This window comes from Cetorhinus maximus, chromosome 9, assembly GCF_964194155.1.
Source record: "Cetorhinus maximus chromosome 9, sCetMax3.hap1.1, whole genome shotgun sequence".
NCBI classification, from domain to species: domain Eukaryota; kingdom Metazoa; phylum Chordata; class Chondrichthyes; order Lamniformes; family Cetorhinidae; genus Cetorhinus; species Cetorhinus maximus.
This window is the reverse complement of record NC_135887.1, coordinates 88,536,530-88,658,425: the sequence shown is the minus strand read 5'-3', so window position 1 is coordinate 88,658,425 and position 121,896 is coordinate 88,536,530. Positions and strand designations below refer to the sequence as shown.

At 42.5% G+C, this 121,896-nt stretch overlaps 2 protein-coding genes across 3 annotated transcripts; one reads left to right on the top strand and one right to left on the bottom strand.

Moving 5' to 3' along the window:
- Window positions 1-3,864: 3,864 nt before the first annotated feature.
- On the top strand, window positions 3,865-73,950 carry LOC144684813 (circularly permutated Ras protein 1-like). Its single transcript, XM_078549065.1, has 21 exons — window positions 3,865-4,054; window positions 4,581-4,702; window positions 16,883-16,994; window positions 29,421-29,666; window positions 30,936-31,064; window positions 41,895-41,993; window positions 42,664-42,755; window positions 44,357-44,536; window positions 46,530-46,580; window positions 50,168-50,257; window positions 51,395-51,546; window positions 52,501-52,582; window positions 53,772-53,896; window positions 54,819-54,903; window positions 57,994-58,100; window positions 62,242-62,354; window positions 68,665-68,776; window positions 70,314-70,454; window positions 72,150-72,243; window positions 72,760-72,816; window positions 73,715-73,950. The coding sequence occupies exons 3-21, from the start codon at window positions 16,919-16,921 to the stop codon at window positions 73,823-73,825; spliced, it is 2,142 nt and encodes a 713-aa protein (XP_078405191.1). The 5' UTR covers window positions 3,865-4,054; window positions 4,581-4,702; window positions 16,883-16,918; the 3' UTR covers window positions 73,826-73,950.
- Window positions 73,951-78,065: 4,115 nt separating this feature from the next.
- Window positions 78,066-104,298, bottom strand: tmem86a (transmembrane protein 86A). Of its 2 annotated transcripts, none has more exons than XM_078549067.1 (3): window positions 104,143-104,298; window positions 92,605-92,869; window positions 78,066-87,513 (listed from the first exon to the last, which is right to left on the bottom strand). In XM_078549067.1, the coding sequence occupies exons 1-3, from the start codon at window positions 104,161-104,163 to the stop codon at window positions 87,080-87,082; spliced, it is 720 nt and encodes a 239-aa protein (XP_078405193.1). In that variant the 5' UTR covers window positions 104,164-104,298; the 3' UTR covers window positions 78,066-87,079. The 2 variants fall into 2 exon arrangements, with proteins under 2 accessions (XP_078405193.1, XP_078405192.1); XM_078549066.1 differs by lacking the exon at window positions 104,143-104,298 and adding an exon at window positions 103,359-103,420.
- Between the last annotated feature and the right edge of the window lie 17,598 nt (window positions 104,299-121,896).

Genomic DNA, 121,896 nt, shown 5'->3' with positions numbered 1-121,896 from the left:
CCATCCTCTAGGTGAAGAAGTTTTTCCTCATGTCCCCTCTAATCCTTCTACCAATCACCTTAAACCTGTGCCCCCTGGTAATTGACCTCTCTGCTTGGGGAAACAGGGCATTCCTGTCTACCCTATCTGCCCCTCACAATTTTGTACACCTCAATCAGGTCACCCCTCAGCCTCCTCAGTTCCAAGGAAAACAACCCTAGCCTATCTAATCTCTCCTCATAGTTACAATTTTCAAGCCCTGGCGACATTCTTGTAAATCTCCTCTGTACTCTCTCCAGAGCAATTATGTCCTTCTGAGGTGACCAGAACTGAACATAAAATTCCAGCTGTGGCCTAATCAATGTTTTATACATTTCCATCATTACATCCCTGCATTTGTATTCTATACCTCGTTCAATAAAGGAAAGCATTCTATATGCTTTCTTTACCAACTTATCCACTTGTCCTGCCACCTTCAGTTACCTGTGGACATGCACACCAAGGTCTGTCGCTTCTTTTACCCCTCCCAATATCTTCCCATTTATTGTGTATTCCCTAACTTTGTTTGCTCTCCCCAAATGCACTACCTCACACTTCTCTGGATTGAATTTAATCTGCTATTTTTTCATCCACTCAACCAAACCATTGATATAATTCTGGAGACAACGGCTATCCTTTTCACTATCAACTACATGGCCAATTTTTGTGTCATCTGAAAATTTTCCAATCATGCCGCCCATATTTAAGTCCAAATCATTAATATATACAACAAACAACAAGGGACCCAACACCAAGCCCTGTGGAATGCCACTGGAAACAGTTTCCCATTTGCAAAAACATCCATCAACCACTACCCTTTGTTTCCTGTTGCTGAGCCAATTTTGAATCCAACTCGGCACATTTCCTTGTCGGGGTTTTCAATTTTCTGACCAGTCTGCCATGTGGGACCTTGTCAAATGCCTTACTAAAATCCATGTAAACAATATCCACTGCACTACCCTCATCAATCATCCTTGTTACTTCCTCAAAAAATTCGATTAAATTAGTAAGACACGACTTTCCCCTAACAAAACCATGCTGACGATCCTTGATTAATCTGTTCCTTTCTAAGTGACAGTTTATCGCGTCTCTCAGAATTGATTCTAATAATTGATTCTAATAATAAACCACAGACTAACTGGCCTATAATTATTTCGTCAATCTCTTGCACCCTTTTTATATAGTGGTACAACTTTCGCAGACCTCCAATCCTCTGGTACCTCATCAGTATCTAGTGAGGAATGGAAAACAATCCTCAAAGCATCCGTTATGTCCTCCCTGGCTTCCTTTAACAACCTGGGATACAATCCATTTGGCCCTGGTGATTTATCCACCTTCAAGGTTGTCTGTCTCTCCAGTACTTCCTCTCTCACTATTCTTATTGTATCTAATATTTCACACTCCTCCTCTTTAACTAGAATATCTGCATCATCCCTCTCCTTAGTGAAGACAGAGACAAAGTACTCATTGGGAACCCTGCCCACATCTTCAGCATCAGAGCACAAGTTACCATGTACATCTCTGATCAGCCCTACCCTTTCCTTAGTTATTCTGTTGCTCTTAATATACTGGTAAAACATCTTTGGGTTTCTTTTGATTTTACCTGCCAATATTTTTTCATATCCTCTCTTTGCTTTCCTTATTACCTTGTTTCACTTCAACCCTGTAATTTCTATACTCCTCTAGGCTTTCAACATTATTAAGCTTTTTCTGACTGTCATAAGCTTTATTTTTCTGCTTTATCTTACCTTGTATGCTTCTAGATAACTAGGGGGTCTAGATTTGGCAGTACCGCCTTTTTTCTTTGTGGAGACATGCATACACTGTGCCTGTAGAATCTCACTTTTGAATGCCTCCCACTGGTAGCTTCAAGTAGCTGTAACCAGTCCACTTTCGCCAGATCACCTCATTTCAACCATTTAATAAACTCAGGCAACAAGACTTTGCTGTAGGGATTGTGCGTTTAGAAACACATCCAGGCCTTTTGCCTTTTTGCATTGTAGCCTACATCAGCTGCGAGGTCAGTAGTGTACGAGCTGCAAGGATAGAGGTACTGCAGCGTGCTACACTGGTGTGAGCTTTCCATACAACTTGGAGGTTGCGGTTTCCGCCTCTAGAAATATTACCCTGGCAAGATTTTGCTGAAGTCATTGCACTTTTACCCACTGTTAGTAATCTGTGGGAGTTTCCTGACCAATCTGTTGCCTGCTAATGAGAAAGTCAGGTTTTTTTCTGAGAATATTGTGGGTTTGAGTGTCGACTGCTTTCTGAAATGTTTACACTCACACACAAATTCAATAAAGCCACTACATCCTGCTCAGGATACAAGAAAAAGCTTGTTGCTCAATATGACTCTTCTCTTGCTTCTACTCACCCAGTTCTCCATCACCACTGAACCTTTCAGTATTACTGCAGTTAATCCCAGATCCCTCTGGGGCCCCAAAAAAGCCATGCCTACCCCTCACTCCAGAACTTGAAAGCATAGGCCTGGAACTTCCAACTTGAGTGCAACCCACAAGTGATACCCAAAATTGCACCCAATATCATAGCCATTTTGTCAATGTCAGGTTACACCCAAGCACCTTCCCAACCCTCATTAGAATATGCCCAAACATAAAATGGGTATAAACAACTCTTACACTCTTCAAATTTGTTAGTGCATTATGACCCGACGAAGGAATAGGTGCTAAGCTGCGCCACATCCCCCTATGGAGTGGGAGCGCTACTCTCTCACAAAATGGATGACGACACAGAGCGGCCGATAGGCTATATATCTAGAACACCTAACACAGCTAAAAAAGGATATTCTCAGATCGAAAAGGAAGGTCTGTCGATTATTTTCGTGTAAAAATATTCCATCAATACATGCATGGGCGACACTTCACAATAGTATCAGACTACAAACCACTTTTGGGTCTGTTTAGTGAGGAAAAGGCTATACCTCCCATAGCCTCTACAAGAATACAAAGATGGGCCCTAGTTTTGGCAGCATATGAATATAGTTTTAAGGTGGGAATTAAAAAGTTAACAGGTGACTCACTGGAGGCCAAGCTTGCTCGTTTTCTATTTCACTCCAGAACAACCCCCCACACTATGACAGGAGCAACACCTGCAGAATTACTGATGAGGTGCTGCCTCCGGACAGGACTAAGCCTAATACTTCCCAATCTGGAGGGGAAGGTGGAGAAAAGTCAAGGAAACCAAAAAACGACTCATGATTTGCATAGTCATGAGAGACAATTTACTGTTGGAGAAGCAGTATATGTAAAGAACTTTGGTGGAGGACTGAAGTGGTTACCTGGTAAAGTGAGTTCAGTGACCGGACCATTGTCATAACATGTGGAAATGGAGAGCCGGATCACCTGTAAGCATGTGGATCATTTAAGATAAAGAGAGATACCACAACAAGATATTGTTCTGCCTGTAACCATTACTGAACTAGTTGTTCCTGTTGAAGTTGCTCAGTCAAGGACAGACATGCCCGATGTCTCTGTCGGAGTGAAGACACTGAACTGCAAGTGCCTAATTAGGTACCTGATGTTAATGTGGTTCCAGAGAATGTGTTTCCTACCAAAGAATCTGAAGTTGTGGAGCTGTGACGTTCCACACTGATCAGGGAACCACCTGAAAGACTAAACTTGTAATTTCATGACCTGTGTAAATATTGTAGTGTCACGAGATAAATATCCTTGTAAATACAAAATGTACAGAAAAGTTAAAGGGGGAGGAATGTAGTAATTGTAGTTTTTGGAAATGTAGGGCTGTAACTTTAAGAATAATCCTGTGTTGTAAGATCACATGATCTGTGTAGACCAATGTGTTAACAGTGCGGGGAACCTCTACTGGGAAGTTCTTTAGTTATGGAGCTTGATGCAAAGGTGTAGTTGCTGCTGCTGTCTTGTAAATAAAGTTAAATGTTTCTGCTAAGAAAAGTTGTCTGAAGATCAACTCTATAACATCTTCTTACTTTGTAGTGATTGGTTACAGCTGAGGAGCTGGTTAGGTCATGTCAAAGGACATCAGTCAACCATACAAGGTAGGACTGAAGCTAAATGTTGACCAGAACTGGGTCAGGATGGTAGATTTCCTTCCCTCTTAGGCATTAGTGAATAAGATGAGATTTTACAACAGTAGTGTTCACCATCAGATTTATTTATTTCAATATCACAGCTTGTTATAGAGGGATTTGAACTCATAACCTCTAGGTTTCTAGTCCCATATTGCAACCACTAGGTTAGCAAGAAAACACATAATAATGAACTCTGTGACTTAAAAAATATAGATAAATCTCTGTTCAACAAAAAAATAATTTGAATTTAATTCGCAGTTAATTTACTTCAGAGTTATTCAGTCTAAACTGGGCCATTTGTTAGCTCTGATTTTTTTTCTTTCCTCCTTGTAGTTTCCTGTTTTTGTATAATTTACTGAAACCTTTCTATCTCTGTTTCCTGTGCAGGTCTGAACCATCTCTGTCTTCTTGAATATATATTTTATCTCAGTTAAAAATAGTTGCTGATGAAGGGGTGCAGATAGTAGTGACTTGTTTCCTGTCTTGGTCACAGCCCTGCACTGCAACACTCAGATGTTGATTGAAAAGGCTCCCCTTGAACTGTGAGGTGAACATCTAGAGGAACCTTCGGATTAAATCTCCTCATCCTAGGCGAGACCCCTCCTCATCTGTCAGGTACAGAAGTAACTTCCTATAGTCTGGGACAAGACTTTGGCCCCTCCTGCATTTGCAATTGGGAGAGCAGGTTTCTTTTTCGGTGGTAGCAGGGAAGTGTGCACGTGCACTTGCAATGTACACTTTATATAATGTGAATGCTTTCATTTGTAACCACACAGAGCATATATAGAAGCAGTCTCTTGTATAGAAGCTGTTTATATGGCTTAACTTTTAGGCAGTGAGGTGCAAGCTTTTTCTGAGATATTAGGCAATGCTACAGCGAGGAGTCTGTTAAATTGGGGAGGATGTTGAGGTAAGAAACAGTGTGCTTGTTATGTGCCTTAACATTGTAACTGTGTTCATGGTGATCTCTTCTGATCATTATTTCTAGCAAAATCATAAATGTGTATTTCATTATCACATTAAGATATTGCTGCACATGAAAATCTTACCCAATATGTTTTTATGGATTTCCTGTTGAAATGATTTTGTTTTGGAGTCACATATAGACCGGAGCAAATAAGGATGTGAGATTTACTTCCCTGAAGGCCATCCGTGAACCAGTTTATTTTAATGACAATCCAACAGTTTTACAGCCAATTTTATTGATACCAGAATCTTTTTTCACTTTCTCAGTTAAAAAAAAGACTTCAAATTCTCAAACTGCGATGATGGAACTTAAGTTCATATGATCTGTCCAGGTCTCCCATTATTGGCCCTGTGATATAATTACTGGAGGTCTTGTGGCACAGTGAGTAGCATCCCTGCCTCCGAGCCAGAAGCTCCAGGTTTAAGGCCCACCGCAGGACTTGATGGCCAAGGAAGGCACATTCAGACAGTAGCCAAACAGATTGAGTGTCAACCTGTAAATTCTTTCAACACATGCAAATGGCAGGCAGCAAGAGAGGGTGTTATTGCTGGTCAGCCATGTGATGGAAAGAAAGTTGGAGCCTCTACCATCACTATTCATAGCTCCAGGCTACAACATGCATGTAGAAGTGTGCGTTGCCACAGTAACTCATACGCCCTGAGTGAAGTGTAACACACCACCATGTAACTACTACACTACCATTACCTTGAATAATAAATTGTGGTAGATGGGATTCTTGCATTGATAAATTTGGGAACAGTGTGTAGTACTCGCACTGCTAACAGCATGTCAGTGTAGTGGTGTTCAGGACCTATCTCTGCGATTCCCAAGATTGGCCAAGGTTGCTTGGGAAGGTGGATTGGAAAAAGCCAGGGCTTAGCGCATGTTGTATCAATGGACCTATCGGTGAATAGCAGAACCCTTTCAGACAAAGAAGGGGAGAACAGCAGTTATAGCTCCGGGAGCTCTAATTGAGCACTATAATTCACAAGCTGTACCAACAATAAAAGCACTGAATGTTATAAAGGGGTGCGGGTTTTTTTTATTGGTCTTACATTGGAAATGAAGGAATAACCACCAGGCAATTGCATCTGCATTTAGGATTTCTTTAGGGTATTACAGTGAGGCTCTGTTTGAAAAGAATTGCCACTCAATTGCTTCTGGAATGTAGTCAATATTAATTAATGGAAATAGATTTAACAATTAGGTTTCTTTGTATAGGATGGGTCCTCAGCATTAATTCCCAATGTATTTACATAATCCCTGACTACCTTTGAGCTATAATTTTTTAAGAACAAAAAGTTAGCATTGGGCTCAATGATCCAACCCCTCTGTGATAGAACAATACCACCTATCCCCTTCTCACTATATCCTTAATTCCTTTTCTCTCCAGGATGCACAACAAATTGCCTCATGAACCCATTTATACTGTTCACTTCAATGACATCTCAGCTTATTGCACTATTCCCCTTTGGTTTCCTTCTTATTCCTCACTTCCTCAACTCTAATGTGTATAACCTGCTATTTGAATCCTTCATCATAATAAGAACATTGGAGCAGGAGCATGCTGTACAGTCCCCCAAACTTGCCCCACCATTCAATAAGATCACAGTTCACCTTTGACGAAAACTTCACTTTCCCAACCTTTCCCCACATCCCTTGATTCCCTTAGGGCTTAAGTGATCTCAGTCTTAAATATACTCAGTGTCTGAGCACCACAGCCCTCTGGGGTAGAAAATTCCAAAGATTAACAACCCTCTGAATGAAGAAATTTCTCCTCATTTTAGCCCTAAATAGCTGACTGCTTAATCCTGAGATTATGTCCTCTGGTTCTAGACCCTTCAGCTGAGTAAAAGAGCCTATCAGCATCCACCCTCTAAGGTGATCTCCAATGAGATCAAGTCTCATTCTTCTAAATTTATGTGGGTCAATTCTGCTCTATCTCTCCTCATAGGACAACCCTCTCATCTCAGGAATCAATCTAGTAAATCTTTGTTGCAACCTCTCTGAGGCAAGTATATCCTTCCTTCGGTAAAGAGACCAAAACTGTACATAGTACTGAAAGTGTGATTTCATCAAAGCACTAATATTCACAGCAAGGCTTCCTCACTCTTATACTCTAACACCTTTGCAATAAAGGCTAACATACTATTTGCCTTCCTAATCGCTGTACCTGCATGTTAACTTTGTGTTTCTTGTACATGGATGCCCAAATGCCTCTGAACACCAACATTTAATATTTTCTCACCATTAGATTATAGTCAGTTTTTCTATTCATCCTACCAAATTGAATAAGCTCACATTTTCCCGCATTGTGTTCCATTTGCCCCCTTCTTTCCCACTCACTTAACCCTTTGTAAACTCCTGCGTCATCCTCTTCTCCCACCTCGGTCTGTCAGCAAACTTGGATAAATTACACGTGGACCCCTCATCTAAGTTATTGATATAGATTGTTAATTGGCCCAAGCACTGATCTTTGCAGCAATCCAATAGTTTGACCCTGCCATCTGAAAATGACTTGTTTATTACTACTCTCAGTTTTCTGCTCACTAACAAATTCCCTGGTCAGATTAATATATTACCCCTAATCCCATAAACCCTAATTTTGTGTTCTAATCCCTCATGTGGCACTTTACCAAATACCTTCTGAAAATCAAAATATACTATTTTCAAAGGTTCCACATCACACTCAACCTTAATATGACATTCTTCATATTATGATCACTCTTCCCAAGGTATTCCTTTACTACAAGATTATTAATTAATCCAGCCTCATTATGCAATGCCATATCTAAGATATCCAGTTCTCTATGATTATTTGTCTCAATTAATTTTATTATTACTGTCATAATCTTAAAAATGTCGGCTACATTTTTGTTCTTCCAGAAGATCCTAAGTAATAAGTTTCACCTCTGTTATATCCTACTTAGCACGATAATGGATTAGTAATTTATTTACAATCTACATTTAACTAGGTTTACTGTGATAGTTTAATAAGAAAAATGCAGTCTCGCCCCACACATTTTCTGAGTCACAGGTGTCATGGGGGTGGAGCTATTTTTAACATTTTATTTCTTCCTTGTAGAAATCTGAACCTGCACTGCTGGTCCCTAAAATCTCTGTTATTATTCACATAAAGGAATGACAGTCACTGTATCCATCAGCTGAGTTAATGGGGTAATTGCACACCACCTTAAACATTCTCCCCCTGCACCACCAGCATAGAGTGGCAGCAGTGTGTACCATCTACAAGATACACTGCAGCAATTCACCCAAGATACACTGCAGCATTTCACCAAGGCTCCTTCAACAGCACCTTCCAGACCCACGAGCTCTACAAGAAGGACAAAGGCAGCAGGTGCATGGAAACACCACCACCTACAACTTCCCATCCTGAATTGCAACTATGTTGCCATTCTGCTCTGTTGTTGGGTGAAAAACCTGGAACTCCTCTCCTAACAGCACTGTGGGGGTACCAATACCACATGGACTACAGCAGTTCAAGAAGGCAGCTCACCACCACTTTCTCAAGGGCATTTAGGGATGGGCAATATATGTTGGTCTTGCCAGCGATGCTTGCAGCCCATGAAATAATTTTTTAAAAGCAGCTAACAGTTCTCACAGGCAAAGATTCCTGGGAAATCATGGTGCACTTCCGGACCACAGAACGCCCCCCAATAAGGAGGAAGTTCAAGTGCTGAAAATCTACAGTTAAAAATACAAGATGTCAGAAACACACAGCAACACTGCTCCCATTACAGGTGGGAAGGTTTAAATCCATGGAGTACACGTGTATAAACTTAGTCCTAGCAGCTCTAACAAGATATGAAAATTGGTTAACATTTCATATTGGATGCTGTTGGGGACAGTTGTGTGATATTGGGTGCTGTTGTACACTGTTCATAATTGGATGCTGTCATTCTAGCCATTGTCTAAAACTGAACCAGAATGTTCACAACTTCAACACCCTGTTTCACCCCGTGCTGGGTTTCAGATCCCAGATCCTGTCCTTCATGAAGGCTGCCTATCTCCACCTGCATAATGTCACCCACTTTTGCTCCTAACTTGTTTGATGTTAAATGTCCAGTTAAGTCAGGGAGACTTGAGAATCCTGGTGATCACCAAGTGATAGATGATAGACAAGAAAAATTACAAAGGTCATAAAATAATAAAGCTGAGAAATGTGTATAATGGCATTGATTCCTAGCTGATTTAAATTTACATTATGGCTGGAAGATACTTTTTTAAAGAGGCAAAACAGAATTGTAGATTAGCAGTTTCTTTAGAAATGGCAGTTCACAGCTGTAGCATTTCATCACAGACTTTAAACACCATCTGCTATTGAAATCTTCAGCAATGCCTTTGTCACCTCAATACTCAATTATTCCAATGCTCTCCTAATTGTCTACCATCTTCCATAATCTTCAGCTCATCTCAAACTCTTCTCCTATATCAAGTCCCATTAGCCTCTGGGCTTATTGTCCTAAATTGGCACCTCCTTAAACTCCTTTACTACACCATTTCACCCCAAAACCAATGGCAAAAAGCCACACACACTGCTTTATTTCTAAGATTCTGTTTCCAGTTGTTAATGGTATGTTAATTATATTGTTGGGCTACACAGGTGAAGGGCATTGTTTAAATAATTTGAGCACTTATAAATAGGGGACCCGGGAATGATATTTTGGTTTAGTTAGTTAAGTTTCCTTTGACGTTTTGATTTTTGTTACAGTGCCCCTCCAGGGGGTGTCATCCCCTCTCTTTTATTGATTTTTGTTTTTTTTTTAGTAAAACAAGAAAAACAATAAATTATAAGTATAAATAGGGAACAGATGGGGCACTGGGGTTGTAGGAGGAGAGCTGAGACTGAACAAAGTCAATAAACTCTCTCAATAAAATAAAGCTTTGTGTCTTGGTTTTGACTTCACCAACCAGCTTGGATCCTGTTAACACCAGTTCCCCACCCAAACTACCTCCTAATTCTACCATCACTCTGTAGTTTCCATCCCATCTACCCCACGTTATCTCCAAGATAATTTCTGTCACCTAACCTATCTTCTGCTCCTGTTATCTCATTTTCAATCTCCACTGTAACAAGATAGTACAAAATTTTGGCATCCTGTCTGACCTAGAGCTGCAAAACCATATCATATTCATCATCATGGCCACTTGCATTTATCTCTGCAACGTTACCTGCGACTGTGACTATAATCTTTATTCATTCCACCGTCATTGTTATTTCATCAATGTCCTCATTGTCAAGATTTTGTTCTTCACCCTTCAAATTTCCACTTCCAACATTTTGTTCCCACATTAAGTCCTATTTGTCCATTGCTCTTGCTGAAGTACATTGGTTTCCTATCCCCATCCATGTCTTCATATTTTTCTATGCCCTTGCACCTAATTTCCACAATCTCTTCAAGGTTTAAAACTCCTTCCAGACTCTACAGCACTCTGATTCTGGCCTCCTATCCAGCTCCACTTCTCATCAACCCACTGTTGGTGCAGAGCCTCTACTCTCCTCAGATCTACTCTCCCTGCTGAAATCCCACCAACTCTCCAATTCTCTCTGTACTTCAAAAACCTTGTCAAAATCCTTCTTTGCAATCAGGATTCCAGCCATCTCTCCTAAATCACACACCATAGTTTGGTATCTTTTTATATAAACTTTTTCTCTCCTCTCCCCTGCCCTCCACTCCACCATGTAAAGGATCTTATGATATTTTCCAATATGAACAGAAAATGCTGGAAATACTCAGGAGGTCAGGCAGCATCTGTGGAGCGAGAAAAAGATCTAACGTTTCAGGCCTGTGGCCTTTCATCAGATACGGTATTTTGTGATATTTTCTACATTGAAGTAGCTGTTACATACCATTGGGTGCTGCAGGGTACCACTGGGTACTAGCAGTCACTTTTGCATGCTGCTCTGTGCCATTAGATGCCGTTGTGTATTTTTGTGTAACATAGTATACACAGTCAATGCTATTATGCACTGTAGGATACTATTGCGTATTTTTATACATGGTTGTGCACTATTGGGCATTGTTGTGTACTGTAAGGTGCTGGTGCACTCTGCTAAGTGCTGCTGCACATTGTTGAACATTGTTGTACCCTGGTGAGTGCGGGCCTGCACGGTTGGGCATTGTTGTGGGCTGCTCATGCTGTTGGACACTGTTGAAAGTTGTTGTATAATACTGTGTACTTTTGAGTGCTTTTGTGCACTGTAGGGCTCTTGTGCGCTACAGAATACTGTTCGACACTTTAAGTACAATTGGATTCTGTTGTGTACTATTATGTATTGCCAGTGCTGTTGTGATCTATTGGATAGTCTTGTGGCTGCATTTTCCCATCTCTAGTCCAGGCTATGTAGTAGAAACCCATTACTATCCCAGTAGAGACTAGCTAACATTGTACAGAACAAGATTGAACATGACCTATACGAAGTAAAACTTTGTGTGTGCAAAGTAATTATTTCGCACGCACAATGTATTGAAATAACACCATTTTGATTCGCTCTTCAAATATGCATCAATCTCAAATTAATTTCATTGATTTTGTCCCCACTCACCTTTGCCCACCCGAGGTGTCAAATTAGAAATGATTTCCAGATGCCTCCAACAAGTAAATGATGAGTGAAAGCAAACAAGGTGATGGGGCTTGGGCTGGGTGTGCGCCGGAAAGGGATCCTGTTTAATTGTTCTTCCCTCCTCTCCTCAGAGGCTGTTTCAACTAAACTTTGCGGGTCCTGATTTCAATAAAACTATCGAGTCTGAGCACTTCCAAGCCAATGACCAAATCAGTACATTGCCAGTAATGATCAGTTGTCTCACAAACCAATCAACCTCACTTACTCTACAGAACCTACCATGATGTTGCCAACTCTCACCATCTAAACAGGAAAAGGAAGGAATATTGCAGGAAAATAAAATGTCTAATCAATGTCACACTGAGAGATAGATGGGATATAATACTTAAATGTCTGGGTGTTAAAAATGAGGAAGAGCAGAGAGGAATGATGCCTCCTCTTCATTGTATAACGTTGTCCACCACAAAGACTCAGACTCAAATTTCAGCCATGGAAAATAAAAAGCCATAGTGAAATACTGGATGGCCAAATTCATTGAAGTCGCCCTTTAATTAGCTATTTTAGAGAATAAAACTGATGCTGTGTCTATTAAATCCTTCAAAAAAAGAAACAGATAAACATCTGATTGACAGTAGAAGTAGGAATGGACTGGACTGAAATGATCAAATACTCCATAGGACAAAAAGGCTCAAACCCTGCCAATAAAAATAGTTAGTTCGCAAGTCGCAACATAATTAATACCTAAATCAGCCAGCAAATTCAGTCAAGGAGATATTGCGGGAATTGTGAATCCCCAGAACTTGTTGGTTGATTAAAAATGTTCTGTTGCTTGCCTTGCACAAATAGCAGCCCTTCCCCTACCTCTCCGCTATTTCTAAGTTGGTTTTCGCCTTAAGCTCAAATTTTTAAAAATAAAATACTGCAGGTGCTGGAAATCTGAAATAAAAAAAAAACAGAAAATTCTGTAAATACTCAGCAGATCTGGCAGCATCTGTGGAGAGAGAGCCAGAGTTAATGTTTCAGGTCGATAAGCTTTCATCAGTACTGGAAAAGTTAAGAGATGTAATCGGTTTAAAGTAAGTACGAACACGAGGAAAGGAGGGGCGGGAGAAGTAGTAAAAACAAAAGAGAAGGTCTGAATTAAGGTGGAAGGCAGGAGAGATTAAATGACAAAAGAGCTGATCATGCAAGGCAAAACCGGGTAGCAATGGGGCAAGTAAAGAAATAAAGATGTGTCTACAGGAGATGTAATGGGAAACTGCAGTATCATTACCAACAGCTGCCATACAAAACTTAAGCAAAATTAAAAAGGGGGCAGAGGTTGTGATCTGAAATTGTTGAACACAATGTTGAGCCTGGAAGGCTGTAAGGTGCTTAGCCAAAAGATGAGGTGTTGCTGTTCCTTGAGCATACGTTGACCTTCATTGAAACAGTGTAGGAGGCTGAGGACAGAGTGGGAGTCGAGAGGAGTGGAAAGTTAAAATGACAAACAGCTAAAATGGAAGTTTGGAGTCACACTTGCAAATGGAACGGAGGTGTTCTGCAAAGTGGTCACTCAACCTGCATTTAGTCTTCCTAGTGTAGAGGGGACTGCACCGTGAACAGCAATTACAGTGTGCTAAATTAAAAGAAACACAAAGTTAATCACTTTTTCACCTGGAAGGAGTCTTTGGGGCTTGGACGGAGAAGAGCTCAAATTAAACTTGCTGCCGCAAGTAGAACTAGTACTCAACAGTGTAAGTACCCTTTTAATAGTACGTTAATGGAATGCCAATAAATCTCCCTATCCCAGAAAGAAAACTATTTAATCTATTCCTCCATAGAGTAAATTCCTCTGAGATTTAAAACATTTTAAATTTCAAATCTTTTAATTTTTTTCTTATTTTTCCTTTTTCTCTTCATCCATCCCTTTGTGTTCTCTCTTTATTTCTCTTCCTGCTCCTGATTTGATTTTGAATTCACCTTCTGTAATTTACCCTCTTTGTCAGTTATTCTTCTGTTCATTTCTCACCCCTTCATTCCCATTGCTTAAGGAGGTACACTATTAGTTCCATCGTTCACCAAGGTTCCAGATGCGGTTGTCAGCTGACTTCCAGCAACTTTATAAGTAAAGTGTTTTAAAACATAAAGCTCTAGCTAAAAGGACATGCTGCAATATCCCTCTATCCAACAAATTCTGGACCAATATTTATTGTCCCTAAAAGCCACAGGATTCTCATGGATAAAGGGGAAGTAGCACTAGCAATGTAGTGCTGTGGAACTATTCAGGGACACTCGGAAATCTGTGCCTGTTATCCATGGACAAAGAACAGTAATCCACTTCTGTTACATTCATTAACATGCTTTCCACTCACCGTCACCTTAAACAGCTGAATAACATTCAAAAGGTTGAGCACAGTAAGCTGTTTAAAGGCTATCTCTCAGTGGTCTTAGGCCATTGTGAATTGGAGTGTGGGAGTCTTATTAATTTGCTGATTTGAAATGCATAACGAACCAGGTCAGATGGACCTCAATCACACGTTCTACCCCAGCTATTCAGTCTCCACAGGGAAATTTCTTCACATGCATTACCAGATCCCTAATGATAATGAGACAAAATTGTAGGTATTCACCGATCCTTAAAAACCAATCTTCATTCCCAGTTGGAATTCTCTACCCCACCCCCCAATCCTAGCAAATCTTGCCGGAATGGAGCACTTCAAAGCATGCAATGCTAAATAGATTTGTTCCTGTATCGTTCAACTTAAATAAAAATTCCCTATAAGTTTTTGCGTCAAGTTTTGCAACAAGCTGTGGTGATTTATTATTCTTGGGGTTGTTTTTTTGTTACAGAGGCCAATTTGTGCATTAACAATGGTGTGCTTCCTTCCCAAGCTTCATTTTATCAGCAAGTTCTAGTCTGTCATATTTACCAACATCTTAAATAATTCAGGAGCTTTGGAATGAGAGGAAATTTGACAAAGTGCCCGAGTTTACAAAATAGGAAGCTCAAATTTTAAAAATACATAAATCTTAATTTTATCCTGTTAATTTATTAAAATTGATTGGAAACCAGGCTTGACGGAGAATTAGATTGAACACTGCCTGGATGAGAAGCATCAGGCAGTGGATTAGATTTGCTCAGATTTAGCCCCAATAAGTGACTTTCATTGATCACACTGATCAATATTGGCATTCACGAGAGTGATTATGTACCACGATCCCAACTCAGCAGTGGAAGGAGTCAGTCAGTTGGCTTGTATGGGATTCATTCAGATAAAAGCAAAAAACTGCGGATGCTGGAAATCCAAAACAAAAATAAAAATACCTGGAAAAACTCAGCAGGTCTGGCAGCATCTGAGGAGAGGAACACAGTTAACGTTTCGAGTCTGTATGACTCTTCAACAGAACTAAGTAAAAATGGAAAAGAGGTGAAATATAAGCTGGTTTAAGGAGTGGGGGGGTGGGGTGGTGGGACAGGTAGAGCTGGATAGAGGGCCAGTGATAGGTGGAGATAGCCAAAAGATGTCATAGACAAAAGGACAAAGAGGTGTTGAAGGTGCTGATATTATCTAAGGAATGTGCTAATTAAGGGTAGAAAGCAGGACAAGTAAGGTACAGATAGTCCTAGTGGGGGTGGGGTGGGGTGAAGAGAAGGGATCAAAATAGGCTAAAAGGTTTCCTCTACATTGGAGAGACCAAATGCAGACTGGGTGACCACTTTGCAGAACACCTTCGGTCTGTCCGCAAGCATGACCCAGACCTCCCTGTCGCTTGCCATTTCAACACTCCACCCTGCTCTCATGCCCTCATGTCCGTTCTTGGCCTGCTGCATTGTTCCGGTGAAGCTCAATGCAAACTGAAGGAACAGCACCTCATCTTCCGACTAGGCACTTTACAGCCTTCCGGACTGAATATTGAGTTCAACAATTTTAGATCATGAACTCTCTCCTCCATCCCCACCCCCTTTCCAATCCCCCCCCTTTTTTTTCCAATAATTTATATAGATTTTTCTTTTTCCACCTATTTCCATTATTTTTAAATATATTTCCATCCATTGTTTTATCTCTACCTTTTAGCCTCTTTCGATCCCTTCACCCCACCCCACCCCCACTAGGGCTATCTGTACCTTGCTTGTCCTGCTTTCTACCCTTAATTAGCACATTCCTTAGATAATATCACCACCTTCAACACTTCTTTGTCCTTTTGTCTATGACATCTTTTGGCTATCTCCACCTATCACTGGCCCTCTATCCAGCTCTACCTATCCCACCCCCCACCCTTAAACCAGCTTATATTTCACCTCTTTTCTATTTTTATTTAGTTCTGTTTAAGAGTCATACGGACTCGAGACGTTAACTGTGTTCCTCTCCACAGGTGCTGCCAGACCTGCTGAGTTTTTCCAGGTATTTTTATTTTTGTATGGGATTCATTCTGGTCAGTTTAGATTCAGAGGTAGAGCACTGGTTAACCCTATAAATACATAGCTCGTGGATCACTCGTGTGCACTAATAAAACGGATCCAAACATAGATGGCTTGTACATTGACAAACTGGGGTGAATGTTCTTATTACTAAAATCTCCCCGATACATCTACAGAGTTCCTTGCAGGTTGGGTGGGGGCTGATGTAGCAACGCCGAGTACATGTGCTGGGGACAGATAGTTACTGATGCGTGACATGTAAAGATCACTGTTGCAAAGCATGAAGACTGTCAACTGTTGCGTGAAGTGGTAAACATTCCACTCTTTGCTAGCTGATAGATTGGAGTTGTTCAAAAACATCCACATGACAATAAAATTAATATGTTCAGTTCCACCCAGCTTCCTCATCATCATGTCACTCAATCCTTTCTCTGTCCAAAAGTGTCACTTCTGCTCATTTAGATTGTCCATTTCCATATCCACTTCTGGTAGCTTATTAAAAAGTCCACTGCTCATGGAATGTATAAATTTTGCTTGATTCCTGTCATCTTCCTAGCTTTCTAACTTGTGTCTTCTGGGATATGGGGTGAACAATTTTTTCCCTGGATTATTTTTTATTAATTCCCTTCATAATCTTTAAATTCTCAAATAGGTCATCCTGAAGTATCTTTTTTTCCAAAGGAAGCAACCTTAACCTTTTCCCCGTAATTTTAATGCTGACATCTGAAATCATAGAATTGAAGCATACATGGTGAGCAGTAAGATCACTGAAGAAGAGTGATTCATGGTTCTTAGTGCCCTCATTTTGCAGTAATAACTTTTTCATTTTTTTTTCTGTAGGTCATTCCTTTCCAGCTTGGATGTTCAGTTATAGTCATGGAATTTGCATACAGCCACATTGTGTACAATTCGCAAAACACCTCTTCTCCAAACTGCAGAAACAGGGAGCGTGGTAAGTGCTGATTACTTCTAAACAAAATGTCAATCTATCATTTTTTCTCTCTCTCTCTCTTCATTTAATGAAGAATTTTACATTCTGTTCTCCTTATGGCTCTGTGGGTAAATCTCTCACCTGTGATACTGAGCCACACAGACACAGAAAGATCTAAGGTTTGATCTTCAGTGAGGAGAAGATAGCTGATTTCAGTTATGTACGTAGAGTGCTACAATTGGCTTTAGTGTCTCTGGGATGAGGCGGGGTGGGGGAACTGTTGGGTTCCCAATGCTCTGCCCTCTTACCTAGTCTATTTGTTATCAACCAAATCATTACCACCCAACTCAGTAGGCTCTTGGACTCTATTTTGATGCAAAAAGCTTTTAACAAAATGCAAAGACTTAAAAACTGATACTAACAAATCATGGAGATTATGTATTCAGAAACTTGACAGAATATAATGATCCTTGACCACAATGATCTGCATTCAGTGCACTTTAATATAATTTACATAGTGAATTGGAGATCCCAAACCCAGAATATATGAGTTAACAGACCCATTTATGTGTAAACTAGTGACCTTAAAATGGTATCATCTTCATTGCAAAACAATTGAAAAGCTACTTGGCAAATTAGTGCAGGCACTGCAGAATTTAAGATTACAAATTTTTCTTCCCCCCACCCCATCTGTGGGAGAGACTGAAATTGTCGCCTACCGACACATGACATTATCAATGTGTAGGCTCAATTTGTGAAAGTTTTCATTTGTGACTGCAGCAAGATACAGAAAGCACTGACTGTATCATTACTTGATGATAACATTTAGGTGGGTTTAGGTAGCATACTACTGATTCTCATCTGTCCCTGTACCTTAAGACGGCAAAGGAAATTACAATGCAAAATTTTTGCGGGGGTAAATTTAATTTTTTTCAGCAAGTTGAGGGTCATTAATGCTGGGGAATGGAACAGTGTTTAATTTGAGTATCACTGGGAAAGAAAAACACATGTCGAAGCTTTATGTCTTGCACTCATCAGGACATTCGCAAGAATACCAAATATGAAGGGAACGTGCTCAAGTTCTGTACTAGCAAACGAGTATTTAGTTTCTTGCACTTGCTGATAACATCTAGAAGCCCTAGGTCAACATACTACAAATATATCTAATACAAAAATAGATTGGAAATCAGTTTGAACTAATCAGAGTTTCTGCTGGTGAACTGCCAGCTTTTTAGTTTGCTGCCTCCCAACAAGTTGTTTCTCCTTCTCATCCATGGGAAGGGGAAAAGGTGAGCTAATGGAGAAAAAATGCAAAGCTGCTGCCAGTGACATTTCCCAGCCTCATTCTCTGTCCTAAATGAGATTGATAACCTGAATGATACACACCTGAGTCTTAGCTTTTCAATATGGAGACAAAACACGGGCTTTTTACAAATCACCTATTATGCTTTGTGAAGGTGTGCAGTTTGTCTTCTATATATATCTTTCAGACCCTTATATAATCACTTTGCAGGTGAATACTTTGAAATCAACCTTCCAATTTTCTTTCATTCAGCAGGAGTCTCACCTGTGAGATGTTCACCTTCCTGTCTGATGATAGGAATTTTATATCTTCCCTATGCCAGTTATTCTAGTTTTCCCATCACTCTATCACTGATAATCTAGCTTTTCAACACTAACCATCGACGCTCATGTACCACGATGAGACAGTGTCACCTGTGAAGCCATAAAACCAGCAGTAGTCAATGCCTTCAAGCAAAAAGGGGAGAAAATGGAATGAAAAAGGGGAAAGGTTATTTGGGAAATTAAGGTACCCACCTGACAAGTGGAACATTCCAAATATTGCAACTCTGCAAATCACAGCTGGAACAGTTTAATATTTTCAGTTTAAAATAGATTTCTTTCCAAATAAATTTTTAAAACTTTCTGAGGTTGTGTGAGCAGGTGGTGGCACAATGGCTTCCTGTTTCGCCCCCATACTCAGCCTTTAAGTGCAAGATGTGTATGATATTCAGTCAGAATTTGGAAACCAATGACAGGAGGTGAGGTTTCATTATCAGTGACTCGCTGGCTCAATGTATGCAGGGCTTGTTTCCACTACAAGAAGCAACGGCAGAAAGTTTGTGATGGTCTTTGCAACTTGGTAGTGTGCTGGTGAAATCAGTGACACATGAGAACTGTCATATTTCCATTGCTAAACTTTACTGAGGTAACCTACACCAGAGCCATGTTGCGAACACTTGAACCTCAACAGAAGCTGCATTTACAACAACATAGGCTTTGCTTGGCAAGTATGGAAACTTCAGACATTGGACCATGGAAATCAATTTTTAGGAAAACGCCCTTGCAGATGCTGTTATGCCCAGCACTTCCTGTCAATTCATTCTTTCATTATTAGACATCTGTTATAAATAACCTATTCAGTACTTGCCCAGACACTTAGTAATCAGAATCAAACTGCCCAATGACACTACCAGATGTCACCATTATGTCCAGCTCTGTGCCCATTGTTACATGTCTATTCCTGGGTTCCAGTAGAGCATCCCATTTGCCCTTGCATGTAATCTTCTTTTAATCGACACCATTCTATCACTTTATAAAGGTAGCAAACTCCAGCTTTTTAACAAAATGTATCATCCCTTTGGAATGTTGTAACTTGTTGTCTTACTATCCACAGGCCACTTCATCACTGAAGCGTTGTTGTTCTGTTACTGGGTCATCACCCCATTACTGCAGTGTTAGTCACTCTATCTTTCAAGCTGATATCACACATCTCATTGTGCTGAAGGTCAAGTGGGTGGGATGATGGTACCTGGCTGAATACCCACACCTTTCAAAATCCAGTTCTCATTAAAATAGGTGTTGGACTCCATTTACAGAAAGGTTTCCATTATAGAGCATAGGACTAGTAAGACCTAGTTTGATTAAAATCTCCAGTATTTTAAATGAATTTAAAAAGCTTGTTCTTTTTTTGACACTGAAAACTTACAATAAAATGTGAAAGCAAAATACAGCGGATGCTGGAAATGCTCCGTATCTTCAGAGCTCTGAAGAAGCATCATATGGACTTGAAACGTTAACTCTGTTTCTCTCTCCACAGATACCGCCAGATCTGAATTTTTCCAGCATTTTTTGTTTTTATTACAATAAAATGTACATGGCTAAAGGATAAATCAGAAAATAAATATTTCCATTGTGTCCTTTTTTTAATTAATGCATTCACTGGTGTGAACCTTGCTGAAAAGGCCAACATTCATTGATCATCCCCAGCCTTGAGAAGGTGGTAGTGAGCTGCCTTCTTGAACTGCTGCAGTCCATGTGGTGTAGGTACACCCACAGTTAGGAAGGGAGTTCCAGGGTTATGGCCCAGTGACAGTGAAGGAACGGCAATATATTTCCAAGTCAGGATGGTGTTGTAACTTAGAGGGGAACTTGGACCGTGGTGGTGTTCCCATCTGCCTGCTGCCTTTGTCCTTCTAGTTGTAGAGCTTCTGGGTTTAGGAAATGCAGTTAAAGAAGCTGTGATAAATTGCTGTAGTGTATCTTGTAGATAGTGAACTCTGCAGCCACTGTGTACCTCGGGTGGAGGGAATGAATGTTTAAGGTGGTGTATGAGCTTCCAATCAAGCAGGCTGCTTTGTCCTGGATGATGTTGTGCTTCTTGAATGTTGTGGAGCTGCACTTATCTAGGCAAGTGGAGAGGATTCCATCACACTCCTGGCTTGTGCCTTGTAGATGGTGGAAAAATGTTAAAGAGTTAGGAAGGAGAACACTCAACTGCACTGTATTTATGTGTCTGGTCCAGTTAAAATTCTGGTCAATAGTGATCCCAGGATATTGATAGAAAAATAGGAACTTAGGAACAGGAGTAAGATATTTAGCTCTTTGAGTCTGTTCTGCTGCCATTCAATGAGATCATGTCTGCTCTGCAATCTATCTCCATGGTACCCATCTTTGTCTTAAATCCCTTAATATCTTTGGTTAATAAAAATCTATCAATCTCTGATTTAAAAGTAACATTGGTCTAGTATTAATTATCCATTGCAGAAGATAATTCCAAACTTCTGCCACCCTTTGTGTGTAGAAATGTTATCTACTTTGCTCCTGAAAGATCTGGCTCCAATATTTAGAGCCTGCCCCCTAGCGCTAAACGTCCCAACCAGTGGAAATAGTTTCTCTCTACCAACCCTAAATGCTTCCCTTAATATCTTGAAAACTTTGATTGAATCACCCCTAAAACTTCTAAATGCAATGAAATATAATCATACTTTGTTGGATCTCGCCTCATGATTTAATCCTTGGAGTCCAGGTATAATTATGGTAAATCTACTCAGCACTCCCTCCAAAACTAACTTATTCTTCCTAAGGTGTGGTGCCCAGAACAGCTCACAGTATTCTAGGATTAGTCTAACCAAGAGCTTTGTATAGCTGTAGCATGACGCCTACTCCCCTGTATTCTAGACTGTAGAAATGAAGGCCAGCATTCCAATAGTCTTGTTCTCTACCTGTCGAGGTCATTTTAATGATAATGTACCTGGACCCTTAAGTCTCTTTGGACCTCCACTGTTTCTAACTTTTCATCATTTGGAAAGTACCCTGTTCTATCCTTTTTATGCCCAAACTGGATGTACATTTGTGTACATTGCAATTCATTTGAGACAGTTTTGCCAATTCACTTAATCTATCAATATCTCTGTAATGTTATGCTTCCATCTGCACTGCCTATATTTATGTCATTAAGCAAATTTGGATATGTGCCTTTCAATTCCATCATCCAAATATGATGAATAGTTAAAGCAGCAACACAGATCCTTGTGGGACACCACGAATCACATCCTGCCAATTACAGCAACTGCCCAGTGTCCCTACTCTCTATCTCCAGCATCTCAGCCAATTTCCTAACCAGGTAATAGTTTGCCTTCATATCCACAGGCTTTAACTTTAGCTAAACTTTAGGTCCAAAAACTTTAGCTAACAGTCTGTTGTGAGGTACTTACCTGGACAATATCCAGGCTTGGGATGACAAGTGGCAAGTAACATTCAAGCCACACATGTGCCAGGCAATAACCATCTTCAACAAGAGAAAATCTCACCATTGCCCCTTGACATTCGATGGCATTACTATTGCTGAATTCCCCACTATCAACATCCTGGGGGTTACCATTGACCAGAAACTGAACTGTACTCGCCATATAAATACTGTGGCTGCAAGAGCAGGTCAGAGGCTAGGAATCCTGCAACGAGTAACTCACCTCCTGACTCCCCAAAGCCTGTTCACCATCTACCAGGCACAAGCCAGGAGTGTGATGGAATACTCTCCACATGCCTGGATGAGTGCAGCTCCAACAACATTCAAGAAGCTTGACATCATCCAGGACAAAGCAGCCTGCTTGATTGGCATCCCTTCCACAAACATTCACTCCCTCTACCACCGATGCAAGCAGTGTGTACCATCTATTAGATGCACTGCAGAAACTCACCAAACCTCCTTAGACAGCACCTTCCAAACCCACGACCACTGCCATCTGGAAGGACAAGGACAGTAGACACATGGGAACACCACTACCTGGAAGTTTCCCTCCAAGCCACACAATATCCTGATGTGGGAATGTATCACCCGCCGTTCCCTCACTGTTGCTGGGTCAAAATCCCTATCAGCGCTGTGGGTTTACCTACACCACATGGACTGCAGCAGTTCAAGAAGGCAGCTCACCACCACCTTCTCGAGGGCAGTTAGGGATGGGCAATAAATGCTGGCCCAGCCAGCGACACCCACATCCCATGAATGAAAAAAAACTTTATCAAATACTAGCAGTCCATATAAATAACATCAATAGACATTTCTCTGTCCACTACTTTCAGGAATTTCAATCAGGCATGACCTATCATTTACAAATCCATGTTGGTTCTCTGAAAAATTTCCAGAGGTTAAGTCACACTATCCTTATATAGGCTCTAACCATGTCCCAGCAGCAGATGTTAAGCTAACTACTCTAATTCCTTGGTTTCCCTCTGTTACCTTTCTTAAATAGTGAAGTGATACGCTCAATGTGCAAATCTAAAGTAGAGTTTCTGAATCAAGAGAACTTTAGAAGATTGTAATTAGAGCATCTGTGATGTTCCCACCAATTACCTTAAATCCCTGGGCTGGAAACCATCTGATCATTAGGATTTGTAACTCTTTGGTGCCACTATTTTCTTCATTACTGATGGCATTTGACAATGATAATGCTGTTGAATGTCATGGGGAGGGGGGTCGCAATATTGATCAAGGAATCAATTATAGCAGTGAGGAGGGATGATATCTTGGAAGGATCATCAAATGAGGCCATACGGGTAGAAGTAAAAACACAAAAGAGACAAACATGCTGTTCGGTGTGTACTATAGGCCCCCAAACAATCTGGGAGAGATAGAGGATTAAATATGTAATCAAATTTCAGAGAAGTGTAAAAATAATAAGGCAGTAATAGCAGGGGATTTTAACTACCCAAATATTAAGTGGGATAGTTTTAGTGTGCAAGGTAGGGAGGGAGCAAAATTCTTAAGTTGCAGCCAGGAGAACTTTTTAGCCAGTATGTAGAAAGCCCAACAAGGGAGGGGGCAGCTCTGGACCTACTTTCAAAATGAGTCCGGGCAGATGGAAGGCGTATCAGTAGGGGAGCATTTTGGAGATAGTGACCATAACTCAGTTGGATTTAGGATAGCTAGGGAAAAGGATAAGGTTGGACCAGGAATAAAAGTTCTGAACTGGAAAAAAGACTAATTTTACTAAGATGAAATGTGATTTGGCCCAAGTGGACTGGGCATAGCTACTCGCAGATAAAACTGTGTCCGAGCAGTGGGAGGCATTCAAGGAGGAAATACTGAGAATACAGGGCAAATATGTTCCTGTAAAAACAAAGTGGGGGACCAAGTCCGGAGAACCCTGGATTTCAAGGAACATAACATTTAGGATTAAGAAAAAAAAAGAAGCTTATGGCAGATACCAAGGGTTCAATTCGGCAGAGTCCCTAGAGGAGTATAAAAAATGTAGGGGGTATCTTTAAAAGGAAATTGGGAAAGCTAAGAGAGTGCATGAGAAAGCATTGGTGGGTAGGATAAAGGAAAACCCAAAGGGGTTTTTTAAAATATATAAAGAGCAAGAGAATAACCAGGGAAAGAGTAGGGCCAATTAGGGACCATAGAGGTTATCTATGTGTGGACCCAGAAGACGTGGGTGCAGTCCTCAATGAATACTTTGTGTCGGTCTTCACAATGGAAATGGACGATGCAGGTATAGATATCAGAGGAAATTAACATAGAGAAAGAGGAGATACCAGCAGGTTTAGTGGCCTTATCCACAGGCCCGGATGAGATGTGTCCCAAGCTGTTGAGGGAGGCATTCTTTGTGAACAGGACATAGCTGGGCAATTTTCCACCTTGTCGGGTAGATGTAGTTAGACTGCTTTCTTGTTCCAGTTTGTCTTGGCTACTTTAACCATCAGAATACACACAGACATGCAGTTGTAACAAAGCAGGGTTGGTGTTTAGTGAGACATCATATTTCATGATTCCAGCATGTGTTATCCTATACAGTGATTTTCACACAAGTAAATACCATTGTTTCCTTTGATCATTATATTTCATCCATATGATCAATAAGTCATAGCAACGCAAAGATACATGCAGGTAACAGTACAACCAAATAATTGTAGGGATAAAAAGACATAGTATAACCAAAGATATCTGCACACAACTAAAATACATTTTACCATTCTCGATTCCTTCCAATTATCCTTTTACCATGGTTATAATTCCTTAATTAGCTCAGTACTCTTTCTCATAAACCCCAGCAATCAGACAGGCACATTCCATATCATTGTAGACATTGCTGAGTGTTTACGTTCAGACACTGTATCATCCTCTATGTTTGGAGATGCTCGGCCCCTGAGCTCCTTACACAATACATGGTTTACAACCCCAGATTCAGCAGAAAGCCGCCTTAACTCATTGTGCGCTGGTCTTAATTTAATGTGTGCTTGACCCACAGGCTGGCCAGGTCATAGAGGTCATAGGTCTTCAGGTAGTGTGGACTCTCACTCCCACAGATGTCAGTGTTGTATCTGTATTGGAGCAGCTTGGCTTGAGGCATGGCTCGTTCTGGAGTACAAATCTTCAACAGCACAGCCAGGATGCTGTCAAGACCCATATGCTGTATCCAGCACACTCAGCTGTTTCTTGATGTCAAGTGAAGTGAATTGAATTGGCTGAGACTAGCATCTGTGATGGTGGGACCTTCAGTAGGAAGCCAAGATGGGTCAACCACTCAATACCTCTGGCTGAAGGTGATAGCAATGTTTCAGCCTTGTCTTTTGCACTCATCTGCTGGGATCCCCTATCACTAAGGATGGAATATTCATGAAGTCTCCTCCTCCAGTGAGTTGGTTAATTGTCCACCACCATTCACGAATGAATGAGGCAGATTTGCAGAGCTCTGATCTGACCTGTTGGTTGTGGGATTGCTTAGCTCTGTCTATAGCATGCTGCTTCCGCTGTTTGGTATGCATGTAGACCTGTGTTGTAGCTTCACCAGTTTGGCACCTCTGGTGTTGCACCTGACATGCTCTCCTACATTCCCCATTGAACCATAGAAAAGTTATGGCACAGAAAGAGGCCATTTAGCCCATTGTATCTGCACTGGCAGGTTAGGGTTGATCCCCAGGCTTGATGGTAATGGTAGAGTGAGGGATATATTAGGCCATGAGGTTACAGATTGTGGTGAAATATGATTCTGTTGCTGCTGACGGCCTACAGCGCCTTATGGATGCCTAGTTTTTAGCTGCTAGATCTGTTCTGAGTCCATCCCATTTAGCCCAGTGATTGTGCCATGCAAAACGATGGAGTATATGCTCAGTATGAAGATGGGACTTCCACCTCTACAAAAATTGTGTAGTGGTCACTTTTGACAATACTCTCATGGACATATGCATCTTTGCCATATAGATTGGTGAAGATGAGGTCAAGTAGGTTTTTCCCTTGTGTTGAACGTAATAAGAACCTAAGGAGTAGGAGCAGGAGCAGGCCATTCACCTTTCAAGCCTGCTCCACCATTTAATAAGTCTACTCCACCATTCTCACCACCTGCCAAATGTCTAGTCTGGCAGCCTTGCCCTTCAGGGCTCAGTCAGTACTGGTGCTACCACAGAGTACATTCTGAACCCTTGCTACCCTCAGTGCTTCTTCCAAGTGGTATTCAATATGGATGAGTACTGATTCATCAGCTGAGGGCCAGTATGGGAAATCAGCAGGTTTCCTTGTTCATGTTTGACCTGATGCCATGAGGTTTCAATGGTGAAGACTGCCTGGGACACTCATTTCCATCTGTACGCCACTGTGTTGCCACCTCTGATGGGTCTGCCTTACTAATGGGACAGGACGCATTCAGAGATAATGATGGAAGAGTCTGGAGTTGGCTTAAAGTTTGATTCTGTGAGCATGACTATAGCAGGCGGTTGCTTAACTAGTCTGTATGACAGCTGCCCCAATTTTGGCACAAGTCCCCAAGTGTTCATGAGGAGGGTGTTGCAGGATCGATTGGGCAAGGTGTGCTTTTGTTGCGTCTGAATCTGATATCTACATCAATGCTGGTTTTATTTTCTTAAATATTTCTATAGCATTGTGATACCACCAAGTGGCTTAATAGTCCATTTCAGAGGGCATTTCAGAGCCAATCACATTGCCATGGATCTGGAGTCATATATAGACCAGAGTGAGTAAGGGCAACAGATTTCCATCCTTAAAGGACATTAGTGAACCAAATTGGTTTTTACAACAATCTGATAGTTCATGATTGCCATTACTGATACTAGCTTTTTATTCTATATTTATTTAAATTAAATGAATTTGAATTCACAATCTCCGGATTCATAGTCCAAGCCTCTGGATTACGAGTCCCCACTGCACTACGATACCCAAGTGTGCTTCAGCACTCAGGGATAGCTAGGGTGTGAGTTAAGCACTAACTTAGTTAACTGGTGGCCACACAACCAGATAAAACTAAATCCAAGTTTCAAAATCTTTATGTTTTACGTTATTTTGTTGAAAAGGATTTATTTATTATTTTAAAAATTTTGATATGTCTCTACATTACGATCTGTGATCCTCCAGGATTCGATCACTGTCTAGTGAGGAGAACTGAAAAGTCAGTGAAGTCCATTCTCTTATTATTTTGAAATGTTTTCCTGATAGGCAGAGAAATCCTAGAAATCTCAGCATGATATTTAATGGGTGCCATGTGCTGTGACCAGGGAAAGTCTGATAGGTTACAAATGCCCATAACTAACTCTGCTCTTAATCAAACAAAAACGTAGATGTCAAATAAATTGGGGAGATGCTTACTCAAAGCAGGAAGACATTTGCCCATGTTATTCATTGAAGAAATGGACGGTGAAGTCAATTAGTGCACTGTCCCTTCACTCTGGAATGTGGGTTCAGATTCTGACCTGACTGAGGGAATGAAAATCTCTGCTACCTTAGGAATGTGCGAGATGAGTTTGGAAAGCCCTTAGCACAAAATTGCTCCTGAATTTGCATTGCCACTGTGGGTGAAATTTCAACCCCCACCACTACCCCACCCCCACCTCTCCCCCTCCCTCCCCCACCCTTACCCACCAAGCACGGGGGTGAGAGACTTGGGTCAGAATTTTATGACCCGCAGTTGGGCGCTCGCTGAAGTGTCCAGTCGCGAAATAGCGTGAGATGACATCGGGCGAGCGCCCTGACGTCATCATGCACTCGCGTGATAGCTCGCTCAGCAGGCGCGCGCAGCAGTTGGAAGCCCAACCGCCGACAATTAAGCAGGCAATTAAACCCATTAACGAGGAAATTGAAAGCGATTTTTCGTGGCCCGTCCACTTTTATGGTTGGCAAACGGGCCAGTCGGCAAGGCAGCCTTTATATTTTTCCTCAAACCTCGATCCGGGGCGGGATGAAAGCTCCTCGGGGAAATAAAATAAAAGGAGATATCTGGGGACTGTTTTTTTTAATGAGGTATACTTACAGATGCTTGATTGTGCTGCATTGACATACTTTGCAGCTTCTTTGTTGTTCTGTATATTCTGTGGAGGTCAGCAGCTCCCTGAGGCAGCTGTCCGCCTTCAGGGAGCTCACTGGAAGCGCTCACCCGCACCCTTAGTGACATCAGCGCCCGTCCTCTTCCCGCCCCTGCCCCGGCAGTGCTGAGCCTTTCTCAGGGCGTGTTTCACGCTGGCTGGCCGTTTATTGGCCAGCCAACATGAAACCATGGTTGGGGGTCGATCGTGGTCGGGGGTCCGTTTTCCATCCCTTTCTGGGCCCACCAATCGTGGGCGCCCAATGAGCGAAAAGTTCAGGCCTCGGAGTGAGGGTAAAATTCGTATAAATGTGAAACCTGACCCCAAACCACTGGGATCATGTCTATCTCAGGTTTAACTACAGTGGGTTGAGGTTGGCTATGTAACCCTCTCTGGGTGCCAGGTCAGTGTTTTTAATATGCTAATGAGGCTGTGTTCCTCAGATTTTAGCAACCATTTAAATTTAACTGAAGATTAAGGCTGAAGATTGGGTCTCCCAAAACACTGGAAATCCAACAGGTAAATACTTTTCCAGCACTGCTTGTGGGTCAGAAAGAACAAGAGTGCTGATAGTAAATCTGCTATGATATGCCTCTCGCAGTTCCAACTCCATCCCTGCAATCCGATTTCTTCCCTCCCTTTAATCTGATCACAGCCCCCACCCCGCCCCGAATTCCCCTCCTCCACTGCAATGCTATTTCTCTCCCCTTCTCCGATCCAATCTCTTCCCCCTCAATCTGTTCTCTCCCTCTGAGCCCAGCTTCACCTTCCCCTCCAATGATGTCTGACCTTCCCTAATGATTCCTGCCCGCTGCTTTGTATTACAAGCTTTCCCATTTAACAGCCTATCAATCTGGCTGACTGCTGGGCTGGAAATTGAGTAAAACAATTCTAATGATGTGCTATTATTACATCTGGCAGGACCGATATCTCTAGCTACCCCAGTCACTAACATGCACCTCTGCTCCCTCCCTGTCTCTCCATAAATATGGGGACTCGTGACTCTGAGAGTCTACAGGGTGGCTGATGTGGGAAATGGAGAAATGCCATCCTCTTCAAAGATTTTGGAGGGGAGTTGGACTAAATGGATAACTCTTTCAAAGAGCCAGCAGGGGTACAATGAACTAATTGGCCTATTCCTGTGCTACATGATTCTGAAATTGGGGCTCAGGCACATAGCTGAGACAGAAGAGGGGGGAACTTTACTTTGTATCTGCACTGCATGAATTATCTGAAATTCAAAAAGCCACCTTTCCTATCACCAACACACCTCACCTTAAGAAGCCTAACAAGTCAGGCGAAAAAAAGACATTGTTAATAGGTGTTTAACTTTTTTCTCTTTGTATTCAACTGCAGAACAATGGCATGATGGACCAGCTTCTATTCCAGATTCTGTTGAAAATCAAACATATTCAAGTACAAACTTCAGACCACCACCAATACAGGCCCGGGGCAGTGTTCATCAATATGACAACCGTTTTCTGAAATCATCTTTGGATGTGAATAACTGTCTGTACGCCACCGTGCCAAAATCTTCACACACTGGGAGCCGAGCAAAACTTCCAATACCTCCCGCCAGAATTCGAAAATCAATGACAAGAGGTAAAGACTTTCTGTCGGTCCCTGGTCCATTCAGGTAGATCACCTGGATTTGTGGTTCCGATCTACAACAGTCAGGAAGGAGCACAGGAGCCAGCCTGTCAGATTGAGCACTTTAGATAAAATACATATTGTCAAACAGGGGTACTGTATTCTTTTTTTCATTCATGGGATTGGGTATTGCTGGCAAGGCCAGCATTTACTGCCCATTCCTAATTGCCCTTAAGTAGGTGATGGTAAACAGCCTTCTTGAACCGCTGCAGTCCTTGTGGTGTAAGTGCTGTTGGGGGTAGAGCTTCAGGATTTTGACCCAGCAATGATGAAGGAGTGACAATATATTTCCAAGTTAGGCTGCTGTGTGACTTTCAGGGGAACATAGTGGTAATGGTGTTCCCATGCACTTGCTGCCATTGTCCTTCTAGGTGGTAAAGCTTGTGGGTCTGGAAGGTGTTGACGAAGAAGCTGTTGCGAGTCACTGTAGTGCATCTTTTATATGGTACATGCTGCTGCCATTATGTCGATAGTAGATAGAGTGAATGCTTAGGGTGAATGTCAAGGGAAAATGATTAGATTCTGTCTTGTTAGAGATGATCATTTCCTGGCACTTGTATAGCGCACATGTTACTTGTCACTTATTAGCCTAAACCTGAATGCTATCTAGGTCTTGTTGCATGCAGGCAACAACTGCTTCTTTAACTGAGGATTATCTGTAGTGGATTGTGGAATGCTCCAAGTTTCTCTTGCAATAAGAGTCAAAAAGAGCAGCCATGTTTCAAATGGAGGCAGTGCATGAGGCTTACGGAGTAGGAGCTAGACATTGGGAGCAGACAGGACAAGTTAATGTACACCTGACAATTCCAAAGCCTTGCAAAATACACCACTGTTTAATCTTTCATACCTGGAGGGTGAGGTACTGGAGAAAGTCCTGATTAGTTGATGCCGAGCTTAGGTTTTATAAATGTCTAGATTGCTTAGGGAAGACAGAGAGGTGAGGTGTGACATTGTTCTAGGTATTTAGCAGGAGGAAGAATTAATGTGAGTGTCCTGGAGCTCGATTTTTAACTCACTCCAAACAGATTCACTTATACAGATTTAAGATCAGGCCCAACTGATCTCAATAAAATGGGAATGTAGGGAGGAGGAGGAATATGTAGGGCAGCATAGTTTCAGGCAGAAAACAGTGAGACAGGCAAAAGATGATAGAGAATGAAAAGTATATATTACACTCTCCCTGTGTTTGCTATTAAGTTCTGATGTTGTGTTTGGTATCAGATGATGAAGACAGCCAAGCTCCTCCTCTGCCCCCACGCCCCAATTCTCTCACCACCCGTCAGCTCTCTGCAACTCTGCCAGGTACACTGAACTCACACCCTCAGGTCCCTCCACCAAGGCCCAAGCGTGGTAAGTTGGTTCATGATAAATAAAACTAATTTGTTTCTTAACATGATTGAGTTGTGCAACTTGTGTGCCCATGTGACAAGAGTAATTATACTTTAAAAACAATTCATTGGTGTTGAAACATAGAGGACATTAAGGAGATTATATAAATGCTTGCTATTTCTTTTTTAACAGAAATTAGGATTACTAAGAGGATTTGCCCAAACTTACTGTTACATTTTGGCATTTTTAATCACCTTTTTTTTCCTGGAAAGAGTTTGTGAATGAATTATTGAATTTGCATTAAGATTTTTTTAAGAATTCATAGACTGCAACTTCTGAGACAGGAAGGTTTCAGTGTTCAGTGTAAAGGCTTCCACAATGACTGCATTTCATTACCTTGTTTCAGACAGCCTAACAAACTAAATCCTGTTATAATGGGAATGATTCTTCCACATGAACTCAGCATGAAAGTGATTCTAGACAGTGTTGGCAGGTTATTCAACAGTAGATTGCACCTCAATCCTATTGAGGATCAGTTTACTTCCTGTGGGCTAAGGAGCAGAAGACAATTTGGCCATGTACTCACTCCGGATCATTGTCCAGGAAGCCCCAACAGGAAGTTCACGTGTAATTTAAATGAGGGCAAGATTGGTCTGAGATTTGATGCTCCCTGTGGTCAAATAGCCTGGAGCACTTAATGTCTGGGCTCATACATGCAAAATGTCACACTGGCCAAGATATCAATGAGTTCCCAATATCTGTGAAATCCCTCAGCAAAGTGTTCAGACTTTCAGAACAGAAGGTGGAAGGAAGGGAGAGGATGATTAAAAAGGACATTCAATTTTAATTGTCATGTTCTTTACTTGTGCAAATTTCCATCTGTGGCTACTTCATTTCAGGACCTAAGATTCCCCTCTGTCCATCACTCCTTGCCCTCTTGAATATCCTCATTATCTTGCTCTGAGGATACTGGTTGCTGTCCTTAAATCATTTTTTTTGTCTCTTATTAACATTTATTTCACTCATTGTGATTTATTTGGGTTTCCTGAAGCAATAGAAAGTGTTTAACCATCTGCATCCTGGCGTGATCAGCTGTCTTTCAACTACTGCTGTTCCATCTGCACCTGTGAAGGCCTTGTGTGTACAGACACCAGAATAAATAAATTCTCTACACTGTTCAGTGACTGATAACTGATTTATGGTCTGTAGTGAGGTGTATCCGTGTTGGATCCAGTGCCCTGTTTTGTTGGGGCTAAAGGATCTGGATTGCATGCTTGTTTCGAGATGACCGAGTTGGTACCAAGACAGAGAAGATCAGTAGATTGTTCTTAGAAGAAACACACTCTGTTTATTTACAAAATGAACTCAGCAGCTACATTTGTGTGCTTACAACTCAAAACTCTGTCTTCACTCTTCAGACTTTAAGGGCAGAATTTTACAGTCGGCATGAGTGGGTGGGCCCAACACGCTGGAACGTAAAATGATGCGCGATGATGTCGGGCGTGCATCCCGATGTCACCGCGCACCGTTGCAATATTTCGCTCGGCAGGCGCTATGAGGACAGAGGTGTGCCCGCCATTAATTAACGGGCCAGTTACGGCCCTTGAAGCACCAATTGTCTTTGATTTTACATAGCCCGTGCGATTTTAAGGGCATCGCATGGGTGCAATGGGCAGGCGGGTAGGCCACATTTTCAAAAACCTCATCCACGGGCGGGATAAGAGGGGTGAGTGGGCTCACTAATGCGAGTTGTTTGTACTTTAGCTTATAACTTGCTGCTGCTTGCTTGTGTGAACAGGACAACTTCATTTCACTTCAGAGCTGCTTTTACAGAAATAACAGGCTTCAGTTCAGGACTCTGGAAGAGTCATAACACTTGGGGTCTTCCAGGTATCAGACAGCCTTCCCTTACCCTAAGAATGGGGATTGTAGTCTCCGCTGGGGGCACCTCTTCTGAGGAGGAAGAGAGGGCCAGAAGGGGGAGGAGGCCAGGTGTCCCTATTCAGCCTCCAGGGGAGCGACCTGTGGGAGGAAAGCGCAGGCACAAGGGGCACAGGGCCAACAGGTAATCCAAGGCGGAAGGGGCCGCAGAAGATGCCACTATCCTGCTGCCAGGGTTTATAGGTGGCGATGCAGCTACCTCAATATGTCTGAGGTGTAATGCCAAAGGAGGCTCCATCTCTCAAGGGAGACAGTCATTTCCATCTGTCAGGTGATCGGCTCTGAGGTCAGCTCCAACAGTATGGGTGGACACCCCATGTCAGTGGCACTGAAGGTCACAGTGGCCCTCAACTTCTATGCCTCCATCTCTTTCCAGGGGTCGGTGGGTGACCTTTCTGGAGTCTCCCAATCAGTTGTCCACAGTTGTGTCAAGCTGGTGACAGACACTCTGTTCAGGCGTGTATTGACTTTCATTCGCTACCGCTCGGACGAGGCCAGCCAGGCACAGATAGCCAGAGGCTTCGCGGCCATTGCTGGCTTCCCCTGTGTCCAGGGTGCAATAGACTGTACACATGTGGCCATCAAGGTGCCAGCAGGTGAGCCCGGTGCCTTCGTCAACAGGAAGGGCTTCCACTCCGTGAACATGCAGATAGTGTGTGATCACAGGATGCTGATTCTACAAGTCTGTGCAAGGTACCCAGGCAACTCCCATGATGCCTACATCCTCAGACACTCCCAGGTGCCGGGGCTCTTCAGTGCTCTGGCCCGACTGGATGGATGGCTGCTGGGTGACAAGATCTATCCCCTCAAAAGGTGGCTCATGATGCCTCTCCGCCATCCAAGAACAGAGGCCGAGCAGCGGTACAATAGGAGCCACGCCTCCACAAGGGCGGTGGTAGAGAGTACCATTGGTTTTCTCAAGATGCTTTTCCGACGCCTGGACCATTCAGGGGGTGCACTGCAGTGTGTCACTGATGGTGGTTGCATGCTGCGCTCTCCACAATCTGGCGCTGGAAAGGGAGGCGCAGTGGAGGGAGAAGATGTTGACGCAGCTGCTCTGGCAGCACACAACGAGTCCAGCAGTGAGTCCAAGGACGAGCACGGTTAGGAGAACGCTGAGGGGATAGACCCTGACCTGGGCAACCTCCAGGGAGGCAGGGACACTCAGGAGGCTTTGATCCAACACTCCTTCAGCTAGCCTACCAAAGAAGAATGGCTACCACATGCCAGGGCTGCAGGCTCCATATCTGATACCTGACAGGAACATCTGCTTGGTGAACAATGTGTACTATGTGCCATTTCAATAAAGTTCAATGACAAACAAGTCACTCATAACATCTTGGGTTACCCTGCACCTGCAGAACTAATGAAGCACCCAGAGGCTTGTTGAACACAAACACATTTAATGGTGTGGTGCCTGGCAAATTAAATGGAAGGGTGTTCTCCATCTCACCTCCTAATAATTAACATAAAAGTGGGGCAAAAAAATATCACCAGTGATAAGCCCGTGTTGTGCTTAAGGTGCTTTAAGTTTTTGTTTGCAGGTGCTATGTCTAGGTGCTCCCCCACCCTTGTTGGCACCAGCATTGGAGACAGCCTGCTCACTCTGCTGTCCTGTTGGCCTTGTTGACCTTGGCGGGTGTCCTCTGGTCCGCAGAGCCTGTGCTGACCCCACCTGGGAGGGAGCGGCCAGTGCCACAGCTGGCATCTCCCCAGTCACTGCAGCCTTGTCGGATGGCACGGTCATTGGCAGAGGGGTGGAGGAGCTGCTGCCAACATCCAGAGCACCCTGAGAGGAGCCCGCAGGGACAACAAGCAGCTCGTGTGCCAACGTCAGGTGACTTTGGACCTCCCTGCTCACAACTGATGGACGGCACCTAGCTGGGATACTGAGTGCCCAATCCATCTCCCACACTGACAGTGACCATCTGAGATGTGAGGGCTTGTAGGTTCAAGCGCATCCCCAGGAAGCCCTGATTGAACTCCTGGAGCAGCCACTCCATGAGAGTTGCCACTCTCTCCATGGAGGAGGCAGTGTGCTCAGTCATGAGGGTCGTTGCATTGCTCCTGCTCCACATGGACAACTCCACAATGGAGGCCATGGCACGCATTCCCTCATGTATCTCTGCCAGATCCTCCCGCACACCCTTCCAGCAACTGCTGACTCCAGAAGCACATCATCAGCCACCAACTGAGCATGTTCCTGGTCCCCAGCAGTCTTCCAACTGCCGGTGCCCTGGGCACTCTCTGCCTCCACCTCAAGTGAGTGTGAAGTGCCCTCACGCTGTGCACTGAGATTCTATCCGATGATCTAATACCCACCGAGATGCTGGTATCTGCGCTGGTGCCTGCCTGGCTGAGGGGGTGTGATGCAGGTGCGTTTCAATGGTCTGTGTTCTCTGGGGTGAGCGGTGGGCCTTCAGGTTCCTGACCCCAATGGGCTTCTGGTGAGCCTGAAAGGGAGAATAAGGACATGTCATTAGTTAAAGTCTTTACACTGTTACTGTGTATGCCTGGCACCCGGATCATGGTGCCCTTGTCTTTCCATTATCAATGGGGACTCCATGTTCGGGGCTCACATCAATATAGAGACAACAGTGGAATGTTTGCTATTATAGACATTCTGACCTCAGTGCACTGCACTCTTACCTCCCTGTGGCACCTCAACCTCACCGCGGCCGGTTGACCTAGGTGCATGGCGCCTCTCCAGCTCCAGTACCTCCTGCTCATAACTGCTCAAAGTTAGAAGATGGGGCGATCCTCCACCAGTCCGCAACCTTTCTGCATTGCTGTGGGGAGTGTCTTCTCCTGAAAGGACAGAGGAGCATTGATTAGTCTGTCTTGTACCTGCATTGCCATTGCAGCCTGGCCAACCCCGCCTGAGGAAAACCTCGCAGGGCTCAGCCGATTCGTGACCCTGGAGCTGCAAGACGCTCGTTCCAAGCAGCCAGGGCTCACCCCCTTGCCCAGATGCTGCCTCATTGACATTTGCCACTCAAACTCTAAGAACTCTGAGGTCCGGTGGGGTGGGGGGTGGGGGGGGGGGGGGGGGGGGGGTGCTGGGTGGGAGGGGGGGCACTCCTAACTACTGTGCTAAGTGACCCATGCCAACACGGTACTCACTCTTCCCAATCACAGGAGATCATTGAAGCGCTTATGGTACTGCACCCATGTGCACCTCACCACATCGTGGGAGCTCACGCTGGATACCACCTCCTCTCAGGCATTTTTGGTGAGATGGGGGGGCCTCCTCCTCCTGTCCCTGGGGACAAATGTATCTTGGCGTGCTGGCACCTCCTCCAGGAGGGCAGCGGGACACTCGTTGGAAAAACATGGGGCTGACTGCCCCACCGACCTGCCCTCCCGCCTGCCGTGTTCATCACTGAGGTTCTCTACACTGAGGGTCCTCTGAGTCAATGGCAGGCTTTGCATGGCCGCCGCGGCCACTTTTGAATCAGCTGCCGGGCTGTCATTGGACGCGGTGGATATTGAGCTCCTGCTCCTGCCTGCCCCTTCTCGCTGATGCTGGAGTCATGTATTATGCTGGGCGGGCCTTAATTGGCCCGCCCGAGTAAAATGGCAGTGCGGAGCCGACCACCCGACCAATGTAAAATCCTGACCTAACTCAAGACTACTGACTATACAGGTAGCCAGCACTACTCTGCTATTGGGTACTAAGATCATGTGATCTTACATCACAACATTTGTCTTAAAGGTATATTACACATGAGATTACTACTTCCCTCCCCCTTTACTCAGAAATACATTTTACAATTTTTCTCAAAATATCAAATAATTCACACAGATAAATAATTTACAAAGCCAGTCTTTCTGGAGGATTTCCTTTTGTGTGTAGAACATTTCAGCTCTACAGCTTCTGATGTTTTATCCGGAACCCCCCTCACTGTAGTCGTCTGGGCACCTGGTTCTTCAGTAGGTACCTGCAAATCTGTTTCTTTGACTCTTTCAGGCACAGTCGGCCCTTCGGACACATCTGTACTCAGGAGTTCTTTTAACAAGAGACGTTGATTCGGTCACGAACACTGGTGGAATCATTTCTGGGTAGTTCTTATATGATCCACATGACTCGATGTTCCATTTTCACATGGAAGAGGTCCCATTACTGCATTTATTTCACCAGACAACCATGTTGATCCTTCTCTAAAATTCTTCACAAATGCTTTCTCTCCTACGTTAAATGTCCTGTCACGACTGTGACAGTCATGCCCAATTTTCTGATTTCCCTGACTCCTTTCCACCTTCCCCACTGCCCCCATCCCACCAAGTTTGGTATAATTAACCTCAATCTCAATCAGAGATGGTGCTTCATCAACAATTCCACAGGTGTGACACCTTTGTCGTATAAGGGGTGTTTCTATAATGGAAAAGAAAATGTGCTAATTTAGTCGCTATAGAATGTCCAGACAATTTTATCATACCAGATTTGAACGTCTGAACTGTTCTCTTGGCCAGTCCATTTGAAGAAGGGTGGTATGGCAGGTAATTTCTGTACTTGCTGACACAGAAAACAACTTCTCACTAAGTTTTCTATTTCTCCATCCATCCCAAGCCACCACAGATAGCTGCATGCTATTGCCTTCATTCTGGAAATTCTGGGATGTGCACTGTGAAGTTCAGATAACAATGGCTTTCATCTTTTTGGAGGAAGAATCACTCGTGCTCCCCACAATTAGATACCTTCCTGGCTGGTTATTTCATATCTTCTCTGGAAATACGGTTTCATTCCATCAGATTCTTGTTCTTGTGACCAACCATGAAGAACTTGATCTCGCACTTTGGATAAGACTGGGTCTTCCAATCTTGTCCAATCTTTAATCTGTCTAGCACACGTCAGTGATAAATCCAGGAAGTTCAATAATAAAATGAATTCTTGAGGAATTGGAACATCCTCATCTTTTACTTGCATGGACAAATGACTGAGTGCATCTGCGTTTGCAACTTGACTTCCAGGTCTATGAATGAAAGTATACTCATACGCTACCAAGATTAATGACCATCTTTGTACTCTTGCTGAGGCTATTGGGGACATAGCCTTGTCTTCACTGAATAATCCCAATAATGGTTTGTGGCCCAATATGTTAGTAAAATGACAACCATGTACATATTGGTGAAACTTCTTAACACCAAAAATGATTGTCAGGCGTTCATTTTCTATTTGAGAGTATCCCTTTTTTTGCTGTGTTGAGTGTTCTCGATACATATCCTATAGGTCGTTCTGATCCATCATCCATTCGATGGGAAAGCACTGCTTCCGCTTCATAGGGAGATGTGTCACATGCTAAAACCAACTCTTTTTTTGGGTCAAATATACGAGAAGTGTAGATGATTGTAATAAGTGTTTCACTTTTGTGAAAGCTTCCTCTTGTGGTGTTTTCCAAGACCATCGCTGGTTTTTCTTGAGTAAGTAATACAGGGGTGCCGGCTGTGTCGATAAATTAGGCAAGAAGCGTGCGTAGTAATTGATCATCCCCAAAAATGATTTCAGTTCAGATGTGTTATTTGGCACTGGTGCTTCGCTGATGGCTTCCACTTTTTCTTCAACCGGGTGTAAGCCTTGTGAATCTACCTTGTGACCTAGGTAAGTTACCTCTTTCTCTTGGAATGTGCACTTTTCTTTTATTATTTGCTCTCCAACCTGCGAAAAACGTTTCAAAACTTCTTCCAAGTTCATCAAATGTTCCTTTTAAGTGAGTCCAGTCACAAGAACGACATCCAAATAAACTACAACATGGGGCAATCCCTCTAGTAAACTTTCCATGCTTCTTTGGAATATGGCGCAAGCCAAAGGTATGCCGAAAGGTAAACGGGTGTACTGGTACAACCCTTCATGTGTACTAATGGTGACAAACATCCGGGAGGCCTTCTCTAATCCCAATTGTTGATAAGCATGACTCATATCAAGCTTCGTGTAGGCAGTTCCACCTGCCAGTTTAGCATACAAGTCTTCAATTTTTGGTACGGGGTGTCTGTCCAGCTTAGCCACTTTATCGACTGTTAATTTGTAGTCTCCACAAATTCAAATGCTTTGGTCAGGTTTGAGGACAGGTGCAATTGGAGCTGCCCACTCTGAAATTTGTACTGGTTGTATCACTCCCAGTTTTTCTAATCTGTCCAGTTCAACGTCTACCTTTTCCCGCATTGCGTAAGGTTTTGCCTTCGTGAATCTTGGTGTTGCCTTTGGATCTACATGAGTTTTTGCTTGTAGCCCCTCAACCTTTCCGAGTTCTTCCTTGAAGACTGAGCCATATTTTTGTAGTAGCTCTGATAGCTCATTAGCTCTCAGTTGGAAGATTTCCGTCCATTCCAATTTAATTTCTTTCAGCCAGTTTCGTTCGAGGAGACTAGGTCCCTTGCCTGCTACTACCATCAAGGGTAATTTCACTGTTTGAGCTCCGTAGTGTACTGTGAATTTACATATATGCCCTTGACTTGTATGTCTTCTCCCGTGTAAGTTTTCAATTTGGCGTCAGTTTCTTCCAAATTTAGTTTACGTTCCCCATGAGTCAAGTATTTAAAAGTATGCTCACCTATCACTGTAGTGGCTGCTCCAGTATCCGCCTCCATTCTGATAGGCCTTTCATTCACTCGCATAGTTACATAGATAAGTTCTGTTCTTCCTACCTTTAAATTATATAATGAATAAATATCTGAATCTATTACTTCAGGCTTTTCAATGCTGTAAATCTCATTGGTTTTTGCTTCTGTCTGAAAGTCTACCTGATTCTATCTTTGCAATGTCTCATCAGGTGTCCATTTTGATGACAGAAAAAACATACAATCTTTTTAAACTGTGATTCATTACAAGGTTGTCTGCTTTCACCTCTGTTACCATTATGCCATGTTTTTGCTGCTAAGTTATCTCTTTTAATTTGTCTGCTAACGGTGGCTGCTTCCCGCTTCTGAGTAAAGCTTTGCATTTTCATGCTCTTTTTGACTGAGGCTCCCCACCCAACGTGGAGGGTTGCGCCATTTTGTGCTCCCTGTATGGCTTGCGAGTCTCGCACTGCACCATCCATTGCCAAAGCGATTTCCAATGCCTTCTGAAAATTTAAATTTGTTTCAGACAGCAATATCTTCTGAATCGCATCTTCATTTATACTGCACAACAAACGATCTCTAAGTGTGTCATTGATCGATGTACCAAACTCGCAATGTTCAGTTAATTGTTTCAGACTTGCCACATAACAAGTGACTGTCTCCCCCGTGGCTCTATTCCTTGAGTTAAATTTGAACCATTACGTCATCACTGACAGCTTGGGCTGGTAATGATTCTTTACAAGGTTCATTAAATCATCAAAACTTTTCGAATCTGGGGCACTGGGTGCCAACAAATTTCCAATTAGTCCATGTGTCTTTCTCCCACACGTGGATAAGGGGATCGCGCGCTTCTCCTCCTGCGCATTGTTGTTCATCTGGGAGAAGAACACGAGGCGTTCAACATACTGAGACCAGTCGTCCGAGGTTGGATCGAAAGGCTCAACTCTTCCAAATTTCGGCATGCTCTGAGGAGATTACTTTGACGATCAGGGGGGAAATTTTTCTTTACTTACGACTACTGTGCGAGGTACAGCCCGATTTCGGTTCTTCTGGTTTCCTTCGTTCTTTCTTGCTTTTTACCTTGTCCTTTAGTGTCTTTTCTTGCTTTTTACTCTCATCACCAGTTTGTTGGATCCAGTGCCCTGGTTTGTTGGGGCTAAAGGATCCGGGTTACACGCTTGTTTCGAGGTGACCGAGTTGGTATCAAGACAGAGAAGATCAGTAGAAACACATTCTGTTTATTTACAAAAGGAACTTAACAGCTACACTTGTGTGCTTACAACTCAAAACCCTGCCTTTACTCTTCAGACTCCAATTTAAGACTACTGACTACACAGGTAGCCCGTGCCACTCTGCTATTAGGTACTAAGATCAAGTGATCTTACATTACAACATTTGTCTTAAAGGTATATTACACATCAGATTACTACAATTTGTTAGTGACCAGCACTAGGATATGTAACTGAGGTTGGCTTATAGAAAAGGGTTTTGATCCAATCAGCCTGTCCATTTTAGATGGATTATCCCTTTGTATGTGCCTTCTTAAGATATCAAGCAGCTTGGATACAATTGTCCCACCCACTTCAACGGCCTTTCTTGGAAACCTATTCCAAAATCCGATTATTCTTTGGAAAAAAATATTCTGCCTGACTTTCCCTTGTTATTCCTAACATGTGAGTCTATACTTGAATATTTCAATGCCCATACTGCTATTGAAAAGGTTAGGACTGGATACTTTACAGTATCACTAACAGATTCACAAGCAGTTGGTGGATATGTTAAATAGCCTATAGATGAGAAACCAAAATATTCATAATGACATTAAAGTTAAATATCCAGTATTAAAATATTTAAAAATCAATGCAATTGGGAGCACCAAAATCCTTTGATTAGATTCCAGCCCATAACTCAGTTTCATGGATCTATTATTCTATATATGAACAGTTTGAATCACCTTGGTTATATTCCATTCTGGACTTCACTTCCCACCTGATTTCCACAATGTGGGCTGTTGCTCACTGACAATGTTGATTTTGAGCAGAGTCATTGTCTGAGCATACTATTTAGGCCCAGGAATTAATATCTTCTGGGCTTCAGCATTCAACCTGAATGGTCACTACACATTTTGGCCCCCATGCCCTTAATTCCTATCCTGTTTCTCTGTGATTCACTCCTGGTCCCCTCCGTATCTCACTCCTGGTCCCCTCCATACCTCACTCTTGTTCCACTGTTACATTCTTGGGTTTGATTGACATTGTTGCTAGTCTCTGTTGGATTTGATGTTTAATATAATAATAATTGATAGTACATAATGTGAGGTTTGAATATTCTAATGTCACTCTTTTCTTGTAGCTATTCGAGCCCCTAAGAACTCCAGTTCTCCCAAGAGTAAGAAAGCCAATATAAACGTGGTCTCTGTTAACCTGGGAAAGTTGGTAGACATCAGTGGTGGTAAGTGCATTACCAGGCTCATTATTCTTTTGCATATAAAAGTGAAGGGGATCCAGGTGCTCATTACAGGCATGCCTAATCCTTTGATGTACCAATGTGCTGTGCCAAGGCCTGATGGAACACAGGCTTATGGACAATTTTCCCCAATGCTGGGTTTCAATTTTAGCCTTCCCACACATCGTGTTAAATAATTGCCTCCTTCCTTTCTGTTGTTGTAACTCACTAGGTCACATACACAGAAAAGGAAGCTTGTATTTATATAGTAATACATCTCACAAAAACATGGCAAAGCCTTTCATGTATAATGAATTTCTTTGAAGTGCAGTGACTGTTATTAGTTATGTTATATGGCAGTTCATTCTCATACCTAAGATGTTTTTTTGTAAGCTGACAGTCAACATTTTAACCCATGCATCAGTTAGTATTTCACGAGAAAACCCTTTTTATTTCACTTGATTAGACGTTGTTAATATCAACCAATTAGGTCAGTTGCAAGGTAGGACTGAAAAGTATTAGAAACAACCTAAATCAGCTGCTGTTGTTTGAAACTCAGTTTGAGCCAGTGAGTGGAATTGAAGGCTGTTGGAATCAATTAACTGTTGACTCGGAGGTGAGTGTGGCACCAACTGAGTCAACTGAACTTTAACTCTTTCTTTCTGCTCTGTTACAGAGCGAGCCCAGACTGTGAAAGCCATCTACTGCCAGAAGTGTTCAGCAGCTTTGTCCAGCGTTAGCCGGATTCACCAGAAATATGCAGACATAGTGAGTTCCAAACCTGTACTATAATGGTAAATGGTGGATGTGGTTTGAGAGTCTAGATTTTTTATAAAAGCATCACTACCATAATTCAAGGAAACATGTTATATAAGAGCCCTAATTTTCTATGTACTACTGTGCTTTCCCAACTAACAAGGTTGGAATAGCTATGCTGTGTGATTACTGAGGATTGCTGCGTAAGTAAACTTGCAATGGCAAGCCTTGTAATACATGCAATTGTGAAGGAAGTTAATTTAGTTTGCGTTATGATCCCGAACTAACCCCAAATGAAGAAATTTCACCTTTTATAATTTTTACCTTAACACAAATCAGAATCAATGTAAATTAAACATGAATCAAATGATACTTCAAACTAAAAAGGTAAATTTCACTTTAAATAGTCAATACAACAAAGACACACCTTACACAACTGCATGAACCCACATCATAGCACACATGTGGCACCATTTGCAGTTCCAAAGTTCTCTAACATGGGCTCCAACTCAGCCTCTGGTATGTAGGATTGCTCACTTTCCCATTCAATCAATTCAGCATTCACGTTGCATTCACCAACAGTCATATTCCATCTGAGGTCCCTGGATATGGTTAACACCGACAAGACTCTCTCACTCGGTTACATCGGTCCTGATGGTATCACTCTCCAGTGTTCCTTTTCAACCAACCAACAATATCCAGTTCACAATCTGATCATCTGATACAAACTCCCATCTCATTTGCATGCCTGAGCTATTCACAACACTTTTAAGATTCAGTCCCATTTAACTTTCTCATACCTAGCTTCCCCAAGAGCTTCTGGAATTCTACTTTTCTTTCTACTGCCAAACTGAAAACTGACCTTTTCATCGAGAGCCTTTCTGGCTTCTCCTCAAACAAATTCTGTTTTCCTTTTTCTGACTCTGTCTGCTTTCTCTTTGTGTCTGTATCTGTGTGGTGATTGCCTTCTGCCTCCAGCTATCCATTGTCTCTGGCTACTTGGCTTCTGTAACTTCCTTCCTGTTGGTACTGCTTCCACGTCAAGGGTCACCAGGTCACATGGACCAGTATTTCTTCTTATCCAAGAAAATTACCATTAATCCCTTTACAACTTATTTAAACATGTTTAAAACAATTACGGATTCCCCAGACATTTTAAAGGAATTACAAATTTTCCTTACTGTTACAGCTTCTGAGTCAAAGGTCAACGCATTTGGCAAAATAAAAAATAAAATAATAATAAAGTAAAATAAAATGCTGATTCCATCATCTTCTTGTTACTCCTTAAGACCAGGAGTGCCCCTATGAAATTTCACAGCCAAATATTTTAATTCTGCAAGTCTGAACTCTCATTATAGTTATTCTTTCATCTTTCCCAATCTGTACCTTTAATACTTTATAACATCACTTGTAATGGCTCCAACAAAACTTTTTATAAAGCTGTGTTTAAAGGACATCCCCATTTTAAAGTATTGCTCTGCTAGTCACACTCCAGGATGGGGTCTCCCTTGGCCTAGTTTGATGCTACTAGTTATCTCTGTAATTGTTTGCACAAGCTATCTTTTTATTAAATGCTGAACAACTGGTCTCTTTTTTTTTTCTTTCTTGTCCAGATATGGCCTTGCGAATTCTGTAATATGCACAATGTGGTCACTCGATCCTTCAGTACAATACCCAACAGTCAAGATGTCACGTATCTCTCAGGATCTGTCGATGAAGATTATATGAATGTGGACGACTCTTTGGTTGTCTTCTGTGTGGACATCTCAGGAAGCATGTGTGCAACCAATGAGGTAAGGAGGATTCCTGGGGCCTCTTAGAGATGCCCACCCAAGAACATTAGCTTTCATCATGAAAGGAACTTCAGGATCCAGAACACATCCCACTACATGCTGTTCACTGTCACCAATATTTTTGGACAATCTTCATCAGGGAGGACAAGCCAGTTTCTTTATTTACAACCCTTACTATAACACCAAACATAATATTAAACATATAACATTAAAAGTACAGTTACAAAGCTACTCAAAAGCCAGGAAAAGCATTATTATTGAAATACCCTACAGAAATAACAATATGCAGAAAATATAATTGTCACTGTCCTTAACTGTATATACCATTTCTCTAATAATAAAATAGAAAGAGCTGGAAACACTCTGCGGGTCTGACAGCAATTGTGCAGAGAGTTATGAAAAAGAGTCATACCGACTCGAAATGTTAACTCTGTTTCTCTCTCCACAGATGCTGCCAGACCTAATGAGTATTTGCTGCACTTTCTGTTTTTATTTCAGATTTCCAACACCTGCACTATTTTGATTTTGTAATCCAAATTCGAATTGATTTACTGCACAGGGAATAAAGTCATCCCCAATAACATCCGCAGTATCTTGCTTTTATATTGTTTCTCTGGCGGATTCCATCAGCATTTTGTTACTTCTGAAGACCAGGAGAACCCCTATGAAATTTCATAGCCAAATATTTTAATTCTGCAAGTCTGACCTCTCATTTTAGTTATTCTTTCACCTTTCCCGTTCTGTGCCTTAATGCTTTATAACATCATTTATGTTGGTGTCAAATCTAATTTAATGTTGTTCAATCATTTTTCATTATAAACTTAAGTTTCAAATCTTTTTATTTGTCTCTTCTTTCTTCCGTCTCCCATCATCCATTTTGGAGCCATAAGTAGGTTTTAATAATCTGGATTTTCATTGGATGCAAACTGGCTTCCAGAGCCCATCCAAAACCCAGCATGGGAAGATTGACATGGTCATGTCTGCAATGCAATGAAGTTACCCTTCTGTGTATGTTCACAAAGTTGGGTTAGGAAGAGGGTTTGTTAGTGAATACAGTTATCAGTTACAGCAACCGGGTGCTGGGGTGCTCAGCCAAGTAATCATCCACACCAGTCAAAGGGTTGAAGATGAGCAATGACACTAATGTATAGCATACACGTCCTAACTAGGGAGACAAACAAAACTTTTATGTGACATGTACATATCTACGTGAAATGAATACCAATAGGAGTAATAGCTTGGCTCAGTTGATAGGGCTCTTTTTTTCTAGATCAGAAGTTTATACTCTTAGATGCACACAATGTAAACTGACGGAGGCGTGCTGTCAGAAGCTGCTAGACAAAATGTTAAACTACATTCCCATGTGTCTGCTTTGCTGATTCAGGTGGATGTTCATGGTCTCATGCCAACTTTTAAAGTATGGCAATGAGTTCCCCTTGACAACTGGCCAAAATTTCTTCCGCAATTAACATCACTAAAATCAGATTAAATGGTGGTCTCTAGTGGCTGCTGTGTTGGTCTAGGTAACAGTCACTACTGTCCAAAAGTATTTATTGTGTGAAGAAATTAGAGATATTTTGACAAAATTAGGTGCCAATGAAACACTGTTTGTACAGTGTAACATTAAGACATTTGTGCAATAGAATGCGGGTACATATACAGGTAATCATGGACACAAAGTTAGGGGTGAAGAACATCAAAGATATATTGGCACATTGTGCTATTTACATAACAGATCCATAAAACACATCAGAATGTTCATTGTAAATGACGTGTGTAGTTCTCAAAGTATATATTTTATCATTTTCATATGGGTACTTCAATGATCTCCAATAGAAAGGACTGATCTAGCTCAGTGCACCAAGTTGCTGTGATGCTTTGATTTTGATTCTTGAGATGCAGTATAATGGTCATCATGAGGCCATTAGGATTGCTTACACCTAATCCAGAACCCATGTATAAACAACTCAAGATCGTCCATTCTGCTTTATAGATTGAGGTTGCTGATGAAGGTTCCAGAACAGTTCATATATCAAGACTGCAGGTAACTATTTGCTTTGATGTTTCAGGGTGGGATGGAGAGATCCAATGGGAAATGCATTGAATGTTGCGTAGGGTGGAATACTAGTGGTCTGTAAAGCTCTCAAACCCTCAGAAACTTGGGTCAGAAATAAGCACCCCATAGGGCGTGTACATGAAAAAATTACAGTTCATCACCTATCTTATTAACTCTTAACAGCTGTTTTCTCTTATTTTCAATATTATTTGATATCAGCTTATAATTAACAGTTATCAGATACCTAGCGCACCATGTAGACATGCCTCCATTTTATGCTATGGACTGATGAAACCATGACTGAACATTCTCACCCCTCCTCACGCCCTTTCTCAAGAGGAATGTGTGTCACACTGGCAAAGGAGGAAAACACTGAATGGAGATCTGACTGGGAGAGTACACTGAGAAGAATCCACAAGGTTGCTCCTGCTCCCCTCAATTTTAGTTTTTTTGCAGAACAGCATTTGATACAGGCCTGGAAGTGGCGCTTCACTGAGCTTTGCAAACTCAGTTGTGGCTGGCATGTTTGTGCAAATATATGTATGTGTGTGTGGGGAGGGCTGTAAGAGAGGGGAATAAATAACAAAATAGGGGACAGGGAGTAACAATTTAATTAAGGAAACAAGTCATTTTCATTTCATTCTAGCAATATGTGCATAGTTCATATTCAATCTTATATCTGTAAAAATCTGGAATGGGTTTTAATATTTATTAATTATTTAAAATGCAGCTTGTTGCTAAGTTGGATTAATTTGAGTGTTCGATGATTTTCCATTCTTCATTTTTCTTATTTGAATGAATACATTTCTGAAAATGTTTGCTAGGCTTTCCCTTTGAATTGCCACCACTGACCAAAAAAGAAAATAATGGGCAGAATTTTGCCTTCAGTGAGTTGGGGGCGGGGCCCACTCTCCGACGCGTAAAATGACGCGGGATGATGTTGGGCGGAACCCCCGACGTCATCCCGCCCCATTTAAATTTTCAGGAAGGCGGGGGCACAGCAAAATCAGCTGCGGGCCCGCCGACCTGTCAATGGCCAATTGAGGCCATTGACAGGATCATTTAAACAATTAAAGGACCTTAAGGTTGGCAGGCAGGCCAGGAGCCCCGTCGACAAATAGAGAAAACGTGAAACCTCATCCAGCGGCGGGATGAGGTTTCATGCAGGGTTTAAAAAATTTTAATAAAGTTATTGTGTAAATTATGAACATGTCACATGAGGGGGACATGTTAGGGAATTTTCTTTTTCTATTTTTAATATTTTTCAAAGTGTCATCGATCTCCCTGAGGCTGCACTTAGCCTCAGGGAGATGTGCACATGCACGAAAGAGCGCATTCTCGCTTTTAGGGAATCCCCCCCCCCCCCGTCCATACAGGAAGCGCATAGCGCTTCCCACCGGACTTCACGCTGGGCGGGCCTTAATTGGCCTGCCCATGTAAAATAGCGGTGCAGCCCGCTTCACTGGTGGGGATCTGCTCCCCGCCCCCTGGAGATTGGGTCGGGTCCGCCCGCCCGACAGGCAGAAAATTCTGCCCAATGTGTTTGCAAAATCACTGAGAAGCAGGCCCACACCCAGGACCTCCAGGTGGGCATGGTGGCTGCCAGTCACCAGGCTGAAACATCACTTAGTACTGGGTAATACCAGCTTATTGCAGATCCCACCCCCAGAGTATGAGAACTCTGGGCCCCTGGAAACGCCTCTGCGGTCACAGGTAAGCCTTGTTTGGGGCAGAAGTTCCTGCCCAAAAACGGCCACACAGAGACTGACAGAGGAGGCTTGGGCCTATTGTATCCGGGCCTACGGCCTCTTCCCTGTGTTTTCTACCGTACCAACTTGCAGCAGGAATAAGCTGAAAGGTGCACAGAAATTTCAAAGCTGGTTTCTCATCATCAGGAACTATTTGAAAGAAATGGTGCTGAAAGTGAAACGGAATGTGGGGGCTAAGTGCAAGTTTTGCCTCACTAATTGTCATGTTTAGAAATTACTTTTTTTGGCTGTGCGGGTGATATAAAATTGCTTCTGATAGTTTCGAAAACCGCAGGTGCCTCAAACTGCAGGAACAAATTATTTCTTCTCAAGAACTAAGCTGACGTTTTGATTGTGGAAATAGAAATGTACGGAGTTTTCTGAGTTTTGGTTTTAACCAAAATGACTTTCCCGATAGCTCTGTGAATAGATGCACTTTGTATTGTGATTCTGCACTGCACAGACCAGAACAATCCTGAGTTCAATCCCTTTTCTCCAATGCATTGTCTGATCTCGGTCAATTGGAGGGGCAAGGGATGAATCAGTACTGGTACCTGCTGTTATTTCTATCCAAAGTGCACAAGTGAATTTTGACACTCGGCACGGTAAGGCTCAACAATAATTCCTCCCTTGATCAAAAATCCAATTGACACTCGCTGTCCAAACTTGCATTTTACAGAAGGACTGCTGACAACAATGGACAAAAATGTAATCCAGGTGACATGATCCCTGGTTCTGTAAACTTCTTTTATGATTAATTCTCCCAGTGCCACTCTTTAGATAGCTTTTTGTATCAGGGAAACCTTTTAGAGATCCAGGAGAGTCCAGTCACTTGTGTCTCTTGTACACAATTAAAAGTAAATGGTGGCAGTGACCCAAATTCACAGCCATGACTCCTCACATAGCCAGGTTCTGGCTTCATTTGGGTCTTTATAGAAACCAGGCAGGGGAAGAAGGAGAACAATAAATGAGCCAGGCCAGGCCAGAATTTGTCACCTTTGTTATTGGTGGCAGATTTTGGGTCACTGTTCGGCCAGTGTTTACTTATAGACCCCACTGCAATGACTATTCAGCTCAGTGAGCCCCTGAGGGTAATGTTATCTTTGAGCTTTGGTGTAAAACAGGCAATTTCAAGAAAGCCATCCTTTGTATACCACACTTGATTCATTTTTCCATCAAAGCCACTGAAAGGGGATATCAAGAGAGCTGGACAATGGACACTGCCCATTTCATAGTATCACCCAAATAAAATTACCCCCAATTCTTTTGAAACTCCCACTCAATCTACCTGATCATAAATCCATCCCCTCCACTTAATATCCTGAAGGCATGTTCTGTCTAAACATTCTCTAATTCTTAAAATAAATCAAGAAAAACTCCAGAATATTGAGCTCCCTCCTGATTCCTTCCCCATTTAAACCTGGTCTACTGCCCACTACAGACAACATTCCCAAGATCACAGCATCACAGGGATCTGGAATATTTAATCAGCTTAATCCCCATTTCAATTTATAGAACAATAGTTGTAAATGTTTTTAGGGTAATAAGTGATGTTTAGAAATATGCCTATGCAGTCATGTCATCAACCTTGCAACAAAGACATTTCAATGGTCTGGGCTTCATTAAAAATAAAACAAAGTTTAGGGGAATAATTCACCCTGCAACATGAAATAAACAATGGAGAAGTCTCCCAGGGGCAGCTGATTTACTTTGTGATGTTCATTATTCCACCCCTTTGATAACACAGAGCCTATAATTGGGTATGTGCTAGTATAGAAGCTGTTGTGTATCATTGTTTAAACTGACCACAAACTTTCTTTGCTACAGAGTGTCCAAGAAGCCATCTTGAGATCTTTGAATCACATAACACAAACCAGTCCTCAAAAGCGAGTCGCCTTGGTTACATTTAATGATGAGGTAAAGTGACATAATTATAGGAAATAATGTGGATGGTACAGTGGGTAGGTAAACTGAGATAAGGGTATATTAGATTGATGGGTAGGTGTATTTGATAGCAGAGTTTTCAGGACAAGGAGGTATACTTGACCATCTCTCCAGTTTGAGGAACTCCCAGTTTTAAAGCCTAACCTTTTGCCCCCTGTCCGCAACAACCATTCCTTGTAAACACTGCTTCCTAGAAATAATTAGGTGTAGTTATGGGTTGTACTATCAAATAGAAAAGAAATAATACATTGAGCTCAGGTTTACTGTCCAAGCATTTTAATAAGAGAGTTGCAGAAAGGTGATGTTTTACGTCAAAGCTGAAATTTGAATACAGAATTGAGATCCTATCTCTTGGCCTGTGGGATCATTTCATTCTGATGTCTAACGCTAACTGCAACTCATACTTAGTAATTCAACACTTGCAGTAAAAATTCTGTTTTGGGTGCACTCAGTGAAACAGGCATAAATTGCACCTAAAATTGTGCCCATTTTGAAAAGTGCTTTTTCCTTTGATTTTCTGCACAACCCCATTCACCACATGCAAAATCCTCCATGGACTAGCGCAGTCAGGCAACGTTTTAAAATGTAACCCTTCCTTTAAAGAATTGCTTTAAAATATTCCTTGACATACAGTATTTAAAAGTGGTAACTTGGTGCAGTTTGATTAACATAGCTGAAAATGGGTTTAATCACAAAAAAATATTTTAATCACAGTATCAATTCACCATCTGTGCTTAACCAGATATTAAATTACTGAAAATTACTTCTATAAAAAAAGAACTGTTTGCTACTTATTGAGGTAGAATAATCAGTTTCTTAGTAAATAAAAACAATCAAAAGCACCCGATTTAAAATGTTCTTATTTAGTGTCCTTACACCCAAAAGATCCAGTTTAATTTTTAAAGTCTCCCCAAAACCCTGCTAATGAGGGCAATTAGTGGAAACTCTCAATGGTGATTATTTCATTCTGGGAGTGTGGACAGTTTTGTGGGCAAGGTCTGAATTAACTGAAAAGATTGGGTAACTCAAGTTATGCTTAATGTAATTTGCCCTTAAAATTCCGCAATTAATTGCGCTGTGCAAAAGGTCCATATCCGTTTTTCTTTCCAGGTAACAATCTATGGGGATGGTATGGGTGAGCCTGCAAAACTGAGCGATTATCAGCTATTGGATTCTGACTATTTAAAGACAAGAGGGAGCGAGTATCCTGTTCCACGATGCGTTGCAGAAAGCCTTCACGCACTAAATTATCGGGTCCATGGGTAAGTACTGCATTCACTGTTCATTAATTGAACGTCAAACAATCGTTGCATGGATATAAAACATACTTGTTGTTTTGCTGGAATTGGCTTGTCCAATATAAAGAGAGAACAGCATCCTGCCAGGCACAGTTACACCGAAATATCCTTCTACAACCAGCACTGAATGTGAAGGAATAGTCAAGGTGACTTCAAAGAGACACCCATTTACATTCTCAGGACACAATCTAAACTCATTTTGTTCAAGAAAATGCAAGCAGGGAAAGACCATGTAGTCTACCCCATCACCCATCCTTTTCGGGGTTCAATCTCGCCCTTCTTCATTCTTTTTCCTGCTGTAAGCCCATTTCTCTCTGCCCTCTTGTTTAAAAATCAGGCAGGATGTCCAGGGCTAGAGCTCCTTCATTACAATGTAGTAGGAAATTACAGAAAGAACAAAGGCTGACTGGTATCTGGAATAATTTGCCAGGCAGAATTGTGCAGGCACAGATGTTGGGAACATTCATACACAGTTGGGCTAACAGAGTTTGAATACTAGTGTTAAAACTTTGGTGAGTCAAGCAGCCCATTCTTGTTTGACTTTTGTTTTGTTCTTATGGTCTGGCTGACCTAGTTCCTTTTATCCTGCATTTTATGTTTGATCTCAACTTTTGCTGAAGTGGCTGACTCCTGCTGGGATCCATCTCTAAATGGATAAGCTGCGAACAGATAGTAAGCATCTACAAGCCAATTTCAAGCAGCAATTTCACAGTCAATGTCAATCCTGTCTTCAGTTAATGTGCACACATTGTCCTGTAGAGGTCTCTCGGGTAAATGGGAACACACCAGCTCTTTTTTTATTGCTCCCTGGATAAATGTGGGTTTAGCCCTTGCACCAGCTAGAGTTCAGATAACTCACCACAGGTCAGGACGTAGCTGTGCTTTATCTTGATCTCTTATCTTCATTAATCTCTACAGAATGCGAGAACAAGGTGCCACTGCCCTGGGACCAGCTGCACTCGTATCAGTAGCAATAGCGTCAAAGAAACCTGGGTCAAAGGTGAGTGAGTAATGTAGCATCTATAATTAAAGTAATTGTGGATCAGAACCAAAATTATATGGAAAGAGCTGGGAAGTGGAATTAATTCTTTCAAAAATTCAGCAAAAGCCAAATGGCTTTCTTCCTTGCTGTCAGAATTCTATGATTAATGTACAAAATAGAAGAAATATGTAATTTTAACCTGTAATCTCATGAAAAGTCTAAATTTTATAGATTTGTTTAATGCTGGTTTATAACATCCAGCACATTGGAAACACACAGACACCTTCACTGATTCCACTCTGACTGGTGTTAACAAAACTGGTAGCATTAACCTGATTTAAAAATGTTCTAGTTTAAGCACTCTTCAGACCACACCAAGAAAAATTATAATGTTTTTAAGTTGGAAGGAACAGGAGGAACAACATTGTGTTACACAGCAATGTGATGTGGGCTCATGCCTGTGATTGTTCCACACACACAGTTCTCAGTATCACTCTTACAACCAAGGTCAGCAAAACCCAATGATTTTCAGTGCAGTCACCCCTCTTAACAACCAGTTCAAATGTGGCAATAACACTTGACTGTACGGATAGGCCACATGGGAATAGCAGTTGTCTGGAGAGACCCAAAAATGGATCTTTTTTTTAAAAAAAAGCTACTTCACCTCTTCTCTTTAATTCACTGCAGTTCCAAGGGTGCTAGTTATTCTCTGGTATTTTGCCCAAGTGACCACGTTTTGTTGTTTGATGGTTGTGAAGGTTGGCAGATTATTCAGCAGCATGAGACAGCTATCTCAATCCTGTTCTCACCCAACGTTACATGTACACTTGCTTTCCAACTGGAATTGTTGGTTACCAATAGGGAGCAGGAGAAGCACTGAGACCAATTGCAAATTCTGAAATTAGCTAACCCAGTACAGACCTAGAATCCAATCATGTGGTCTCCTGGTCTTCATAGCCTCAGTACAAAGCTCACAGTGCTTTTATTCAGCAAGTCATGGGGGGAAGGGGTGGGGAGTTAAGGCTTCTCATTCATATCATATATACGGGCACGCTTTGCAGTCTGCCATCAAGTGCTATTGCTGGCAGTTATGGGGAGTTGGGGACAATTACCTGTGCAACACCTCCTATAGAAGGCTGGGTTCTCAACAAACATGCTGCATCTGTAAAGACAGGTCTATAACCGCAATGAATTCTGCTTAACTTAGGTAATCATCTGCACAGACGGGAGGGCAAACACGGGCCTCGGATACCTGGAAAGCGTGGAGGAAGATGTGTACAAGTGTTCCAGAGAGTTTTACAATAATGTAGGAGAGCAGGCAACTTTAAACGGGTAAGCAGTCTTCTTTTACATTCCACAGTTTGTTTTTATAGTTATCATTAAACTTATTATCTTCAAATGGTGGAATGCACAATTTATATAGCACTTTATCATGTTCAAGAAAAATCTTAAGACATTTAATGTGCAATGAATAACCTATGTGAAGTAACAGTTATTTAGTAGGTAATTGCATCAGCTTTCTGTGCTTCTGATCTCCAAGTAGAAATGAGATGAATGGCATTCACTTCAGTGTTGTTTAAAAAGCATGTAAACATGAATCATCTTTGTCCCTGGGTTATTCTAAGCTGCCAATATGGATCAGACTAGCTTGCAAATGTCTGTCTAGGCTTGAATATTCCCATATCTAAGAACATTCTTCTCATACCCTTGGATAGCTTGTCATCTGACCCTTCGCCATTTTTAGCTTCATTCATCTATATCCTGTCTTCAAACGTTTCTTGTCTTCCTCAATTTTCTCTGAACCTTCCTCTTTTATTCTTTCTGTGCTTCAAATATCCCCTCTTACACATTCCTCCTTCTTCCTACATCCTTACTGTGCTGAAATAAAAACTGGAATTGTACAGTGCCCTGCTGCATTCTTTCAAAGGCATCAAACCTGTGGAATTCCTGATCTACACTTGTCTTTGCTCTTTCCTAGAATATTTAGGCTTTTGAAACCTAATCTTGGTGTCAGCTAGCCACCATTTCCTGCTTTGATTTGTCTTCTGTCCTGCTTTTTCAATGTGTATTACGGATCTAATAAAGCTCCATTCCAGGCATAAATTTTTACTTTTATTGAATATGTACCAACCTGATACAAATTTCTATAACTAATGTATACTTCAGCAAAATTCCTATCGTAAAGTTATAGTAACAATAATAAAACAGAGAAATATTCTGATGTGCAGTGTCACAATTTCTGTTCTTGCTGTAGGGTGATTGTATCGGTTCTGACAATAGAGGGCACAGACTGTCGACTGGCAGAGCTTGGGAAACTGGCTGATCAGACAGGAGGAAGGGTAAGAACACAGAGGAAGGAGGGGAAGTGATAATACTTCATTTACTTCATAGTTACTTCATTTAAAAATGTAGTACATGTACTGAAAGATATTTAAATGACTCTTGTAGAAAGATCTTGAGAGCAGTGAAGAATGTCAGCATATGAATGATTTTTACAAATACACTTAAATTAGATTAAGCTTCAGCTTTTTAAGCTCCCCCATTGGTTCAGTGAAGGAATGCACAATGTGAGATAGTACAGTACTGGACCATAAACAAGAAAGTCTCAGGTTCAGTTCCTGGCTAATGTTGAATTAACTGATTTCAACTGATCAGGCAGCAATTGGGATGCTACATGACAACTTGTCTAGGGAAGAAGAAAATATTAGCCAGGGTTCCTGCTCCAGAAAGCAGTCCGTCGACCTGGAGGCAACCCATGATACTTCTAGGCTGACATTCTTTTCTTCTTAAGGTGTTGGAATTGAAGTGCTTCACATTACACACCAGATATTAATATTCAGAGTTTCTGGTCATGGGCAGCTAATACTGCCTTTGGCAATTCATGGCTCATTCTGAGTCCCACTTATACCTTTGGACTTGGGCAAAAAATAGACCTTGTCTCAATATTTTAACACTGTGGTCACTTGACATGGTTGTTCTAATTGTTCTCTACCAGCTGATGTATCTGCTGTGTTATTCATGAATGGAAAGAGCATGGTATTGCACCCTGGAGTATCTGAGCTGTTGTAAGAATCACCCCCCAAAACTTCTTCTTTTTTCATTCTGACAGCCTCCCTACTACAAAAAAATCCTTAAGTTTACTTCAGTGACAAGTGAATAATATGGCAATACAAGGCCTTACCCAATATGAGAACCACATAGGCTTGAAAACTGACCAACTGTCTGTCAATGGTTAAATCAGCTCCATGGGAAGTCCTGCTGTTAAGGTTCACAGAGTCTTTGGGCAGAATTTTCCCAGCCAGGTGGAGATGGGTTCTGGTGCATGCAGAGTGGGAAAATACCAAAAGATGATGTTGGTTTGGGATCCTGGTATCATTTCACCTTCATCTGGCATTCCCTGGAGTGGGTTCCAAACAGGTACACCCATGGGTCCAGTGGAAAGGCATTGAGGTGATTAAAAAGTCAATTGAGAATCTTTTTAACCATGAATTCCTTAACAGTGCACGGTTTCCATGCCGTGTCTGCCCCTCACCAGGGTCACCGAGGTGAGTGGAAAGAGCTTCTTCACTGAAACTAATCGGCTGGAAAGGCTCCAGCAATGGCTATAGAGAGATTGCCATTCAAAGCACTTCTCTCAGAGAGCGCTATTACTGCTTGACAGGTGATTACCAACTTCTGGGAAAGCACGTCATCTGCCTAGCACTTCACTCACATTCATTTACATTTCCCTGCTGCCAGCCACCATCTGGGAGCAGCTTGTGCAGCTTCATTTTCCACCTTGCTAAGGGGCAAAAGCAGAGACCACACTGCTGTCAACAGCAGAAGAAACGGCACCATCAGCAGCACCAGCTACCTTCTCCTCACCTAAATTTTCCTCCACACGGCAGAAAGGGTGGACACCGAGATTCAGCTAAAAGTAAGCGAGAGCCACCGATACAGGCAGAGGATCAGCTCTCTCGACATGTCTGAGCAGCAGTTCCTCAGGGGGCTCAGGAGGCAGGTCACTGCAGACCTTGACAGCTGAGAGTGTTAATACTACTCACCTTTCCTGCCCTCCTGAAGTCGCACATCCCCTTGGTGCACTGTCCTCCTGCTGCTGACTTTCTCGGCCAATTCCATCCATGCCTCCTTGCTTAGAAAGACTGTTCTCTTCCTTCCATCTTTGGGAGAGATAATTTCACTGCAGCCCCTCAGATCCTGCAGCAGGACTTCCAGGAAAGAGTGAGAGGCCCAGGAGGGCGGCCTTCCTAGGTCTCCTCTCCATTCCTGTTCTTGCTGCAGTCTCAGAAATCCAAGTGCTGGTGAACTATTGTAACTATGTCATGATCCCTCTACTTAGTAATCCTTCCTTTGGAAGACTGGATATGTTGTCTCACATGTCCTCCCTGATTGGCCGGGGAACCTGGAGGCAGGTTACTTTTGCTGTGGCTCTGGGAAAAAGCTGTGGGAAAGCTCACTCGATAAGAAACTGGGTTCCAACTCAAAAATTGTCCCACTATTTGGCAGGGATTAGGTGGAGAAGATTCCACTTTTTGTCTGTTTGACATGGTCGAGTGAAATGGATATCTGCTGATCTTGTACAAAAGCTAATGGCTTAATGTTATGTTTGTTAATTCTAAATTTGTGGACAACACATAACTTTATATATTTGTTTCTAACTAGACATACATCTATCGCACTCTTACTTTTTACTGACCCCTCTCTGGGTGATGTAACCCCAGTGTTATTAGCCAATGAAGATCCCAGTACTGAAGAATCCTGTTTCAGGATCAGTGCTTTAAGTCCCATTTAAAAGGTGGTTATAGATAACCCCTGACATGTCAGTTTTGCCAACATCCTTTCAAGGACATTCGACCTTCATGGATACACATGCACCCACCACAACTAAACAACTTCCTCTAAGAATGGGCAAACATACCTTCTGGGATTGACAGGTTCTCAATTCCTGTCAGGCTGTGCTTCATCCTCCTCACTTGTTCTGATCTAGACAGTGAAAATTGGCTGATCAAATGTTCTGGATACACAAGAGTTCCAACTGCTGCTGCTGTACCTCATGACAGAGATAGGGCAGTCTGACCTTGCACATGGATGCCCTGCATGGCCAGTACGCCAGGGTCTTCAAGGGATAATTTCCATAACACCTGGTTTTTGAAGTCAGGATTTGCCAGAATGCCTGCATCATGCCTTTTCCCACAGAATTTAGTAAAGTGTGAACATGAAAGAATTAATCAATCCCTCATTCAAGTCTCCCAAGTTATGCTATTACAGCAAGGTTGGGGACCTTGGCTATTACTAGCTTTTAAGGAGCAGTACATCCTTGGTACAATGCTAAGATTTTGAAATATTCATTCAAGCGCGCCTTGGCTGAAACTTTCACTCCTCTATTTTTTCTTCTATCTATGCTGATCTGATATCATTTCTAATTCCAGGTCAACATTGTTGATCCAGTTAATTTACCGAAAGAGATTCAGGCCACTTTGGAGGATGACGTAATTGCAACTGATGCCACTGTCACCTTTGTGGTCCCTGAGCAGATGTGAGTGTAACCTTCCAAGGGATTAGTGTATGTAGATATCAAATGATCGCCCAAGAATGGACAGCTCCTTTGCAATTCACTGAAAGTTATCTGTTGTGTCCTATGTATATAACGCTTTTAATTCAGCAAAATATCCCTCGGCACTTCACAGATGGGACCAAGCAGGAAATGGGGCACCAAGTAGGAAATGGGAGAAGTTAAGGGGCATGAAGTTGCAGTTGAAGATGGAGATTTTGAGAAAACATTTGATGATGGTAAAAGATGTAACAAAACAGGCAGAGGACGGAAGTTCAGCAAAGAATTTCAGAGTCCAGAAGTGCAATGGTTGAAAGACCATTGGGTGCAGTGAGCCACAAATGGGGTCAGATTTCCATTACTAGGGTGGCAACCTTTCACCTTTAATATCACACTGGCAGTCACCAATATGTCAAGTGAGGCTCTGACATTCTCCCCTAAAAGTCCCTTGTCAGCAATAGAGAAATTCTCTTACGTCAGTCTGTGTAAATAGGGCCACTGTGAATGACTGAAGAAATTGTCGCATTTGTTTGACACTTAAAAAAGTAATGTTTAGATTATAAAAGCAAAATACTGCTGGAAATACTCAGCAGGTCAGGCAGCATCTGTGGAGAGAGAAACAAAATTAACGGTTATTAATTTGTTATTAATGTTGGGTTATATTTTCTATGTTCTATGTTAACTGTATGCTCCTAAACATCCTGAGAAATCAGGGTAAGAGTCAAATATTCTTCATTGATAAAGCACACTGTTAGGCCTCAAGTGATGCTGAGCTGGACAAGCACAGTTCCTAAGGTGCAATACTGATCCAAGTGATACTCAACCACTTAAACCCTACTAATATGGTGGGCTGCTAGGCCCGAGTAGTACTAAGTCATACAAGTCCAAATACTAAGGGTGTATTGCTGGAAAAAGATACACGTTGAAGCTTTTCATCTTGCACAAATCAGGACGCTTTGCAAGAATACCAATATAAGGAGAAAACCACAATTTATACTGTATAAGAAAGTGCTGATTGGTTGGCAAGTGGACTCTGATTGGTAGAGGCATTGCCATGGAGAATGCACCTGTGAATGTGACTGACAGTTTCGTTTAAAATTTAAACCAGGCAGCTGGACCCTGATTGGTCAAGGCATTGCCCTGAGGAATGAGTCAGCAAATAGCTGTCACTTATTTTGTTTAGCTGAAACAGGCACCACACGTGTACATGTTTAGTTTCAGCAATACTCAAGTTCTATACTACCAAACGACTATTTGTACTAAGAGTGTATTCCTAAGTTCTAAGTCATTAAATTTGTTTAACGTTATCAACAATTAGCTATTCCAATGTTTTCTTGGTTGGCATTCCATCTTCCATGCTAGTCCAAAACTCTACTCCACGTCTTGCTTCAAGACCAGTCCAGCCCTAGCAAAACTGGAGTCAATGGGAATCGGGGAAAACTCTCTTCTGGTTGGAGTCATACCTAGCACAAAGGAAGATGGTTGTGGTTGCTGGAGGTTAATCATCACAGTCCCAGGACATCACTGCAGGAGTTCCTCACGGTAGTGTCCTAGGCCCAACCATTTTCAGCTGCTTCATCAATGCCCTTTCTCCCATCATAAGGTCAGAAGTGGGCATGTTTGCTGATGATTGCACAATGTTCAGCACTGTTTGCGACTCCTCAGATACTGAAGCAGTCCATGCCCAAATGTGGCAAGGTCAATATCCTGACTTGGGCCGACAAGTGGCAATAACATTGACTCCACACAAGTGGAGGGCAATGACAATCTCCAACAAGAGAGAATCTAACCATCACCCTTGACATTCAATGACATTACTATCACTAAATTCCCGATTATCATCATCCTTGGGGTTACCATTGACCAGAAACTGAACTGGACTAGCTACATAAATACTGTGGCTACAAGAGCAGGTCAGAGGCTAGGAACCTGCAGCTTGAGTAACTCACTTTCTGACTCCCCGAAGCCTGTCCACCATCTACAAGGCACAAGTCAGGAATGTGATGGAATACTCTCCGCTTGCCTGGATGAGTGCAGCTCCAACAACACTCAAGAAGCTTGACACCATCCAGAACAAAGCATAGCCTGCTTGATCGGTACTCCCTCCACCACAGACGAACAGTGGCAGCAGTGTGTATCATCTACAAGATGCATTGCTGGAACCCACCAAGCCTTCTTAGGCACCATCTTCCAAACCTACGAGCACCACCATCTAGAAGAACAAGGGCAGCAGACACAAGGGAACACCACCGCTTGGAAGTTCCCCTCCAAGCCACCCACCATCCTGACTTGGAAATATATCGCTGTTCCTTCACTGTCGCCAGGTCAATATCCTGGCACTCCCTCCCTAATAGCGCTGTGGGTGCACCTACACCACATGGACTGCCAAAGTTCAAGAAGGCAGCTCACCGCCACCTTCTCAAGGGCAATTAGGGATGGGCAATAAATGCTGGTCTACCCAGCGAGCCCACGTCCCATGAATGAATAAAAAAAAGTTAATCTTTCATCCCTGTTCTCACTAACCTACATTGACTTCCGAACCCTGAACACTTAGATTTTTAAAATTCACAGCCTCATGTTAAATGCCTTCGTGGCCTCAGTCCTCCCTATCTCTGTAACCTCCTCTATCCCTACAACCCTCCATGAACTCTGCATTGCTCCAATGTTGACCTCTTGTGCACCCACAGTTTCCTTTGCCCTATAACGTTTGTTACAGTACCATACAACAGAATTGTGAGCAAAGTTGTAGCTCATGGAATAAAAGGGAAAGCAGCAACATGGATATGAAATTGCCTAAGTGACCAGAAGCACAGAGTAGTAGTTAATGGATGTGTCTCAGGTTGGAGGAAGGTCTATAGTGGAGTTCCCTCAGTGCCAGTGTTGGGCCTCTTGCTCTTCCTGATGTATATTAATGACTTAGACCTTGGTGTGCAGGGCACAATTTCAAAATTTGCAGATGATATGGAAATTAAAAACATTGTGAACTGTGAAGAGAATAGTGTTGAACTTCAAAAGAACATAGACAAGTTGGTGGAATGGATGAACAAGTGGCAGATGAAATTCAATGTGGAGAAATGTGAAGTGATTCATTTTGGTGGAAAGAACATGGAGAGACAATATAAAATAAAGGATACAACTCTGACACGAGTGTAGGAGCAGAAGGACGTGGGTGGATATGTGCATAAGTCATTGAAAATGGCAGGGCAGGTTGAGAGAGTGGTTAATAAAGCATACAGTATCCCAGGCATTATTAATAGGGACATAGAGTACAAGAATATGGAGGTTATGTTGAACTTGTTTAAGGCACTAGTTAGGCCTTAGCTGGCTGGCTCAGTTCTAGTATTAGAGAGAGTGCAGAAAAGATTCATGAGAATATTCCAGGGATGAGAAACTTCAGTTGTGAAGGTAGACTGGAAAAGCTGGGACTGTTTTCCTTGGAGAAGAGAAGGCTGCGAGGAGATTTGATAGAGGTATTCAAAATCATTAGGGGCCTGCACAGAGTGGATAGGGAAAACTGTTCCCACTTGTGAAAGGATTGAGAATGAGAGGGCACAGATTTAAAGTAATTGGTAAAAGAAGCAAAAGCGACATGAGGAAAAACTTTTTTCACGCAGCGAGTGGTTAAGTTCTGGAACGCACTTCCTGAGAGTGCGGTGGAGGCAAGTTCAATCAAGGTATTCAAAAGGGAATTAGACTGTTAATGTGCAGGGTTCCGGGGAGAAGGCGTGAAATGGCACTAGGTGAATTGCTTATTCAGAGAGCCAGTGCACACACGGTGGGCTGAATTGCCTCAACCTACACTCTAACAATCCTGTGATTCTGTGAACATTGGCATTCGTATCTTAAGCTGTCCAGGCCTAAACTCCAGAATTCCCTTTCTAAACCGCTCCATGTTTCCACCTTGTTTTCCTTCTTTAAGACACTCCTTAAGATCCACCCCTTTGGCCAATCTTTTGGTCACCTGTCCTTCTGTGCCTCAGTGTATTTTTTTTGTCCAATTATGCTCCTGTGAAACGCCAAGGGATGTTTTATTATGTTAAACCTGCTAAATAAATGCAAGCTGTTATTTTCATTCTCTCTACTAGCAAGAAGGGAAAACTCTTTTCTTTTGCCTCTTTATCTTTAGGTATTTTGGATACGAGGAAGAAGCAGGGAATAAGTTTGTGAAACAGGTTGGTAATGTGACCAAAGATACGGAGCTGACATTTGAATTTGGAATAAAGGAATCTCACATCCAAAGTAAGTGGCAGAAAGAATTGCCAACTGCACTGCTCCTCAGGTTTACTAATGTGGTTAATGTTTCAAAATGGGAGTCACAGTACCTTGTACTCGAGGAAGATGGCTGCACTATTCCAAAACTTCCATCTGTTAGACCCTCACCAAGGCCAGCATTGTGATTCAAAAGAAACAAACAGAAAAAAAGCTTCAAATGCTGAAAATCTGACATGAAAACAAAAATTGCTAGAGAAACACAGACCAATCAGTGTTTGGGGGGTGTGCACCTTTCATCAGACTGAAGATTAGGTTGGAACAATGGGGGAGAAAGGAAGAAGGAGAGCAGATGGAACCAACAGACACACAAGTCAAAGGGGGATAAAGAAAGAAAAGTGAAGGATTTGCATTTAAAAAACACCTTTCATGGCCTCTGGATGCCCTTTACAACCAAGGAAATACTTCTGAAGTGTGGTTGCTGACCCACAAATCACGTAAAAGGAAACAAATTGCTGACTGAAGAGGTTATACAGACATACAGGATGAAAAGAGCGTGTGCAATAATGATATGAAAAGGTACAGGAAGGTTCTGTGCGCAATTAAAACCCGAGAAATAAATAAACAATGGCGAAAGAGAACAAAAAGCAGCTAAAACAAAGTTGCAAATGAAACATAGTGGATTGACCAGTTCTGAGTAGAAAGAAACAGTAGTGTGACTTGGTGATGCAATGAGCTAGACTTGTCTTTCATTTGGGTGCATAGGCACAAATCTAACATAGGCAAATAGCAAGCAAGAGACATAGAGTCATTATGACACAGAAAGAGGTTAGTCAGCCCATCAAGTCCATGCTGACTCCTCTGTAGAGCAATCAATCAGTCCCATTCCCCCCCCGTAGCCCTGCAATTTTCTCAAGTCTCCATCCATTTTCCATTTGAAATCAGTTATCATGCCCACTCCCTCGTAAACAGCGAGTTTCAGGTCATGACCACTCATTGTGTTTTTTTAAAAAACTCCCCTGTCTGATAGCTACAAGAAATTAGGTTAGCTACTCTCAATCTCAGTATTAGTGGACATCATCCCATAGTACAAAAGTGCCTATGGCTTGCACTAATTGGGTACTTCAGTCTTAGAGGCCACAGACTGGTCGGTGTAGAAAATAGGAAAGTCGCATTGATCTCCGACGTGGGGTCAAGCAGCATCACTGATGCCTTCCAGGGAGAGTTTTACTCTGCATCTGACTGAGCCATACCTGAGCAGGGAGTGCTTGATGTTCAGAATGGCTGGCTGAATTCGAAATCTTGAGTACAAAATTCACAAAAAGAAATGAATATTCTGCAGATATAATTTTACTTAAGCTATGCGTAATGGTTGTAAGTTAAACCATTTCTTTCTGTTTTGGGATCATGTGACTGTATAGATGAATCAGCCCCAAGAGCGGAGAATCTTAGGGGGCGGAGCTTTTTTAGCCTGGGTCTTGAAACAAGCATGTAGCCTTATCTGGAGTCCGTAAATAAAGTTTACTGTTTCTTACAAGAAAGCCGACCTGCACTCCTAAGTTTATAACAACTAACAACAAGGATAAATAGCATTGATGCAGCACCTTGTGAGTATTCCAATATTTTAAGGGAAGAAAGAAAAGTATACTCACCAGCAATGCCTCTGTTTGGTAGCATTGACCCAAACAACTAATCTGTTGAGGACTGGAGTCAATACATTGAGTGGTTTGGGTTCTACTTTGTAGCTAACGAAATAACAGCGGAAGAGAAACAGAAGGCAATTCTCCTAAGTGTCTTGTGGGAGCAAAACGTATACCCTAATCTGTAGCTTGCCTCTGAATACGCCAAATTCCACTGAGCTAGTGGACCTCGTGAAAGAACATTTTCTGCTTAATCTGTCAGTGATCATGCAAAGATTCAAGTTTAATGCTTGAGTAAGGGCTCCCGGTGAGTTGATCACAATGTACCTCACGAAGTTAAAACAGTGAAAGGAGCACTGTGACTTTGGTGATACTTTAAACAACATGTTGTGAGATCGTTTGGTTTGCAGCATAAACGACGATGCGATTCAGTGCCGTTTGCTTGTAGAAGTTGAGATAGACCTGAAGCACACCATGGAGATAGCACTAGCAATGGAGAGTGCTGAGAGGGACTCGCAGGCTTTGAAGAGTGTGCTACATTGCGCCGTTTTGCAGCTAGGGCAGGAACCTGCCGCCAGGCGTGGTGCAAAGATCAGGGAGACCACCGCAAAGCGGGGCAGAGTCCCTACCACTAGAAAAATAAAAAGAAATGCTGGAAGCAGCTCACCAGTAACCCAGAAGTTAAAGTGTTACCATTGTGGAGGAAATCATGCACCCGAAGTCAGTAGATTTAAAGAGGCAGAATGTTAAACAGTGCAGGAGTATATCAAGGTAACCATTCAGACATCAGGTCAAATTAAATGAAGTGCACAATACTGATGAGCCCGAAGTTACTGAAGCTGACGTTTATTCCCTACACAATCTGAAGGCCAGCACAACTGAACCAATCGCCGTTACACTTCAAGTAAATGGAAAGCCTCTGCTGATGGAGGTTGACACAGGGACATTGACCACAGTGTTGGGAGAACACATCTTTAGATACCTCAGAGAAGGTACCTAGCCATTGAGTTTGGAGAAAACAGCTGCTCAGTTAAAAACGTACACAGGAGAAACAATACAGGTGAAAGGCATCACCTCTGTACCTGTATCATACAGGCAACAGGGAGCTTAGCTGGCAGTAATTGTTGTAACAGGAGAAGGAGCTAACCTTCTGGGCCATGATTGGATGAAAGAAATCAAACTAAATTGGTCAGAAATTTTCCAGGGGGAATTCCAGAGTTGCTGAAAAAGTATGACAGAGTATTCCAAGATGAGTTGGGGAAAATCAAAGGTCTACAAGTTAAAATATACATGGACCCTGAAGCAACAGCCCGGTATTTAAGGTAAATCCTGTGTCTTACACTCTAAAAGAAAAGGTAGATATGGAATTATGTCATTTGGAGAAGTTAGGAATAATACAGCTAGTGCAATTTTCAGAATGGGCGTCACCCATCGTCCCTGTGCAAAAACAAGACCAAACCATTCATGTCTGCAGAGATTATAAATGAGCAGTAAACAAGGCTGCGAAATTGGACAAATACCCAATCCCAAAGATTGGAGATCTGTATGCTAAACGTGCAGGACAAAGATCCTACACTAAACTGGACATGAGTCATGCGTATCAACAGCTCGAGCTGGACAACACACCAAGAAGTTATGTCACCATAAACACTCACAAAAGCCTGTACCAATATACACATCTACCCTTCGGTGTGTCATCTGCCTATGCAATTTTCCAAAGAACCATGGAAAGATTACTACAAGGACTTCCCTGAGTTATAGTGTACCTGGCCAACGTCCTAATCACAGGATCCACAGAAGCAGAACATGAGGCAAACCTGGAAGAGGTTCCAAAGAGATTTTTGGAGGCTGGCGTTCGTTCAAAAGAAGAGAAGTGCACTTTCCAAGCAAAGGAAGTTACATATCTAGGTCATCGAGTGGATGCCCAAGGGTTGCACCCATTAGAGGAGAAAGTCAGGGCAATCAAGGAAGGTGCCCTCTTTTTGGGCATGGTAAACCCCATTACGGTCGATTTTTGCCTAATCTATCTACGTTATTAGCCCTTTTACATTTATTATTGAAGAAGAACCATAGATGGTCCTGGAAGGCACAGCACGAGGAAGCCTTCACAAGGGTCAAGAAACTTTTAAGCTCGTCATGTCTGCTAATGTGCTTTGATCTGTCTAAGGAATTGATATTTACTTGTTATATGGAGTGGGAGCAATATTGTCATACAAAATGGAGGATGGATCTGGAAGACCAATAGGATTTGTAACCTTTCTGCAGCCGAGAAAGGTTACTCGCAAATTGAAAAAGAGGGCTTGTTTATCGTAATTGGAGTAAAAAAGTTCCATTAGTATTTGCACAATCAACTCTTCACCATAGTGTCAGATCATAAACCACTGTTAGGTTTGTTTAGTGAAGATAAGGCAATCCCACCGATAACCTCTGCTAGAATTCAAAGTTGGGCTTTAATTTTGTCGGCATACGAATACACTTTTATACACCGTTGAGGTGTGCAGGTAGCAAATGCGGACACCCTTTGCCAGATAATATTACATATGTTCCAGTACCTCAAGAGGTAGCACTTACGTTGAAGTTCCTGGACTCCTCACCAGTCTGCACGAAACAGATAAAGAATTGGACAAATCAGGATCTAATTTTAGCAAGAGTCCATGAAAGTGTATTGCAAGGATGGTCAAATGCACAAGTCTCTGAAGAATTAAAACCATTCTTTGTGCATAGACCTGAACTGAGTTGTCAAGATGGTATCTTGTTATGGGGAGCAAGAGTCGTTATCCCTGTGCAAGGAAGAGAACCATTATTGAAGGAACTTCATAGTGCACATTCTGGTATTTCGAAAATGAAGTTGCTCACACTAAGTTATATCTGGTGGTCAGGTATAGACGGTGGTATAGAACAAATGATTAAACACTGTCTCCAGTGCCAGCAAAAGCAGACGTTGCCCGTTTCAGCTCCACTCCATCCGTGGGAGTGGCCTGGTCGACCCTGGGTTAGACTACAGGTAGACAATGTAGGCCCATTTCTAGGTACCATGTTTCTTGTGATTATCGACGCACATTCAAAATGGATGGACGTGTTTGAAGTGAGATCATCTATTTTGTTTGCAACCATTGAAAATCTGCGCCAGAGTTTCAGTGTTCATGGTTTACCTGAAGTTATTGTGTCAGACAATGGTATGGCTTTCACTAGAACTGAATTCCAAAGACTTTTGAACCTAACTGGGGTTAAACACATCAGAACAGTGCCATAGCATCCCTCATCCAATGGGTTAGCAGAAAGATCAGTACAAACATTTAAAACAGGCATGAAGAAACTATCAGAGGGAATGTTAGAAACGTGAATTTCAACATTTCTGTTCGGCTATTGCACAACTACTCATGCGACCACTGGTTTAACACCTTCAGAATTGTTAATCAAGCGCCAACTTCATTCAAGATTGAGTCTACTATTCTCTAATTTAGTGGGGAAGGTGGTGAGAAACCAGGGTAGTCAAAGTCAATCATGACTTTCACTGTAAAGGTCAAGAGTTTACTGTGGGAGAGAGAGTTTTTGTACGAAATTTTGCAAATGGACTGAGATGAGTCCCTGGTACAAACATCTCTGAAACAGGCCCTTTATCTTATCAAGTACAAGTGGAAAACAGGATTGTTAGGAAACATATGGAACATCTCAGAAGTCAAGAAACCCTCCAACAACCAGTTAATCCACCTGAAATCGAAGTTGAAACTTTGACCCCTGAGGTGCCAGATCGACAAGGAATAGACACACTGGATGTCTCTGTTGAAGTAAATAGTTCTGAACTGCCATTGTCTAGGGATGTCCCTGAAACTGCAGTTCCTGTTCAAGTCAATCCAGTGGGAACTTCAGTTGTAGAGTTGCATCGCTCTGCCCAAATCCAAAAACCTCTTCAAAGACTAAATTTATAATGGCATGAACTGTATATAATTGTACATAATATGGGTTAAGATGTTTTTGTAAATAAGAGGGTAAAACAAAATTAAAGGGAGAGGAATGTAGTAATTGTAAGTTAAACCATTTGTTACTGTTATGGAGATCATGTGACTGTATAGATGAATCAGCCCTAAGCTCGGGGAATCTTAGAGGCGGAGCTTTTTAGCCTGGGTCTTGGAACAAGCATGTAACCTCATCTGGAGTCTGTAAATAAAGTTTACTGTTTCTTACAAGAGACCCGTCCTGCACTCTTAAGTTAATTACATTGTGATTCAGTGATGTCTTTTGTAAAGAAGGATTTGGGCAAACTCATTCATGCTCCAATAAAGGTCTGCCACCCAATATGTTCCTGAACCATACTGAGCAGAAAATTCCAGAGTTGATCCCTGATCTGTGACATGTTCACTGGTCTCTATTAGGGCAGCAGTTGGAGTGATACATTTTACATCCGTGACCTTAAGTTAGGAACAGGAAAAGAAAATCAGCTGGGGTTCCTGTTCCTCATGGTTACTCCTGGAACTGTGTAGAAAACAGGAATAAAATCGTAAAGATAGGCAGGACCCTGGAGAGATGCTTCAGCAAGAGATGGGATTGGGGAAAGGATGCTGCAGTAGAATTGGAAATATCTCCAAGAGATGGCAATGAAATCTGGGAGAAGTAATTTGTTGACACTGTGAAGTTTAATGTGACATTCCAGTTACTTGGCCTCTATGACTCAGACTGCATGAATCTTTTAATTTCCTTAGCTCTCCAGGAGATCAAGAAGTTGCCCTTTCAGCTGCAGGTCAGCTTCACCACTCAGGATAACAGACAGGCCTGTCGAGTCATCAGTCAGGAGAAACACATCACAAACAACAGGTACCCCAGGCAGTGCTTTGTGCACCTGACATCCATCTTCACACTCTGAGCTCCCTACTCCACCAGTGATATCAATCAGGGTTTATATAGCAAACATATTCTAATACATTTCCAAATTCAAGTGTGTTTACTCATCTATTTGCCAAATAATTTTACCCCTGTCAATAAACAGAATCTAATCCTTAAACAGAGGGCAAAATTCATGTCAAAAGAGACAATATTGCGGTCCTGTTAATAAATAGGTGTAGTTACAAGATAAGGGGAGGTGACCACTTCTGATTATTGGGTGGGGGAGGGGAGTGAGTCTGATGGTTAGGAATTGAGAGAGCCTGATTATGGGGATGGGAGAGCCTGATAATGTGGAGGGGAGAGAGCCTGAATATCGGGAGCTGAGTGTAGGATTATTTGCTCCTTATTCTTTTTAATAGCTGATTTGAAATGCTGGAGGCAGTAATATGTCTGACAATTACCTTATCTTAATATTCTTCAAAATGTTTATTTAAGACTCTATTAAGAGCAGTACCTGCAGTCCTACATCTAAATCTGATGTGTAAAACGCTTTGCGTGAATCATGAGAGATCTGTATCTGAACCTGTTGATAGTATCTCTCTTTAAAAGTATCAACATTTTGAAAAAATAATTCTTCATGCTGGTCTTGTAAATCTTGCTGTGTTCAACTTTATTGGGTGCTTTCCGATCCAGATCATGGAATAAATTACTGGATAATTACGGGGCCCTTGTGTCCTGTTGTGACCATTGCTTCCTATCTTTCCTCTTCCTCAATTATATCTTTTGTTGTACAAGCCTTTAATGTCTTACCTCTTGCAGTCTCTTTTGTAAATGGAACCTATTTCCTTATTACCTGCATGAATTTCCTCCTCCTACACTCGCCGCTGATGTAATAAAAGCCTGTCTTTTAAAGGCCTGTGTGCTTTAATTTAGCAACCCTGTTAGCTGCATGGTATGTCATTAATACCAACTAGCTTAGTTATTTAGTAATCTATCTGTACATACCCTTCGAGAACAAAACAAAAACAAAAATAAAAATACCTGAAAAAACTCAGGAGGTCTGACAGCATCTGCGGAGAGGAACACAGTTAACGTTTCGAGTCCGTATGACTCTTCGACAGAACTAAGGAAAAATAGAAGAGAAGTGAAATATAAGCTGGTTTAAGGCGGGGGGTGGGGTGGGACAAGTAGAGCTGGATAGAAGGCCAGTGATAGGTGGAGATTGCCAATAGATGTCATAGACAAAAGGACAAAGAGGTGTTGACGGTGGTGATATTATCTAAATATTATCGAGAACAAGGTCTCCAGGCCTGCGATTCATCCTTCTCCACTGTTATCAACATTATGGAGAGGAATAGACAGGATTTCTGAGCACACAATTTAAAACAATTATGTCTATATTAATTGTTCTGTTATTGTCACGTATTACAATAATGCAAAATCAGATCTGTATTCTTACAGTGAGTGTGAACGGTTCTAGGGGTGGTGAGAGGCCATTTTTTTTTAGTTGTTTTCTCTTGTTTTTCAGCTCCTTGGTTGAGGACAGTGTGAACATAACTGTGCTGGGAATACACGCTGCACAACTCAGTGGTCGACTGACAATGGAGGGTCGAGTGAAAGAAGCATGCAGGGAGGTGGAGGCACAAAAGGAGCTCATCCAAAGGATTGTGTAATAAAACTTTCTTCCATATTAATTTAATGATCGTATATAGAATGAATGCTCTTACCAGCAGGGGGAGAGCGCAGAATGTGTTGAGAAGAGAAGGTAGTTTAAATTAACCTAAATGATGCCACATGTTACAGAGTCAAGTGTGGCATTTTGTTAAATGAGAAATCTGGATAATGTGCCCAGGCTCAGTGTCAAAAAGCAAACCAGGTCAGAAAATAGTGCTGGATTTTAGAAGCCTATGTGTTGGAGAAAGAGACTGAGGGAGGTGAGGAGCTCCATCATTTTCAGGGAAGGAATGGTCTAGAGCAGGAGACAGTGCAGTGTGCTTTTATTTCAATGCAGGCATGACAAAGGGAGAATGATTACTAACATGTGCATTGTAGGCCTGTCTATTGACGAAGTCTCTGAACCACCCAATATTTGATGGTTAAATTGCTACGCCTTCAGTCATGTGACTTCATGCAGTTTACTTCAGCTTCTGTGTGTTCAGAGAGGGAAGGGGTAGGAATCAGGTTGGTTCCTTAGTTACTTTACCGTAGCCTCTGCTGTATGTGTGTGGGATGTCATGTTCATACTGAGCTGTACTGCCTTTCAACAAATAATCTGTCAATGCTTCCTGCTGTCACAATAGTATGAGCTACTGGAGAGTTGTTGATGTCCATGGATCGCACTCCAGCCATGGTCAGCATTTTCACAAGAGGAAAGGGGGGAGGAAGTGTCTGAAATGCAGCTAACGTTTATTCTTGGCCAATATTAACTGAACTGGCTTCACATAGAACCCTAACAGTGGTGCATCAATGGAGAACATGTAGCCCCCTAGTCCAAACTTGACTCGAACCCAGGTTCAAAGGGTAAGCATAACAGCCCAGAAATGGCCATTAAAGGGCCATTACACGTTCACATAACATTCTTCCATCCATTATTTTAGCCCAGAGTTAATCCATTCAAAGTAAATGGTTTTTGCATGGTTGGATCTGCAAAATGTGAGCAGGGTAATGCTGGACCATTCCATTCCCAGTGTCTCTCTCTCAAACTTGGAAAACCACTCCAAATTCCACAGGGATAAGAAAGAACTATTAATTAAATTAATCAGGAATGAAACCAGAAATGAATAGAAAGTTTTCTGTTTTTTGATGACTTGTTTGCATGTTTTTCACTCAATAAGGCGAGAGATGTTCATGCTGAGCATAAACTCTCAAGCCAGGTATAACAAGGTTAAATGTAAAATATAAACATTCCTCTGCTCTCGCCCAGCAACATGCCTTCATCCCAATCTTATTTGGCTGGGACCACTTCACACTGCTCACACACATTTCACTATATAACCCTTACACCTGAAAGTGAAAGACCATACTGCTTCATTTACATTAGTGTGGCTGTAGCCCAACCTTCATTCAGTAGGAGCACTACAAGGTATGGAAGGATCTGAAGAGGTGATCATTCCTTTGCCCTTGAGGCCTAGCACCAGTGGCAGTAACTGTAAATGAATATGGTCAGCTGCTTTTGTTTTCTTCCAGTGTTTGGTGTAATGCTTAGCCTGTGCATACTAGTCAGAGAAGCAATGTAAACGGAGTGGGAGCCCAATGTCAAACCCAACACACACATATTCCTTCTGCTGTATTCTGTAAACATGGTGTAACACAGGCAAAGTAGTTTTGGTTTGTAGTGTTACTGACTGAATCTGTCTCTTTTCAGTGAAAAGAAAAATAACCAAGAAGAGGAAGACATCTATCAGAACTGGTTGCGTTCTGTGGCAGTTGTATGTGAAGACTTGACAAACTCTGAGGAGGTGAATATTAAGTTTGCATGTTTCCTGGTGTGTGGTGGCATAGTGCTACGGTACTGCAGGATGTGTGAAGTGTCTCTGAGCCTCTTTGAGCAGCACCAGATTTTACTATCTTTGGGCTAAAGCTGTTAAATTATGAGGCAGTGTTTTCTTTTCAGATCAATGAGTTTATCCAATACATTGAGCTATGTAGGCTGGAAAGGTCTCAGGTTCAATCTCTGCTGAGTTAAGTGTGCTGGAATGTTGTGGGTCTTACAAACTTCCAAATTCAGCTGTGATGCCCCCAATAGTTAAGGGCTTTGTTGACACTCACTGCCCAACCACAAACAGTACCATCTAGGTGTCTGGCACTTCTGGGAATCAGTATTTCAGAAATATAAAGAGAAAAGCCAAAGGGAGACATTATTTCTTTCAAAAAGGACACTTTCCTGACACTTTGACCCTTTAAGGGGAATTTTTCTGATATTTTGCCTCATGCTTAACCAAGTTGAACTTTAATTTTTTATCATCTTTTCTCAGGCAGAAAATACAACAAAAGCAAAAAATGAAACAGAAAACAGTGACTCTGTTTTCAAGGTATGAATTTACTTCAATACATTTGTTGTCAGGCATATAGTTTGGAGCTGCTGGTTGCAGGCAGGGTGGTATTTGAAGCACTATAATGACTCATTCCCTAGTTAAGTGCAGAGGGGATGAGGTGAACAGGGTTGCCAGTTAGAATAGCCTAACAGCTCACACTGTCCAAGTTCACACAAAAAAGACTGGCTCCTTAGAAGAAACATGAGAAAACTAGGCCTGTGAAATTACCCCAAGAAAAATTGGTGGCTTCAAAGACGGGAGGGAACCTTGAGAAGCGAAAAAGGATAAAATCATGGGAACAAAGTTTTATTATTGCATGAGAAATCTGCAGCTTAAAGGGGAGTTATCTGCATGAAAATGTGTTTGGACAAACTTTTTTAAATTTGTTTGCAGATAATAGTGATGTAAAATGCCACGGAAATGCGTAATTGTATCGGGACCATGTGCTGTCATTAAACCTAAGGGTATTGTCAAACATTTTCCCATGAGGATTGTGTTCCTTTTTTAATTTAAAAACAAAAGCAGTCAGTCCCAAAACAGTACTGGGCACAGGATTCTCCATTTGGGCTTCAGCCAATTCCAAAAACTATGTTATAAAATCAAAATTAATCTTCACTTAGCGCCGTGATTAACTGGAACCAAGCAGGTTCATTTCTATAAATTTCCTCAATGTCTCAATGGTTATGTGGAACATTTGCTGATGGCAGACAGACCAGAAGGATGTGGTTGTTATTTTGGTCTGTGCTGTGTTAGGTGGTCTCTGTTACAACAACAGAAGGTTTCATTTGGTCTCAAGGTTGAGATGAGTTCAGCTACCATCATGGTAGCAAAACTCCCTTCAATATTGGGAATATCCACAATAAATTAACGTAACTCCATTTTAAATTCCCAACAGGTGTTATCCGATGAGGTTGCAAATGTGGTTTATCGTCTGAAAAACGCAAAGAGCAAAATGCTGAAGAAGCCAGTACCTAAACCAAAACCTACTCTGGTGCCAATGCTTTGAATACAAGTCAATTAGAGTGGGAGATCATCTAAATGTTTGTAATGTAAACTGTGAAATTTGTTTCATCTATTTGTATTTTACAAAATATAGCCATTGTGAAAATAAATTATGTTTTGGAAAAAAAATTGTTTGTGCGATCATATTCTTGGTGTCACTGGGGTTAACTTCCCCCCCACTCCCTCTTTTGCTTGTGGACTCAACTGAACCGGGCTAGCTTTCTAAGATCAGCATCTTTTGGACCATCTCCAAATTGAAGGAAGAAAGCACTGTGCAGGCCTTAAAAACTAGCAGCAGATAAAATTGCAGGTTAAGTCTTGGCCTGTTAGCTGCTACACTGATGAGTGGCAAGGTTCACTGGCATACTGAAGGCCTGAGCTTAATTGGGGCGTTAACTTGAAATTTTGGCATATTTTCTTTTCAGGAAGTAGATTTCAAATTAACTCAATCAAAGTTTCCCAGGTTATGATGGGAATTTTCAAAGTTGATCCAAAAAAATTGTCCATTGTGGTTAATGGTGGGTTCAAGTGTCAGTTGGTACAGCTTAAAATTGAATGAAAGGAAGAAACAAAGTCAGGATGGAACTTCTTTCATCCAAAGGTTAATACAGGTGTGGAATAGTTTACTGGGAAAGAACAAATGAACACATTATATTAGTCACCTCAATTAGAGACAAGGGATTGATGTATACGCTGAGAAGGCAGCTAAGTGAAAAGGCACAGGTTTATTTGACCCAATAGTGTTTTTCCTGCTCCTAATAATTAATGTAATTTTAAAAGGGGCAATTATCTATTATGACTCACTCTCCTCTCCATCTCCGCGTTTTATTTGCCTGAGTTACCCAAAGTGAGACACAAATGAATGATAGAGTTGCCATTTAGCATAATTTGTACACCCAGTGTGTGGTTGAGCCAGATGCACCAGAAAGCCACAGGGCCAATGCCCACTCTTATCTTTAGTCAGCTGATGTGACAGTAGCGACATTGCTGCTGCTGCAGTGCTCCTGAGTTTGGGACGGGAATACACCAAGTCACAATCACTACTGAGTACTTTGCATCTGTTTTTACCAAGGAAGATGATCTGCTGGACTCTGAATGAGAAGGCAGTTGAGACATGGGCTGGGATAAAAATTGAGAAAGAGGAGATAATAGAAAAGTTGGCTGTACTTTTAAAGTTGATAATTAAGTCACCATGGATGGGATACGTTCGAGGATGCTGATGGAAATAAGGGTGGAAATTGCAGAGATTCTGGCCATAATCTTCCAGTCCTCAGATATAGCCGGTGATGCCAGAGGACTGCAGAATTGCAAATGATACACTCTTGTTCAAAGAAGAGTACAAGGATAAACCTAGCAACTACAGGCCAGTCAGTTTAATCTCAGTGGTGGGAAAGCTTTTAGAAATGATAACCTGGAACATAATTAATGGTCACATGGACAAGTGTGGATCAATTAAGCAATGTCAGCATAGATTTGTTAAAGGCACAGTATTTAACTAGCTTGATAGTTTTTTTTTGAGGTAACAGAGGGTAGATGATGCATATGTGGACTTCTAAAAGGTGTTTGATAAAGCACTACATAATAGGCTTGCCAGCAAAGTTGAAGCCCCTGGAATAAAGGGGACAGTGGCAGCATGGATTATGAAGTTAAGTGACAGGAAACAATAGTGGTGAACAGTTGTTTTTTTGGACCAGAGGAAGGTACATAGTGGGATTTCCCCAGGGGTCAGTACTAGGACCAAAGCTTTTCTTGATATATATTAATGGCTTAAGACTTGGGTATTTGGGGCAAGATTTCAAGGTTTGCAGATGAAACAAAACTTGGAAGTATTGTGAACTGTGAGGAGGAAAGTGGTAGACTTTAAGAGCACAAACAGGCTGGTGGAATGGGCAGACATGTGATAAATGAAAGAAGTGTGAAGTGATACATTTTAATAGGAAGAGGGAGAGGCATTATAAACTGGAGGGTACAATTTTAAAGGGGATGCAGGAACAGAGTGACCTGGGGTTAATAGCCTTTTGACTATCAATGAAAACTAATGGACTAAAAACCAACCATTAAAAGGACACTGCAACAAAATTTAAGGGAACTGATTTCAAATTTAAATTAAAATAACATTTTGGGGAGAGATGATGCACTCCAATCCCTGAAACGCCCACTGGTCACAGAGGCTCAAGTGTACTGGTGCATACCACATGCTCCTTCTCCAATGGCACCCAGGTGCGGACATAACCATTGAAGAGGGGCAGGCAGCTGGGTTGAGTGACCCCCTCAATAGCCCGCTGCTTGGAGCTGTTAATGGTACCTTGGCCAAGCCCAAGAGCAGATCAACGAGGAGGAGACCTGGGGTTATACTATTCTGAAGTAAACTCAAACCAAATAAACAAATTAACAACCCCTTAAATAAAATAAAACTACGAAGGAAACTTATCAAATTAAATTAAAATGTTATTCCTGGAGCTGACGATGCACTCCAGCCCCAACAATGCCCACTGGTTGCCAAAAGCCTCAAGTGTACCGGTGGACGTCACATGCTCCCTCTCCAGGGACACATGGACATGAACGTAACTGTGGAAAAGGGGCAGGCAGTTGGGTCAAACAGCCCCCTCAACGCCCCCTGCCTGGACTTGCTTGTGGCGCCTTGGCCAGGAGCAGACTAACAAGAGGAGACCTGGGGTTATATTTTGAGCAAAGCAAATAACCAAATAAACCAATTAACTAAAGAACCACCTCTTAAAGGGGAAAAATCTTTGAAGGTAGAAGGGCATGTTCAGAAAGTGGTTAAAAATGGATACAGGATCCCTGGCTTTTAAAATAGGAGGCATAAACCCAGATCTTCTGATCTCCACATGGTCATATGTCAGCTTAACCCTGGAAGATGAGCTGGGGGTCCCCCCTCAGAAGTTCCATCGCAAGGGCTACGTGGGCAATTCCCCTGCATCAGGAACTCTCTGAAAAAGTCTCTAACTCTGAGTTAGAGTTGAAGACTTCGGAGGGCTCTGGCTCAGTTACCTGGATGATTACACAGGAAACAGGGAAAAACCACATCTAACTCCTGGGTAACTATACAATTGACCCCCCCACCCCCCGACCCCCATTCTCCTCCACCACCCAGCCCCCAATGGACTCTGACTCCCCTCCATACTGAAAAGCTATTTAAATGAACCAAAGCTTTTCACTCTGTTAGTGAATGAAGACTTAAAAAACACAACAGCTAGTGTTGTTATAAGGGGACATGGCTTGGCTTCCCCTGATGAACCTGCACTACAAAGCAGGGCTCTGAGAACAGGTATGCTCCGCATTTCTGAAGAGGCCCAGTTCAGAAGTCTAGGCCAGAAATGCAGAGCTCCAGCATTTTTTAAAAATAGGAACCGAGTGGCAATTCCCGCTCCTGGGGAGATTCGGCCCATAGAATACCAAAGCATGGAAGTTATGAAGAACCTTGTAAAACTCTGGTTCGATCTTAGCTCGAATACGTCGTCATTCCTGGACACTTTAGTAATGATAGAGAGGGTACAGAAAAGATTTACAAGAATGGTTCCAGTGCTGAGGGACTTCAGTTACAAGTATAAATTGGAGAAGCTAGGGCTGTTCTCCTTAAAGAAAATTGCAAGGAAATTTGATAGAGGTGTACAAAATAATGAGAGGTCTAGACAGAACAGAGAGGGAGAAATTATTCATGTACAGAAAGGCTGAGAACCAAAGGACACCGATTTAAGGTGATTGGAGATAAAAACAAAGGCGACATGAGGAAACGTTTTTTTATGCAGTGAGTTGTTAGGATCTGGAATGCACAGCCTGAGAGAGAGTGTACTGGAGGCAAATTCAATTATGCTTTCAAAAGAAAATTAGATAAATATCTGAAGAGAAAAAAATTGCAGGGCTACAGGGAAAGGGCTTTGGGAGTGGTTTAGCTAAATTGCTCTGACAGCTGACATGGACCTGATAGCCAAATGGGTTCCTTCTGTACTGTAGCCATTCTATTATTCTGTGATTCTATGCTGGAAAATGCATGTTTATGGTTAAAGACAGGGTGGGACTCAAACAGCTGAATAGCCTATCAACATTCACCATCAAGCTTCACACATGAAGCATGAGCACCCAGGCGTAGTGCTAGGAGCATCCACAGACCAGTATCCCACTGAAGATTCAGCAATTTAGGAGAGGAGGCAAGAGCACTGGCTGGTTGGGCGGAAGGGTGGGGGGGGGGGTCATAAATATTAAATGAAGAACACCAACAGCAATTTTGCTTTGTACAATTTATTAACAGACTGTAGACAGCCCCACTGACATCAATAGAATAGAGAATCGATCAAGATATAAAATAGGTTGTCAATTCACTGCCACCCATTTTGTACTATAGGTGAAGAACAATTTCACCGCATTATCTTTTACAATGAAAATAAACACTTTTCAATGAAAGCAAAGACAAAAACAAACCAGGGTACACAAAACAGATATACAACCCAAAGGCAGCTACCATCTGAATAATAAGATTCAGATTATTCATGCATGCACCATGGTAACACTACCAGGATATTATACTCAAGAGTTCAGTAACACTGTATGCTCGTTGACCTATGGAATTATAGAGTAGGCAATACAGGTCAACTAATCATGAAATGGTCTATTATCAACCGTTGTATCCCAAAGAAAAGCAATTGATACAGCAACAATTATTGCATGGTAAATACTTGGAGCAATGCATTGTGTACAGATTCAACAATACTAAATTGCAACCACTTTTTAAAAGAAATAACTTTAAAATAGGGTTATTACCTTTTGCTACAATTATACAAAAAACTATGTCCAGTCTAAAATGGGTTGAATGGCAACCAGGCTTAAAAGAAGTCATATAGTAAAATGCAACTGATCTCAAGATTGCGTCCAAGTTAGTACCTTCCATTCTCTTATACTGACACCAGGGCTAGATTCTCCTATTTATTATCAAAGGGCAGAAAGTCCAGTCCTTAAGTAAAAGCCAAGACCCGATAGAAACCGAGCCTGCACTGTCCCTGCAATTAGATTCACATTTAATTAGGATTCCAAACAGTCATATCAAAAAATGAAGTCTTGGTTTCAGAATAGCAACCAATTTCCCTCAACTTTAAGAAATTCCTAAAATTAAAAGCAAAACTCCACAAACTCAACCATAACCAATGTAAGTGAAGTCTTCAGAGCAGTTTCAATCTGAGTTTAGATGTATTAAAAGTTATATCTTGCCATATGTACAGATGAAGCTCTTAATATAGAAGCTCTTTAAAAAAGCGTGCACTAGAAAGAATTCAGTTAGCTTGCAATCTACTGCTGTCTTGTAATAGCAGATGCACTGCTTATAAAATTGTTGATTCTTAACCTTACCAGCAGGACCACACAACTCTCAGAAAACACAAGTGAACACCCATCAGTGTAATGATACAAACTAGTAACACCACCTTGGTTGTTCTCACAAGGGCCACTACCTTGCACGTGTTCTATGTGCAAATTCTTAAAAACACTGAATAATGAGGAAAACTTTCATCAATGGTGCAGACAGAGACCCATCATAAACAGATCTTTGCCCCCTTTTCTCACCTGTCCCGAGCCAGGGGAATGTTGATTCCCCAGACACAGAAAAGGGAAATAGATACATATCTCTTTACCAAAATATTATTCTTTCTCATATAAACATATATTTCTCCTTTACTCAGTTGTAATACTGCATATATATTATGTGCTGTCTCTGGATTATAATTTCCTGTGTATAGAAGAACTGGGATTAAAACACAAAAAATACTTCTGAGAAATATCCTAATTTAGGCACTTAACACACCCCTGTCAAATTCTTCTGTCTGCTATTTTAACAAGAATTTTTTTAATCAATGGGTTAATTCTTTTGTTTAAATTACAAAAGAATTTGATACAAATGTTAGACATTCATACTCTTACAGTATGTATAACAGTAAGGTAATAGCAGGTCATAATGCTAAGTATTTCAGCAGAGAAGGTGAAACCTATCCTACCAGTACAACCCTCTGGTACACAATGCTGACAATAGTCAAGAACAGCTATAATTGGCCTCAGAACTTTTGTTTCGGGGGTGGGGGGGGGGACGACGACGACGACGACGACGGATAAAACAATGTCATTCAGGTTCCTGTGCCTGATCTGTATCCACTGCCTTCTGCTGAAATATATATTGTGGAAGCGTTGGAAGATGAGGGGAGAGAAAGCTTGACTGTGGAGCTCCTTGTGACTGGAGCAGCTGGCGTTTATCTAGGTCCACACAAAGAATGAGTAAATACAAAAGGGTAGCCAGTGTCCACTTGATATTCCCTCAGCAAAGATCCTAATCTCCAGGGAAGAAGGGAAGGAACATCCAACATAAATGAAATATAAAACAACAATGTGAAGTTTGGTTCCCACTATCTTCTTAGGAAGTTTAAACACTGAAAAGGTACATTATAAGACTAGAGAAGCTGATAAAAAGGAACATGATTTACCTTTGACTGTGTCCTGAGTCTATGAAATATAGCACTAATCCATGAAAAATAAATATTTGCATTTATAAAGCAGTTTATCATGCTCTCAGAAACTCTTAGATACAATGAATTACTTTGAACTGCAATTACTTTTTCGCATAACAAAACCTCACAAACAGCAATGAGATGAATGAGCTGTTAATCTGATGTTTTTTTGGTAGTGTTGGTTGAGAGGGGCATGTTGAGACAAGCCACCAAGCCAATTCTGCTTTTTAATGGGATCAAGGTAGATAGGGTCTCAATTTAACATCTCAGCTCGAAGTCAGTACTGCACTGAAATGTCAGCTGAGACCAAGGGAGCTCAGTTCTTGGTGAAGGATTCGAACTAGCAACCTTCTGATACAGAGGCGAAAGTGCTACTAACCAAGTTGCCAAACTCTCAATACAGAAATAAACAACTATTATGCGAGACTGTTTGTTTGAGTGATGAACGTAATGAAGATGAGTTCTGTAGCCATCTGACCCGCCAGCTGCACAAATACTACATAACAACCTATTCTCAAAAAGCATCTCCTCTGCTATCCTGCAAGTTTATTAAGTGTGACATTTGCCAGAGCTGAAAATGAGACACAGAACTGTACAGAACTACACAGGAGTTGATCATTCCCTTTTACTTTGAGTCAATTGTGCACACACACAGACACACATAGCTGTACACGCCAGACAACAGTGAATTTTTTACTTTTATCCAGAGTGCACTGTACATGCACAGGAGTTACTGTACTCCTGGCATATACATATGCCATACATTGTGCTGAGTGAATTGGTAGTCTTTAGTTAGTGCATATTGTGTACATTAGGACACTTCAAGACTATACCTTAGCTAATAGGTTTCATTGACTTGAAACAAAAATATAACATACTACAAAGTATAACTGACAAGGAACACACACTTCTGTCACATGCCCAGCAGACAGATCAACAGTATATAGTCAACATTCTTGCAGTTTGCTGCAATTCAGCAACGATAGAACTTATACACCCATCCCTCTCAAGTTCAGAGCAAGAGTCCTCCCTGAAATTACGCAAAAATAAATTTAGATGATCACCAGTCTAAACTAAATCAGCTGATTTAAGCTTGAAAGCAGAAGGGGAGATACAATTGGCCACAACATCAGTAAATTAGGGAGCAAGGAAAAATCAGAGATCCCATTCCTGATCTGATGCTTCCGACTGAAGTTTGTGGACTTTGAAAAAGGAACGGGCTGACTATGATGCTCCCTAAATGGCTTCCTAACTAGGCTCATGCATAAAGAATGACCAATTATGAGCATTTCTAAGGCTTCTGTATGGTCATTTCCTTTGTTGAAGGCACTAGTTCATATCTAGAAGAGAATTTTAATATTGTTGGGAAGCATTAATTTCTAAAATTCAGTGTTGAGCTTTTTTTTTTAAAAGCTCTGACTGCTTTTTTTGTTTTATCATGTTTCCTCTTTCTGGTACTGTTTGCTTCTCCCTTTGCCTTGCAATAGTTTGCTTGTTTCTTTCCTGATCAGTGTACTAGAAACATGGCAGATCTAATTGGCCAAAGCATAACAAATTGACCTCCTAGTCTTTTTGTCCTGCTCCATTCTGATAACACATGGCTAGGGGGTTGACTTTATGCAATAGTGTAAAACAGATGATGGGAAATCAACAGCCTGGTTTACACCTGCCCCAATTTTTATCTCCATTGAAGTCTGAAATAAAAACAGAAATTGCTGGAAGCACTCAGTAGGTCAGGCAGTATCTGTGGAGAGAAAAATAGCGGTAACGTTTCAGGTTAACCATTCCGATGAACGGTCATCAACCTGAAACATAATGCCAGTCCAAACTACTCTCTGACCAGGAAAAACAGCTGTACATATGCATACTCTTGCTCTGCTCACTAGAATCTGAATGTCAGCTTAGAGCTAACATTAAAAAGATCTTAAACTTCACTTATAAAGTTCCCAAGTTCTTCTCACCTTTCTCGTTTACAGCCTGGACATGATGCAATAAAATGCTGGTTCTGTAATCAGAGATACTGGCCTTATCGCTAGTCGCAGTCTTCTCTTTACCCATTGCAATCTTTCTTATTTTCCCCTATCTTGGCAATATTGTAGGGATCATTACTCCTCTGAACTTAAATAAAAACAGAAAGTGCTGGAAAAAACTCAGCAGGTCTGACAGCATCTGCGGAGAGAGAAACAGGGTTAACGTTGAGTCCGTATGAGCCTTCTTCAGAGCTCTGAAAGTGTGTCATACGGGCTCGAAACATTAGACTCTCCACAGATGATGTCAGACCTGCTGAGTTTTTCCAGCATTTTCTGTTTTTATTTCAGATTTCCAACGTCCGCAGTATTTTGCTTTTATCACTGCTCTGAACTTCATTTTTTCATCCTGTTAACCCCACACACTCTCGCCTTTCTCCCCACAACCTCACTTGTGTTCAGATCAAAATTCATCACTTGTCTCCAACTCTCAGTTTTCCACATGAACTCAAAGTTTTGGGGTTCCTTACGTCCCTCAGTCTTTCCATCTCCCTGAAATCTACAAGTTTTAGAACCCTAATGTTCAGTTACTTTGTCTTTTTTGCTGCTCTTTTCAACATTGGTGATGTTCAGCACCAGTTCTTTACCTAGGTTTGTATATTATTGTAGAATGAGCTCACAATTGTCCTACACTTGTACAAAGCCTATGTTATTAATAACTTTACTTTATTTATGTACTCAACAGCCCAAATGTACACGCTTCAATAGCCTTTGTTTCTGGAGAAATACCCTTATGTTATCTTACAAATTTAAAAAAGGCATTTATGTTCATTATTCTATGCTCAAAAATTATGGACATTATTGCTAGAATACTTTCCACTTTGTGCTCTTAGTATCGGCACCAAGTATTCAGTTAACACACACTGCCCCAATAACGTACTTCAATTCCTATTTCACAAGAACATCAGTGTGGCATTTTTCTATTTCTCACCCTGTGGTTCTCTGAGCAAGTTTGCCAATTCAGTACTAACTACCATCACATTGTGTTGTGTATTGCTGATTACTAGAAACTAGATTGAGACCTTTTTACAGAACTCTTCCAGACAGTAGACATGTGGTTCTGATATTATTGCGCAAACTCCATTCAACTGAATTTCAATCCAGATTCCAGGGTGAAAGGCAGTTCCTAACCTACTGTACCATCCACTTCTACAGGCCTCTTTGAATGTTATGACAGCATTGCTCAATAGCAATTACAGCAGCCAGTCTTTCATCAAATGCACTGAACTTACTCAAGTTCAGTGCATTTGATGAAATGCACTCAAGGTCAGAGGGGGAGCACACGTTAACCAATACACTGCAATATTGTACGCTACGAGTCTTGGGAAAGATGTGCCATCATCATCCACCACAGCCAAATGACAAATTGTAATGACCAGTGAGTGTTACACTGCTCAAAATACTCCCTCGCACAGGAACTACAATTGGAAGGACAGAATCTATAATTGCACCTAGTGATTTTCATAGCTCCAATGGACCCAGTGCAAAGATTTTACACACCCAGCAATACACTTCCCTAAAAAGTGTGTCATTATAGAGATGTAATTTAAATGGCTATTTTTAAACTGTCATTGATGTGCCTCTCACCAAAATTGGTGGTGGAGAGTATGGATGGTCTTGTGGTCTAAAACGCCACCTAAAGCACTCAATCAACATTACAGTGTTATTGCTCAATTTTAGCCATTCTAAAGATCAGTGACTCTGGACTATTTCTAAAGAACACACTCTGCACACCACAAGAACCAACTATAGAATTTGCAAACTAGCTATCCCTGATGCATCAACTAATTAGTGCAGTGAGTAGCTGAGCAATACAGGCAAGGAAATTCCCATACTTGATTTCTGGTCTATGCTGAGTTAACTGATCTCAACTGCAGCACTGTTATGGGCATTACAATCAGCTTCAGCAACCAGTCTACATACTGTAGGTACAGGAGACAGTTACAAACAGCAGTCTACATAATGTAGTACAGGAAACAGTTACACACAAGTTTATATACTGTAGGTACAAAGAAACAATTACACACAGCAATCTATACAGTGTAGATACAGGAGAGTTACACACAGCTGTCTGTATACTTTTGGTGCAGGAAATGGTTACACGTGCAGCTCTATGTGCAACTCTCCTACATACATCTCTGTGCATGGTTTTCTCTGATAAGCACATAGCTGTCTTGCCCATATATTAGAAGTCCTCAGGCTTGTAACACTTATGTTCCCAGTACATTGAAACCAATGGATAAATGCTGTAACAGTAATGCCTATTGTTTCTACTTGGTGCTGCAACCTCTCTCCACTCTCAGCTAAAAGGACAAAGTCTTTGTCTGACGAACTGTGAGAAAGGAGTAGGGAATAAAATAGTAAAATGGAAAATTTGGCTTCGATGCACACCTATTAAAAGGGGAAGCTAAGTCCAGGAGCAATATTTTTTGTTCAGAGTATTTCCACCATATCTCTCATTTTACATTTAAAAAGATAGGTCCTGAAATTTCAGAGGTTTTTCAGCTCTCCATTTAGTGGAAGCTAGAGAGAAATAGCATAAAAAAGATGGGCACACTGAACAAAAAGAGCTCCCACTGGGCATTCCTCCAACTTTAATGGATTATTTTATAAACCCTGGTACAGTCACTCCTCATCCAGTTGTGCAATTACACATGTCCTGGTGTAACAGACTGAGCAAATACAATGGAGAAGTGCTGATGGAAAGAGTCACCTTCAGATGCTGACAGTTGCTTCTTGCTATGCTAGAAAAATCCCAAGAATTTAAACTTAGTCAGAAAGTTAAATCCAGATGAAATTTCAGATCAACTGTGAACAGCTGGTTAAGACCAGTGAGTGGGTGAGCTGCACAAGCCATGAAGGATTCAGATTTGATCTGTTCGGACTTAGCAGGAAGAGTTCCAGAGTTCCTGGGGGCTTCTGGATGAGGGTTGTGAAGGAACAACAAAAATCTGTCAGGGACTTCTGTTTCTGATTGCTATTCAGTAACCCCTGTTGGAAAGTGAGCGTGTGGACACAGGGCGAGGACAAGACTGGGCTCAGCTGTGATACCACCAGAGTCAAATAGGCTTCCATCACAAACCACACCAGCTTACCCATGGCTACCTGGTAAGCTACCAGATTGCCAGTAGCCTTTGAACCATATCCCAGTTTGAGTCAAAACCTTCAAAAAGGGGAGAAGAGAAAATCAGAGGGGAAAATTAAAATGTGACAAAATATGCAATTTAAAAGTAAAATATTTGTTTTTTATATTTTGGTACACTTTTACTATGAGCCTAAATTCTGTGGAAAGTTGTGTGACAAAACTAGAGTGTGTGGAAGTGATTTTCTAAGTACACACCAGCGAGGAGCCTCACCCATCAGTTACATGTATCTGAAATTCAAGGGTACTTTCTTCCCACAATTTTGTAGTCCACGTTTGGTAACGGTCTCCATTACAAGTGCTTATTCATAAAATTACTCTTCACACACAGACATAGCATCATTATGGATTAGCACCAGAATGCACTGGATGCAAGAACAGCAGTGGTGAACTTCTCCCCCATGCCACATATCAGTAAAGCGTAGATTTTCCAACAGCGTCTGGTGTATGACACTTAAAAAATAAGATATGGTTTATGATTAAAGGATTGAAATACAACACATTTTATAAGGGAAAAGTTCACCACTACGATTTGAAGTTAGGTCCCCTCTGGATACTGCCAACAATACCCAGCATACACGAGGCATGCATGGATCAGCATCTAAGCAACAAGTACATCATATAAAAAAAAACTCTAGAAATTGCAACACGGAAGATGATCATTTGGCCATCAAACCTGTGCCAGTTCTTCAACTGGACTTGTCTACTGTAATCCCGTTTCCCTAACCTTTCCCTGAAGCGGAAGTCATTTTGTACAAGAGGTAGGTACTGTATAATGTGAATCAGGGCCAGGATAGTCTCCTGGGCTGGTTCTGAATGCCTCAGGAGTCAGAAAGGAAGATTTCCTATTTCCGCCCCCTAATTGGCCAGGGTTTTAAATCTGCTTTCTCACCTCTGCCAGGAAATTGAGACACTTCTGGATGGAGTAGGGAATATATATATTGTGATGTACAAGACATCACATTTGCATGGGACATGCTGAATGGACCAAGAAGTCTTTTCCTGTTTATCATTTTCCATTTGCTTATTCATCCTTTCATTTACATTCTTCCCTTTCAAATATTTGCCAATTCCCTTTAAATGTCATTATAGTTTTTTTCTCAAACCATGCATCGACCAAGTGATATTGGTTATAAAGCTGCCAAATACTGTAAGCAAAGGGCATTTAGGAACATTATTAAGGAAGAATAAATCTGAGATTAACCTGTCATCACAGAATTCAGTCTTTCAAAATGTGAGGCCTGCTCTCTCATTCTGATTCTAGGGATAATTATTGAAATGAATTAGGACCATTTCTATATCATTACTGATGGGCAGGAAGTCCACAGTACAAAACCTCAGCATGATGGGAACATCTAGCCAGGGTTCAGCTGGAGTACTGCTGTCCTGGTTTCAACCACAGTATTTACACCTTTCTGACTGCAGACTATTTCTTGGAGGTAACAATAAGCTAACACAGAAGCAAACCAATGAAAATAAATCACGTGGCTCTAAACCAGATCACACCATAGTTTTCCAGGTTTCTGCGCCCACTGGAACTCAGGAATTTTTTGTTAGGTTGTTGTGGGAGGGGGTCAATTCCCTCAGTTCATCTTTCTGACGTTCCCATTATTATCGTCCTTGCATTCCACGACTGACAGGGCAATGAGCATCTGGGCAGCATAGTAAGTGGCCATGATGATGGCCCGGGAGTAAGGCACAGGGAAGCAAAATTTATTGACAGCAATGGTGAGGTCAGACACCATGAAGAGCACAGCTCCGAGGCAGGCACATAGTTTGGTCCACGTCCAGAGATCGTTGAAGAGCTGCACCCCTGCAATGGCTCGCCAGCCCATGAATCCGATCAGAGCGATGTAAACTGCCACCAGGTAAGTGAAGGGGCCAGAAAGGTATGGGTAGAGCAAGCAGTAAGAGATTCCACAAATAATCACCACTCCACAGCCAGGTTCAGGATTTAAGGGCTTCATTCCAAAGGCTGAGGTGTAGAGAATGTGCGTGATTGCAAACATCAGCAGGCCTGAGGAGAAAGCAGTATAAACAATACAGCTTTTAGTTTAAAATACAGAGATTAAAACAAAATAAAATCTCCCAACATTGGAAGTTTATTTAAAACAGGAGATTTTATGTAGCTGTTCAAAACGACTCCACTTGTAAAGAGACTTTCTGGCATGGGTAAGGTTCCTGGTTTGATTTCCAAACTACCATGAGTTTGCTGATCACAGATAGGAATACAACTGGTTTCAACATTTATTGGCTAGAGGGAGAAAAGGGAAAAATCATCCATGGTTCTCACTCCAGTGACCCCTGCTGGCAAAGTGTGTATCCATAGCCATCATAGGATGGATGGAATTGCTGTGATACCAATATATTTGAGCAATACTTAGTGTCCATAGTCACAACATAAATTGAAAAGGTACTTGGAGGAGATATAAGAAGGCTATTAATAAGTGTGGAATGATGATATACAGGAGTCAGTAGCTTCAGGGGGGAAATGTGGTGAGGACACTATGGATCATACACTTCTTCAGGTCCTTAAAAATTTAAGGAGTTCTATGCTTCATTAAGAGTTAAACATTTAGGGCAAAATAAATTCGTACAATAAAACACAAAATTTAAAAATAAACAGTATATTAGATCAGTTCAGTGCCTTTTGCCACCAAATGAACCCAAACAGTTGATATCAGTGCTCATATTTTACATCATTTGTATACAACATCTGTTACATTAGACAGCAAAACATCACTGGCATTTCTTTTATTAAAATACACTCAGAATAAGGAGAATAAATTTGCTATAGGGCAGCTGACAGGAAGGGAAAGACAACAAAGAAATAAAAGCACTCTGGGACCTCACACCGTCGGTGCACAGATATAACAGAAAAGTAGTTAAGTGATTGATTGATTGCTGAGCATTTTCTCTTTTTCTCTTATTAAAATTCCCCAGTTTTGTTCAGGGCAAGTATAACATTAATCAAAATAATAAGAATAATAAAAATATAAACACAAGCAGGACCAAAGGCATTAATTAAAATTTAATTAGGAAAATAATTAATTAAAATACAATAAAGATGGCAAGACAGGTGATACGTTGCAGCTGTAGTATGTGGAAGCTGATGGACGCCAATGTGATCCACGGCAACTACATCTGCAGTAAGTGTCTGCGGCTTGACAAACTTCAGCTTACAGTTCATGAGTTGCAGTCCGAACTTTGGATACTGCAATGCATCAGGGAGGGGGGAAATTTACCTGGACTCCTTGTTCCAGAAGGTAGTCACAACCCTTAGAATAGGGTCTTCTGATTTGGTTCGTGGTCAAGGACAGGGAGGCGTGTCTGTGAATGAGGCAAGTAAGGGGATTGAGAAGTTAGAAGTGGAGAAACCATTTGACTAACAGATAACAAGCTCTTGCAGTTTGTATGGATGAGTGTGGGTGCTGCAAGGTGAATGAGCAAACTGACCATGGCACCTTGGTTCAGGGAGTCAATCAAGTGAGGTCAGTAAATCGAAATGTAGTGGTAGCAGGGGATAAACTAGTCAGGGGTCCAAACACAGCTCTCTGCAGCCAAGAGCATAAGTCAAGAAGGCTGTGTTACCTGCCTGGTTCTAGCATGTAGGCCATCTGTTCGGGGCTAGAGAGGAGCTTGCAGCAGGAGGGGGAAGATCCAGTTGTCATGGTCCACGTGGGCACCAATGACATACACTGGATGAGGAAAGAGGTTCTGCTTAAGGATTATGAGCAGCTATGGGCTAAATTATAAAAGCAGAACTAGAAGGGTAATAATCTCTGGATTACTACCTGAGCTGCAAGCAAATTGGCATAGGGTAAATATGATTAGAGAGCCACATGTGTGGTTCAAAAGTTGATGTGGGAGAAATGGGTTTCAATTCATGGGGCACTGGCACCAGTACTTGCGAAGGTGGGAGATGTTGGGACAGCCTTCGCCTGAACCGTGCTGAGACCAGTGATCTGGTGAGTCCTGTAACTAGGGCCATAAAGAGGGCTTTAAACTAAATAGTGGTGATGGATCATGTGCGGAGAGATATGGTAAATTAAAGAGAAAGGACAAGGCAATAGAGCAGGGTAGAGACATGGGTTATGATAACTAGAGTGTGTGGCAGGAAGGAACAGAGCGTAGTGCACCAGCAAGTAAGGTCAGAGTTTCCAAGAATGGTAAAAAGGCAGAATTAAAGGCTCTGTATCTGAATGTGCGCAGCACTCATAACAAAACAGATGAATTGATATACAAATAGAAATAAATATGTATGACCTGATAGCCATTTCAGAGAAGTGTTTGCAAGGTGACCAAGGCTGGGAGCTAAATATTCAAGGGTATTTGAGATTTGGGAAGGACAGGAGGCTAGGAAAAGGTGAGTGGGTAGCTCTGTTAATTAAGGATGACATTAGCACAGTTGTGAGAGATGACCTTAATTCAGAAAATCAAGTTGTAGAATCAGTTTGGGTACAGATAAGAAATAGCCAAAAGGTCAGAAGTCACTTAGGGAGCCTACAAACTACTCCCACAAGAAAGAGTAGCTACGCTGTAGGACAGAGTATACATAAAGAAATCATGGAGGCTTGTAAGAAAGATGTTATAATATTCATGGATGATTTTAATCTTCCTACAGATTGAACACATCAGATTGGCAAAGGTCACCTGGAAGGTGAGTTCATAGTGTGTATTCGGGACAATTTTTTTTTAAGAGCAGTACGTTCTAGTGCTAACCAGGGAGCAGGCTATTTTAGACCTCGTAATGTGCAATGAGACATGAGTAATTCATGACCTCACAGTAAAGGAGCCTCTCGGCTACAGTGATATTAACATGATGAATTGAATGTGAAATTCTGAGGGTGAGAAGTGTGGATCTAAGGCTGGTGTTTTACCCTTTTAACTGCCTTTATTTAAGGTTATGAGGACAGAGTTGGCTAAAGGAAAAATAGGTTAAGGTGGTAGGATAGTAGAGAAGCAGTGGAAGACAATTAAGGAAATATTTCAAAACTCCCAGCAAAGGTATATTCCATTGAAAAAGAAAGACTGTGAAGGATACACCATTCGTGGCTACCTATGGAAGTTAAAGATGGTATTGAGTTGAAAGACTAAGCATACAATACTAGTGATAGGCCAGCAAAGAATGACTAAAAAAATTAAGGAGGGAGAAATTAGAGTATGAGAGAAAGCTACCTAGAAATATAAAAACAGATAGTTAGAGTTTCTACAAATATTTATAAAGGAAAAAAGAGTAACTAAAGTGAGTCTTGGTCCTTTAGAGGGTGAGACTGGGGAATTAATAATGGGAAACAAGGCAAAAAGCGTTGAACAGGTATTTCGTGTCCATCTTCACTATAAAAGGCACAAAAATATCCCAAGAATGCTTGAAAATCAAGTGGTAAGGAGAGAGGAACTTAAATTAATCACAATCACAAGGGAAAGGGTATTGGGAAAACTATTAGAACCAAAAGTGACAAGTCCCCTGGGCCCGATGGCTTGCATCCTAGGTTTGTTTTTATTCATTCACAGGATGTGGACTTCGTTGTCTAGGCCAACATTTATTGCCCATCCCTAGTTGCCCTTGAAAAGGTGGTGGTAAGCTGCCTTCTTGAACCACCGTAGTCCATGTGGTGTAGGTACACCCGCAATGCTATTAGGAAGGGAGTTCCAGAATTTTGACCCAGTGACAGTGAAGGAATGGCGATATATTTCCAAGTCAGGATGGTGAGTGGCTTGGAGGGGGACTTCCAGGTGGTGGTGTTCCCATCTATCTGTTGCCCTTGTCCTTCTAGATGGTAGTGGTCATGAGTTTGGAAGGTACTGTCCAAGGAGCCTTGGTGAATTCCTGCAGTACATCTTGTAGATGGTACATACTGCTGCCACTGTGCGTCGTTGGTCTTAAAAGAAGTAGCTGCAGAGATAGTAGACTGCATTGGTTGTGATCTTCCAAATTTCCCTAGATTCTGGAAATGTCTGAGCTGATTGGAAAATCGTTAATGTTATACCTCCATCCAAATACGGAGGGAAACAGAAAGCAGAAACCCATGGGCCAGCTAGCCTAACATCTATCATAAGGAAAATGCTAGTACCCATTAAGGAAGTAATAGCAGGGCATGTAGAAAATCATAAAACAATCAGGCAGAGTCAGCATGGTTTTGTGAAAGGGAAATCAAGTTTGACTAATTTACTAGAGTTCTTTGAGGAAGTAACAAGCGACGTGGACAAAGATGAACCTGTAGATGGGGTATACTTGTACATGAATCTCAAAAAGTTAGCATGCAGGTACAGCAATTAATTATGAAGGCAAATAGAATGTCAGCCTTTATTGCAAAAGGGGTGGAGCATAAAAGAAGGGAAGCCTTGCTACAACTGTACAGGGCACAGGTGTGACCGTGTTTGGCGAATTTTGTACAGTTTTGGTCTCCTTACTTAAGGAGAGATATACTTGCATAGGAATGATTTCAGAGAAGTTTCAAAAGGTTGATTCCTGGGATAAAGGGGTTTTTAGAGGAAAGGTTGACATGTTGAGCCTATACTTTGCAGTTTAGAAGAACGAGAGAGGATCTTATTGAAACATACAAGATTCTGATGAAGCTTGACAGGACAGATGCACAGAGAATGTTTCCCCTCGTGGGGAAATCTAGAACTAAGGGGCACAGTTTAAAAATAAGGGATCTCCCTTTTAAGACAGAGATGAGAAGAAATTTCTTCTTTCAGAGGGTCAATTAGTCTTTGGAATTTTCTTCCCAAAGAGCATTGAAGGCTTGGTCATTGAATAGATTCAAGGCTACATTAGACAGAATTTTTGTCAACAACAGAGTCAAGTGTTATGAGGGGTACGCAGGAAAGTGGGATTAAGGACACAATAATATCAGCCATAATCGTGCTGAATGGCAGAGCAGGCTGGAGAGGCCGAAAAGCCTACTCCTGCTCCTATTTCTTATCATCTTATGACCGCATGCCATCAGCGCGCAGGCACCGGGGCCTCACGCCATCACTACAGACACTATCATTGACACAGCTTCTCATATTCCCGGAAATAGCAGAGGAGAAACATTTTTATTCACTTAAACATGAAACAAGTGTGATACTGTTTAAAACACCACTTCTCAGATCCACTCACCATGAACAAAATATCCTTGTTCCTGCCATATAAGAAAAGCATCCCCCAGAGCAGAAAATATCAGGCCTGCCAAGATCTTCCTTGCGCTGGAGCGTGTTCCCAGGAAGTTAATTCCATGAGCCAGCAAGAACACCCAGAGACAGAAGATAGGCAGACATTTGATCAGTGCACTGAACCACGATGGGCTGGAGGTTGGCAGCCAGAGGACAAAATATACACAAGTGGCCTTAAAGAAAGGCACCAATTTAGGTCCCTCATTTTTAACCTATACAGGGTAGTAAAAAGAGAGAGAAAGACACAGTCAGTCATCATACTGAAACCAGACCTTCTATATAGTTACATAACAGCTTTTTATTCTAAACATTTTCTGCAATCTCTATCTTATGAATATTACTGTGGTCATGACTACAATGAGTTTCCTGCTCTTGTTCTTCCTGAGCTCCAAGTACCCTGTCCATCACACTCTTCTCACTGTGCTGAAATCAAGAATCATCACTCTGTCTCCTTCTGTAATTCATTCTTCCCCAGGTCCTCAGACTGTTTATTTTCATCAATCTACCCTTCTTCTGAACTCTTATGGGCTTTTAAAACCCAAACACAGGGCTGGATTTACATCACCAAAGCAGGTAGCAGGAATTGGGAAAATTCCTGGTTTCACATGCCCACCTCAGGGGGAAAATTGATGGGATTTTCATTGCATAGGGGTGGGTGCGGGCTGCAGTCAGGCCAGCCGGCCTGGAAAAGAGGGCAGAGGCAACCACAAAGGCTGCCGGGTGCCGAGGCAGGCTGTTTAAAAGGCCCCCCTTGGTGCAATGGGACTTCGTCCCAGTTATAATGAAAAATGTAAGGCCCCTGCTAACTTCCCCTAATCACCTCACACACACTCCATGCCCCATCCATGCCACCTCTTGCCCCCTATGTCAGGCTATGCCCCTCCACCCACCCCCATGGCCCCTCATGCCAGGCTCTGCTCCTCCATGCCACACTATGGCAATTCCATGCCCACTGACCCACTATACACTGTATAGAAACAATGAAAACAGCTTGAGAGAAAAGTTATTCATTCATTACTTTCACTATGTTAAAAAATGTCCTTCTATTAGAGGACAATAAAAATGTCAATCACCCAGACCCTTTAAAGTATCAATGGCAGAAACTGCAAGCACTTGAACTCTCGCAACTTTGTGAAATTAAGCATTGCTTGATTGACAGCTCCCCTCTGTTGCCAATTATACAAGGTTTATTTACTCAAGGTTAAGTGGTTTCAAGTGCATGCCATTTCTACTACTGATAATTTAAAGGGTCTGGATGTTTAACACTTATTGCCCTGTAGTAAAAAGGACTTTTTTTTTAAAAACATAGTGGAAAGTAATGAATGACTGAATAAATTACTTTTTTAAAGCTTTATTTTCAACATCCTATTGTCACGAGAGAATTCATTGGTTCTTTACAGTGTTTTGTGGGTCAATGAGCATGGAAGTGCCATACCTTGACATGGGGGCATGAGAGCCATGGGGGTGGGTGGATGGAGGGGCATAGCCTGGCATAGAGGACATGAGGAGGGCCTTTTGAACTTATCTTTTAAAAAGTCCCCTCTTGTAGATTATGGTTCACTTTTGAGGTGCCATGAACCACGACTCTTTGGAAAGCTGGTCCAACTCCATGAAAATTGCAGAGGGCTAGCAAATGCATATCCCTGCAATGCAGCCAGCCAGATCAGGAGTGCCAAGCATTGTCGTGACCCGAACTAGCCCAAACCCTTGAAAAGCACTCCTGAAAATCAGAAATGGAATGGGTCTGGAATCTCGGAATCGGGATCCACCCGCCATTTTTAAAGGGTGCCCACATCATCCCAACTTAGCGAAAATCCAGCAGTGTCACCTAGCCGCTCCTTCCCGATTTACTTGGGGTAATTTTCTGACTTTGTGCCTTCAGCAGAAAATCCCAAGAAAGCATAACCAAAACGGGAGTGCACACTTCTTACAACTGTTCATCCATTGATGAAATGTTCAGAATGCTTTATGCAGCAAGCCTTAATTTCCAACATATGCCGGCTTTTAATAAGTACGGCATGAGGAAGAGGTGGAGAGGTTGCCAAGGATCAAACTCGCTCGGCAGTGCCATTGTGAACTCCAGGCCATTTTAACTCCCTGGCCTCATTTCTACGTTTGAAGTGAAACTCAGGCCTGAACCCAGCAGAATCAGTAACTGCCATGTGAAGGATTTCAGGTGACTCAAGAGAAGGAACACTGGCAGTGTGATAGGAGGGTCAGAAGGGATCTGGATGTGATTTCGGTCTTGGCAGTGGGTCAGCCCAGAGCAGGGGCAACCCAAGATTTCCAGATCCCCAAATCAATTCCAAATTGTGATGATCTCAACCTAGGCAGCTATCAGGGCTCTACAACTGCCTCACAATTAGGCCGAGAAGCAAGAAAAGCCAAGAATACACTTGTTGACCACTTTCCAATGTTCCCACCGGAAAGTCCCATCAAGGGTGGATTCAACCCACCTGTGATCCCCACTGCAGAAGGAGGTTCTGCCAGCTCACACATGTTGAATCCAGTTCTGGAATGGTCCCAGCACCTGTGCAACTGGACCCCAGGCAAGGTTAGCTGGCACCTTCAAAACCGGAAGGGAGAAAGATAATACAAGCTCTCCATGGTTTTCTATAGCAGCCACCATTTAACTAATAATGCTGCAGGCTGACACAGAATGGAGGTTCCAATCAAGCGGGAACAGTTAATATTTGCCGCTTTAGCCATTTCTCCTGCTCCCTTCAGCTGTTGTTTTCCAGGGATATCATATTGTCCTTCACCTCAATGTGAAATTGCTGACTGCTCAAGCTCCGTACGTACTAAGATTACCTTCCCAGGAAGCTCAGGGCAGCCTGCTGCTTGCTGGCTGTTTGTGGAATCTAAAGTTTCAAAAGTAGGTTGAGGGATTGTCACACGGTTTCACACACTAACAAAACACCAGCAAAAAAATCAGTTAACCCTCTTCCACCCAGAATGGCTAACACACAGCTTCACTGGAGTCACCAAAAAGGGGCTTTCACTATCAGTTTGATCACTTTGACCATTTGCCTTTCCAATCATTACATTGCAATGTAAAGTTTTTTATTGTCATGTTGTTTAGTTTAATTGCTCCCATAGCTTTCATGCCCGAGATTCATAAATAAAAACATGGAGCAATACCAATCCATAGTGCTCTCTCTCTCTGCATTTGGACTCATTCATATTTCATAGTGACATCTGAACTTGCAAGTCCCATTCAGTTTTAATTTCTCATAAGTTAAACCGAACAGTTGACTACTAATGCTTATGTCAATTCCAATGGCCATCATTTCATGGTGCTCTCTCAGCTACTCCTAATATCAGTCTCAGGTGGTCTGCTTTTGTACTGCTCAACTATTCACTCTCTAAAATGAGTGAAAAAGAGATAAATCTCCTTTCTTTAATTGGTCATTTTCTATCTACTCCTCTGATGAAGCTGACATTCTCACAGGCACATCTGACTCATTTTATTTTCACTCTCATCCTCCCCTCCATTTTATACTGGGGAAATTTTGTGCCATCATAATCTACAGGCATTTCTATACAACCTACAAATGTTCCAGTCTATAGAAAGGAACTCCACGCACCAGGCTCCCTTTTTTGAGTTGAATCCTTGTCATACGTGATCTGCAGTGGCTGTTAAGTGTTCAATCTGGAGAAATCGCAGAGGAAAGTATAGTGCACATGAAAATTACTTTAATAATAGAATTATCAGAAAGATGAGGGGAAGAGGAGAGTTATGAAGCCTAGTTCTGAAGGGATTCTGGAGGGGATGATTTTAGCAACAATTTCGCCGAGCCAATTGGTAAGAAATCTATTTTTGCATTTCAATCTCCGAGTGAAAGTTAAACATTTTCTTCAGTTTAATGTAACGTGCAGACCATGTTTACAGCAAACTGGTGACAATATTTGGGAGTCTAAGATCCCGTTATTTTCTATATAGGCCTCGCTATTTACTCAAAGGGGTATTGCTGGTGGATGGAAATAAGAATGTCTGCCACCAGCTACATCCCTGAAACGTTACAGTGTCCCATCTTCCCCCTTTTTAAACATAATCATATTAAGCATGTCCCAGGTCAGGTACAGCATGATCAGATGCAGAGTAAAGCTCTCTCTATACTGCACCATCAAGCACTCACAGGTCAACTGCAACAGAGATTAAATGCAAAATGAAGCTCCATTTCCTTTGTCCCAGCCTCACAGTAGCATGCCATCTCCCACACCAGCTATTGCTATTTTCGATAAAATAAGTACCTTAATGCCAATGTATGTTAAAGTTTAGTGCCCACAATGAATGTAGTTTAGACTGCCTATGTGAATTTGTCATATCCCCTTATAGCCAGAAAGGAGACTCATATCCAGGTCAGGCTAAGCTGACTTTGAATCTTCATCCAAGAAATGAAAGACCAGGGTATAATCCAATGCACCATTCAGTCCACTAGCACATTCATTATCCTGCATTCCCAGTAACAAACTATTCAAAGGAAGCTCGGACAATATGTTCCCAACAGGGGTTGGAAATTTGGCATTATGTGGGACTGCTGATTCTTCCTTACAATAACAAATTTATTTATATTGAGCCTTTAAAGTAATGAAACATGCCAAGGCACTTCACAGGAGCCTTACAGAGCAAAATTTGACACCAAGCTACATAAGGTGATATCAGGGCAGGTGGCCAAAAGCTTGGACAAAGAGGTAGGCTTAAAGGCAAAAAGAGAGTTAGAGAGACAGAGAGGTTTAGGAAGGAAATTCCAGAGCTTAGGGACTAGGCAGCTTAAGACACAGCCACCAATGGTGAAGCAATTAAAATCAGGGATGCTCAAGGGGCCAGAATTAGATGAGCTCAGATATCTCGGAGAGTTCTGGGATGAGAGCGGGTGACAGAGGCAGGGATGAGCAAGGGCAAGGAGGGATTTGGAAACAAGAAATGAGAATTTTTAAAAATCGAGGCATTGCTTGACCAGGAGCCAATGTAGGCCAGCGAGCACAGGAGGGATGGATGAATGGACTTGGTATAAGTAAGGACACATGCGGCAGAGTTTTTGATTACTTCAAGTTTACAGAAAAAGTGTAAAGTGGGAGGCTTATCAGGAGTGTATCGGAATAGTCAAGCCTAGAAGTAACAAATGCATGCATGAGGTTTTTCTCAACAGCTGAGCTAAGGCAGGTGTAGAATCAGGCGATGTTACAGAGGTGAAATAGGCAGGCTGAAGCAGTCCATGTTCATGTGCAGCAAAACCTAGACAATATTGAGGCTTGGGCTGATAAGTGGCAAGTAACATTTGCGCCACACAAGTGCCAGGTAATGACCATCTCCAAAAAGAGAGAATCTAACCATCTCCCCATGACATTCAATAGCATTACCATTGCTAAATCTCACTATCATCCTGGGGGGGTTACCATTGACTAGAAACTAAAGTGAATCAGCCATATAAATGCTATGGCTACCAGATCAGGTCAGAGGCTGGGAATCCTGCGACAAGTAACTCACCTCCTGACTCCCCAAAGCCTGTTCACCATCTACAAGACCCAAGTCAGGAGTGTGATGGAATACTCTCCACTTGCCTGGGTGAGCACAGCTCCAAAAACACTAAAGAAGCTTGACACTATCCAGGACAAAGCAGCCCACTAGATTGGCAGCCCATCCACCACAATAAATATTCACTCCCTCCACCACTAATGCACAATGGCAGCAGTGTATACCATCAGCAAGATGCACTGCAGAAACTCACCAAGGTTCTTTCAACAGCACCGTCTAAACCTGCGACCTCTACTACCTAGAAGGGCAAGGTCAGCTGATGCATGGGATCACCACCACCTGCAAGTTCCCCTCCAAGCCACTCACTATCCTGAACTGGAGCTACATCGCCATTCCTTCACTGTCGCTGGGGCAAAATCCTGGAACACCCACCCTAATAGCACTGTGGGTGTACCTACACCACATGGACTGCAGCGGTTCAAGAAGGCAGCACACCACCACCTTCTCAAGGGCAATTAGGGATGGGCAATAAATGGTGGCCCAGCCAGCGATGCCCACATTCCATGAAGGGATATAATGATGGCACGGATTTGTGGTCAAAAGCTCACCTCAGAGCCAAATGTGGCATCAAGGTTGCTGACAGAATGATTCAACCAATAAAAATGCTGGCCTAGCCAGCAAGGCCCACATCCCGTGAAAGAATAATAAAAAAAAAGAACTTCAAAGGTTCCAGGGAGAGAAATGGAGTCGATTGATAGGGAATGGAGTTTGGAGCAAGGCCCAAAGACAATGGCTTTCATCTTTCCAATGGTTAACTGGAGGAAATTTCTGTTCATGCAGAACTGTTGGAACTATCTTCCTCCTGATCCTAGAATGATGTATGCAATGGAGAGGCAAGAATAACATGTTTAAAAAGCCTTCCAAACTGCAGAAGAATAGCCACCTGGGAATGTGTGATACAGTGAATTAGTGACGATTGTTCCACTACTGAAAGCTGGGTTTAGATCAAGTCCAGACTGGTCAGATGAAAATCCCTCTCTTAGTTGGCTTTAAGGAGCCTTTCTGAATGAGTGGGTATGAGCCTACAGCATAAATCCAAATCTCGCTTGGCAATCTCACTTAGAGATGCCAGGAGATGACTGGTGTGGGAAATGGAAATGGAACAATAGGAATGTTTCTTCTGAGAATGGGGGCCAAAACATAGGGAGCTTTATTTGGCATTTAATAGTGTCTGAGAGGGCTTGATGCTAACACTGTGCTAGAATGAGAAGTGTTCCATTCTCTAACACAGACATCTCTCACTTTGATGACCACAAAATTCACCACAAACAGCTCAATCTCCAACAACAGAAAGCCGTATTGAGAAAAGTAGTTAGCCTTATGATGTCTTACTTCCTACATTATATACTTTTTTTAAAATCACATTTATAGAGCACTATTACTTTGAAATATCTCAAATTGTTTCATACAATGAATTACTTTTGAAGTGTAATAACAGAGAAGGAAAGTATAAAAATCAGAAAAGATGCAGCCAGCAGCTCAAGTGCTTTCCACCCCCACTGCCACATCCACCACATCTACTACCCAACAAAACAAAACAAGTGTTTTTTCACATTAACCATTCTTTTTGTATTTTGGAACACATTAACATGCAACCCTTACTACCCTGATCCTTGATGTATTAGCATTAGTACCATATATGCCATGCCTCCTCTCACTGAATGTACCATAATAACCTGAATACAGACAGTAACAGCGATAGAGGATATGAATCCAAATGTATCTTGCTTAGAATGTGTGCGGTCTCATGGGAGCTGACAGACTTCCTGTCTTGGGAGCTGCAGTTCCTAGTCTGTTGTTATCATATCTCAAGTCCAAGGATACCATTCAAGAAATCTTTCTAGCAGCACATAAATACCAGAACTCAAACAACAGAAGAGGGGAGACTTCCCCTTTTATATCCAAAACACCTGACATATGGCCAACTAGCTGAATGCCGTTTTAAATCTATAATTGGAGGCTATACAAGAGAAACCTAGGAATGACTCACTCTACAGTACAATGATTACAAAAGAATCTGAACGATTCTTCATTCCAGTTATTAGGCTAAAGTTGTTTTGTAGAATTCAAAACCAACTTTGCTTAAGAACTGAACAACCATCACAAATATTTCCACTTAGTTTTATCTGCACAAGTATGACACTGCGTCAGACAGACCAGGAATGTATCAAGTTCAATTCCAGGTCTGCGGGGTGTTAACTCGACCAAAATGGTGGTAGTGCTTATGCAATTGGCCTCAGTACTCTTGAGATGAGGGGTAGAGATTAGCCAGACTTCGCTGGTTTGCAGGGCAGGACTGAGCTGCATTCCTCCTCATGGTGAAGTGTTCTGCTAATACTTATGATCCAGACTCTCACAGGAAGAATGGGCACTTGGCTGAAATACTGAAGAGGTGCTGGCAGGGTTGGTCAGCAATCCAGGAGCAGAGAAAGAATATTAAGTAGAAAAATCCTACCATGCAATTTCAAAAGATGATATTTCTCAAATTATGATTGTAATGCAGACATTTAGCATAAATCTAGAATAAAAAGCTGCATGATAACATAAATAGGTGACAAGGAAGCATAGCTCTTATCAGCAGTAAAAGTAGCTGCCCCTCTCCTACACTACAATACTGGAGCTCCCCACTACGTGGAAATCAGCCCTAAAAAAAATTGGGAATTAAAGACAAACAAAGAAAAGGCTACAATTGTTCTTAGAAATTGCGGAACTGGGAATTTGTTAATTGCCGAAATGTGTCTTGACTAGAAAGGTCAGCAAGTATTGCACATCTTGAATTGCTCTTGAGAAGCGGTGGTGGGCATTCTTCTTGAACTGCAGCAATCTGCGTGGTGTCCCATATTGCTGTCAGGCAGGGAGGTTCAGAAATTTGGCACAGAGTCAATGAAAGAACAACGATATACCTTCAAGTCAGGATGGCGTGTGACTCGGATGGGATCGTGAAAGTGACAGTGTTCCCATTCACCGGCTGGCTTTGTCCTTCTAGGTAGTGGAGGTCAATGCATTTGTAAGGCACTGCTGAAAATGGATGGCATACTCACCAATTATGTAGATTGGTGCAGCCACAACAATGCTCAAGAAGCTTCATCCAGGACGGAGTAGCTTGTTTTATTTGTGACTCAGTGTTCACCCCTCTATTACTGGTGCACAGAATGCACTGTCTACATGATGTACTCACCAACTTGCCAAGCTTTCCTTGACAGACATTTCTACAAAACCAGGACCAATCTAACCTGCTCAATTTCTGCTTTACCAGGCTGCTGCCAATCAGCGGTTCAAGACTTCATTACAGCCTTCGTCCAAATATAGACACAAACCTGATTTCTCGTGGTGAGGTGAGTGTAGCTGTTCTTGATATTAGGGCTGCAATCAAACCAGTGTGGTAGCAAGAAGCCCTAGCTAAAGTGAAATCAAAAGGGAAGAAAACACTCCAGTTTATAGGGTCCTGCCTGGCACAAAAGAATATGGTTGTGCTTGTTGGAAGTCAATCACCTCTGCCCCAGGATATTGCTGGAGTTCCTCAGGGTAGCATCCTAGGCTAAACTACCTTCCGACGTTTTCAATTATCAAAAAGATTGACACCATCTAGGACAAAGCATTCCACCTGATTGCCACCATTCACTATCAGAAATATCCATCCCTCTACTACTGGCATACCATAGCTGGAGTGTGTCCTATCTATAGCAATTCACTATGGCTTCTTCAACAGCTGCTCCCAAACCTGCAATCTCTAATGACCTAAAAGGACAATGTTTGCAGGCACATGGGAAAATCACCACCTCCAAGTGCCCTCTAAGTCACAGACCACCTTGACTTGGAAACATATTGCCGTTCCTGCATCATCACCAAGACTAAATCCTAGGTTTCTTTCCTAACAACACTGTGGGTGTAACTTGACCGCTAAAACTGCAATGATTCAAGAAGGTGGCTCACCACCACCTTCTCAAGGGCAGTTAGGGATGGGCAATAAATGGTCTTGCCAGTGATGTCCATGTCCCGCAATTGAGAATAAAATCAATTTCTTCAGCATTCAGCTCTTGTGTTCATGTCTGGGTCAAGAAGGTTGTGATGGGATGAGAACCAAAGCGATTGTGGAACAATCCGAACTGAATGCCAGTGAGTAGATTACTGGTGACACTGTTAATGGCCTTTACCAATGCCATTTTGGACAGACAAGTCTGCAGCAAGTAGATTACCGAGGAATAAGTGACGTGGTTTGGAGGCCTTGATATTTTGCTGAACCTTTGTATTTTAAATGCTCAGCTACTTATAAATTGTGCCTTATGATATGGTGATCTCATTTTACCTTAGTATTTTTTCCCCAATTTGAAATTACAATAATGCAGCTCCTGGTTTATTAATATGCTAGTAACCAGAGTACATGTTGCTGAATGTAATACTGCTGGTTACTGTCTCTGTCAGCAACAAACACTGGGGTCACTGACACCTTAAAACATACTAGGAGATACAATGCTGTAAGTTTAAATTTTGAAAATGAAAAACATTTAAACAGTTATTTTGACAATTATATTTTATATGATGAAACAAGGACATACATTGTTGTAAATACTAATATTAAATACCTAACTACAAGTTAAACACACAGCTGAAGTAAAACAGAAAATGTTCAGCTTATCAGGTCAGGCAGCTTCTGTGAAGAGGAACAATTGTGGCTTCAGTGATAACTCTGTTTCTTTTTCTAGCAATGTGGCTTGAACTGCTGAATGTTTCCAGCATTTTCTGTTTTTATTTTAGATTCCTAGCATCTGTAGTATGTTTTGCTTAACTCCCAGCTATCTCACTGGGGTAGGTGAAAAATCAGGCGAGAGAGCTTGGTATTCATTAAGTGTTAGATCTTATAAGTGCATGGGCAATTTTGAGACCAAACAGAGTAAACAGCTGTGGAACAGATTAAAATGACTGATTTGTTTTAAGAAAATAACATTAATTTAGTGTTTTATATAGCATTTGTAATAGTGATCTTTTTCTTAAGTTACTATCTTGAGATGAGCTCCCATCCTGGACAGACTTGCTACAGAGTCTACATTCTCGTGTTACAGAATTTAGTTGTCGGCCAAATAAATTGACTTTGAAGCACCAAAAAATTCAAGGGCCTCTTCCTACAACTGACATCACTTTAATTGATCCTGACACTGAGATACCTGAAGTCGAAGGCGTCCCATCTCCAGCGCTAACATCCCTCACCTTGATGAGCATCTAATCAATCGACAAAACAGCATGGCAGTCTATGGTACAGAGATGGAGGAAGGCAGCTCAGTAATACATTATTATTTTTGAAACACAAGGCAAAAATAACAACAATCTACAACTGCATTGACTTCTCTCTCTTGCTCTTTCCCTTTTCCTCCACCCCCTGGTTTCCTTAGTTACTCCTCTACAGTAGCTTCTGTAACACAGATAAATACGCATGCCTGTCCTTCCCTCTGTCACATGACAGCCTTTTTATCAGAATTAAATGATTCAGAAAATCCTAGCGAAAAATACAGGAGAGATACCAGTAAAGAGAGAGGGGGATCTATCACCTGGCTCCACAGCAAAGGCAGCCTGCAAGAGTCCTGTCATTGAACCTGACTCCGGGTTCACAACAGATCCAGCAACACATAACAACAAAGGAGAATTCGCAGCTAAATAATAATATCACAAATATATATATATATATATAATATATATTTATGTATTTATTGAAGCCAAGACCAGCGAGAACCCCTGAGAGGGTCTGCAGAGCGAAAGTGAAGCCACACTAGGCTGTGTGTGAGAAGAGGCTGAGGCTTCACTCGGTCTGGCAGCTCAACAGAAACTTGTGGAGATTAAGCCCCCTGCGGGTTTGGGGGTGGGGGTGAAGATCAGCCCCCCCCACACTCGGCCTGCAGGTAAATAAAGTCAGGACAAGACAGGAGCAACATCCATCCCTAACCCTGCGCTCACCACGGTGACGGGCGACACCATCCTCCTGCCCGCTCGGCTTCTCTTCCCTTTTCCCTCAGGATGTGGATGTAGATGTGAACCCGGATCCTGCTCCGGTTCTGCTGCCCGCTCCCGGAGCCGGTTTACTTGTTTTCGTTTTGATTCCTCCTCCTCCTCCTCCTCTCACCCCGCCCTCTCAGACCCCGTGACGTCACTGGCGGGTTGGGGGGGCGGGTAGCTGAACGAGTCACGTGACGGTAGATTGCCCGCGTGTAACCCGGCGGGAGGGGGGACAAGGCTTAGGGTCATTGGGGAATCCCAACACTAAACGGTACCTTCAGAAACAAGCTACTTTCAAAAGTACTCTGAAACAACATTATCCATCGCCCCTCTCTATCTTTCCCTCCCATAAATGTTTTCACAAGGAATTTCTCATTTGCAACTGGCTACAATACATAGCAGTTAGAAGATCTTTTGGCATAGTCCCTGCCTCTGAGCCAGAAGCTTTAGGTTCAAGTCCCACCCAAGACTTGATAGCCAAGGAAGATGCATCCCTAACACGGTCAAACAGGTTGAGTATCAACCTGCAAATCCTTCCAACACAAGCCATTGGCAGACTGTAAGAGAGGGAGAGATTCCTGTCAGCCATGGGATGTAAAGAACATTGGAGCCTCTGCCATCACTATCTATAGTTCCAGACTACAATAGAGTCTAACACACCACCACCACAACATAGAAACAAAATTATCTGAGTCAGCTACCGGATTATCATTCATTTTTTTAGCTGAACAGGTAAAATGAGGTATTGGAGTAAGATGTTTGGATTTTTAAATTAAATATAAGCTGACCACTAAGATCTGGATTGTCCTAGCAAAATAATGCCTATTTTCAGGCAGTTGAGAGGCAATTATGGTTGGTAAAATAGGATAGAGAGGAGAGAGGCCTTCAGTTCTCCCTGGTGATCCTGCTGTAACCTTGATCCACCAACTGGAACTAACCAAGGGAAGGAAACCTACTTCCCCTATTTCTTATGATCTTATGGCCAAGTGCCCTGTACACAGCCCCAAGATTTTCCTGCACTTTATCATTAGTCTTCACATGTACGTTGACGACACCCAGTTCTACCTCACCACCACCTCACTCAAATCCTCCACTGTCACTAGCTTATCAGATAGCTTGTCCGACATCCAGTACTGAATGACTGGAAATTTCTTCCAATTAAGTACTGGCATTGTTGTCGGTCTCTGCTACAAACTCTGTTCCTGAGCTAACAACACCATCCCTCTCCCTGGCAAATGTCTGAGGCTGAACCAGCCACCCCAAGAGGAGCTTCTAAACACTGAGTCCATCTATTTCCACCTCTGTAACATCGCCTGAATCCGCCAAGCCTCATCTACTGATGGAACCCTCACCCATGCCTCTTTTACCTCCAGACTTAACTATTCCAATGCACTCCTAGATGGTTCCGCATTCTACCCTCTGTAACTTGAGGTCATCCAAAGCTCTGCTACCCTTGTCCTAACTCGTACCAAACCCCATTGATCTATCTGTGCAGCTGATCAAGCAACACCTCAGTTTCAAAATTCTCAACTTTGTTTTCAAATCCCTTCATGGCCTTTTCCCTGCCTATTTTTGTAATCTCCTCCAGCTCTTCAAACTTTTGAGAAATTTACACTCGTCTAATTCTGGCCTCCTAAGCATCCCTGATTTGAACTGCTCTACCATTGGTGGCTGTGCCTTTAGCTGCGTAGGCCCTAAGCTCTGGAACTCCCTCCCTAAATCTCTACTTCCCTTTCCCCCTTAAAACTCTTAAAACGTAACTCTTTGATAAAGCTTTTGACTATCTGCCCTAATATCATCTTATGTGTCTCAGCATCAAATTCTGCTTTATAATGCTTACTGTAGATTGTCATGGGATATTTTATTACAATAAATGTGCTATATAAATCCAAGTTGTTTTGCAACTTACTCTGTTATGCTATGCTAAGCCTGTATGGCAGCCCACTGCCGGAAAGAGATCAGGAAGGTGAAGGCCACACCAGGAGCGCAATTTGGCAGTACTGTTTTGATTGGGCAACACTCCCAGTATTTCGAAGCTGCAGTTCCTGAGCATTGAAAGCCACTTTGTGAAGCAGGTTGATAATTTATGGAGCCCTCAGCATAGTGAAATAATCGATTCCCACTTAGGGATTTCATTCTTTCTGCACTTTCAGTACTTTCAGCCCTCATGATCACTTGCCTGGCTCTCGGAAAACCATTCAGTTAACCTGTAACACATCTAATATTCTGTCTGGTGGAGGATAGTCACTAACATTAAGCACCATATAAGGGAATAACAGGAGGAATCCCAGGAAAAAAGGCCCCTTCATTATGCCCTAGATCTACTGCTACCTCTTATTATTGCTGCTGCCTAAAACTCTTTTTACACACGATCCTAACCAATTATTTAGACATGCTGCTACATCAGTATCAGGGGATTTTGAGACTGGGACTATACCAATGAGGTCCCACTCATTTCAGTGAAATCAAAGTTCTTGCAGGATCTGCTTTGGGTTATTTGTTTGAACATTTCATGTGTAGAAGGTCCAGATCCGAAGCTCTCTCCTGTGCTGTGTGTGTGGAAGAGGCTAAATTTTTGCTAGTGCATTGTCAGTACCATAAGAAGCAGTGACATCTATATCCACTCCTTGCAGCACAGTAGTGCTTGGCATGAGCTCAGAAGAGCTAATGGCCTATGTGACAGCAGGCTGAGTGGTTCCAATTAAGTCCTGAAAGCTCTGAATTGCATTGCTCTTCAGATGATCTATGGCAGCAGTCATTGTAGCATCTCCAGAAGAGGCAGTTATCCTTACAACCTCTCCCTGATGCCCTGATCTATTGAGGCTGCATCTTAGCTTGACAGATAGATGAGTTCCACTATTACAGTTTAGGAACTAATTTCAACCTTATGATTGTCCTACAACTTTAGGGCACTCCAACAGCAATCTACAGTCAATATAATTCTACCAATGTACCATGTGATGATCACACACTTGGTTAAGGATTTCTGATTACTTGCATTGCAATGATTGCAAGACAATAGAAGAATCACTTTTAAGGTGATCTCAAGTAATTAAGGCAATTAGGACATATGATAGTGGAACTCATCAATCGAGCCCTCACTCTCCATCTTTCTGTTCCTCCCTTTATCTCTCTATCTCTTATCTGTCCCTCTTCATCAAGTATCTTGGCTTGCTTTTGCATGTTAAAAGCACTATAGAAATGCAAATTGTTGCTGTTCAGAACATGTGTAATTTCAAACAATGTTTTCCTATCCACAAAGGGATTTTTGTCCCATCTGAGCATAAATCCTTTTGTTCTAATCAATCTACAATCTTAGATCCGTAGGTGTATAGTTGGAAATCTATCTGAATATATAAAAGCTTTTGGACAATTCTAACATATAACAATCCTTATTTAAAGGCTTTATATCATCTGTAGCACAAAAACAAGACAGTTAGCCAAGCTGATCTATGCCGATGCTACGTCCACATAAGATAACCTTTTCTCCTCTTCTACGTATTTCTTGAGAGAGACACATATGTCTGTCTATGAAGGGAATGAGAGGCTTTATTCTGTTCCTTATATATCACTCTATTTAGCAGCAATCACCATCTGTAGGATTTGGAGAAGTTCCTTATTGTAAAGAAAGTGTAAAAAATTCTACCAAAGAAAAATACTGTGAATGCTGGAAATCTGAAATAAAAATCAGAAAATATTGGAAAGGCTCAGCAGATTTTGTACTTCAGTGACCTTTCTGCAGAACTGATGAGGTCATCAACCTGAAACATTAACTCTGTTTCTTAAATAGTTCTTCCTTCCTCTAAAATATGAATCGGAGCACAGGGGTGAGAGTAAATCAACTGGAATTATAAAAAGTTCCTTTTTAGATCAAAAGATAAAAAAGACCTTTTTGTTGATCTTCACCCCCTTCAGTTCACCCACATAGTGAAAGGTGAATATCCAATAGCATTTCTTTTAATAATTTAGGCTGAGATGTCGGGGTGGGGGGATGGGGTGTTATTTATGATGCTATGTCAGCTGAAACGAAGCACAGCTCTTCAAAAAGTTATTGACTCAGGAAACAAGTCCCTGTACTCCAGCTGACAATACGCAGTAAGCATTCAGCCAAGTATCTGGTGACAGCCATGTGATAAACTGTGTGGAACCATTCCAATTGAACAGCTGAAACCTTAGTTTGACACATTAAGCTCTTAACTGCAATCAAAATTAAAATTAAAATTACTTTCATTTGAGACAAATGGGGAGAAATTGGGCTCTGTAATATCTGTTTCTTCATGGTCTCATTAATGCACAAAAATGGTATGATCTGTATGCACACACTTCCGATGGCACATGCACCAGATGTTATCTTGGTAAAGAAATTTGCACATGTGCACCTAATGACCACCGGCAGAATGCAGAGCAGATAGATTATGATAAAAGCAAAAAACTGCGGATGCTGGAAATCCAAAACAAAAACAAAAATACCTGGAAAAACTCAGCAGGTCTGGCAGCATCTGCGGAGAGGGACACAGTTAATGTTTCAAGTCCAAATGACCCTTCAACAGAACTAATAGAAGAGAGGTGAAATATAAGCTGGTTTAAGGGGAGGGTGGGACAAGTAGAGCTGATGTCAATCAGTGCGCAATGATGATTTGACGTCAGCACTGCCATTTTTAAACACCACACTACAATCTACACGCTGTCTTATCCTCAAACAGCTCAACAAGACGTTAAACAGCATGAAGGATCCTCACCAGCACTACTTAAAGGGACCATGCACAACATACAGGTTATTTGTTAGATTAATTCCTCTGGCTGCTGGAGACATTGTATGTAATTTTGGTGCTTTCTTACGCCTGCCTAAAGTTTCAATATTCTAGAGGGCGTGGTCAGGCTAGCACTGAATTCTCTTCTGTTCATTTAAAATCTTGTGCTGAAACAAGTTGCTTCCAGGTATGAGTGGCTTGATAGACTTCCTCTGGGAATTGAACATGACTGGGAGAATGAAGAGAGGCCATGCAGAACATGAAGAGTTGATAGAAGAGGGAGGAGGAGAGCAGAAAGGACTTGCAACAGATGGGGAGGCGATGGCATAGTGATATTATCACTGGACTAGTTTTCCAGAGACCCAGGTTAATGCTCTGGGGATCCGGATTCAAATACCACCACGGCAGGTTGTAAATCTGAAACTAAAAGTCTGATGAAGACGATGAAACCATTGCTGATTGTTGTAAAAATTGATGTGGTTCACTAATGTCCTTTAGGGAAGGAAATCTGCCATCCTTACATGTGACTCCAGGCCCACAGCAATGTGGTTGACTCTTAAATGCCCTCTGAGGATGGGCAATAAATGCTGGCCAGTGACACCCACACCCCATGAACAAATATAAAAAAAATCCAGGGTCTTTAAGGTGCAATGACAACCAGTGGTTGAAATGTCTTCATTAAAGCCATCATGAGTAAAATCTGTCAACTGCTGCAGCCACAACTGCAACCTTAAAACAGGGCAATGTCAGGGTGACCATAGCTCTTTCATGAATCAAAAATACAACACAAATTGTCATAAAAATGGCAGGTTCCAATCCAATTTTATAAATTCAGTCATTACATAGTACAAACAAAAGTAAACAATCACAATTGTGCATCCCTCTCAGGCTACTGGAGATACAAGTAGCAAGTCACAGTTTGCAGTGCACTGTTGCATAAGGAAAATTATTGAAGCTGTCTATACACAGAGAGAGAGCTTCATCTCATCCTCTCTTGCCAGTGAAAAGTAGGCAGAGTGAGCACAAAAGTTTGCTTGGATTACAGGCTTCCCCATGGTACAGGGTACCAATGACTGCATGCATAATGCCGTGTGTGAATCTCATGTCAACTCTTCCACATTCCTGAACATAATGGGATTCCACTCCCTCAATGTACAGCTGGTGTGCAACCACAGGTAGCATATCATGCAGGTGACGGTCTCTTATCTTAGCATAATCATGATTTCTTCATTCTGCAGCTGTCGTCTGTGCCACCTATCCCAGCAGGCAACAATGAGAGCCACGCTGCCACAAGGAACATTATAGAGCACATCATTAGTGTCCTCAAGCAATACAGCCAAGACTTGAACTACTCTGGAGGAGCCCTGCAGTACTCAGCTGCACAGGTGTCATGATTTGTGGTAGTCTGCTGCATCCTGCACAACCTGGTCATAATGAGGAAACAGCCCTTGCCACCACCTATCAGATGAGAAGCTGAGGACTAGGAGCATGAGGAGGAGGAAATGGAGGAACAAGAAGTGGAAGGAAGACTACAACATGGACAGCGCCTTTCTGCCCTGGTTCTCTGTGATGGAACAATTAAGGAGTTACTAGTAATCTCCACCAAATCTCTCCAGTCACGCAGTTCCACGCTTCTTAACTTCCCTTTATTAGTGACCATCACATCATCCTCTTTCTGACAACACAAAAATAAAAACTACCAGGAAATACACATTCTGATCCAGTTTATAAATTCAATCACTACATAATGCAAACAAAAGTAAACCAATCACCCTTGTGCATTCTTTTAGTGCCTGTCTTCCATGTGCTTTTGCTTTTCCTTTTTTTTATTTGTTCATGGGATGTGGGCGTTGCTGGCTAATTGCCCTTGAGGAGGTGGTAGTGAGCCACCTTCTTGAACCGCTGCAGTCCATGTGGTGTAGGTACACCCACAGTGCTGTTAGGGAGGGATTTGCAAAGTTTTGACCAGTGACAGTGAAGGGATGGCAATATATTTCCAAGTCAGGGTGGTGAGTGGCTTGGAAGGGAAATTGCAGGTGGCAGTGTTCCCATCTATCTGCAGCCCTTGTCCTTCTAGATAGTAGTGGTCATGAGTCTGGGAGGTGCTGTCTAAGGAGGCTTGGTGAGTTCATGCAGTGCATCTTGTAGATGGTACACCCTGCTGCTACTGTGCATTGGTGGTGGAGGGAGTGAATGTCTGTGGATAGGGTGCCAATCAAATGGGCTGCTTTGTCCTGTATGGTATCAGGCTTCTTTTGTGTTGTTGGAGCTGCACTCATCCAGGCAAGTGGAGAGTATTCCATCACACTCCTGACTTGTGCCTTGTAGATGGTGGACAGGCTTTGGGGAGTCAGGAGGTGAGTTACTCGCTGCAGGATTCCTAGCCTCTGGCCTGCTCTTGTAGCCACAGTATTTATTGGGCTAGTCCAGTTCAGTTTCTGGTTAATGGTAACACCCAGGATGTTGATAGTGGGGGATTCAGCAATAGTAATGCCATAGAATGTCAAGAGGTGAGGATTAGATTCTCTCATGTTGTAATATTAATTGTCTGGCACTTGTGTAGTGCAAATGTTACTTGTCAGTCTAAGCCTGGATATTATCCAGGTCTTGCTGCATTTGGATATGGACTACTTCAGTGTCTGAGGAGTCGTAAATGGTGCTGAACATTGTGCAATCATCAATGAACATCCCCATGTCTGACCTTATGATGGAAGGGAGGTCAATGATGAAACAGCTGGAGATGGTTGGGTCTAGGACACTACCCTGAGGAATTCCTGCAGTGATGTCCTGGAACTGAAATAATTGACCTTCAACAATCACAACAATCTTCCTTTGTGCTAGGTATGATTCCAATTAGCAGAGAGCTTTCCCCCTGATTCCCATTGTCTACAGTTTTACCAGGGCTCCTTGATGCCACACTCGGCCACATGCTGCCTTGATGTCAAGGGCAGTCACTCTCATCTCATTTCGGGAGTTCAGCTCTTTTGTCCATGTTTGAACCAAGGTTGTAATGAGGTCAGGAGCTGAGTGGCCCTGGTGGAACCCAAACTGAGCATCTGTGAGCAGGTTATTGCTAAGCAAGTGCTGCTTGAAAGCACTGTTGATGACCTCTTCCATCACATTACTCATGATTGAGAGTAGATTGATGGGTCGGTAATTGGCCAGGTTGGATTTGTCCTGCTTTTAGTGTACAAAACATACCTGGGCAATTTTCCACATAGCTGGGTAGATGCCGGTGTTGTAGCTGTACTGGAACAGCTTGGCTAGTGGTGAGGCAAGTTCTGGAGCACAAGTCTTCAGTACTATTCCTGGAATATTGTCAGGGCCCATAGCCTTTGCAGTATCTAGTGCCTTCAGCCATTTCTTGATATCATGTGGAGTGAATTGAATTGGCTGAGGACTGGCATCTGTGATGCTGTGGACCTCCGGAGGAGGCCAAGATGGATCATCCACTTGGCACTTCTGGCTGAAGATTCTTGCAAACGCTTCAGCCTTATCTTTTGTACTGATGTGTTGGGCTCCCCCATCATTGAGGATGAGGATATTTGCGGAGCCTCCTCCTCCAGTGAGTTATTAAATTATCCACCACCATTCATGGCTGGATGTGACAGGACTGCAAAACTTAGATCTGATCTGTTGGTTGTGGAATCACTTAGCTCAGTCTATAACTTGCTGCTATTGCTGTTTGCCATGCAAAGTAGTCCTTTATTGTAGCTTCACCAGGTTGACACCTCATTTTTAGGTGTGCCTGGTGCTGCTCCTGGCATGCCCTCCTGCACTCTTCATTGAACCAGGGTTGATCCCCTGGCTTGGTGGTCATGGTAGTGTGGGGGATATGCCAAGCTATGAGATTACAGATTGTGGTTCAGTACAATTCTGCTGCTGCTGATGGCCCACAGCACCTCATGTTTGCCCATTCTTGAGTTGCTAGATTTGTTTGAAATCCATCCCATTTAGCATGGTGGTAGTGCCACACAACACAATGGAGGGTATCCTCAATATGAAGACAGGACTTCATCTCCACAATGACTGTGCGGTGGTCATTCCAACCGACACTGTCATGGACAGATTCATCTGCAGCAGGCAGATCGGTGAGGATGAAGTATGTTTTTACCTACCCAGTCTAGCAGCTATGTCCTTTAGGACTTGACCAGCTCAGTCTCTAGTGGTGCTACCAAGCCACTCTTGGTGATGGACGTTGAGTCTCCCACCCAAAGTACATTCAGTTCCCTTGTCATGCTCAGTGCCCCCTCCAAGAGGTGTTCAACATGGAGGAGAACTGAATCATCAGCTGAGTTGGGGCGGGGGATGTGCAGTACGTGATAATCAGTAGGACCTTTCCTTGCCCATGTCTGACCTGATGCCATGAAACTGCACAGGGTCCAGAGTTGATGTTGAGGACTCCCAGGGAAACTCCCTCCCTCTGCTGCCACCTCTGCTGGGTCTGTCCTGCCAGTGGGATAGGACATACCCAGGGATGGTGATGTCTGGGATGTTGGCTGTAAGGTATGATTCCATGAGTATGACTATGTTAGCCTGTGAGACAGCTCTCCCAATGTTGGCACTAGTCCCCAGCTGTTAGTAAGGGAGACTTTGCAGGTTTGACAAGGCTGAGTTTGCCGTTGCCTAGGTCAATACCGGGTGGTCTGTCCAGTTCCATTCCTTTGAGACATTTTAGTGGTCTGATACAACCCAGTGGCTTGCTAGGCCATTTTAGAGGGCATTTAAGTGTCAACCACACTGTAGTTCTGGAGACACATGTAGGCCAGAACAGGTAAGGTGAAAGAATTTCTTCCGCAAAGGACATTAATTCCAGATTTTTACTGAATTCAAATTTCATGATCTGCCGTGGTGGGATTCAAACACAGATCCCCAGAGCATTACCCTTGGTCTCTGGATTAGTAGTCCAGTGACAATACCAATATGCCACAGCCTCGCCACATTTCCTAGTGCTGCTATGTGGTGCTTTCCCAGTTACTGCAGCATGGGTAGTGAAAAGGTGCTGGCCTCCAGCTGAGCAGACTGCCTTGGAGGAGCATCTCTGAGCTGAGAAGGCCTAGCTTCAGAGCTCACCATCTCAGCGTGGGCTGCAACATTGTGGGTTGGCTGGCTGACAGGCAACAACAAGAATACAGGCAGTGGCATTGTCACTCATTGATATTCCAGAGACCCACGGTAATGCTCTGGGGACCTGGGTTCACATCCCTCCATGGCAGATGGTGAAATTTGAATTCAATAAAAATCTGGAATTAAAAGTCTGATAATGACCAGGAAACCATTGCCAATTGTTGTTAAAACAAAAAATCTGGTTGACTAATGTCCTTTAGGGAAGAACACTCCCATGAGCAAATGGAGGAGAAAAAAAAGGAGTGGGAACAGAAACACTGCCATCCAGAAAGCTGGTTTGTGCTCCATGGAGCCACAGCCACTCTCCCAGGGTGGAAGATCAGCAATCCTACTGACCTTTTAGAGACCAGATTGAAGGACTGCTTTGAGGCTGTGGAAGCCCATTTGAACAGTGGTATCCAGACCCATAAGGGCAGCAGCCTGATCTTCCACTGCAGCGCTCTGACCTTTGCTGCTGGTGCTGCAGTGGAAGCCTTGATATCGGCCATCAGATGTTTCATCATGATTGGTTTCATTGCTATGCCGATGGAGGTGACCATCCATTCCATGTTGGGAAGATGGTCAGTTAATTCAACAAATCTGGAACAACATGTTATTATTAGTAGTGGTGGCTATGAAACAACTGATTATTGTAAGAACCCATCTGGTTCCCCAATATTCCTTGTAACACTCGATTGTTACAAAGTTTGGACTTGAATAGAATAAATAATGACACAGGCAAAGGTATGGGATTATAAAATTCTTGAGCTAATTTTTATTGAACGATGTTTCAAAATCACAAGGATGTGAATAACATACTGATAGCTGATGAATAGACAAATACAGGGCTCATCAGTGAAAAACAACTTACAAACTTATTTCTTTCAATTCAATTTTGTCCTCATTTTATAAATACCCCACAGAAACTGAATCTTCTGAATCCAGTTTGTATCTTACCTTTTAACCGGTTCCCTGTCTTACTTTAAACTATGAGATCAAAGGTTTACACATCCAGTTTTCTAGATGATACCCACAAAGCTGAATCTTTCACAGCCTTACCCCTCAATCTCTTTATCTCTTTACTTTAACCTACAGCAAAACTATCTGGTCTCTTTCAATTCAACCAGGAAACTAAAGGGCTTACATGTTCCCTGAATGATACTCACTGTCCCCAATTTCCTGTTCACACCTGGAGTGCTGATCAGATGCCCAGTGAAAAACATAATTTCAGATGAAAGCAGAATTACCTGGAAAAACTCAGCAGGTCTGGCAGCATTGGTGGAGAAGAAATCAGTCAACGTTTCGAGTCTTCATGACCCTTCGGCAGAACTGAAGCATAGTTAGGAGAAAGATGAAATATAAGCTGGTTTAAGGTGGGGGGGCGGGGGGAGAGAGAGAAGTTGAGGGTGTGGTGATTATGGAGATAAGCAAGCAGTGATAGGAGCAGATAATCAAAAGATGTTACAGACAAAAGGATCAAAGAGGTGTTGAAGGTGGTGATATTGTCTAAGAAAGGTGCTAATTAAGAAGGAGTTTAAGATCTAAAGTTGTTGAATTCAATATTCAGCCCGGAAGGCTGTAAAGTGCCTAGTCGGAAGATGAGGTGCTGTTCCTCCAGTTTGCGTTGGGCTTCACTGGAACAATGCAGCAAGCCAAGGACAGACATGTGGGCAAGAGAACAGGGTGGAGTGTTAAAATGGCAAGCGACAGGGAGGTTTGGGTCATTCTTGCGGACAGACCGCAGGTGTTCTGCAAAACGGTCGCCCAGTTTGCGTTTGGTCTCTCCAATGTAGAGGAGACTGCATTGGGAGCGACGAATGCAGTAGACTAAGTTAGGGGAAATGCGGGATATGGGCCGGACACGGTTGAGGGCCCTGTCAACGACCGTGGGTGGAAAACCTCGGTTAAGGAAGAAGGAGGACATGTCAGAGGAGCTGTTTTTGAAGGTAGCGTCATCAGAACAGATGCAACGGAGGCAAAGGAACTGAGAGAATGGGATGGAGTCCTTACAGGAAGCGGGGTGTGAGGAGCTGTAGTCGAGGTAGCTGTGGGAGTCGGTAGGCTTGTAATGGATATTGGTGGACAGTCTATCATCAGAAATTGAGACAGAGAGGTCAAGGAAGGGAAGAGAAGTGTCAGAGATGGACCATGTGAAAATGATGGAGGGGTGGAGATTGGAAGCAAAATTAATAAATTTTTCCAGGTCCAGACGAGAGCATGAAGCAGCACCGAAGTAATCATCGATGTACCGGAGAAAGAGTTGTGGGAGGGAGCCGGAGTAGGACTGGAACACGGAATGTTCCACATACCCCATAAAGAGACAGGCATAGCTGGGGCCCATGCGGGTACTCATAGCCACATCTTTTATTTGGAGGAAGTGAGAGGAGTTAAAGGAGAAATTGTTCAGTGTGAGAACAAGTTCAGCCAGACGGAGGAGAGTAGTGGTGGATGGGGATTGTTGGGGCCTCTGTTCAAGGAAGAAGCTAAGGGCCCTCAGACCATCCTGGTGGGGGATGGAGGTGTAGAGGGATTGGACATCCATGGTGAAGAGGAAGCGGTTGGGGCCAGGGAACTGGAAATTGTTGATGTGACGTAAGGTGTCAGAGGAATCACGGATGTAGGTGGGAAGGGACTGGACAAGGGGAGAGAGAAGGGAGTCAAGATAACGAGAAATGAGTTCCGTGGGGCAGGAACAGGCTGACACGATCGGTCTGCCACGACAGTTCTGTTTGTGGATTTTGGGTAGGAGGTAGAAGCGGGCCATCCGAGGTTGGGTGACTATCAAGTTGGAAGCTGTGGGAGGAAGATCTCCAGAGGAGATGAGGTCAGTGACAGTCCTGGAAACAATGGCTTGATGTTCTGTGGTGGGGTCATGGTCCAGGGAGAGGTAGGAGGAAGTGTCTGCGAGTTGACGCTCAGCCTCCGCGAGGTAGAGGTCAATGCGCCAGACAACAACAGTACCACCCTTGTCAGCGGGTTTGATGACAACGTTGGGGTTGGATCTGAGAGAACGGAGTGCAGTGAGTTCAGAGAGAGACAGATTGGAATGGGTGAGAGGAGCAGAGAAATTGAGACGGCTAATGTCACGCCGACAGTTCTCAATGAAAAGATCAAGAGAAGGTAAGAAGCCAGAGGGAGGGGTCCAGGTGGAGGGAGAATATTGGAGGTGGGTAAAAGGATCCGTTGAATGGGGAGAGGACTCCTGCCCAAAGAAGTGAGCACGGAGACGAAGACGGCGGAAGAAGAGTTCAGCATCATGCCAAGCCCGAAATTCATTGAGATGAGGGCGTAAGGGTATGAAACTAAGTCCTTTGCTGAGCACTGAACGTTCAGCATCGGAGAGGGGAAGGTCAGGGGGTATAGTGAATACGCGGCTGGGGCTGGGATTGGAAGATGGGGTGGGGACGGAGGGACAAGCAGGGGTGGAGGGTCCCAGATGTGTTGGCCTATGTTTGACTGTACAGTGAGGAACAAAAGAAAGGTATGTTATACCCCTCTGTACAGGTGTTCAAAACTTGTGGCAGTCAGATATTGGTTACTCCCAGCATGGTCAACTCTGTGAGTGGTCAAAGGCTATGTCACCCCTCATGGACAGAAGCCCTATGTTTCAAACTGCCCTTTTTGACTGTTACCAGGCCCCCAAATATTCCATATGTTTCATAAGAATCACACAGGTGCATCTTCACACTGTTTCAAGGCGATGGCATAGAGGTATTGTCGCTAGACTAATAATCCAGAGACCCAGGGTAATGTTCTAGGGACCCGATTCAAATCCCACCACGGCAGATAGTGGAATTTGAATTCAATAAAAATCTGGAATTAAAAGTAATGATGACCATCAAACCATTGTCAATTGTTGTGAAAACCCATCTGGTTCACTAATGTCCTTTAGGGAAGGAAATTTGTCAACCTTACCTGGTCTGGCCCACATGTGACTCCAGATCCACAGCAATGTGGTTGACTCTGAAATGCCACTCAGTTGTAACAAAGTCATCAAAAAGGAATGAAACTGAATGGACCACATGGCATTGACCTAATGGCCAGAAATGGCAATGGCAATCGCAGCCCTGTTGACCCTGCAAAGCCCACCATATTAACATCTGGGGGCTAGTGCCAAAATTGGGAGAGCTGTCTCACAGACTAGTCAAGCAACAGCCTGACATAGTCATCCTCACATAATCATACCTTACAGATAATGTCCCAGACACCACCATCACCATCTCTGGATATGTCCCATCCCACCGACAGGACAGGCCCAGCAGAGGTGGTGGCACAGTGGTATACAGTTGGGAGGGAGTTGCCCGGGAGCCCTCAACATCGAATCCAGACCCCATGAAGTGTCATGCATCAGATCAAACATGTGCAAGGAAACCCCCTGCTGGTTACTAAATACTGCCCTTCCTCAGCTGATGAATCAGTGCTCCTCCATATTGAACATCACTTGGAAGAAGTATTGAGGGTGATGAGGGTGCAGAATATTCTCTGGGAGGGGGACTTCAATGTCCATTACCAAGAGTGGCTCGGTAGCACCACTAGTGACCGAGCTGGCCGAGTCCTAAATGACATAGCTGCTAGACTGGTCCTGTGGAAGGTGGTAAGGGAATCAACAAGAGGGAAAATCATACTTTTTCATCCTCACCAACCTGCCTGTCGCAGATGCATCTGTCTATTACAGTATCGGTAGGGTGACCATTGCATAGTCATTGTGGAGACGAAGTCCCGCCATCACATTGAGGATACCCTCCATCATGTTGTGTGGCACTATCACCGTGCTAAATGGGATAGATTTCGAACAGAATTAGCAACTCAAGGCTGGGCATCCATGAAGGGCTGTGGGCCATCAGCAGCAGCTGAATTGTACTCGAACACAATTTGTAACCTCATGGCCCGGGATATCCCCCACTCTACCATTACCATTAAGCCAAGGGATCAACCCTGGTTCAATGAAGAGTTTAGGAGGACATGCCAGGAGCAGCATCAGGCATACCTCAAAATGAAGTGTCAACCTGGTGAAGCTATAAAACAGGACTGCTTGCGTGCCAAACAGCATAAGCAGCAAGTGATAGACAGAGCTAAGCGATCCAACAACCAACGGATCAGATCTAAGCTCTGCAGTCCTGCGACATCCAGTTGTGAATGGTGGTGGACAATTAAACAACTCACTGGAGGAGGAGGCTGCACCAATATCCCCATCTTCAATGATGGAGGGGCCCAGAACAGCAATGCAAAAGATAAGGCTGAAGCATTTGCAACAATCTTCAGCCAGAAGTGCCGAGTGGTTGATCCATCTTGGCCTTCTCTGGAGGTCCCTAGCATCACAGATGTCAGTCTTCAACCAATTCGATTCCCTCCACGTGATATCAAGAAATGGCTGAAGGCACTGGATAGCACAAAGGATATTGGCCCTGACAATATTCTGGCAATAGTACTGAAGACTTGTGCTCCAGAATTTGCCACGCCCCTAGCGAAGCTGTTCCAGTACAGCTACAACACTGGCATCTACCCAGCTATGTGAAAAATTGCCCAGGTATATCCTGTACACAAAAAGCAGGACAAATCCAACCCGGCCAATTACCACCCCATCAGTATGCTCTTGATCATCAGTAAAGTAATGGAAGGAGTCATCAACAGTGCTATCAAGTGGCACTTGCTTAGCAACAACCTGCTTACTAACGCCGAGTTGGGTTCCGCCAGGGCCACTCAGCTCCTGACCTCATTAGAGCTTTGGTTCAAACATGGACAAAAGAGCTGAACTCCTGAGGTGAGGTGAGAGTGACTGCCCTTGACATCAAGGTAGCATTTGACTGAGTGTGACATCAAGGAGCCCAAGCAAAACTGGAGTCAATGGGAATCAGGGGGAAAACTCTCTGCTGATTAGTGTCACACCTAGCACAAAGGAAGGCGGTTGTGGTTGTTGGAGGCCAGTCATCTCAGCTCCAGGACATCACTGCAGGAGTTCCTCAGGGTAGTGTCCTCGGCCCAAACATCTTCAGCTGCTTCATCAATGACCTTCCTTCCATCGTAAGGTCAGAAGTGGGGATGTTCGCTGATGGTTGCACAATGTTCAGTGCCATTCAGGTTTCCTCAGATACTGAAGCAGTCCATGTCCAAATGCAGCAAAACCTGAGGCAGAATCTTCCCGTTGGCGTGTGGGGGTGGGCCCGACACACCCGCACGTCAAATGACACGTCACTGCGCGCCATCACGATATTTTGTTGGGCGGGTGTGCCTTGATCTCCGATGCGCGCCCACCATTAGTTAACGGGCCACTTAAGGCCCTTAAGGCGCCAATCGACGGCGATTTTTCGGTGCCTGTGCAATCTTTGGGTTGGCGCATGGGTGCAACAAGCAGGCGGGTAGGACACATTTGTATAAACCTCATCCACAGGCAGGATACGAGGGCTCAGTGGGGTCGCGAGTGTGCTCTGTCAAATATTGTTTTTCCAAAGTTACTGATACTTCCCTGTGTGATCTGCAATACTTCAAAACGCATACCAGCTTCTTGGTCTGGACTCTCAACCTTCAGGTCAGCGCTCTGCAGTGAGGAACTTTTTTGGGCCTGCAGGTTTCAGGGAGCCTTCCCTTCGCCTGGAAATGGGAGCTGAACTCTCCACTGGAGGCACCTCCTCTGAGGAGGAAGGGAGGGCTAGAAGGGGGAGGAGGCCAGGACTGCACATTCAGCCTCCAGGGGAGCCACCTTTGGATGGACAGGCGCAGGCACAAGGGGCGCAGGGCCAAGAGGTAGACCAAGGCGGAAGGGGCTGCAGAAGACGCCACTATCCTGCTGCCAGGGTTTACAGGCGGCGAAGTAGCTACCTCAATATGTCTGAGGTGTGTGCCGAAGGAGGCTCCGTCTCTCAAGGGAGACAGTCAACTATATCTGTCAGATGATTGGGCCTGAGATCTCCGCTAACGGTGTGGGCGGACACCCCATGCCAGTGGCTCTAAAGATCACAGCTGCCCTCAACTTCTATGCATCTGGTTCCTTCCAGGGCTCGGTGGGTGGTCTTTGTGGTGATTCCCAATCAGCTGTCCACACGTGTGTCAAGCAAGTCACAGATGCTCTGTTCAGGTGTGCATTGACCTTCATCCACTACCGTTGGGACCAGGCAAGCCAGACACAGTGAGCCAGAGGCTTCGTGGAAATTTCTGGCTTCCCCTGTGTCCAGGGTGCAATAGACTGCACACATGTGGCCATCAAGGCGCCAGCAGGTGAGTCCAGTGCCTTTGTCAACAGGAAGGGCTTCCACTCCATGAACGTGCAGATAGTGTGTGATCACAGGATGCAGATTCTGCAAGTTTGTGCAAGGTACCCAGGCAGCTTCCACAACGCCTACATCCTCAGACACTCCCAGGTGCCAGGGCTCTTCAGTGCTCTGGCTCGGCTTGATGGCTGCTGGGTGGCAAGGGCTATCCCCTCAGAAAGTGGCTCATGACGCCTCTGCGCCATCCAAAAACAAAAGCTGAACAGTGGTACAATGGGAGCAATGGCACCACAAGGGCTGTGGTGGAGAGAGCCATTGATCTTCTCAAGATGCGCTTCCGATGCCTGGACCACTCAGGGTGTGCACTCCAGTACCCCCCAGATCATGTGTCGCTGATAGTGGTTGTATGCTGTGCTCTCCACAATCTTGCGCTGGAAAGGGGAGAGCTGTGGACGATGAAGACATCGACAAAGTGTTTGCAGCTGTACACGATGAGTCCAGCAGTGAGTCCGAGGATGTGCATGCACAGGGAAATGCTGAGGGGGTAGACGCTGACCCAGGCATACTCCAGGGAGGCAGGGAAACCAGGAGGCTTTAATCCGTCGAACCGTCAGTTAGCACACCACATATGGACCTCCAGGACAAGCCTGAGC

Excerpts from the sequence above, each read along its gene's own strand:
- tmem86a (XM_078549066.1), bottom strand. The coding sequence starts at position 103,394 with ATGTTAGCGCTGGAGATGGGACGCCTTCGACTTCAG. Across the intron at positions 92,870-103,358 it reads TGGGACGCCTTCGACTTCAG|GTTAAAAATGAGGGACCTAA; the intron begins GTATCTCAGTGT and ends TACCCTGTATAG. Across the intron at positions 87,514-92,604 it reads ACAAGGATATTTTGTTCATG|GCCTGCTGATGTTTGCAATC; the intron begins GTGAGTGGATCT and ends CTTTCTCCTCAG.
- LOC144684813 (XM_078549065.1), top strand. The coding sequence starts at position 16,919 with ATGGAATTTGCATACAGCCACATTGTGTACAATTCGCAAAACACCTCT. Across the intron at positions 16,995-29,420 it reads CTGCAGAAACAGGGAGCGTG|AACAATGGCATGATGGACCA; the intron begins GTAAGTGCTGAT and ends ATTCAACTGCAG. Across the intron at positions 41,994-42,663 it reads GTTGGTAGACATCAGTGGTG|AGCGAGCCCAGACTGTGAAA; the intron begins GTAAGTGCATTA and ends GCTCTGTTACAG.